The sequence below is a fragment of the Corvus cornix genome, chromosome 14 (assembly GCF_000738735.6).
Source record: "Corvus cornix cornix isolate S_Up_H32 chromosome 14, ASM73873v5, whole genome shotgun sequence".
NCBI classification, from domain to species: Eukaryota; Metazoa; Chordata; class Aves; order Passeriformes; family Corvidae; genus Corvus; species Corvus cornix.
In genome coordinates, this window is record NC_046344.1 from 999559 (window position 1) to 1143737 (window position 144179).

General features: G+C 44.0%; 3 protein-coding genes and 1 long non-coding RNA gene across 6 annotated transcripts; all 4 read right to left on the reverse strand.

Annotated features, from left to right (window-relative positions):
• Positions 1-37357: 37357 nt before the first annotated feature.
• RPS15A (ribosomal protein S15a) lies at positions 37358-41712 on the reverse strand. Its single transcript, XM_039560420.1, has 5 exons — positions 41642-41712; positions 40427-40564; positions 40193-40272; positions 38671-38756; positions 37358-37493 (listed from the first exon to the last, which is right to left on the reverse strand). Exons 2-5 carry the CDS (start codon positions 40557-40559, stop codon positions 37400-37402), a joined length of 393 nt encoding a protein of 130 aa, XP_039416354.1. The 5' UTR covers positions 40560-40564; positions 41642-41712; the 3' UTR covers positions 37358-37399.
• Positions 41713-42253: 541 nt separating this feature from the next.
• Positions 42254-48697, reverse strand: ARL6IP1 (ADP ribosylation factor like GTPase 6 interacting protein 1). 2 transcript variants are annotated; one of them, XM_039560421.1, is made up of 6 exons: positions 48616-48697; positions 46999-47132; positions 45245-45364; positions 44285-44402; positions 43555-43639; positions 42254-43329 (listed from the first exon to the last, which is right to left on the reverse strand). In XM_039560421.1, exons 1-6 carry the CDS (start codon positions 48649-48651, stop codon positions 43211-43213), a joined length of 612 nt encoding a protein of 203 aa, XP_039416355.1. In that variant the 5' UTR covers positions 48652-48697; the 3' UTR covers positions 42254-43210. The 2 variants fall into 2 exon arrangements, with proteins under 2 accessions (XP_039416355.1, XP_039416356.1); XM_039560422.1 differs by lacking the exon at positions 48616-48697 and adding an exon at positions 48200-48226.
• Positions 48698-52566: 3869 nt separating this feature from the next.
• SMG1 (SMG1 nonsense mediated mRNA decay associated PI3K related kinase) lies at positions 52567-113236 on the reverse strand. Of its 2 annotated transcripts, XM_039560004.1 has the most exons (63): positions 112938-113236; positions 104030-104193; positions 100938-101093; positions 98240-98376; positions 95911-95969; positions 94996-95209; positions 94109-94234; positions 93942-94014; positions 93156-93253; positions 91489-91662; positions 90300-90524; positions 90087-90188; positions 89378-89647; positions 88710-88840; positions 87854-88015; positions 87264-87382; positions 86734-86821; positions 86550-86651; positions 85804-85944; positions 85312-85511; positions 84880-85076; positions 84011-84178; positions 83080-83234; positions 81862-82007; positions 81001-81202; positions 79974-80083; positions 79441-79588; positions 78902-79061; positions 78133-78253; positions 77254-77502; positions 76674-76958; positions 75553-75697; positions 75141-75279; positions 74619-74849; positions 74348-74525; positions 73569-73730; positions 73060-73277; positions 72714-72868; positions 71573-71795; positions 70362-70608; positions 69571-69800; positions 68768-69016; positions 68247-68385; positions 68050-68159; positions 67212-67430; positions 66592-66782; positions 65772-65944; positions 65113-65392; positions 64122-64394; positions 63759-63993; positions 63216-63442; positions 61913-62063; positions 61631-61820; positions 60940-61409; positions 59814-59951; positions 58835-58987; positions 58322-58501; positions 57881-58108; positions 57245-57456; positions 56935-57041; positions 56047-56226; positions 55806-55912; positions 52567-55142 (listed from the first exon to the last, which is right to left on the reverse strand). In XM_039560004.1, the coding sequence occupies exons 1-63, from the start codon at positions 113024-113026 to the stop codon at positions 55065-55067; spliced, it is 10989 nt and encodes a 3662-aa protein (XP_039415938.1). In that variant the 5' UTR covers positions 113027-113236; the 3' UTR covers positions 52567-55064. The 2 variants fall into 2 exon arrangements, with proteins under 2 accessions (XP_039415938.1, XP_039415939.1); XM_039560005.1 differs by lacking the exon at positions 104030-104193 and having other exon boundaries at positions 112938-113043.
• Positions 113237-114349: 1113 nt separating this feature from the next.
• LOC120410780 lies at positions 114350-118343 on the reverse strand. The gene is made up of 2 exons (XR_005603102.1): positions 118059-118343; positions 114350-114797 (listed from the first exon to the last, which is right to left on the reverse strand). It is a non-coding gene; the product is annotated as an uncharacterized LOC120410780 (long non-coding RNA).
• Between the last annotated feature and the right edge of the window lie 25836 nt (positions 118344-144179).

Genomic DNA, 144179 nt, shown 5'->3' on the forward strand with positions numbered 1-144179 from the left:
TTATTCACTCTGGGTTTTCTTTTCTGGTTTTATTTTTTTTATAATATGAAAAAAATTTTATTTGGTCATGGTCCTGCTTTTAACAACTAAATCCTTTTTTTCTTGTAACAGCTGCCCTCATCCTTCTGCATACAGCTTTTCCTTCTCTAGCTCCCTGCAGGTTGACCATTTAACCAGCACCAAACATTCCTCTCCAAGAGCCCCTTATCGATCTGTTTCCTACTCTTTAACATATATCCTTTCCCAGTTCCAAAGGCTGCCCCTCCACTCAGGGAAAAAAGCCCCTTAGTACATTTTCTTCTTGGCACCTGATTCTCTCAACAGTCCACAAATGCTACGTGTTTTTAATCAACAAAACAATCATTCATTAGTCCTGTTTACTAACTTGGAGCAAGTACTCCTGTGGCTGTGCAATAGCAGTGCCACAGCCCCTTGCACACGCTGCAGGTGGGAGGAGGTGTATCTACCCTTGGCACGGGATCACACAGCTTGCTTGTGGGTTTGCTCTGCCTGCTCTGTGTGTGCGAGTTATGGGCAGCCATTTCCTTTGAAACACCACTGCAGGCACCAGCAAATCGACAGAAATCTAAATTCTCCCCCCCCCAGAAAAAAATCTATCTTTAAGCACAGGAAGGGTGAAAACTGCAGAGGAATTACTGTATGAGATTCACCAGCCACGTCAAGATTCTGCTGACCAGTCCCAGACCCCTGGGGAAAAGCTGATTATTGACACCCTGTCAGGAGAGCAGGCAGGCTGCCTCTCCATCACACTCTGCTGTCCATGTCTGCACCATGGCTGCCCTGGAAGTGTCCACAAGGAGTAAAAGGTGTGTGAGAACTGCCAAAACAGACAGAGCCTCCAGCTGGCACAGGCCCTGCCACAGGACAGCAGAGAGCTTCAGATCCACCCAGGCCAGGCTGCAGCAGGACACAGGAGCTCACGTTCTCATTCCAAAAAAGCTTCACCTGAGCCACTAATAAAGTTTAAATTACAGCCTGAAGGATGGCATATGAGGTGCCTTCCACCAGCCTTCAGGATGTTTTTCTACTGCAATTACGAGTCCAATCCCCTTTTTATTCTTGCTGTATCTTGGCTGCAGTGGTGCTGCTCCAAAACTTAACCCCACTGTTTCCACTCTGCTTGCTGTCATTCTCTAACTGTTCACATCCTGCTGAGGAGGCCAGAAATCTGCTGCAGCCCTAAAATATACAGGGGGCAGTTTATACCAGAGTAAAATACAAAAAACCCCTTAGGTCCAGCTACAAGCTACAATGGAGGCATCATAATTTTGAGTCAAACTGTTCATGAAATAAATTACCTATTCAATAAATTTAGCCCTTCTTAAGCTCATTAACTGTCCATCCAAAAAAGCATATTAATTTTCACAAGTTTGTTCATTACTCACAGCTGCTTAATACGTCCAAGAACCCCAGACAGATCCCAAGGTGGATATAAAGAGAACCTAAACTGTTGGTGTCTGCTTGCTGCTCTGAGTTTACCTCTGTGTGTCAGTGGCTGTTGGGTGTCAATTCTCCCAGCTGAATTGAACATTCCTGATTAATCCTAAAATAATTTTTGGTTGTTCTTTATACATATTCTGTTTCACCAGACCCACAGAAAGAGTTTGTCTTTTCTTGAAAAATTACCTAAATTAAACTTTGGCCATAGAGGTGTCCATGAACAGTAAAACAGAGAAGGAACAAGCCTCCAGGTGCCTCTGGTGACTATGGGACCAACCTCACTGCCCCTGACTTTCTGGGTAACATGAGGTGCATCCTTTTAGCGTCCTGCTTCAAGGTTAGAAAGTACAAAAGATCTTAACTGTTTCATAAATCAGTTAGGATGGCGAATTGACCCTGTAAAACACTAAGTAAACAGCAGATACAATTCGTGGTGTTGAACATATTAAATCCATAATTCCACCCACCAAGTTTTACTCTGAGCCACCCGTCCATGGAACTGTTTATAGCAAATGTGTCAGCACAAAACCTTTGGACAGTTAGATCCTTTAGAGAAGTTTAAACACCAACGAATCATTTCTGTGAGCTCTCTTTTCATGAAGTTTGGCCTCACCAGCAAATAAGTTACAGCAGAGCTTATACAGATCTATTTTGTCCTCAAGAGAGATAAAAAACTGCTGCATATTCCATTATTTGCACTTTTCCACTCACTTAACATAAAAGTAAGGACATTTTCTACTCAATTCTGCACACTCTGAGTTAAACCAGCAATGGCCAGCTCTGAGCTTTCAGCTCAAAAGACTAAAATCACTGTTTGCCACCCCAGACAGAGTGACAGAAATCTTCAGGGATGCAGTTTGCACTTGCTGGGTTGCCTATCGTGCTGCCTGCTAGTAGAGAACACACCATTCTCACCCAGGTGGGAGTGGTGGCACAGGTGTTGCTGCTGAGTTCAGGTATTGATAGAATATTTTCCCTCCACTGCAAATGAAGCACTGGTACCATGAATACTTGATCAGCCAGGATCAGAATATTGGGAAGAAAATTAAAATCAGCACCACTTAAGAATTTTTCTTGCCTTCAGCTTCCAGGAAATCTGTTCTAACGCGTGGCTGGAGTAAGAGCCCAGCACTTAACACAGCTCCAGTCTAAGATCAAGAAAATTCTAAGACTGAGTCCTGGGTGAGAACTAAGGATTTGCTTTGAATGGTTGAGTTTTTGAGATTTATTACCAGTTATCAACAGGCCATTGGGCTGGTGTGGGCTATGCTGAACACAGGGACGAACAACTTTGTCTTTGCTGTTGGAACAGTCATGGCCAGTCAGACTGGGATTACCTCGAAGCCATCTGCCTCCTGATGGCACTGGTGACATGGAGCTGAACTAACATTTTCAGTTGCCATAATTGTCACACACAGTACCAGTAGCATTTTTTCAGTAACAGCTTGTTTACCAGATGAGCTATTGCACCCATCTACCAGCAGCATTTTAAACTTGTTGTTAGCACTTCTCTTTTTAATGTCGCTTGACTGAATGACCTAAAATATGTTTCGACCACAAAACGTACACACAGATGCATTATTAGAAAAGATTCTAAAGAAATGAGGAAAATGAAATATTGTACTATAAGCCAAAATGCAATTCTTCACAGGCCTTCTTATTAAAATCTGAGAAGCAGCCTTTTTAGTACTATTCCTTCTACTGACACATGGAGAAGTGCCCAGGATAGCACATTAACTCCCAGAGCCATCCACTGGGTTGTTTTTGTGCCAGGAGCAGCACGCCTTCTCCCCCAGCCAAACAATTTACACTGCATTTACTTCTGTGATCTTGTGTGCACTTATAAACACCTGGCCAAGTTTAGCCCTGAAATAAACATGTCATTGCAACTGAAAATCATCAAACCTGCCTGTCCAGAAAAGAATTTGTCCTTTTGTCCTTAAGGATACATTTTGTTAGAAAGCCACGTGCTTTCATGGAGCTGTCTTTGACCCCTTCATGGGGAAAATAGGAAAAAACCACAACTCCTGCTGACCTCTGCATACAGCTGGCCAAAAACCAAGGTGTCTGATAAATCAGTATCTGTTAATGTTGAAACAAACCATGACATCATCTGGATTTTTCTTCCTGAAGAGAAAATAATTTTAACTAAAATAAAATTTTTCTTCTGAATATATTTTTATTTTGTGGAAACAGGAGCACAGAGTCATTTGGGGATTTATTCTGAGGATTTTGCATTTGCACTTTACAGGAAAGTTCTACCAAATGAATTCCCATTACAAAGGCAGCACAAGTGAATAACCAAAAGCCACAAGATACAGTGAGACAGCCCTCACTTAGCTGATCCAATGTAACTTACTATAAAACCCACACACTATCCTGCACAGGTGAAAAAGATCAGTTTAAGTAATGTCAGCTTCACTACAGCTTGCTGACAGCTTGGTTAGCGTGTATGTGTGTTCTGTAGCACAGAAACTCAGACACTGCTGATGTGTCCACACTGTTCATGCACCCCATTAACATGCAATTCAACCATCCAGAATCACTTTTTGAAATGAAGTTTCATTACAAAGATATTTCTATAATAAATAATTGACTCACACAGAACACAAAATATTCCATCCTTTGTGTGCAGACCTAAGGCTGCAGCTGCCTTGATGAACTCCACAGCTGCACTTAAACTGAGTAGAAAAGTTCCCACAGCCAATTAAGACTCATATGCCCACATAAGTAACAAAACATATATCAAGTGAGGCAAGACAGTGCTGAGATTTTACAGGGGCACAGTGGGACACATAAAAGGTTCTCTGCTTTCTCCCAGTCCCTGCTAATGTCTACTTCCACGGTAACTCCTCGCTCTCTTTCAATGTTTTGCAAAATAAATGTGGTGTGAGGAATTTCCAAGATACAAATCACAAGAGGAAGTCTTGGACATGCCATTAAAATACTGTTTGGCCCTGCTGGTTCCTTCCTTTCTGCAGGAGGAAGCATCTCTATCAACGAAAGGCCTTGTTATTGCCAAGGCACCTCACCCAGGAGGTCCTTCCTAGGGTGCTCCTGACACCATGACACGAATGCAACCTGGTGACACCAGCAACGACAGGAATAAGGGATTTACTCATTACCTTTTGGGCTCCAAAACACAGGTCTGGCTGTCAGAAGTATCGCATTAGACAGCTCCCAGCCTTTGCATTCACACGCTCAAAGGACACAAGAAGGCAGAGGGAGGCTTGCAGATGTAACTGGGAAACAAGTCACCAGCATCTCCCAGGCTGGGCAGAGAAGGAAGGGGCCAGCTCATGTAGGATAGGGAAGCCCCTGGAGACAAATCAGCTCCTGTAAAGAGCAGGATGAGGGGCTGAGACATCCTACTCACCTCCAGAAAGGGATCACCTGGGTCTGATTCTGCCCAGCTCTGCAGCTGTTTGCACCAAGGTGGCCCAGTGCCTCGGTGCCAGCAGCATGTCAGACAATTTACCTGCCTATTTCCCCATCTTCTGCTCTTTTCTTTCCCTTTTAAATCATTCTCTCAGCTTTCTGCTGCACCATCCTCACAAACAGCCCTGAGGAAAAGATCTCTTTGCAATGGGATTTTCTGCCCTGACAGCTCACTGTAAAGTTCCTCATCAGCCTGGCTCCATCGTGCCTGTGCCACTTCACATCACAGCTTAAACAAAAGGAATAAATCAAGTAAATGAAAATATGCATCCTGAAGGCCTAATGCAAGCGGTTTCATCCATTTTAAGAGTCACCAGCTGTGATTTACCTTAGAACCTTGCTTCTGCCTTGAGGGTGCCTCTGAAGTACCCTGTGACTAATGCCCCTATTTTTAGTTTTGTAGCAGAAGCCAAGGAGAAATTAAAGAAATAAAATGAAAAAAGTAATGAGAGCTCATTTCAGCTTATAATGGTATTTTCTCAGGTGACTAAACATTCATTTGACTTTTGGTAGTGTTGAATTTGTTCTCCATTAGGGCAAATATGATTTGGAGGCTAGCTTGACCTCTGAGGTGTAGAACTTTCCTTTATCTTTATTGCTGGCTTCAGTTATTTATCAGGTCAGTGTGCGTGCCCATATTCCAGGAAAACTGAGCAAAGAGATGAAATTAGCACTGAGGACAAACAGTCAGAGCAGCTGGCTGTTGACTCAGATGAGCAATTTCTTTCAGACTGTCACTAGCCTCAACACAGGATGAGATGCCTGTCAGAGTCCAGAATCTGTCATCTAAAGATCCATTGCACTGTATGATGGGAATAAGAAAAAGCTTTTTCTTTCTTTTTTTCTTATCTTAAAAAAAGAGTCTAATCTGGAAGAATTTGCAGTAAGTTTTCACATGTATCTGCTCCTTTTTGCATGATCCTGCAGCACACAACTTCCATAGAAGTCTTTAGAAAAATCTAACAAACCCCAGGATACCTATTCTTAGGAACTAAGATTGCTGTGAAAAACACATTTATTAATAAATTTAATGTAGAAGAAACAAATGTTCGTCTTGAAAGGCAAAGTCAGCTCATAGTCTGAAGGTGGACAGCTTATTCTGTCTGTGCATCTTTGAAAGAGAGAAAAAGAGAGACCCGTTTCAGATTCTCTGTGAGAAAATGACAGATTTTTGATTTTGATTCAGATCAAAAGATTTCTTTATCTCCCAGGCAGGTCTGAGGCCACACGTTGGGTATTGGCTGCTTGAAGGTTTAAATGTGCCCCAGCTTTTCTCTCAGCGTTGCTCACATTACCTCTGTCCCAGCCCTGCTGCAGCCTACCAGTAAATCTGAGCCCATCCACAGGGGATGAGAGATTTTGCTAACTAGAGCATTGCTAACTTATTTAGCAAAAAGTCATCCAGGACAAAGACCTTGCTCAAGTCTGTTTTGCTGAGAGTTTGTGTTATGAAGGGAGAGACTTCAGTGGGTTGGAAAGCTGCTAGTAATCCTGCCTCTGTCCCTTGAGAAACACTAAGCCAGATTCAACAGGGCTAAGAAGCTCTGTGATACGAGTAAAAATGGTTTCCAGCTGCAAGGAAAAGAAAAAAAAGAGCACAGCCCAACTCCAGCTCTGTCAGTGGGAAGTGCTCCATTTAGCAAATTCAATTCTTAGAAATGCAAGATGCAAACTATAATGCTCCCTGTTGAACAAACGGCACAACTGGCTACATTTAGCCAGCCTGTATGAAAAGTGACATTTTTCCCAGGAATACCTTTTATAAAACTAAGGATTTTTGGTGGTTATTTTTTCACAGATCACAACAGGAATTTCTGCAATAGTGAAAGGTGCCAAAAGCAGCTGCAGATAGTCAAATCCAATTTATTCCTCAGCATGAGCAGAGTAGCAGCAATGCAAGCCTCCGCAAACATGCCTTGAAAACGTCCTTCAAAGAGCCTTCTCCAGAGGTGACCAGGGAGCTGCAAATCCCAGCTCCACAAACATCTGCCTCTCGCAGGGTTTTGCCCACGAGAGTGTCAGACACAGCCTTTGCAGGGCACAGATGTGCTCGCCAGGGAGCGGGGTGAGGACACAGCAGATTTCACCTAAAGGGAAACAAAGAAAAGGTGTTTTTCACTATCCAAACCTGCATGAGAAGGTCTCGTGCAAGTCAGGCACTGCTGGTGGACCAAGGATCTGAGCTGCCACCTGGGCAGCAGTGTGACAAGTTGTTCCTTGCTCCCTGCCACCCTCACTCACCTCAGGGGGGGAGGAAAAAAGAAGGGGCTTTGAGTGTGAAAGGCAGAAAAACAATCATCTTCATTAATTGAAAATAAACTGTGTAAGGAATGATTTCTGGATAGCTGTGCTTCTCTCAGTACACATTACTTACCTGCTGGCCCTGCTGTGAGGGCTCAGTGCTTCATTCAGATGTAGTGTTTTCCTCAATTTTTTTTGAGAAGATACTTTCCTATCAAACTTCTAACTCCATTCTGCTCCATTCTCTGTGAATCCCAGATCTGGCTTTTGTTCTAGCACCACGAGCGGTAAAGGAAGGATGCCTTTGACACTGTGGGGTGTCCCTGTGCATCAAATATACCCAGCTGTGCTGCTGATTAATAGGTAACACACGGGCTTCTTTAGCAAGGAGCTGCTCACAGGAGCAGAGGTGTTTGGTAATTGATGCTGAAAGGATAAGGGGGATCAACCCTACTGCTGCACCAAGGGCCAACACATGACAGAGCTTTGTTTGAGTTTCCCAATTAGATAGAAGAGAAATTAATTTTCTCAGGAACACTGTCTTTGGGGTGACAGGAATGACCATAGTGGCTGTTTCAGCCTCTTGTCCAATGCAGCACAGCAGTCCACAGAGCAGTAAATGAGAAGCAGAGGCTAAGATACCCTCCTCCAAGGGCAGACTCTAAAAGATCAGGACCACAGCAAATCCTGCAACTGGGATATTCACTTTTTTAATCCCTTTCACAGAACTGAGGATTCCTCCCATCAGGAATTCCTTTCTATGAAAACACTGATTTCTTGTCTTTTAAAAAATATTAGTCTGTGAAGGCAGCTACCCTGCTTTGGGTAGGATTTCAGCTTTTGATAGCTGCTCCTTCCACTTATTTAACAATGTAAATTATAGTCACTGTGCCACGTCTTCATTCCACCAGTCAAAGGATTTTGCCTCCCACAATGAATTAGAAAATGCACATTAGGAAAAAGCTGGCAGACAGATTATTGTGATTATCTTAACAGCAGGTATTTAAAGCTCATTGTCTCTAAAGCTTCTTGCCAATGCCCAGATTCTTTGCCACAGTCGTAAGGTCTGTGCTGCTGGGATGTTGCCTGAGCAGACATCATCTCCACTGGTGATGCTTCTTGTTTGGACTCAGTGAGTGCAGCTCAGCATGGGCTGAGGCAGTGCCACGGTGACATGGGCTGTTCATGGGAAGGAGACGTGACCTGCCATCTGCTCATCCTGTATTTTACAGTCTTTAAGCTGCACTGTAATAATTTCCTGGCTGTCATCCTGGAAGGAGACGCAGGCAGCGTGAGTTCAGTCAGCCAGCAAGGCGGAGGTGAGCAGAGCTTTCAGGCATTAAAGAGGAGAATTATTCAGGCATCAGGTGCTGGAAAGTTTCTTTCATCTTCTACATGGCTAAAATGAGAGGAAAGAAATTATCTCCTGGCCTCCAGATTTCTCCTCAGCGTTTCCTTGCTTTGTACCCTATGAGGTGTTTCTGAAGAAGACACTCAGTGGATAGGGACTGGTCTGGATCCAGCTCGGGAAAAGCACAATGACAGAGTGAAATTACTTGTAAAGGGTTGAAAAAACAACTTCCCACCACTCAAATATCTGGAGCTTTAAAACTGTGAAGTTGTAAAGCATATAACAAAATACAAGGTAGTTAAGGGCCAGCTTTGATCACAGGAATATCATCTTGCACATGAGGTTTTGAATGAGAAAGCTGCACCCCAGGCACAGCTCTGGGGAATGTGTGACCCAGTGGCCTCTTGGGTGCGGGAAGTTGATCAGGACAACGTCTGTGGCTACTGAATACGAGTAGCAGGTCAAAAAGGCAGTGGGAAGGGCAGGACATGAAGGACTAATGAGAAACAAGAGGCAGCCTGTTTGCCTCTACACAAGGCTGCAGTGGATGCAGACAGGAGGAGCCATGTGCTCCCAGCAGTCCTCCAGACAGGGGTTAGCATTCCCCAGGGTGTGGGGAATATGTCTTAAAATAGTGGTCCAAGACTGAAGACAGACCAGATTGTGATTTTTGCCTTTTCTATTATCTTTCCTTATTGAACAGATTAACAGCAACTATGAAAGCTCAAATGCTAAAGGTCAAATTTTTAAAAAGAGGCAAGAATAAAAAATTAGCCAATTTCCAGGGAAACACAGCGTTATTAGGAGTACAGACAAAGCAAGCACTGGAGCAAAGCCTAAGGAAACATAGGATGCTGGCACGAGAGTCAAATCATTTGGGCTTCTTTTAATTTTTTAATTTCCTCTCCTCTCTGTGAAAGCGAACTATCATCCTTAAGGATGAGAAAGTATTTTTGTTTGCTTATCAGAGAACAAAGGCTTCACAAGGCGTTTGTCCAGCAGTGGTTGCACAACTCCCTGCATGGTCCATCAGTTGGTCACACGTGTCTGTCCCTCTTGCACTGGGGTAGCCCAGCACAGCAGTGTGTGTGCAGCTGCCTCTCCAGCAGCAGGGCAGGGCTCAGCCCGCTGCTCCTTGGGGCTGCAGCCCCTCACTCCAGCTCTGTGCTGTGCTTGGAGCAAGCCAGGTTACCACAAAGTCGGGTTTTAAGAGGGAGGAAAGGAAGGTGAGAGCTGTGAGGCTGCTGGTGCGCAGTTATGGATCTGGGATTGGGTCACCCCAGGTGCCATCTCCCACGGCATCCCCCAGCCAAGCAGCCACGGTGGCAAAGGCTGGCGCTTGATTCCCTCCTGCTGAGCGAGACTTTCATTTCAGCCAAATTAAGAGAAACGCAGAGGGAGAGCTCACAGGTTATTGCAGCTGGGATAACTCTTTACCTTTCCTTGCCAGAAATGTCAACACAAACAGGGTGAGCTATGAGCTCAGGGGAGGCGCTGGTATTTGCCAGCTGGCTACATCAAACTTCGTACGAGATGTGATAACAGACATGCCACACTGCCTCCCATCAGCCAGCTTCTGTCAGCCCCATCACAAGTAAAAATTAATGCTGTTTTTAAAAATTTATGTATTTACCTATTTGTTTCTTCCTTTTTGGGAATCTGTCCAAAGAAACTGAGAGCAATTCTGCCTGTTCCCAAGCTCCAGATTAAAAGAGATCAGAAGCACTTAAAAATCCAGTATGAGAGGGATTCAGACACTACAACATAGGAATCACCTGTCTTGTGTCTGATACACATTAAAAAAGTGAGGTGAAGGGGTGGTATCCAGTGAGAGATGCAAGTTAGTCTTTTCTGAAAGATGCAGAAGTGGTTGAGAGAGGGCAGTCTACAGCACAGAAACCAAGGCAGCCCCTTTCTCCAGTCTCCCCAGGACCAACCTTGGCAGACTCAAGGGCATCAGGCCATGCCCTACGGGGGTGTTGCTTTGTTCCATGTCACCATCATCTGAAGTCCTTGTCTGGACAGTCAAGTATGCTCCCATGTTAATGACCAAGTAGTTTGTGATAGAACCTACTGTTGGAAATAATTATTCCATTATTCCTGCATTCATTAATTTAAACACTTTAGCAGTAAAGGAAATTTACAGTGGGATGCAGCATGATACGTTTGTGCTGATATTTACATAACATGCTATGGTGCGTTTTTGTCTACCCAATAAATCACACAAACTGCTGCTGTGTCTCATGTACTCCAATATATTAAATGCAATAGTCTCTTTTATACTCTCCAGCACAGAGGAGGATCTCACACTGGCTATGGAGATTGCTCCTAATGTCATTGAAAGTCAGCAGCCAAAAATCCCCGAAGTACTGAATGTCACTGGCAATATCACAGTACATGGGCAGATGAACATGATGTCAACCTCCATGTCTGCTCCAGAAGCTGGAAGAAAAGCACTGCGTGGAGAACAGAAGCCTGTGCAGGATGGTGACCGTGCAGCAGAGGGATTCCTGGAGCTGCTCCCATGATAACTATTAAACCACAAATCCTCATTTTACAGCAATGCCAGCTAGTTTTCTAGGAATCATCCCCTAGGATAAGAGGCTATCTCATCAGCAGTGCAGAACTGGCTACTCTGTAAAGCCACACTGCAGTTTTGAAGTACTGGGGAGCTGCTGTCACTCAGAACACGCCAGGCTGACACAGAAGAGCCTGGTGCTGCTCTCCACAGCCTCCATGCCGGTCCCCTGCCCCTTGGAAACGCCCCGTGACCTTCGCAGAAATCAGACCTGAAACCTCATCCCTCGCCCCCAGAGCCCAGCGGGCACCCCCGGCGCACGGAGCGAGATTCCCGCGGAGCCGCTGGCTCTGACCCGGGGCCGGCAAAACGCTCCGGGACCGCCCCTCCGCGGGATCCCAAACACGAACCCGCCCCAGCCCGGCCGCCGGCCTCCGGCAGCAGAGATTGAGGGGACAAAAGGTCCGCCTGCCACTTCCAGCAAATCTGGCCGGGAGAGAAGCCGAGCGCAGGCACGGAGCCGCCCCCGGGGCTCGCCCGCCCGCTCGCCCGCAGGTCTGACAGTGCCATCTGCTGTCCCCGCTCGCCCGCCGCCCCGGCAGCCGGGACCATTCCCCGTGCCAGGGCTCCGCAGGGCACACGGCAGACACACAAGCTGCCACGGAGCCAAAGGCAGCTGAGAAGCAGGAAATCTTTTGGGTTTCACTAATTGTTGCTCCTGTTTCGCTCCAGATTTAGCGACCATTACACGGATGCGACACAAATCAGTCAACAAGGATCAGCTCTGGGAACAGGCTGATAGACACGAGTATGTCCCTATGCTTTTGAAAGCCACAATAACATGCAATAGTCTTAGCTTATTTTAATTAACAGAGGCAGAATGAACTAATTGCTGATGCCAGTGCAGCCGTGTGGGAGCTGCACTAATCTAGAAGGACAGCCAACGCTTTGACAGAGTGAACCCTGTGACATATGCTACCGAGCTGGTTTTAATGGGGGCAGAGGTAAGGAGAGCAGAGAGGAGTAAAGCGGCAGCAGTGTGAATGCCAGCACTTCCATCTTCATTAGCGGTGCTCGCTTTTGTGTGCACGGCCCATGTGAGCCAGCGCAGGCAGGCTGCTGCGGGGCCACATGCAACTCTTTGTAAGAAGAAGAGAAGTGCTGTGAAAACAAAATTTAGAGCACAGCAGAGAAAATGGTCCCGCCAGCTTTTATACCAAGTCAGGCAACAAAACCTCCACGGGCAGAAAGAAACACAGTGCAGTAAAGCAAAAAGTGGCGTCTCTTTTTTAACATCCTGTGGTGCTTCCAAATAGCAGCAGTGAAGGAATGCAGATGGAGCTATCTGACAGCTGCCTGCAAGGAGCACGGAGGAGCTGTGGCTGCAGCAGGGACAGAAAGGGCTGCCAGCATCACACCGCTGAGTCCAGCCCTTTTCAGCTGCTGGCACAGTTGGTGACATTTGCTGTTACGCTCCCATCCATTTCTTCAGCTCCTCTAATATTTACTAGCTGGGCAGGCTGGGTGATGACTTGGCATTCGAGTGCTCTGCCACACAACCTCTAGCAGCACTACTAGACACAAGCCATGTGGCCAGTCTGTCCTGGCTTCCTGTCCAGCTCCTCGTCCCGAGGCTGCCTCGTACCCCAGCTCCCAGACACACAGCACTTCCAATTTGCTCTTTTCCCCTCCTCCACCAAAGAACTGTCCATGTTTTTTTTCTTTCCCCTGGTGATATTTGGGAGTTTTAAAGTTATCTGTTGCCAGGGGCTGATCCCGTCCTCCTAAAGTCCCAGGACATGGACCCTCTTCGCAGGCAGCCACCTGCCCTCTGCAAATACCCACCTGAAGGCAGGTTTTAAACCACACACCCCTCTGTTCTTTGGGCTCAGTCCCTCAAGATAACGAAAAATCAGGTCACAGCCCAACATCTCAGTATTAAAGCACAGATTAAAAGCAAGTTTTGAGTCCTGTCTTGTGCTACCTGCAGTTCACACTGGCTGGGAACCTCGGTCCGTATATCAGCCATTCAAGAAACTAAGAAATTATGAATTCCATGTGCACATTGTGAACTGTTTGTTCCGGTCAGACCTGGAATTATTTAGGGAAGAAACTCACAATTTGTTGCAATTAATTTTTTGATAATTTAGCAATCTGCTCACAGGCTATTTTCAGACAGAACAAAGGAGGACTTCCTCCAACAACTTAATTAATTGCAAATTAATTTCTCATGTATAATAGAAGGACTTTCCACTGAGCTGTACCTCCTATGCAAAGGTTTCAGAACACTTTACACACAACAATGCAGCAGCACAACTACACTGTCAGAAAGGAGAAACTTGCACTGTTATAGAAACTGAAAACAATGAACCAAAGCTAGGCACTCAGAAGTAACTGAAATACCCAGGGTAAAGAATGACTGGAAATCATGACTTTCAGATAATGAGAGCTCAAAATATTTGTGGGGAAAAAGTTTCTTGTCTGGGGTGGGGGGAAGAAAAAAAAGACAAAAAAAGACATTTCTCCTTCCCTAGTTAATCCCAAGAAGTCAGGTCAAGATTTCAACATTTTCACAAACAAACAACACCGACAAGCTTGGGGAGTGACATCGACTATCCTGAATGCTCTATTGCAGAATCAAGCAGATTTGCCAAACATATTTTTAAATGAAAACTTTGAATCCTGTTTCTGCAGTTTCAGACAGTCCCCAGCAAAATCCAGTTTGGGAGACTTGCAGAAACCAGTACTTCCCTGTGACCTCCCTGTCTGAAAAACTCTGAGCTCCTACTCTAATTCCAGAGAATCAGAGCATGATCAGAAACCACCCAGCTGATGAAACTGAGCCGGGATGCGTGAGCAAGAGCACGGCCACAGCTCTCTGACATCCCAGGGCAGCTGTGGGGAGCAGCACAGGCGGTGACAGCAGCACAGAGGGCCCTGGAGAGCAGGAGAAGCCCAGCTGCCTTCAGAGAGCAGCCAGCCCAGCCCTCCTGGCCACCACCCTGCAGAAGACACCGAGACACGGTCAGCTTGCAGGTCACCTCCAGCCCCTCCAGCCCAGCTCACCATGGCCAGGACAGCCCTGCACAGGCAGCATCCAGCCCAAAACACTTCAGCCAAGCAATCAACCCCAGGAAAGGCTTGGCTTTTTGCAGCAGTGAGGTTAAACATGAGTAGATGTGTCTGTTGCTCTGGGCTAGCCCGGGCTGACGGCTGTGCTTTCCCGTGATCCACAGAGTGAGGTGCAGGAGTGCAGGTGACAGCAGCTGTCATTTATAGACACCAAAAATAGCCTTTACAACTCCAGCAAAGTCTCACACAAAGAGAGGCCTTAAAAATAGAGCTACAGCTGAATCCCCTTTCCAGGAGAGTCCTGGATGACACAGGTTCAATAACATCTGTTCTCCCTGTTACTGAAAAGGGATTTCTCAGCCACATGCTGAGCACTCTTTCAGTGGTAGTGATGCAAACCTGACTCAATGCATTTTGGTTTCTAGTTTTGAGTTTGGATGTGTCTATTTTGCTTCCTTGGGGAAAGAGGTTTGTTTTCCTCTGTGTCACCGAGGTCTACTCACCTTCTAATGTGAGAATGCCAGTGTGGTGCTGAGCAGCTTTACACGGAGAGGTGACAACAAAACACGCAAGGAACACAGCCAGAGGGGGTTTCACCCCTTTGAAGTAACACTACCAGACAGTTCAACTTCAGTCAGGCAACTGTGAGAAATAAGGCCCAAAATTTGTATCAGTATCCTCTGCTTACACCAACCAAAATTTTTTTTGAGACCTCTAGTGTCAGGCATAAAACAGAGCTTGCATGGTAATGTACTTATCTAAAATGCATCCTTATCTTTAACTTAACTCTCAAAAACGCTCAACTAGAATATCCTGTCAAAGGATCATTATGCTTTTAGCAAAGTTAAAATTTCAGAAGAGGCTGTTCAGTTGTTTTAATCATCTACTCCAGTTCTAAGTTCCTATTGTATAAATAACATGTATTTTAATCGTGTCACATAAATTAACTCCACATACAAAAGTGAAATCAAATACTTCAATTAAGGTTTGTGTAGTAGAAATATCCTCATCTAAATGAGCTCAAAGGAAAGCACTCTCAAGACTTGAAAATCATTTTCTTTCTTTATCTCAGCACAGAAAGAAGATATTTGAGTTGAGGGACGTTGGAAATGTGCTGCTCCAGCAGTTCAGGGTGTCCCCAGTGCTCTGCAGAAGCACTGAGCTCTCTGGCCTCAGTTCCCCTCGGCTCAGCTGCACCCAGACCCCTGCCCCTCTCCTCCTCCTCCTGGGCTGAGGCCAGCCTTCCACCCCTGCTCCTCTCCTCCTCCTCCTCCTGCTCCTGCTCCTGGGCTGAGGCCAGCCTTCCACCCCTACCCATGTCCTGTTGTGCTGCATCAGGCTCTGCCTCCCACCACTGAGCACGCCCAAAGCACTGCAGAAAAACACCTCTGAGAAACACCTTTCCTTTCTTTAATCTCCTTGGCAGGGTCAGGGGTGACCATGGCCCTGCTCACCGAGGTTTGGGCTCTCCCCTGGGACACCCTGCACGTTTCCCCACAGATGCTGCAGCTGCCTTCATTCACACCCAGCTCTTCTCCCTGCCCTGCCACACGTGTCAGAACACATCACCTGCAGAGACCACAAAGGATCTCACTTTTTAATACCACAGTAGTTTAGTCTTTGTGATTAATACCACATAGTTTAGTCTTTGTTCCAGCAAAAATCCCACACCATCTCCAGCCCTGGACTGGAGATATATTGCAGGTCCTTTATCACCATCACCTCAATATTCCCAGCTCAGTGAGAAACCCAGTGTTCTGCCCAAAAGCTAGCACAGGATTTTCTTGGAAGCAAGGCAGAGGTGACATCAGTAGCCCAAAAACTTCCACAGATTTAAGAAAAGCCCCTCAGATTTCAGAACAGTTCTGGCTCTCAAAACAGCTGCCTTAGAAAGGTGATTTTAGTGGCTACTTAAAAGCAGAGCAAACTTCAATTGTCACACAATCAGCACAGCCGATTGAATTAGAGAAGCATATTTATGCACCTAACAAGTTTGAATCTGCAGGAAAACCTGCTGGGAGCAATTTGAAAAGACTAATGAGACTTCTCCCATCACCAGACGGGTATATTCTCCTTTAAAGGTTTATGAGCATGTCATTTAGTTTCACTACAGCTTTTGCAAAATCATTAATGAACTTGTGAAAACAATTAGAGAGATAAAAGGGCAAGAAATGTATGTGTTAGCCTGAAACCTGTGATAATTCAGAGTAGGGGAAGCAGAGGAGAATGCACTGCTTTGAAGGCATCAGACAGAAGATCCTGGTGCTTTATGCCTTTTAAAATTATCATTCCCAGTTTTTCTCCTGATAATCCTTAAGTGGAAAAATATCTTTTTAGAACTTGATCTTGGAGACTCCGTTGCTTATTAAAACAAGAAGGACAGCAGAACAATCTCGTTAGGGTGAACAGAAAGACATGAATGTCAGGCCATATAAAACACACCTCATTAATATCTGCATGAACTGAATGGCAGAGGCATGAATGCTGTATAGACTGCATCTGCCTTTGATCTTTTGAAGCCACCTTTGAATGAGTCCCAACCAACTACAGATTGCAGAAGAAAAGCAAATGCTCAAAGGGAGAAAGGAGCTAGAATCACAGACTCAGTGCCACAGCAGTCTTTTCTTACTCTGGGCATGCATGGATTATTTTGGCAAATAGGCCCACCAAACACTGTGACCAGTGAATACCCTGAGTACTTTCCCTTGCAAAGGCATTTCCTCTCCTGTGCCAGGCTTACAGGAGCAGGAATAGACATGGAGGAAGCCCTGTTCTGCTTTAGGACAGCACATTCTCCCTATGAGCAGCTGCATCCCCACATCCTTTACCATCAGGGATGCCTGTGCAGGTCAGAGCTCTGGGCACCAGAGCGTCAGAGGCTCCCACACCTGCACCAGGGCTGGGGCTGAACAGCCCAAGGTGCTGCCCCAGTGCAGCAGGGACTGAGCTGCAGACAGGTGTCCAACCTCCCTCCAGCTGTCAAGCTGCTTCCCTGCTTCCCCAGGGACTTCCAGCTGCTTGGCAGCCCTCAGCCCATCTCCTGCAGCAGAGACGGGACTTGCTCTGCAGCTCAGTGCCCGTGCTCCGTCTGATAGCATAAACCCCTTCTCTGTCTCCATTACTAAGGAATAACCAATTAATTTTGGAGAGACTGCTCTGGGAACAAAAAAGAAAGTAATGACCAGCTTCCTAAAGTGACAAGCAAGCTATAATTTTTCTCCTCTGTATATAAAGACTGTTGCATTCTCAGCACTGTGCAACTGAGCCTGCACCTCAGCATTCACCATCATTCCTGCCAGTGGCTTCTCTTCTTCACTGTCTCCTCTCAGACATGCAATTGCTAATTCAGAAAATGGAGGCTGCAAGCTTCACTTCTTCCCTCTTCCTTAGAAACACCACAGCTTTGGCCAGCTATATGGCAAAAATGTACCCAAATGTAGGTCCAAAACAACATCAATTCTGGACGATTTACAGGTTAAGTTTGAACATGAACTACAGTAGAAACTTGCTGTCTCTGGAAAAGTCTAAAAACTGAATCCCTTCTCCTCTGCACATTAACGACCTGGAACTGGCAAATGGGATCACAGTAGTCTGTCCCTCACAGCCTCATGGCTTAGGTAATGTCTGAAAAGCATTTGGACCACAGGAAGGGGAGCGTTTCCAGTGCGGTTTCATTTCTTAGGTGACTATGTCACTTGCAGAAATAGAGCTTGGCTGCCTCCCTTATGCCATCATTTATAAGTGGTTTAACCTACGTGCTGGGCTCTCTTTTCCAGTAGCTATGGACAACTCTAGTTTGGGTCCAGAGTCCCAAAGCTCGAGACAAGTACACTGAACTCCTGGCTGAGAGTCGAGACATCCTGGAGCAAAAGAACGATTACAAATGGCTCAGAGTCAACACACAGTGATAGAAGAAAAGTAGGACATTTTACCATCCCCTACACTCATGCAAACTGGACTGCACTAAGCAGGATTGGTCCACAGCCCAGAAAAAGTACTGGAGATCTTGGCAATGACTCCAGTGATTTTAAATCATTTTGGTGTTGAGTGAGAAACCCTAGCTAGAATCTTCAGCCCCTAGGATCCACTTCTAAGATGAGCTGCATTGTATCTTCTGCTGCAACCATCAGCATCCTGCACAGAGCACCCTTGTGCACACCAGCTGACACTGCAGTCCCTGCTGCCGCCCCGTAAATCTGCTCACTCCAGTGCTCGCTCCACTGTATCAGAATCTGGCCCAGCCTCTGTGGCTGGCAGGAAAATTGCATTGGAAGGTTCTCCACACTAGTCATTTCTTCCTTCCTCAACATGCTCCAGTCTTCTAATTGCCTTGTTTGGATTCTCCTCTCATCCCTCAAGTCTTCCTGATGGGAATAAAATACACAGTAGATGACAACTTTCAAGTCATTTTCATGTCACATCTGATAGCTGTGGCAGGAAGGTTATTGATACTGTTATTAATTCTTTCATTTCAATTTCCCCTACACATTTCTGCCCCCAGGAAACCCTCAGTATAAAATTATTTCCTGAACTGTTTCCAGCCTGTTCCTGATGCTGCTCTCAGAACGATCTGAAGTCAGATAATACAGCTGTCATTTCTCAAGGCTCCACTGGATGCTTTGATAAAACCCAAATCGTGGTTTTGTTGGTGCCAGACTTTACAAGCCTATTAAGCTGTCTCTGCCAAGTGATGGTTTTCCCTTTACAAGTTCTGGGCTGACACAGGGTTTCCATGCTCTCCTCAACATTTAACATCCCATTTCCGCCCAATCATCTGCCCTTTTTTTAAATTATTTTTTTTAAAACTGACTGCCATTATAGCAGCAGACTCAAATGAGAAAATCAGTATAGCCACGAGGAGCAACCCCTTTATTTGTCCTCAAGCAGGGTGTCAAGGACAAATATTTGCATTTAAACAGGAAAAGATAAGCTATGTAAAAAAAAGATACCCTGCCTCTTGGTTTGGATTTCTGTACCTTTTTTTTCTGCCAAAAGATCTCACATTCCCTCCTATATCTCACAAGGCCCTCCTAAATCTGAGAAATTAGAAGCTATGCATATGGCCTAGAACAGTGCTGAAATCCCAGCAGCTTTGGTGAGACTCAGGCACTGCAGAGATGTAGAACAGGTGGGAAGAACAAGACCTACATTTCGTTCCAGCTCTGTTTGATTACTTCAGACATTTACTATTCTGATCTGCAAACTGGGTCTTGCAAGAGGTACCCAGCCCTCTCCAGTCCCCCTAGATCTTGTGGATTACACTGCACAGGGGGCAGATACATAAATTTAACCTTTACTTAAAATCAATTCCTGGCCGTGCTACCCACCTGCTGAGCGTTTTCAAGAGGCTCACCAATTCTTGCTGTAAGTTGCCAAATAAAAGAGAGTTCATAGCAAAGGAAAATTATTCATCAAAACCAGAGGTGGCTCCCCTGGACCATAGCACAGCCTGCCCACAGCAGATGTTTGCTTTGAACCACATTCTGTAGCTCTTTTCTGCCTACAAAACCTCATACACCCGAAACAAACCATCCCAGCAGTGCCCCCATGCCTCCGTGGTGGGTATCAGACACAGCTCCCCCTCCACAACCCCATCCCCACCTTTCCCTCGACAGGCAGCAAAACCCCAGCCAAAGGGGAGAGAGCAGCTCCTGTTTCCCCACTTTGCTGAAACCTTGAAGACATTTTCTAGCTGAAGTTTTCTAACGTTGACAAACACCAGCTAAGTTGCAAAGCAAATTGCTGTGAAATGGAGGCCATAGGGAGAACCTCCCCATTTCCATGAGCGCCAGGAGCACACAGACAACAGACCTGGTAGAAAACAGCAATCTGGCAGGCTGTGCCAACACCCACAAAGACCCACAAAACCCCAGCTCCCAACCAGACCTGCTTGTGCTGTCTGCAGGGGTGAGAACAGGTGTCGATGGATTACCTCTGCAGAATACGATGCAAGGCTGTAGATTTGGGATCCAAAAAGACAATGTTTTGTTTAAAAGACAGAAAACAAGGATTCAGACACAAAAGTAATGGTCTCTGCAATGCTGCTGCCATTCTTGCATGACTGAAGAGCCAGGCAGCATGAAAGACACCTTAACTTTGTACATAGACCTAAATACTGGGAACTGTGTCCAGGACAAAGAGTCAGCTTTCAGAGAGTAGGAAAGACATGGAAATGAGTTTAAATGAGATCTGAAAGGAAACCAGGACCTGGAGAACAATTCCTGCAGAGACAGACATAAGGAATTTAATGTGTCTGAATAAAACAAAGGCACAGCTCAACTGATACTCACCAGCACTTGCACAGGGAAGAGCCAAGAGTCAGCCTCAGCAAATAGGGCCTGATGGGCAGAAACTGAAGTCAAAGAAATCCATTTTTGAAATAAAAGCTTGTTTCCCAGCACTGAGAGTAATTAAACCATAGCTTCCCTGGGGAAGTGGCAGACTGGGAGGTGTATCCCTGCTGGGTGATAAACTTTGGTCTGCTTCCCCTATCCCTGCACATCCTGGCATGCCAAACAGACACATTGGAGTGGTCCCATGCCATATGGCCTGACTCAGGGCTGAGAGCCTTTGGCTTACATGTGTCCTGCTGTGAAACAACAGTCTCAAGCCAAGGAGCACCTTCCCTAGCTGGGGCTTGGCTCTCACTCCCCTGGCAGAGCCAGTGGGAACCTGGGGCCCTCCAGGCTCAGAGCTCCTGGGCTTTTATACTCAGAGACAGATGCTGTTTGATTTTTCTAGAACCATGGAATATGGTGAATAAAAAGGTACATTCAAGCACTAATGAGTGAAGCACATGACAGACTGCAGGTCCCTCCAGCCATGCCACCACTTTCTCCTTTCCTTAGGACTTTCTCTCTTGGTAGGTGCACTCTCTGGAAATGGCTGTGGTCCCAGAGATGCTGGGCTTTGCTGTCTTTCCTCATAAAAGAGTCATCTCCCAGAGGCCATATTCCAGCCAAAAGCCCTCCAACATGACAGCCCACCACAGAGAGGTGATGTTCCCTGCCAGCAGCACACAGCCTGTGAGCAGAGCACACCTGCAAGTCTGCCCCAGCTCTGCAGTCAAAGCAACAGCCTGGTACTCTGCACTGACACGAGGGGAGGACAGACAGATACAACCATCTGTGCCATCTGTTGCTAGACCACTTAGATCATCCCCAAAATGTGCACTGTGCCCACATCAGCTGTGCCCTGGAACCAGCTCATTTCCTGAACCCTGTGGCAGTGTCTGTCACTGGGACTGTGCTTCCCAAGTGGGCTGCTGGGGCACCCGAGCAGAGGTTTGTACTCCAAATAGCAAGACCATAGTTGCCTACAATGCAAGGGTCAGGCAACACAGTTCACTTCAAATTCTTCCTATTTAAGCTTCCTAGACACCTGGAAGAGCCAGCAAAAAAGGGAGACAATATTGCTTGTTCAATTGTCTTTCTATTCATTACACATGCTCACAACCAAGAGACTGGTAAGCAACTGAGCCACGCTTACACTTGCTCCTAAATCACTTCCCAGTAACAAATTTAAGGAGGCAAGACCATCAAGTTAAGAGGCAGTAATTTTCCAGCATGAAGAGATTGGGTCATATCTGCCTATTCTGCTTTAGGTCTCCAGTACAAGAGTGAGCTGTTTCTTTTTATGCATTGCAGGCGTCTTTCAAGCGTCCTGTAAGTTGTTTTCTAATGAGCTGGAACATCTTGCTTGATGACATCTCTGTTCAAATTGTTATTTTCCTCCAGCTGGGTCAGGGCTTTCTGACTCTGACACAATGAGAAAAGCACACAGACTTTCCATGATTTATATATTGCAAAGGCTCCAGTGTCCACGCCGGCAGATGCAGCGCTCCGGCATCCACCCTCCTTCCAACCAGTTGCTTCCCCTTCCTACCCAGCTCTGACCACAAGGGGACATTCCCCCTTCTCCCCTCAACTTCAGGAGAGCAGAACCAGTCACGGTGACATGATGACACGTGTCATTTTCCTGTCTGGCCCCAAGACAACGTGACGGAAGCAGCCCATGTCTTGCACCGAGGGGCAGCGACACGTGCACCAGGTACCCTGCACAAATGTGCCTCTGACGGGCAGCCACCAGCGTGTGACACGGCCAGGGCTGCTGCCAGGTGAGCTCACCTGTCACAACTCACAGGTCCTCACCCAGCACTTGGCCAGTTTGCAGTTGTTTGCTTTTCCAGTGTCTCTTGCTTGACAACAAACCTGCCCATGCTGCAGCGTTTCACAAATAGCCACGCAGGGCTTTCACCTTCCAAGGAAATTCTCAGTGAGGCCACTGTTTCCACTCCGTTACTCTTCCTCCACTGACACCAGGTGTCCACCCTCCCCAGCAGGCACAGAGCAGCAGATGTGTGGCAGACCACATTGCACAATTTGTTAGATCAAGGTTAGAAAAAACAATAATAAGCCTGTCTGTCACGGATAAACAGACTGGTTTAATTATGGGTATGCTCTGACAGGAAGAATTTGGCATTCAAGCCTTTCATGGAGCTCTCCCAAAAATAGATGAGGACCCCAAGAACATCAACAAACATATCCTCACATCACCCCTGCTGGGTGAAGCAAAATCCTTTTTACAGAGAGAACCTGAAATAAGGCGCTTGCCTACAGAAATCCACAGCACACAGAATCTACCAGCCCCTATGGTGTCACAGTAACAGAGTCCCTTGTTGGAAAGTGAGGCCTCCCATCACAGGTAGACAGCTCATTTAACTGCATGTGCAACCTTCTACCTAAAATGTCACAGTGCTTTATTAAGCTTTGTGCTGTTGTGCTTGATTTATCAGCAGAGAAACAGAGCAGGGGTGATTCCTGCCTTCTTTCCATGCTCCTGGCCTGCCTTCAGATTATTCAGTAACTTGACTGCAGAATGCAAAAGCCATTCTGTCTTTCCCAGCCATTCTCCTTAGGGGGACTGGTTCTTGTTTTACCCTGGTTACCCCAAAGGCAGCAAAAAATATCAACTGCATGGTAAAAACATCTCTGTCTGTCAGGCTGCACCAAGGGAGGTTTAGGTTGGACATCAGGAAAAATCTCTTCACTGAGAGGTTTGTCAAGCGTTGGAACAGGATGCCCACGAGAATGGTGGAGTCACCATCCCTGGAGTTGTGTAAAAGATGTGCAGGAGATATGGTTTAGTGTGGACTTGGCAGTCCTGGGTTAATGGCTGGACTCAATTATCTTAAAGATTCTTTCCAACCTAAATGATTCTATTATTCTGAAAGTCTGTCCCAGCAAACTGCAGGAAAACTTCTCTGCCCCTTCAGACACAGAGACCTGTCAGAGGGCAGTGGAGCCACCATCACCCAAGTGATTTAGCTTTTATTTGCATTGCAATTCCCACTGGCCATCCCAGGCAGCCCAGGCACAGGAGAGCAAAATGTCAGCCAGAAATAGAATATCTTGGAAAAAGGAGAGCAGCACCATTACATTAAACACCCGAGGTAATCCTGCAGGGAACGTGCAGCCCGAAGAGGAGCGAGCCCTCCAGGGGCAGCAAGGCTCTGAGGGGTGCACACAGTAGGGCAATGCACAGGTCATAAACAATTTGGTCTTCTCTCAACCTGACTTTATTGAGGTGCTCAAAAAACACGGGAATGGAGAAACAGGGATTTGGGTCTACTTGAAAGTCAAAGGACAAATACAAGGTACAGCAGTGCTTCAGCTGGTGTTTAGGGGCTGGATTGTGCTCCCACCCTTAAATCAGAGAGAAAGAGCTCAACAAATGCACTGCCTGGACATCCTGCTTCTGGCCAGACATTGTTTGGTGGCCACTGCCACCTCGTGGCACTGTCACCTGCATAGGGGCCCAGAGACCCAGTGAGGACCCTTCACCCCGGCACTCAGCCATGAAAACACAAAACAAAGGAGCTCTCTGGAATGCACAGTGGTGTAGAAGCAGGAGGAGACCAGACTGTGTAGTTTTCGCCAGCTGGAACACTCTTGCAAAACATCCTCTGCCTAATTCCAGGCCAGTTTGTTCAGCCCAGGACTTCGATACCTGCCCCTGTCAAGACATTTTTGCCAGTACAACAGAGCAAAGCAGGTTCTGTTCATTCAAAGCACACTCGTAACTAAGATTTTTTTACATGTGGCACAGTTGCCCTTTTAAAAGGGGAAATCTAACATTCACAAGAAGAATAAGGCCTGGAGAGATGTGAAGTTTTCAGTCCTGATGCATGGCTGAGACAAAGCAACACCTGTACCCACCAGAGAATTTGTTCGGGGTGTACTGGGCAGTATCTGGGCAGTATCTCCTGCAGATAAGGTGTTGTTGGCACTATCCCAGCTGTCCCTGCTATCTCAGAAGCTGTTCCAACAAGATTGCAATTCGTTAGTACTACTCATTAACAGATCAAACAGTAAAGCCTGGTCTTAATGATTCAGATGCTCCAGGGTCAATCTGCATCCAGGCCCTGCTGAAGGCTGACGTTCAAGATCTCCAGACTGTTGTTGTGCCCTGGTGAATCAGGGTGTGTATCACCATACCAGGACACTACTGTGACACTACATTACCTTCCGTGAGGCAAGCCCTGGTTCCTCCTGCAGACTGGCCCACTCATCTCTCCTCGAGGCAGTACAACCTCCTGAATGCTGACAGTGACCTACCACCACTGGTGAGGGTTCCAGGGCCACCTGATCAACAACCACTGTCACAATGTGAACTTCTCCTGAGGACTGCCTTTAATGGCAGGTCTTAAATCTCAAGTGTAGCATCGTTTGTACTTGCCTTTTTTTTTTTTTTTTCTTTAAGGTCTCTCTACCCTTAAGCAGAGTGAAGCTTCAATCAGTGCACGCAATCCAGCTACAGATGAAAATATAAGAAATGTCGTTTGAAAGCCAGATTCCTTCTTCTACGGGAAAGGGAACAGCTGGGATTACATTTTCAACTATCCTGAGCTTCCTTTTGCCATTACAGGAGGATCACTCAACACATATTTGGTAGGAGCTGATGTAGAGCACTGTTTCCATGGTCTACACACAGTCCTTTGGGCCAGAGCCACCACGGGTTAATCCAGGCAGAACAACAGCAGAAAACATTTCCTCTGGGGGCAAATAAAACCTTTTCCAATCTTTCCCTCCGCAACTCAATAACAGCAAAGCTTTTGTAAGAATGTGGGTGAAACATGCAAGTTATATCCTTGAAGACGTCACACCCACTTTCAGATGTCCAGCAGATGACAGCCTGGCCATGTCCTATTTTTCCCTGCCAGGTTATGTGGGAGAGCACACACAGAGAGCAGGCACTCCTGTAATTATAACTTTCATCTGCCTTACCCCAGCTCCTGGGAAATGTAAGCAGAAACCCTCGCTCTCACTGCTGTGTGACCCCTGCCTACTGTCTCCAGTGATATTTGCTGCTGTGGTCTCCCTCCCACTGTAGGCTGTCTCCCAAAGTCTTTTCATTTTGGAAGGTGTCAAGTAAATGGAAACACTGACAGGTGGAGTAATTTAAGCATCTGGAACCCAAACTACCATTAAAACGCTGGCACACACGGGAACACATACTAATATCCTAAGGAACGATAGCCAATCTGAAAAACAATAGGCAATTTTCCTCTGTCTCCTGCTCTTTTTATGGCTCATACTACCTGTCAGAAGGAGCTATTAAAGTGCCCATACTGCAGCATGGCAGAGAGGAGGGGGAAACCCAAAATATGGTACAAAATATTCTCCCTCAAATTCTGCCCATCAAAGGGAATTTAATCTCCAGCTGTCTAACATTTAAGAAATATCAAGTAAAATGGTGAGAATAGACTGCAAAATGCTGGGTTTTGCCATTATGCTCACTACTGAGGGAAACATTTTTGATGGGGTGACCTTTGCATCGAGCTGTGTTCATACTGAAATGCATTCTGCAGACCATGGAAAAGGCTGCTCCTTTTGACAGCTGAACTCAATACATAAGAACTATTTAAGAGAAGCTGCTTTACAAACAGTGGGTGGCAGATGACAATTAGGTTTTTTCTTCTGTTATGGTACTGGGGGGGTATGGGAAATCATCGCCATTAGTCACAGTGTGCTTGATACAACAACAAAGAAGGACCAGGCTCTCTCTGTGTCCTTTCCCATGTTTTACTTCCCCTGTGTATCTGCACACATCGCCTTTACTCCTCTGTACATGCACACACACGCTCATTCTTCAGTCTGTTCCCAATTTTATCTCCCTTTGCTTTAATTCAACCCTAAATATGTTAAATATTTAAACATGCTAAACGCAAATCTGGGAAGCTTCCTGAGCTGTTGGAGGCATTTTGAGTTGGTCCTTGAAGATCAGGATAAAAAGTTGAATCCAAGCAAGACAGGGATTAAAAGAGGAGGAGGGGAAGAAGAGCAGTGCTGGGAAGAGAGGGGACACGGCAGAGATCCTGTGGCAGCTCTCAGTTACACGGACAGCAGGAGCTGGCACAGCAGCAATGTGGAGCTGGGACACTGGCGAGGCAGCAGCTCCAGCTGGGCAGGGCCAGGGGGTCCTGCCTGCAGCCCCTCAAAGCTCGAGTGGGCCAGCAGCTGTGCTGGGCCACCAGCCCATTCCCGTCAGCAGCCATGGGGTCCTCCAGACACGCCTGGCCCATCTGAGCCCACAGGCTGGACACGGCACCAGGAGAGGTGGACAGGGCAAAGATCCCTAAATCCCTGGGAGAGGGGCCCAGCGTCCCCCCAGCCATGGGCAGAGGTGGCCCAGGAGGGAGCAGCAAACCCACGGAAAGGCCTGGTTCTGGAAGCATCACCTCCCTCTGTGGAGAGCTGCCCCCAGCTCACGGCTCTCCTCTGCCCCACCAGCCCAGCCTGGAAGCACCAGCAAAGCCCAGCTGGGTCTTCCCATCACCTCCCCTTCATTCCCAATGACCCCACCAGCAAGGACCCTGCTCTGAGCTGCAGTCCTCACCAGGAAAAGCTGTGGCACTCCCTCGTTGTGTTCCCTGTTGGTACCAGCACACAGGGACCTGACTGCGCACTGCCCTGGGTTTGAGGACACTTCTCAAGCACCAGACCACATCCTGGGCTCAGCATGCAGCACCTTTTCACAAAGAAAAGGACTAATTTCACCAGACTATCTGCAGTAAAGTGACTTTTTTCCTCAGCTTGGCAGACACCACATCAGACTGATGGGGCAGAGGCCACGAGGGCTGCAGACCCGTGTTCAGCATGGGCCCGAGGGTGCCATGGGAGACACAGACAAGGACATTTATTGAGCACATTCCCATCAGGCGAGAGAGTAAACAGAAGGGCCAGCAAAACTAATAAAAAAATCCTATCAAGAAGTTATTTGGCCATAAATGAACATCAGGGTGGCAGCATCAGATATGATGGTTCTCAAATACTTTCCTTTCCCCTGAAGGTCAGGCAGCCCTTTAATAAAATTTGAGAATCACAGCTGTAAAGTCTATTCCTGCCTCTGTTCTTTGCCTGCAGAGAGAATATATATGCATGAGTCTGTATTTCAGATAGCTGGGGCTAAGGATAACTCAAAAGATCTTCAAAAAAGGATAAAAACATCCTTTGTCATACAGCAGCTCCCAAACCCTGATTTTGGTTGAAAATAGGCACAGTCACATGAAAAGCTACACAGAGCATACAAAAGGCAACAAACAAAAGTATGTGAATTCAGGACACGGCTGAATCATTTTAATATCAGCTGAAGCTTTGAAAATGTGATTAGCATATAGTTAGGAGACACTTCTCCTTTGCATCTAAAAATACCATGCCAGCTCTGGAAGAGAGCAGCCACCAGCAGAGCAGGAGTTGCATAAGCCTCCCTCAGCCATTGTCTACAGGGAGCAAAAGGGCCCCAGGTGCTTCCCTGGCGTTGTGGAAACAGCAGCTAGTTAATTTAGCAGTTTGATTTTTATGGCACTTAGCATAACAAACACATCAAGGTCAGCCTGAAATAGTCAAAACGCATCCATATTCACACCACACACCGACATCCTTTGATAAAAGGATGAGCATCTCCCATAGCACTTAAAAAGAGATACCTATTTTTAAATGAAGTAGGGAACAGCACGGGGAGCCCCGTTTCGTGGCTCTGATTTGCACCAGTCCATGCTCCCACACAGCAGGGACAAGAACGGCGCCCATGGGCTGCTCATGAACGGTGCCAGCAGAACCCTTCCCTGCCACGGTCCGAGCCGGGGATGGGACGGGCTGGCACAGCCCTGGGACGCGGGCAGACAGGCCGGGGAAGGCCGGCTCAGCAAAGGGCAGCAGCCGGGCACAGCTTCTCGAGTTCAATCGGCTGTGCTGGTTGTGGGACAGTTGAAGTTTGCTCTGCTTTTAAGTACCCACTAAAATCACCTTTCTAAGACAGCTGTTTTGAGAGCCAGAACTGTTCTGAAATCAGAGGGGCTTTTCTTAAATCTGTGGGAGCCAGGAGCAGCCCTCGTCCTTCAGACCGTAAGTTGCTTTATCCTTCAGGCTGGGTGCTAAAGGCAAGGAGATGAACGTCTCCTAGACTGCAAGGGAAAGCTGAAATCCCGATCTTTCTCCAGCCTGGGCAAGGGCCCCTCGCTTTCCCCGTGCCCTCCCCAGCTGAGCCCTGGCTCGGGCCCAGCTCAGCCGGCTCCCCACAGCCCCGTGCTCCCCACATCATCCCGGCTGCTGTTCTGGGCAGGCGGCTGTTTTTACTTAAGGCAATTCTGTGCTTTTCATTGTGTTTTTAATTTTCATTTCACCGAGATTCACTCCCACGACTGTGTTTTCTGGCTTCTTCCAGTTTGTGCCCTTTATTTTTACTGCTGGAGTCAGAGATGATTATCTCCAAGAAAGAGATTTCAGCTGCGTTATATTGATGGTAAGTGCTGTTTTTCCTGCTCTGTCTGATTTTCCATGCAAGATGCTTTTTGTGTAGCTTTAACTGTTGCAAATTGTTTGCCACGTCTCTGAGTTTCCCTTTCCCTGCTGTGGGAAGTGCCAGCACTGCTGCAAGGAGGGGACTGCAGCCCCTGGCAGGCCAAAGGAGCCATCGCTCAGCCCTGGGCAGGACCACAGGAACCCCACAAGGACAAGCTGCCCTGGAGCACCGCCTCCCCAGTGCCTTTGAGCACCTCTGTTTGTGTGCCCCAGGCAGGAGGGACATTCCAGGGCACAGCTCCTGGCAGACAGCAGGGAATGGCAGGATGCCAGCGGGCTCCAGTGCTGGTGAACAAGCTGTGGCACCTCCATCCATGACAGCACATTCTCCAGCAGGAAATGGAGATCCTCCACCCCGCTGGAAAATTGCCCAGGCAGCAGGGAAGCAATGCTGAAGCCCAGGACTAAAGACACTGATGCCACCCAAAGTCAGTATGAGCTGGACCTGGCCAAGCCTATCCTTCTGGAGCATCATTTTCTCCAGGAGGTTTATGAAGGTGCCACATGAATCTCCAACTCTGACTAAGCACCTTCCTCCTCCTGTCAGGCAGAGATGCCCTCCCCACCTCTCCAGCAGCGCTCTGTGTTAGCCTTGCCCACGCTTCCTTCCCAGCACCGCAGCTGTGTGTTCGTGCTTCCACCAGTCCTCAGCTGCTTCCTCAGCCACCTCTCACCGGCCCACAGCAGCCCCACTGCTCCAACACCCGTCACACAGAGCCTGGCAGTGCCACAAGCTCCCTCACCTCTCTCACTGTGCTGGCACCCAGAGCTGGGAGAGCAGACAGCCCTGCAAGAGAGGGCACAAGCAGGGAAGCAGAGTCCCCACACTGCCACACGTCACCAGCAGCCACAAAGGATCCAGCAAGGTCCCTCCACTGCTCAGGCTGCCCATGCTCTGCAGGGGACACTTGTCTGGCTGCAGCCATCCAGTGCTGTACCCTCAGCATCAGAGTGTTTGCCTCGCTGCCAGCTTGTCTCAGCTTAACTCCCTGCTCATCTCTCAGCTCTGCAGCACCTCCCAGCACACCAAAAGCCAGCAGGACTGTGCCCATACAGACCCTCACAACAGCCCACAGGCCTGGAAATAATCTATGTCAGGGCAATGCAACAGAGCAAGCACTACTGAAAGTTGCTGCTGCCTCAGCATTTTTATTTTCAATCAGAGCAGCATTTTTTTATTTTTTGTAATAGTTTTTCCCCCTTTGGCATTTTTGTTAAAAGACCAATAGGAAAAATAATCCTCAACAGTCCCAGAGCAGAAGTTACAAGCAGCCTGATACCTGGTAATGAGATATTTCAAGCTCTGGTCTGGCACTTTTATGGTATTTCTGAACCAAGCACTCAATCAAGTGGACTTAGAACAGAAAGTTTGTTACTCCCAGGTTTTTCATCTTACATTTCAGCAAAGGAAGAATACAGTACAACAAGGCAGGCAAATACCTCGCAAGTAAATACTTTTACCACAGTATAATTATTCCCCTCAACAAAGAGGCTTGTGAGATGACTCCTGAGACAGCACTCAGCATCCACAGCCTACCTGAGAACCCCTTGGCTTCTCATCTGAAATGCCTCATGACTTTTCTTAAGGAAAGAAGGCTCTGACAGCCCCTTTGTCTGTCCCTGTTGTCTTCCCTTCCCCAAGCAGCTGTGCAATCCACCAGACACCTTCACTCAAAGTTTAAGCAGGACAGTAGAGGTCCAAGATTGTCCATGTCCACACATTCCTACATTAAAATGTATGCAGAAGAGACGAGAAACTGCTGTTTCAAAGCAACAACTCAGAGATGACGCCCACTGTACCACTCAAGTGCCAGGAGATTTGCCTGGAAGCTCTTGCAAGGGGATCCTTCTCCCTGTGCTGGTTGGCAGTGTCTGCCCAACACAGACCCTCAGAAAAGCTTTCCCTCCCTCCCTGCTCCAGGATCTTGGGGAGGAAATGGCAACAGGAGTGTGTGATGCCCTCACTGAACTGGTCAATGCTTCTACAATTACTGCAGGCCCTCTCTCCCTGAGGAGTCCCAAACCCCACGGCAGGAGAAGGGGCAGGGCTGCCAGCCCCTGGCACCTGGAACCACAGAAGAGCAGGACAAGGCTGAGATGAGCAGGGTGCCATGAGCAGAAGGGAAGGTAACCTGCACATTCCAGCAGCCAGCCTTATCCCCACCCGGCTCCTCAGGAGGTAATAAAGCTTTCACCCAGTCACCTTCACATCTGGGACTGAATTCCTGTGAGATAATCAGAATGTTTCCACTCCCCTCTCACTCCAGCCGCAGCTCCAGTTAAGGCTGCGGGCTGCGGTCACCCTGCCAGGAGTCCCAGGGAGGCTGGCAAGGGGTGTTCTGCCCTTGTAGGAGCTCTGCCAGCCCCAAAAGCGGAGCAGAGCCACTGCGGGCAGGCAGCTGAGACGGGGGAAGAGCCAGGCGGCCGCTCGGGCTGCTCTCGTTGGCGTCCCTTTGACACGAGGGAGACACAAGGGCTGTGCTCGCCCAAAGCCACTCGCTCACTGCCCAGCGCTGACCGCGCCCAGGCACCGGCGCTACTGCAGAGCCGTCTGCACTCTGCCCACAACGAGCCATTGTTATTTTTACGCACGCACACACAGACACAAGCAAAGAACCCTTCTCGTTTCAAGCTGTGCTATTATGCTAAGTACAGAGAAATAAATATGCCACACTGTAGCTAATAAGTGTCATTCACATCAGTATTTATTCCAAACATGTTTCCCCCATCACGTCTGTTCTGCCTGGAACTGCTCATCACTAAAGAGGAGACCTTTATTTCTAGTGATTTAAGCAGACAGGAGAGAGTTAGCAATTAAAGCACACTTTTGTACAGTTTAATTCTTTTTATTTCAGCTATCAGGGAGCGTTATGCGCTATCCCTGTATCTATTTCTGGAGCCACCACCTACCAGCACTGGGTTAGTAATTCAGCAATTTGCAAGATTTGTCCTCTGGCCTGGGCACAGGAACAAGGCTGACTCCTGACGTGCAGTGGACTTGTGGCTCCCTGCCCACGTCCCACTCCACAGAACAGGGTCTCTTGCAGGAAAATGGACTCAGAATCATTTTCGTTCAAGCTCAGATCCATCCCTGCGCTCCAGCACTTCACTCTCACCCAGTGCCTGCGTTGGGTGGTGGCTGCAGGTGGCTGCAGTGCCAGGAGCTGCCCCAGCACTCCCACAGCCACAGCGGGAGCTGCCGGCAGCCCGGCGCAGATCCAGGCACCTCCGGCTGCTCCCTTCAGGGATTATTTCTCTGCTCACCAAAGGCTGGCAAGGACTGGATGTCATTCAAGAAAAGTATTTCAGAGCTAAAAATAGTCTCCTGATTTTTGCTTCCCTCCCAGAGCAAACACCTGCCTGGCAGATGAATTCAGTGGCCCTACGACACACATCTCATCTTCCACCTGATGTAACACACTCTGCACAAGGCTTCACATAAAACCCCAGCTCCTGCTACCTGGGCTGGACTAGAATGTTGAACTGAAAATAGAACCAAGACAGAGATGCACCACCAGTCATGGAAAACAAGACTTTGGCTTCTGCCCAAGAGGGACAGATCCGTGAGCCCATCCCGAACAGAACAAACAGGGGTCCCAGCACGAACACAGCCAGGTGTGCAGCCAGCTCTGACACCCACAGCCTGCCCCAGTGAGGCAAAAATAGTTTCAAACTTGAGGAGTGCAGATGCTGAATGGAGGGGCTAATGTTGCTGCCCTAAGGAATGAATCCCAAGGACTGAAGGAGGGCCAGCGCTAATTACCAGCCCACACAGACATGTGGATTACGTGTCGAGGATCCTGTTATGCAAGAATACAGCTGGGCATGTTACTGCAAGTGAGGAGACAAGCATCCATGTGAATTGCAGAGGTGTAGGGAGAAATGGAAAAAATAACCTTTGATTTCTCCCTTTTTTTTTCATCCTCATGGTTAAAGGCCCAATTTGTAAAGATACTAAAAACCTAAATTTGTCATTGACGCTCCTGGACTTTGCTTTTTAAAATGGGACAGAACAGTGGACTGAACACCAACTGGGCTCCATCCATGGAGCTAATGAGAGTGGGAAAGTGCCCAGAGGTGGGCTTCAGCAGCAGCTTTTAACTTCACCCATCAGCTACTTTTCCCCTACTCCCCGACATAATTCTTGCCTCTTCCTGCTTACAGCCTCGTCCAGATGAAAGCACAGATAACTTGCATCACTGGAAGACAACAAGAATGGTTGTGCCACATTTCTTCCCCACAAATAAAGGGGCCAATCCCACTCTAATCTAGCTGGAGAGGTGAAGATGGAGGAGTGTTGCACATAGACATTTCTATGCAAGATCACGTACCAAGTATTTCGGTACTTTTGCCTTTTTCATATTTTCTTATATTAAGGCAAGAGAGACATCTAGAGGACGGGCAGGGGACTGCAAGCTCCTAGAAAAAGAGTTTTCTGCAGAATGTGTAGTGTGAGTGAGAACAGAGTGAGAACAATAAATCAAGTGAATTAAATACAAAAAAACCAACTCCTAGTCATAAATTATAAAGGGCCAAGAGGGACTAGCAATGGATAATAGAGTAACAGCAATGCTCTCCATTTCCATGGCCCTCACACAGCACTACCCCCAAACTGTGGAAAAAGCACCTCCTAGGCAGTCTGAAAGTTTGGGGGGGGGGTCACATACCCTGCCAGAGCACTTTGTCCAAAAGCAGACAATGCCACACAAATGCACACACAATGATTAAGTGCAGCACCAGCAGATAAAACCCTCAATAAAATGTAACTAAACTAGACCAGGAACTTGAATCCTGCCCCAGCACAAACGTACCAACAGCATCACTGTTCCCAGCTCCATCACATGGCTGATGAGATGGGCTGTCCTGAGGATCAGGAAAATTACAGCCCATTACTGCATTAACACAAGAGCAGCACCTGAGCAGAGAAAACATCAGAGGCATGAGCAAGAATGGAGGGCACCAGCCTCTGAAACCCCATGACTCCACTAGAATAGTTCTCCAGACTAAACTGTGGTTGAATCCATCCAGATATTTACTGAGAGATGGATATTTACATTAATTGGCAGTGAGACATAGCCTTGTCTTGAACCTAAATTAGCTAAATAACATTAGACAAAAGGATGAGGAGGAAAAGGTGCATTTCCAGCAAAGCCACTGTCACACCCCAGGCTTCTTAGCCTGCTGCAGTATTTCGAAGATCCACACTTATTCTCACCTCCCGTATTACCTTAAACCAGGCTCCAAACGTCAAAGACAGAAAAAGCCCTCATTGCGGAGCAGGGCACAGGAGCCAGGATATCGCTCCGCTCACACCGGTTCCCCGCAGTCTCCAGCGATTGCCGGTCGGATGCTGCCCTCTGTTGCCACCTTCTCCTGCTCCAGCAAGCAGGAGTTTCCCCGGATTCGCGGCACGCAGTTGGTTCGAGGATCCTTCATCCTCTTCCTAAGCCGTGGCAGCAGGAGCAGCGGCACCGCGAAATGCTGATCTGAGCGCACAGGTGAGATCGGGCTGTACCTCGCAAGGGCGTCACCAACCCTCTCCCAACTACTTCCAATTAGCTCATTTTCACAACTAAATTAAGTTCGGAGCCCATTCTAGCGCCTAGGGTTGGACTGCTACTGCTGACCCCTGCCCGTGACCAGCTGAGCCGTAGGGAGGGGCTGCGGGCAGCGCAGCTCCAGCACGGGCTCCCCATGAGCGGCTGCCCCACGGCGCCAGGCACGGAGCGAGGGGGTCCGGAGGGCTGTAAAGGACACGGAGGTGACACCATCGCTTCCAGTCCGGTGTTGGACCACAAGGGACCCAGGACAGCACCAGGGGCAAAGCCAGGGGCTTCCTCAGGGGTCACACACCCTGCCATTCTCCCCACATGAAGGTCAGCTGCCTCTGTCCCGCAGGGGACTCCTCCACCACGGATGTTCCCTCTGCCCCACAGGTACCAAACCCCTTCTGTGAACTAACACTTGACCCTTATCACCTGTTGTAATCTACGCTGCACTTTCAGCTTTGTGCCATTTTCCCTCTCACCTCCTATCAATCCTTTGCTTACCCAAAATGCTTTTACCTACAAACTGCTTGCCCAAGGCATATACCTGCCCTCAGCCCACTAAAAATCACTGAGGTTAAAAAAAATACCACTTTCAGGTTTTAAACTTGTCTGAGTCAGAACTCCTGCAAACCCATTTAAAGCTGTCGTGGTGCAGGGCACGTCATCATCTCTCCTGTCAGCTCCCAAGCCCCCCTTCCAAAGTTCTTGGCTCTCAACCAGCAGCTGAGGAGTAAAGCTCTCACCAGCGAGGTGCAAGCTCAGAGATGATCTCGTGAACTCAAATCAGTCCCATCAGCTTCCACATGTGGTAAGCCTGGGTGCAGTTACATTTGTAGATATACTGTGGAAAAGGTGCTTCTGCTGATGCTTCCTTTCCAAGTCGCTCTTGTTACATCAGAGCTCTAATTTCCATTTAATAATTCTATAAAAGTTGCTGGGCTGGCTTGTGAAATAATTCACAGCTGATTTCTAACTGATCTGTCAACTGAGAACATCAAAATTGTTACCTCAGGAGTCTCTGTAAAGGACACACACAGCTAAGCTGGGTCAGAAAAATTACCATGCATGTCCTGTGTAAAACTGAGTTGAAACACAACTGCCAAACTCGCAGGAAACTTGCCATTGTAAATTAACCTAAAGGAAGCCTTAAAAGTGTCACTGACCTTCTTCCATTAGGTGTAAGAAACGTGTCTATTGTAGACTTGATAAAATCAAGACTTTATAAAAAAAGAATAGTGCAATCTTGATACTATCTATGGGGTTACTCTGAGCAAGAAGTACAAAACCTCAGGTGTCAGGTGGTACTGCAGAATATGCATTAAGGATAGGAAAAACCCCACCTGACATTAAATAGCTTGATTTGGCAACAAAATAGGGGTTAAAACAGCCCCTTGACTTTGTAACTACTCTAATTCAGGGTACACGATCTTCAGCTAAGCAGATTTGTTTCCAGCCGCACTGAGCAGTGGTGTGAATGTTTTGATGCTGTCTCCCATCCACACACACTTTGTGACCTTAACCATCCCAGCTGTGACAGAGCACGTAAACCAGCTTTAGACTGTCCCCCTGCTCCTCTCAGCCAGGCTCAAGCCAGGACGCTGGTGCCAGCACATTTCCTGCCAGCACTTTCAGAGCTCTGCTGGCCCTCCACCGCATCAGGTGACACTGCACTGTCTGTCCAGTGCAAAGCCGTTTGCTCACCAGCATCACCTTCTCCTTTTCTCCCTAAGGAATAACAGACTGAACCGAGAGAGGTTACAGAGCTCACAGCTGGTGCCTCAGGAGTCACTTCCATGCCAAGGCTCTGGGAAAAGGTTTGTGATAAAGTATCACCTTCAAGGCACTTCCAGCTCAAGCAACTGTACACAGTGGGCATGGGGATGCATCACCGAGAAGGAAAGCTTGGTTTCCAACTGTTGTATCAGAACCACAAATTCACCAGCTGGTTTAGAGTGTCGAAACAGGCTTGCTACATTTCCGTAGGCTCCTTCCGGATAGGACTCCAAAGAGTGAAGTAAGGCAGGGCATCTCCAGCTGCTCCTGGAGGACAGTGCAATCAGCAATCCCTGATCCTCTACCAACTCACACTGGACTGCTCCAGGTAGTGCCTTGAAATACATTCGATTTCTCTGCATCAAGTACACTGTGCTGTCATGTCCCTGAAGCAAACACCAGCTCATTCAATACTAAATACTCCCTATCTGTAGGTTCTGACCACCTCACATCCTCACTCTAAAAACAAAACCCCAAACAGTTGTTTCTTTGTGCCAACATACAAAACAGCTATATGGCAACTACTCTACCCAAAATTCTGGTGCTTCAAAACACTTTCGAAGTAGAAATTTGAAGGAAAAAAATTACTCACCTCCCAACCTCAGTTACTCCTTACACTGTATGATGTGGAACAAGTTCATGATCTGAAATCAAACTTCAACCATCTTAATTATTCCAGAATCCCACATCCCACAACTTTTTTAACCATAAACAGGAAATACCTTCTGGCAAGGCATCTTCTGTTATTGAGCTAAAAGGTGAAACTCCAGAATCACACACATATAACTGTGGAGACACATGTGCAGAACACCTGCGAGGTGACCCCATGCAGGACAGCTGGGATTAGCATTAGTTTAGCATTAGAGCTCCCCTGCTGAGGCTCTCTTGTACAGTGACCCCAAACTGCCACTCCAGGGGTAACTATCAGAAGTACCTCGTATCATTAACAGAAACAGAACTGTGACCAGGGATGGTGTGGAACCCAAACATCATCTGAAGAGAAGCTGGAACTTGAGCACTGTTGAAGAGCTGTTACAAGCACTATCACAGGCAGTGCTCGAAGTCATTAAAACACCGACTGGAAACACCAGAGTCCATTTGAACAATTTATTAGTATCCTCTTTTTTTACAAGTTTTAGAAAAAGAATCCCAGGATTTTGCCTCCTGTGTGTTTTCGTCTCGCCTCCTCATGGTCCATGATGCCAGCTGAGGTTGTCAGTACAATGTACCTGCCAAGAGAGAGCAAATGTTCAGTTCATCTCTGTTCCAGGCCAGCGCAGAGCTGACAGCACCAACTTCATCTGTGTTACAACAGCAAGGCCTGTTCCTGTAAGAACGGGCCCAAGGCAGTGAGATTGGATTATCAACAGTGCAAAAGCAGCTCCTCTCACGAGCACAGCTCTGCAGCACACACAGAGCAGCGACAGCCTTCTGCTCTCCAACTATTTGCCTCTTTCCTCGCATATTCCTGCTGGGCAGTCCCTGTCCAGCTGCTGCAGCAGCAGGAACTCTAAGGTTTCTACACCAAGTCCACTTCTATGCTCCACAGATGCTGCTCCCCAGTGCAGGCAGAGGTGCCACGGTGGCAGACAGCTCCTCAGTGCTGAACACTGCCTGGTGCAGGGGAGGAGCTGCATGGGCAGCAGCTGCCACTGCTAATGCCAACATCTGCATTACCAACACACCCCACCCACACAGCTTCATGTCTGAGAACCTCCTGTCCCACCACTCTATAAATACTCTAAAACTCCTTCTGACAACACACAGAGTAGCTACACAGGGACAGCTGAAGCAGGAGTTACTGCTGGAGCTTTAAGAACAGAAACAGCACAGAACTGTTAATCCTTCCTTTGATGGGACAGACTGGCTGAGGCTCTGGAGACTCTTCTAGCTCTGCCATCCTGCTGCACTGGGATTTACTGCGCTTGATTCCATACACTTTGTCAGGATACACTGCATAATAGTAAGATTTCCTGTGTTGGGGAGGTTTGTTCAACAAGGCTCCAAGTCCCTCATCACTTCACATCTGATTAATCTGCACACAATCATGACATTTGAATTCAAGTTGTACAGTCTGCTTCCACTGACTGGGTAACTTACATAACTCCTCCTCCATTTAAAAATGGCCATTTATAAAACCAAAACAAGTGTGAGAAAAGTCCAATTTTCCATTAAACTGTGAAATGGTAAAACAAGGATTTTACCAAAGCCAAGCAGAAACAGACCTTGCTTAGCAGTGCCCCTTTAAAACTGGTTAAAAGGGACATTATATGGAGGATGGAATTTTAAGACTGGAATTTAACTCCAGGCTGATCAGAGGAAAGGTGCAAGGTGAGTCTAACTCAGGCAGTCTATGAGTGTAACATTTTTACACACAACACACACTCGACCCTTTCCCATACTCACCCAAACTGACGGGAAGGCAGCAGGTTGTTCTGCCACTTTTCCAAATCCTTCAGCTGCACATCAAATCTGGGACTGATTACACCACACTGTAAAAGAGGATTCCATTACAAACTGAACAACTTTATGGAGTTGCACATTTGTGATCCCAGCTCCCTGCCTGAAGGACTTTACCAATGCTGTTACACACTCTCTGCACTCCCACCCGGGGCCCCCACCCCAAGCAGCTCCTCACCCGTTACTTCCTCAGCCTCGCCCCCTCCTCCTCACCTCAACAGCCTTAAGCTGCTGCTGAAGCTACACCACCCAAGTAATGCCCACACCTGGGGAAGCACAAAAGCATGCTGTAACATCAGCAGAATTCCTGGGATTGCTCAGGGATATTCCACCTCTAACCATCATACATAGTTAGAAAACAAAAAACCATGTGGATTTTAACCAGGAAGAAATTAACATGCACAGAAGTTATTGGGATTTTCAAGGTAATTAGTTACTGACTGAGACCACCACCTCATTACCTCACTGGCTCCAATTATCCTAACAACTATCCAACACCAAACCAGCAGCACACCTTCCTGCACTATGCACACTTTTGTGAACTAAACAACTGTTCCCTTATTGCAATGACTGAGAGAAACATTATACCCAGCTGCAGCCTGGAAGATCCATTGCAAAATCATCCTGAAAGAGTTCAAGGAACACTACCCTCAAATCTGACCTGCATTACTCTTATTACAGACACATAACACTGTAATTGCTACAGGAATTTGGGAGTGTCAGGATTATCTGCCTTATACACTCACACAATTTTCAGATGCAATTATTTATTCATCATGGAGACAGCCCCCTATATATTCTGACCAAGTAATTTTTTTATTTCTTTACTGAAGAGCCAACTCTCACTTGAAGAGCTTAACTGTGAACAATGATGCACAGCAAGCCACTACAGAACTACAAAGCTCAGTAGTTTGAGACATAAACATTTAAAAACTTCCAAAACACACATGAAATGCCTCATATGCCCCAGGAACTTAACAAGCACCATTAATGTAACATTCAACTTTCCCTCACTGCAAGCAAAGCCCACCTGGCAGCAGGAGAAAGGTTTGTCTTCTCCACATCTGCAGGTATCAAACATCAACTGGAAACCAACTCAGCTCCTATCTCTTAAGACAAGTCTTCCAGATAGCTTAAACATCAAAGAAACTGAGAAAGCACTAGGTAGCCAGAAAGCCTTTGAAGAGAGAGAAACACACAGCACTTGCAAGCAGACTTCCCTGAAAGCGTCTTACATATTCAGAGTTTAAAAGAAATGTAATTAGTGACCCAGATCGTTATGAAACTAGACAAATTAACCAGCCTTTTAACTGACAACATTCATGCTACTCTTATTGACACAGATTCAACAAATACCGCCTTCTTCACAAGCAGTTCTTTCAGAAATGGGGCAGACAAACATAGAATAAAAAACAGTTCTCCTTTAAACACCTCCTTAGAGAACTGAATTCAGGAAGACAAATCCTACCTTGTTGAGTCTGCCTGTGAGGTTGACAACAATCTTCCCAGCTCTGTGATCATCAATTATCTCGAATTCACCGATGTAACCTGCACGAGACCAGCACACAGAGAAACAGCTAACACTTAGCTACAATAACACAACTAATTAACTGTGTTGCACCAAACTCCTTCAAACCCCTCGATTTACTTCTTTTACCACAGCAGCACCCCCGGCCACGGGGGGAGCACGGCCAGGACTTACCGTGCTTCATCATCACGGTCAGGAAGCGGACGATCACTTTGGAGCACGGCCGGATGAGCACCTGGCGTTTCCCACGTTTCTCTGCATTGTTGATGCTTTTGAGAGCATCGGCCAGAACGTTCATCCGCACCATGGTGCCTGCAGGAAGGGCAGCAGTGAGCGCGCCGGCTCTTCGGCACGCAAATACTGAGCAGAGCTTCTCTTAACGCTAATTTTAGATCTAAAAGATCCAAGGCTGACAGAAAGTTGCATTAAACCTTAAAAAGCACTCCCAAGCTAAGTAAGTGAGCCAAGTCACACGCTCAGCTGTGATCAAGCATCACCACTACCACAACACGTCAGGAAATCTGACACAGTTAAAACTTTGCTTTATCAAAGCACACACACAATTTCAAAACCACCGTCCAGACACCATGTCAGCAGCGTGACACCTCTCCAGGTAAATCAGCTTGGCCTTATAACCCAACTAAAACACAACTCCATACTATCAACCCTGTGCAATAACTAGATCCTATGTGATATTAAATCAACAGATGCTGCTCGGCTCACTGATCTGCAAAAAACCTGCAGGATGCACAAACACAGCACTTCGGAAAGGAAACCCGGCAGCAGCTCTCACACGCTCGCGAAAGGAGCCTCGGAGCACCCCGGCACTGCCGCCGCTCTCTGACACAGCCCGGGCGCTGCCAGAACCGTCCACAAAGGTGTCCGTGCCCCGGTCACTGAGGCAGGTCCTGCAGCCCACGCGGACTTTCACCACTGCGATACCACCCCCCGCGGGCCAATTCCCGCCCCGGGCAAAGCCGCCAGCGCCCCGCGCCGGGGCCGCCCCTCTCCGGGCCCTGACCGCGCCCGCTGCCCGCGCTCCGCCACCTCCTCCGCGGCCCCGCCGCACGATCCGCACGCCCTACAGTCGCCAAGCTCGGCGGTTCCCCCGCGCCCTGCTCAGCTCAGCTGCCCAGAGCTCCGGGCCGGGCCCGGCCGCCGCCCCGGCTTCCCGCCGCGCATCGCGGGGCCACGGGCGGGAGGTGCCGCCCCCCACCCCGCATTCCGGGGGCTCCGGACGGCGCCACGGCCGGTGCCGGCGGCTCAAACCGGGCCAGGCGGGTGGGGCGGTGCCCGCTGCCCCCGGCGGCGCGGGCGGGACGGGCGCGGCGGGCGGATGGCGCCGGGACGGGGCGGATGCGGCGCGGCCGCGGCCCCAGCGCCACTCACCGAGAGCGCGATGGCGGAAAAGGAAGAGCCCGGGCCGCGCGGGGTGATGGGAGGGCCAGCGGCCGGCGAGAGGTATCGCGAGACTTCGCGGCTCAAGCCTGGCTCTCCCCATTGGCCGAAGCCGCGCGCCGCACTTCCGGAGCGACAGCGCCTCCCGGTTTCCATAGGAACGGGGACGCTCCGCGCGGGCGGGTATGGCGGCACGCGAGGGACAAAAAGCGGCACCGGGCCGGGCGCGGAGCTGCGGCGAGCAAAGGCCGGCTGACGGACGGGCTGTGTCCGGCCCCAGAGCCAGCCCCAGGGCGGAACAGGCCAGTGTGCGGCACCCAACCCTGTGTCCGTGTGTAATACAGCTCCAGGGCTGTGTCCGGCCCCAGAGCCAGCCCCAGGGCGGAACAGGCCGGTGTGCGGCACCTAACCCTGTGTCCGTGTGTAATACAGCTCCGGGACACCGAGCCCTGTCACGGCTTGCTTCACACATCCAGGATCTCTCCCACCTCCCGGCAGTGCCAGCTCAGCTCAGCACCTCCCCAACCCTTCCCAGATCTCCTTCTTGACTGAAAAATGCATTGATGCCTTTTTCTGTACATTCACAAAGAGCAAGGCTTCAAGTAGTTTCTCTTTAGTCTGTATTTACCTATTCAACAGTTACAATGGACACTGAAGAGAGTTCACTTTAAAACAGTAATCTTTTAAAACATTAACACAGGTTTTAGCTTTTTAAAGAAAAAAAGTTCAGTTTTAAAAAAGGAGGGAGAGGTCATAGAAAAGCACAAACAATTCAGGCTTATTTACAGAGTCAAACTCAGCATATTCAGAGTGATTTTGTATACAGGCAGACAAACATTCATAAAACCAGATGTGCTACAGGGCTCCACGACAACAGCAGTTCCCAGAACAATCAGCTGTTAAGGTTACACACACCTCCACTCATTTTCTACAGTCTCAGTGCAATGAGTTTACACTACAGCTAAATAACTGAACTACAAATTTATATATTCTGGACCCCTACTCAACACATTCTCAGGTACATGCAGCCAACAGAAGCAAACAGATTCAGTGAGACAATGGAACCACTTCTGCCCCCATTTTGGATGTGGACCCTCAGCTATGGCCATTCTCACTCAGCTAATTGTCCTCCTGCCACCAGGATCAGTAGTAACAAGCCTCCAAAAAGCATCAACCTTCAGAAATGCCTTTCACACTTGCTGCAGCCGCCATCAGTGATCAGCAAAACTAACAGTAACAGAAATACCATCAGGCATTACAGCTCTGCTGTTGGGATAGTTATGCACAGGGTCTCTCAGTTTGATGAGACACTGAACAAGCTCCATACACCAAAGGAGAGGATCTTTCAGACAGGACCAGCTCCAGGCTGCAGAACCCTACTCAGCACAGCAAGAGACAAACCCACAGCAGTTGCTGGAGTGACTTTTTCACTTCATCAGGGAGCCAATTAAAAAAAAAAAAAGTCAGTGAGCAATACAACTTCTATTGTCTTAATTATACATTAATTCTCAACACTGTTCCCAAGAAAACCTTTTACTAGAGTGAACAGCAGTTAAGTCTTCATTCATTCTTCTTTTCCTTGTGCTTGAGAAGTTTGTTGATCTCCCTTTTCGCCATTCCAATGTACTTTGTGATGATCCCATGTTGGTTTAGTCCAGGAAACAGCAACAAGAAACTCACTAGAGAGGAGAAAGAAAAAAAAGAATTAATACTCCATTAACAAGCTTCTATCACTCCGCAGTTCTTTGCTTCTCTTAAAACCCATCAACTGCTTGAAAAGAGAAAAACATAACCCTGCAACAAAAACACCCCACCACACTTAATCAGAAATGGCTGCTACCAGTCTCAATCCATTTCAGGCAGCTAACAAAAAAGTTCCTTGTTTTTTGCATGCTCACACTTACCAATAAGATAGGTCAGAAAGAGATTGTGAACTTGCTGTCCAATCCAGGCAACCACAGCAAGAGTGAAGAGCATGGTCATGAAGTACTAAAAAGTGAAAAGGGAAGAGTTACCACAAACTCGTTGGGGATTCTCCCTTCCCTTCAGTATTTGGCACTACTTCAACATTTAAAACTAACTCGAAGCTTTCTGGCTCTTCTACACCTGATACCTATGCACACGTGTGTTAAAATTGAGATTACAGGATTACCTGTAGCTGTACATTCTCACTTATTTTCAGACCATCAGCTGGACAGGGTGCTCATTCTTTTTTGCCCAGATGTCCCTTAGTGCCAGACCGTGCCATCCCCACACACTGCACCCAAAGCTGGCTTGGGGACAGTGGCTCAGTAGCTCATGTACCAGCTGACACACTACTAGAGATACACTGCTTTGGACAGTTTATGCACACTGGAAACAGCCTGTTTCCAAAAATTTACCTATCCAGAGAAATTCAGTGTTCCTTTATCTTATTACCACGGGTATGCTCCTAAACTGCACAGGACTGCAAGTTTTTAAGTCTTGTACCTTGCCACTCCAGGTCTGAATAAACGTGTGACCAGTACCAAGTCACAGCCAGAACTGCCAGGTCTTGGTTTGGAACACCAGTTCATTCAGTGCTAAAACACTTCAGACAAAGCTAAATCAAACAAAATCTTAAGACAAAAGAGATTAATTCCTAGAACTCAATACCATTTTAGGCTTTTCTTCCTTCAGAGTGAAGAGACGCTTCCACCAGCCAACAATCCGGCGACGAGATTTCACCAGGTTGCTGCAGATCTCATGAAACCTTTGCTGCTGTTCCGTGGTCCTTTTATCAGAGGGAGGGAAAAAATACAGAAATAAGAATTCAAGGTTTAATTTAAAATCTTAAAAAATCTCTCATGGCTTTTTTCTAGCAGTAAAAATGTATCCAGTGCTTATCCTGGCATTTGCTTTGCTTGGTTTGATACCTCCAATTGAACACTGCAAGGGAAGTGCCCAGGTAATCTTCCTGTATGCTGACTCCATTAAACTGCCTCCCAAAGAGCAACCACATTCAAACCAAAGACTACTGATCTTAATCTGATACCAGGGTGATACACACAAGTAATCATATCTACATAAGAACATTTGTCCACTAGTCATCTTAAAAATTCACCTTTAACTCAAAATTTAATTCAAATTAGGTTCTTCTTCAAGTTACTGCTCTTATACAATCCTTGCCCTTTTTCAGACCTGTTTTAATCACAATCACATTCATACTCTTCGCATTATTCTCTCCCTTCATCACATTTATTGCTGCCTCTTTCCAAACATACAATCAATATTCTACATAATTTTACTTCCTAGTATCTATTATCCATTAATTACTAAAATCTAGTTTAGCAGAACTAACTAGCATGCTTAATGGAGAGTACAGGATGTGCCTACTTCTTCAAAAAATCTTACTTTTCCAGAAGAAAAGGAACACTAAAGGTATATTGTAGCATCTTCCAGAAAAAGAATGAAGAACACCTTGCCACTGTCCTCACTTCCTGTATTAAAGAGATTGCTGATTTCCCACTACAGTAACTCTACAAAGTAACCATCTGATATCTGCAAATCAGATATCTATTTTGATAAAGATCATATTTACACTCAAGAAACTGTTTTAATTGAAGCTTTCCTCACCACTTATTAGAGCCAAAGATTCGAGGAGCAAGAGCAGGAACCAGGTAATCAGCCAGACAGAGGAACATAACGAAACAGGAGACGCCTGAGAGAACTGATGGGTCCAAATAGTAGATCATCCTGCAGAAAGAAGAGGAATTATTTCTGAATGCTCAAACCACTAAACACTAGACATGCTTGGTCACTTCTTCAGTCTGGCTCAGAACTTCCAATAGTAGACCTACTCTCTTGCCTAACATCGCACAAAATTACAAAAAATATATTTTTCTCTTAATATACCAGATAAGAATATGCTACAAGCAAATCAGGTACAAAGTTCAGTAGAAGTAAAAATTCATCGTTATTATTCTGTCAGAAATTGGCACACAGTGAACTTAACACTGATTGAGGGATGAGGATGAGTGAGGGAACACATGAAATAACCAGGCAGAGTAAAAGCTCTAATTTTGTTGTTCAAGTCACGGAACTCAGATCCACTAGAGGCTGTCATTTGCTCTGTCTCTCCTGGGAGAGCCAGCCAAACCTGTTCTGGACAAGAGGCCTTCAATCTCCACTTAGGACAGTGCTGCATTTTCCATATTCAGTTTGCCATCACTCAAACACAGGACAACTGGGTAAGAACCAGCTTGTCTCCTAAGAGTCTGATAACACCCAGCTGGGCCCTCTGCTACTCAACTGTACTTCACAGAACTTCCTGAACACTGAAACAGTAAAAGCAAAGAAAGGACCCAGTCCACAGCAGGGCCAGGTGTTCTGTACATCTGCACAGTGCTACTGTGCTGGATGTTTGAGGTCATTCTGATGAATTCAGAACCTGAAGTAGTTCTGCATTTTCACAAAGTATTATTCAGCACAAAATCTTTCCTGCTATAATCACAGAATTTACAACAGAATACCCTCAACTTCACACAATTACTTATTTTAAAAGTTACCTTTCAGTGTCATTTGACCTCCATTCTCATCACTTCCCCTGAAGACCATAACATTTATATTAGCCAAAAGACCAATCATCCCTGCCTCACCAGGTTCAACATTTATTTTTGTAACTCTTCTACTTACTGCAGGAACAGATACAACTGCAAAACTGCAGAGCTGGCATGAACTGCTGTCTGTGCAAGGCAGGTCAGGTCATCTTGACTACCATGTTACATAAAGGCACGTCCACGTGCCTCCAGCACCTCCAATCAGACAGACAACATCCTCTCACCCTGCTGACTGGAAGTTACCCGCAGTCTTCCTTTGTCCCCTTCCTCAAAAGACATAATAGAGAATGTAAAAAAACCTGGGTTGTGCAAAAAACCATGAACCTATCCTAAACACCACAGCAACGATGCAGAATAGGGTGTTTCGCCCTATGGAAACAGGCTTTCCATAATGATACTGCCACTGGTGTGGAGGGGGAAAACCAAGGGAGATCATGAGACCTGACTAAGAAGCAGGGTACAAAGAATGAGGGCAGAACATGAATGCACCACGGAAGAACATTCAGCTGAGCACAGTAAAAATCCCAGCAACTACTGCTGGCATACAGCTTTTGCAGAAAGCACTCTGAGCAGGATGTGACTCGTGTTACTTCCTGTTTTCAATACTTCTGTTTTCAATTTCCAACAAAGTTCACATGCTTTAAGAAACAGAACCTGGAGTAAAAGCCTTTCTATGAGACTTCTCTAGATATCCTACTGACTTTCTTAATAGGTTTGGTACCAGCCACGAAGATGCAATGATGTTCCAGGCTCCCTTCAGAAGGTACTTACAGGAAAGAGAAGGAAACAACACTCATCAGTGCCAGAGGAAACCAGGCTCGCTCCCAGCGAAGAACTTTATCGGTCATCAAGATCACTTCTCCCCATCCTTGCAACTGCTCTTCCAAGCTTGCAGTTTCACCAGCCTACACAAAGAGAGAAGAAAACTCCTTTACCAACCAGAGTATCAAATTAATTCACACTGAAGTTGCTAAAAAAAACCCAGTGCAATAATTAAAGATCTCAGTCACCAACCTGAGTAATTAAATTAGTAATAATATTGTGAGTTTTGTACTAAGTTGTGACATTGTAGCAGTGATACTTTAAAACAGTCAAGATCCTAGCAGCATGTATAGGCCAAACAACACCTCCTCCCAGATTGTTTTCCAACACCACCTCCCAAGGTGTTTTCCCCAATCTCCCATTGACCGTACCCCATCCCCCCATATTAGTAGCAAGTTAGGTTCTAAAGCCTAGCTAAAGCCTCTCAAGTTTTCAGTGTCAACACCTGGAAAACTGTAACATGAGAACTATTTTAAAATAAATGTATTTTCCAAGACAACTCTACCACAGTAAACTGAAGCTTTCTAGCTGCTGTCCAATGCCAATTTCTTATTATGAGGAAGATGGATAAAGACTCAGAATCCACAGTAAAGTTACCCAACTGATCACATTTGGCCTGCAAAGCAAGTTTTCCCACAAGCTGCCCAAGACAGCCTTTAAATTCCACTTGCTAGGTGATTCCTACATTCCTCCCTACACTCTCCTGTAAGGAGGCCCCACCTGTGCTGCCATCAGCTTGTTAAGCAGTTCACCTGAGGTGTTCCACATTTAACGGAGCTTAACAGTCTCCCCCCGCAGTGGGATATGGCATCTCAGAGATTACAAAACTCAGGTAACCGTGAACAGAACCGACTGCTGCCCAAGCAGTAAGAAGTGAAAAGTCATGAAGACACGCATGTCTTGAAGACACGTTTCACTCTCAGCTATGTGCTACACTTAATTACAATTAGAACTCCGACACCACCACAATAACAAGGACAATACCGTTCCGTGGACTTTCCGCGAACTCTGGAGCTTCGCTCCAAGCTCTCAGCTCCCGGGGCTGCTCCCCGAGCTCAGCCTGGGTGTGCAGCACCGCAGCGCTCAACCAGCCTCTGCCCCTACACAAGCTTTTAAAGCGATTTTCCCATTTCCCACAGCAGCCGCTTACCAGTTCAGGCATAACTATATATATATCTCCTTGTGTTTAGTTAACGATTCAAGCCTACTTTGGCACATTTAGTTAAGCTGATCACCCAGAGCCTGCCGCTGTCCCGTATCGCTGCGGCTTCACACACAGACACAGACTGACACAGACAGACAGACAGACGCATTCGGGGTAACGCCAAGCGCTCCTGGGGGCTCCGGCCCGCGAGCAGCAGCGCAGCCGCCGACCCCGCGCCCCGGGCCCGCAGCGGCCGCCCCGCGCGCGGCCCCGCCGAGCCCACAGCGAGCCCCGCGGGAGCCAAACCGCGTCACACAGCGCGGGGCCGAGGCGGCCCTCGCCAGCCACCGCTGCGGGCACGGCGGGGCACGCCCAGCTCCCCCGGCAGGCCCGAGCGACCGCCAGCCCCCGCCCGCCCTCACCAGCTGGTAGGCGCTGTTGTTATCCCCCTCCGCCATCTTCCGCCGCTCCCGCACCGCCGCCCGCCGGCCACGGCCCTCCCACGCCGCGCCGCGCCGCCTCCTTTTATAGCCTCCGCGGGCCGCCCGGGCACTGTGATTGGCCAGCCCCGGCGCCGCGCCGGCCGCCGGTTGGCTGCTGCTGTTCGAACGGCGCGCGGCGTGCGCGCGCCCCCTGGCGCGCCGCAGTGCGGCTGAGACGGGCCCGCGCCGTGAGGGGGGGGCGGCTCCCGGCACCGGGGCACGGAGGGCGGCCTGGCCAGAACGTCACACCGTGAGCTGGGTTGGAAAAGATCTCCGAGTCCAGCCTGCGACCGAACAGCGCTTTGTCAACTGCGCCATGGCACTGAGGGACACACGTCGAATCTTTCCTTAAAACACCTCCAGGGACGGTGACTGTACCACCCCCCTGGGCCGCCCGTTCCAATGTCTAATCACTCTTTCTCTGCAGAAATTCTTCCTAATGTCCAACCTAAACCTCCCCTGGTGCAGTGTGAGGCTATGTCCCCTTGTCCTGTCACTCGTTTCCTGGGAGCAGAGCCCGACCCGCACCCGGCTCCGGCCTCCTGTCGCTGCTGGGGTCCCCCCGAGCTCCCTCTCCTCCCGACAAAGCCCCGGTCCCGCAGCTGCTGCTCCCCACACCGGGCTCCGGCCCTGCCCAGCTCCCCTGCCCTGCCCAGCTCCCCTGCCCTGCCCTGCACTTGCTCCAGCCCCTCAGTGTCCGTTCGGAATGAGGGGCCCGGAGCTGGACACAACACCCGAGGTGTGGCCTCGTCAGGGCCCAGCACAGGGCAAATTCTGTCGCTAACATCAAAGCCCAGCAACGTGTTTTATTTCCTTCAGAACTTGTGGCAGCATGGGAATAAACACAGGTGAAAGGCACTGGGATATAAATATTGTTTCTGACTCAGCTTTCTAACTGCTTTAGGCACGTGTGCTAATGAGCTTAATCACTGTGCCCAGGATGCAACACAAGGCTATAAATGAGAGCAAAGAAAACATCTCGGGCACCAAAACTGCTCTGGCACCAGCTTGATGGAGACAAAAAAAGAGAGAAGTACTGAGAAGGACACTGTAAAAGCAAACATATGTCCGTCCTGGTTTTGTCTTTCACAGGGTGCTTCTCACTACTCTAGAATGTATGTAAAGAACAGATTCTATACTGAGTAACTTTCAAATTCATCCACATGCTGGTAAAAGCTAACAGTATTTTCGGGTAATATTTTGTGGAGTTCACTCTCAATATCTGTAATTTTACCACAGCAAAGCTCACACAAAAGGTGATTTCATAAGGAAGTGATGGCAGCAGTAATTTTAATTAGTCTTTTAAGAGTATGCAGCCATACAGAAGCATGACCTCATAGCAACCTTCCAGTGTCTGAAGGGGACCTACAAGGAGAGGGACTGTAGTGACAGGACAAGGAGTAATGGGTACAAACTGAAAGAGGAGAAATTTGGGATAATATTAGGAGGAAATTCTTTACCGAGGGTGGGGAGAACAGGTTTGCCCAGGGAGGTTTAACCCTGGGAAATGTCCCTGCCCTTAGCAGGAGGGTTGGGACTAGATGGTGTTTAAGGTCCATTCCAACCCCTCGGCATTCTGTGATCCTATGATGCATTACAGTGCCTGGGGATATTTACAGTGCCCTGCAGCAGCACTGCTCTATCTGATACCATCAGCCAGCTCCTGGTTTCATCCATTTATATGATTCTCACCACAAAAACCCCAAGCACTTACCAATGGAAAAAAGTATCTCCAGCCTGTCCCATTCACCATCCTCCAGCCGGTTTTTCAAACACTAGCTCCCAAATCAGGCACCCTTGCAGCTTTTCTCCCGCAGAGGTGCCTTTCCCTCCTGTTAGGTGCTGCTCCATAACTCAGAGGGGCAGAGGGACAGGTGAGCACTGCTGGGTGCCCTCAAACCCAGCAATGCCAGAGGGACCATTGCACTGCGGAGCACAGGACGCCCACTCCTCCCTCGCTGAGCAGCCAGGCCCTGTGAGGCACCACAAAAAATTAAAAACTCTGTGCCTACATGTACGTGTCTTTAGAAATCCCACTGTTAAAATCTCAGCCCTGCTGTAGGAGGCAGAGGATGAGCAGCAGCTCAGGCCCCCTCCTGTGCCTCACCTGCACCCAACTGCTTTGCTTGCCTCAGTGCATGGCACAGACCATGCTGCAATGGCATCGATTCTACCTGCACCAAGATTCTCTCTTAGCAGATACACAGAAAATTAGATGCCCAAGCTGGCTTCAAAGCACTTTTAAAAGGGGCAATGTAATTGCTCTATGCACTTAGAACAGACACACAAAGTCTACATATCGAGCCTCCACCCTTTCAGCATACCTAACACACATTTGTTATGCTATTAATAAAAAATTAGCCTGATGAATGGCAGAATTGCTCTAATCAGCTATGCATTTATGTACACAGCAGTAGTTGTAGATAATATCTGTAATTTCAATGAAATTCTTTCGCTAAAATATTAACAGTATACTCATAACTTTTCCACTAAAGGAAAAAATGCATTTTATAATTTGGGGCCATGTTAACAAACACACAGATGGCAGGTGTCATCTCAAACTTTTTTCCCAGTCAAATTCTTTAATGCATAAACTTAAAAGAAAAAAAAAGGCCTTTGAAGTACTTGAGTGTACTAAACCAGAATAGCTAATGTACCAGGCACAGAACATACTGATGAGTAATTGAAATAAATTAACCTTAAAGACTACAGCACTTAGAAAAACAGAGCTTTAACTTCTCCAACTCTCTCTGCTCTTTCTGAAGGAATATGTTTATATGGTGTTTCTCCTACAGATACCCCAAAGCCGTTAACAGGGAAATTACCATTTGATCAGTTTACCAGAGAGTAGACAGCACTGACTGTCACCAATGCTTTTATAGAGACTGCACTCATCTTTTCTCAGAAAACTAGTTCCTTCTCTCTGATTTATGCCCAATTTATAAAGGGGACTTGAGTCTTTTACAGGCACTTGAAAAATTAGACAAATCATTACTATTTAAACAGGCTAATCCTTGAGGGCAAAACTAATTGTTGCAAAGCAAAACCAGACCATGAAGTCCCTACAAAGTACAAAACTAATTTCTGTTAACTTTATAGATCTGCTACATTTTCAATCTGTTGTATTGACAGTACCATTATCCTACCAAAATAATCTAGGACACCACTAATGACTCCAGTTTAGCACATCCCAGCAACCCATTTGGCAGAGCCATGTTCACATCCTGCCTTTACACAAGGGGAGAAGGCAGAGAGGCAAACTAGAAGCTCCATTTTCAAAGGGTCAAGAGCATCTCAACCACGAGGCTACAGAATTGTGAGGGGGTAACAAAACTGCTGAACATATGCAAATTCGGCTCTGAAAAACTACTTGGTTAACATTTACTGCAGGTAAGCAGCCAACAAAAAGTTGCCGCAGTTGAAGTGTTTGAACGCTGTAGCTTCAGCTGGTTTGTATGTATTTAGAGAGGTGACTCTAGACTTGCATTATTTGAGGTGTGCCTCACTGCAGAAAAAAATAAACACCAGTTTTACTGAAAATAAAGGAAATACCCTTATGTCTTTGTAAGAAACATCTTTTAAGAGAATGTAACTAATGCAGTCTTATTTAGTATGCAGGGTGTGTACGCAGAATCTGAGTTTCAGGTTTCACCAAGACTGTACCAACCTCCCATGCTGTCACCATTTCCAAGAAAAATGTGTCAGCACACAAGTCGACAGTGAGAGTCCCACTAACTGCTGCACATCTGAGCTGTCTCCTCTGCATTAGCTGTGCAAATTGAAGTCTCTAATTTGGGGTTTGGTTTGTATTTGTTTGTATCAGGCACTTTACTCTTCCCTGTAATATTCACAACCACACAGTTTTGCGTGCAAGGAAATTAAAAATACATATTCATTTTTATTTTTCAAAACTTTATTAAATTACGCAGTAAGAACCCATCTCCACACAAGTGTTTCATTTCTGGATGGCAGAGGTATAATACATGAGCCACAGGTGAGTGCATTACCCCTCCCTTCCCCCCAGCTTCCAAGAAACAAAACAGCAGGTACAACACACTCCTGTCACTACACTTCTCCAACAGATTGTTCATAAGGTTATTTTAACTGGAGAAAAATGAAAAGGACCAACAGTGTCAAGTGTCTTGTTCTGCATATGAATGTTCTTCACTGCAACATTCCAACAGCTCTTCCTGCGCCGCGCGTGGCAGAGGGCCAGAAGCAGGGGCAGCGGAATGCGTTTGCACGGGTACTGTTAGATGCAAAGCCTGTGACTTCCCTAGAGGTAATCAGGCAATCAGAGTGCAAGGAAGGCCATATGACTGTTGAAAACTCTTACACTTCAAAGTGCATGTCCACAAAAAATTGGCAACAGAGGAGAAAGTGAATTCTAAGACCTACTGCGGAGGCAGAGCAGTCAGCATAGTGCAAATACTGAAAGGAACAGAAGTTTGCCTGGCATTATCCAAAAACCACCAGCCAAGCTTCCTACTCAGATGAACTGCTGCAAACCCTTTCAATTAAATTAATTTTATGCCAGTAGTGGGCTTGGTTCCAATCTTTTAATACTTGGATTTTGACAGAAAAAAATGCTGTATTGAAAGTGTGGTTTTACTCTGAAAAGTGACTAAAATGGCATTAAGGATCTTCCCACATTTTTCAGCAACTGTGCATAATGAATTCACCAAGTTTACAAAAGAGAAAGTTTTTATACAGAGCTGCACAAATTCATCTGGGTTCAGACCGCCGGGGTGCATTTCTGCTTCAGCTATCAGCACCTTTACAACTCTGCAGCTGTAACTGAATTCTGTGGGGTTTATTTGCTCTGAGAAAAGAAGTTGCCTTTTCCTAAAGGTGTCCCACTTAAAAAATGAAGCAAGAAGTCTTTTAGACAACCAGCAGACAAGCAGGACCTTGATCTAAGTAAGATGATGCCATTTTTAGAGAGACTTTTCTGACCATAATCACACTTTGAGAACTGATTAAAAAAAACCTTGGAAGATTCCCTATGGATGCATTACTGAACAACCATCTATAGAAGAAATATGGCAAAGGAAAACTACTTTGCAGAAATCTTTACAGATCGAGTTGAACAAAAATTTGAGAGTCCTTCATTTCTTGGATTATATGTATACCCCTGTGAAGTGAAGCACTAGAATTTACAAGTGTGAACTAAAAGGATTAGGAAAATGAAGTAAAAAGCATATCACTCTACCTCCACCAGAACATCACTTTATTGTTTATCTGTCATCAACAATGTAAAACTCTACTAGATACTCTATCCTGGTTTTTAAAAAGGTAAAGATTACATTGGATTAGCTACGTCGTACGAAAGAAACTACAGCAATCACAGTAGAATGAGATTGGAGGGACAATTTGAATTACAAAAAAGTGTACACTGCAAGCAGAGGGAAGTGCACATTAAATCAAATGCCTGTAGGAATCATTACTTTTAAATGCACAGTGACAATTTTGAGAAACTGTACATAATAGAATCACAAAAATGACTTTAAAATAACCAAAATTACATTTTGCATTTGACCATCCAACTCATAAGTTATCATTGATGTTCTATATTTTCAGTGTTTTTGGAAAAATTGTTTACCAAACAGAATTTAAGTCGTTAATTTGACTAAACTGTGAAGCAGAAGGATTGAAATAAAAAGTATATTGGAAGTACACCTAACCTACAAGAATAAGCCAAGAGGGGTGTATGCAAGGAGAGGCTGGGAGGGAGGAGTGAAAGGAAAGAGGAAAGGGAGAAGAGAACAAAGGCTTTTTCTTCTATCTCAGAAGTTCTTCCAATGCAGCATGTATCTGATGTACAGCTCTTTGCTTTCAGTCCATTTCTGAAGTTTACATTTTGTAGCCTTTTCCCGTACTAACTGGTCAACTCAACCAGCACTGCTGCCACGTAACAAGAGGAACAAGAATCTGAATGCATCAAATCTGCCCTTGCTGTGATTTCTTCATGGCCCCATTTTTCTGTTTTTCTTTGAACAGGGTTCGGTGTTTCCTGAATTGTTCACAGGGTCAGGTGGAATTGAGTTCCAAATCACTCTGCGGTTTGTAGCATCCTGATTTCTTTCTGCAGCTGACCCCCAGACACGTTTGCAGTTCTTCCGCAGCAGAAAGACAAACCGTGTTGCTCAAGCGGTGAGCGTTCACCCTTGACCGTGGGGGTTGCAGACCATTGTGTTTAGCTTATCCCTGAGTGCAGCTATCATCCTGCAGGATTCACTTCCCAGTGCACCGAGATTTCCTAGGTTTCCTCAGATTAAGCCCCAGTATGCATCACCACCGACTGTGGTGCGGCTACGGATGCCTGAGGCCGAGTTGATTCTGGTGGATGTCTGACCTCGCTGAACCAGACTGATCTGCTGTCTCCCTACTCATACCCAGGCAGTCCAACCTTCATACAGCTGAGCCAAGTTATCTAGATTAGTTGCTTCCTTAATCACAAAGTCAACCTATTAAAAAGGTCAAACAAGGAATTAAAAATAAGCTAGAATTTTAAAAGTGTTTTAAGTGATCTTAGAATTTACTGTTGAATGTCACCTGCAAATATTTCACTGAAAAAATCTAAGATAACTGTAGACATAACTTTGTGCAGTCCACACAAGAAACAGGAAGCTGTACTGCAAAAAAAAAAATCACACATCATCTCATTCACAGCCCCTATCTTGAAAGCAGCCACAACATTCTCAAATAGATGGGGACGAGTGTGTCCCCTGACTCTGTTGCCCAGAGACAGGAGTGGTTGTGTTATGTTAGTGAACACAGGCAAGTTCTGGCCCTTGGGCAGCTGTACAGATCCCGTGTTCTCCCTGGCTATCAGCAGCTGTGGAACAAATGTTAGCTTACTGACAGACAAAAGGCAGTTTTATCTAATTCGTGGTTTTACATAAACCTCCCATGTGAAAAACAAAAGATTATGCTAGCAAAAAATAAGAAAAGAATGCAGCAATACAAGGCAGCCGCAACCCTGATTTGCACTGGAATAGCTCACGCCTCCAAAGGAACCCCCATTCACAACAGGGTTTCAGTCCTGAAGGCCCACTTCAGCATACACACCTGCTAATTACCATGTATTCAATGCAAGGACCAGTACTGGCACTTTACTTTGAACTCACCTGTTCAGCCACAGACATTCTCCTGTTGGGATCCACATCTCGGCCCTCTAACTTGGCTTTGACCCGCTTCCACACGCTAACTGCGTAGGAATTCCTCTCCTGCACGGCTACAGGTACAAAATGAAGTTAATTCAACTTGACATTCCCACACAGAAACCCACTGAGGTATTTTTTTTGGGCTGTTGTTTTTTTCTAGTTGTTTTTTTTTTTTTTTTTTTTTTTTTTTAAGGTTTGTATTTACCTTTTCCTGTTTTAGGGTCCCTGGCTGTCTTTTTGGGACTACAAGCAACACTTTTGCCAGTTCCTGGGACTGTGTTTGGAGGAGTATCTGCTGATGTTGCAAGATTTTTCTGAATTAGCTTTCTTGCATTCTGTGACATCACCTCTGGCTGAGTTTTCTGCCCTGTATTGCTACGCACAGCTGTAAAGAAAGTTTAAAAGTGCTTAAAGTCTCCAAAATAATAGCATATTATAGAGGCAAGAAAAAGCACAATTAAATGCATATCAAATAGACCTATCAGTTTTTCAGAACAAATGCATTTTAAATTCTGCACCGATTTTCCATCTATTTTCTAATTTCTTTCACTTCGTAAACAAGAAGTGTTATTCCACCGCTAAGAATTTATTTATATTAAGCAAATTTTTATTGCCTCTCAACCTCTATCATTCATAGGACAGTTATGAAAGGCAATTCTTGTTCTTGCTAGAAATTATAAACCTGCACCCTAGTCCAAATATTGACAGCAGAGTAATCCTTTAAATGGAAAGGATTTCTCCTGAGAAATGTTATTCATGCTTTTAAAGTAATGAAAACTTTGCAGACATGAATGCTTTTGTAGGGTTTCCAGATTAATTCCTAAGTCACCATAAATTTTAATACTAATTTCAACAGAAATCACAGTTCAGTCGATACATGTGACAATGCTTTCTGTGTATTTTGGGTGTTGTGGGGTGAACACAGGCCTCAAAGGCTATGCTCAAGCAGTCATTGTATGATGAATTACTTGAATTTTATAGGCTTTTATAATCTTACAGAAATTGTCTGCATTTCAAAATTCATTAAGAGCTATGGTCCCCTCTCCAACATAATTTCCTGGTGGTTTCATGTTTGTACTTTTGCAAGTATTACCTGCAGCAAAGGTTGGCTGATATGTAGCAGCTGAAGTTGGGCTGGAGCATTCATTTGCTGTATCCGTGACTAAGGGTGATGCAAACCCCACCAGATTATTGTAGACACTGGGAAACATAATGGAGTTGATAAATATTCATACAACTACGTGACTTACTGAAAACTCAAAAATTAAATTAATTCAAATTTTGCAAAGATATTTCTGAGTTCTAAGACAATCATCAAGTATGTGCCCCGTGATGTGTTCCTGCTACATGAAAGGAGTTATGCAAAATGCCTTTTCTCACCTGAGACGAGGTAACTTTCTTACCTTTGGCTCTGTGTTTTTAGTTCTTTCAAGGTGGGAGTTATTTCCTGCAGCATTTCAACATGTTCCTGACTGCGGACTTGACCCATAACCTGAACTAATGTAAACAGAACTGTCTGAATATTATCTTGCCACGATTTATATTCGCCCAGGAACTGCCTAACACTATTGTCATAGGGAACATCTTCACCATCTGCCAAAGCCGCTTCTTCATCCTGTAACCAAGATGGGCAAAAAGGTCAACTGCTATATTTTGGCTAAGAGAATAAAGTTGAGCATTTCTGAGCCCTTTCAGCCCCTCAGTTTCTCATTTGAATTTTCAGAAGTTACATATCAAGAAAATAAATTTTAAAATGATAAATTTTTTTACCGATTAAGAACCTAGAGGACTTATAAACACAGTGTTTATAATAAACTGTCAAGAGAGATAAAAAGTTCAGTTCAACCAAAGCCTGCTAAGACTAATGCTAGAAAGCTCTATGAATTCCTAAACATGAACGTTATGCCTTGAACTCCATACGCATAAGCACATTTTACTGTTTCTAGATACTTTACAAAGCACAAAGCTACAACTGTTATTTTTCTTTAACTGTATTAACATGGGCTTGAAGAATAAATTTAAGGATGTTTCAGGAGTACCTTTGCCATAGCTTTCAGTAGATGTTTGACATCTCCAAGTTGTCTGTTATGACCCGTGAGCACAGTTTTAATACTATCCACCAGATTCTGAATTGTTTCACAAACTGTTTCTATTTGCTGTTCTCTTTCTGTTTGTACTGTTCTCTGTGTAGATATCTCCTGGGTCAACTGCTTGTGAGCTGAGTGAAGCCATTCAGAGCTGCCAATAGGATGTTCAAGACCAGTGCCCTAAAAATAACAGAAACATTTATCTGTACCCTGAGATAAAATTCACTTCCTGTATAGACAGCACTGCCAAGTGCTTAGCAGCTGACAGCATAAACTCTGTAGCCACACTCCATCTGAAGGTGTACATAACACTAACTGGGAATGGAAGACAGAACTGAGAACTCCCTGCAGCGATTCTGAACCGTTTCGTGTTCTGCTGTGCCCTTTGCTTACCACTCTCTGCAGCAGGCGAAGCTCCAGGTCAGACACGGAGCTGTTGAACTGGGATGCAAAGGAGCACATTTGTTGGCAGCGTTTGAGGAGTTCAAACAATGCAGCATCAAGATTTAAGGCTTCTGCTGTTCTTGTACGTAAGCTTTCAAAATGAATGATATTACTGCAAAGGAAAGTGACCTGAAAAATCAAAGCAAGAGTGAGAAAAATTATTCCATTTCAACTGTCTATTAGACAAACAGCATTTATTTTCATGTCCTTTGAAGTGAGAATTTTAAACACACAGCTACTGCTCAGTTACAGGAGCAGTATCATCCCAGGGTCATCCAACCCTGCAGCAATTCTCACAAAGATTATTCCTATTGCTTTCCAGTGGGATTCCCAGAAGTGTTTGGTTATCTGTATTTGCTCTGTAGATGCAGAGCAGAAAAATATCTTCTACATAAACCTTGAGCAGGAAATGAAGAGTGAACACACTTATGGAGTCAAGAGTACTGTACTTATCTGCAGTACCTGACTTGCTCTTTGACTTTCTTTCAGTACAAGGTTTCTTCTTTCAGCTATAGTGGCATCAAAATCTTGCAAGACTGGGGCCAGTGCAGGATTAGCACCTCCTGCCCATTTTAAACGCTGCTCAATACTTGCTTCAAGTGCTGCTAGTTTCTCCTGCATTGGGGAAGAAAAAAACCCATACAGATAATTCATACTGCTATACACCATTCTAAGCCTGACTTTAAATAAATTATGCACATGTAACACACGCAGACACATTCTTACACCCATATATGTAAAATACAGTGGTACTCATGATTGGCAAAGGTTAGTTTATGCTGTTTAGAAGTTTATTTCCAGTACACATCACAACTGGATTTGATTGTTATAGAAAGTCTACCTGCCTAAATTTTAACTCACCAAAAAAAAGCAAAAGTAATCAGATTTCTAGACTAAGAATTATATAACATCATAGGAGTCCTCCACTGTTTCGCAAATAATTCAAGAAATTATTACAGACAGTACCTTCACAACTAAAAAAGGGAATTAAAATTCAGGAAGCTAAGCAGTATTTAATAAACAATTAAACATTCCATATTACTGGCACCAAAGAAATCTAAAATAACACACAGAATACTTCATTTGCCCAGACCTACAAAGGAAACTTCTGACATTTAGCAGCAAAAGCAATAGTAAGGATGATCTAAGGCAGACAAACTTAAAGGACCATTACCAGACTTCAGAAAGAAAGGTACTTTCACAGATTTGTATTTTTCTTCGAAGAGATTTACTGCTGTTCCAAAGAGAACATTTTGCATGAGACAGCAAAATCCATCAACCTAACAGCATCCATCAGACAGACTGAAAGAGATCAATGACAACACCTCCACATTTGTGTACAACAGCAAGCCAGGCAACAGAATGTGAAGGTGGTGGATGATTCTGCAGTTTGTGTCAGTTCAGCATGCTGTTCCCCAAACAACCCTCCCCAAAACCATACCTGGACCGTTGCAATGGAAGCTTCAATCTGACTGAGCGTGTGAAGTTTCTTTTTCATGCTGGCTAAAATTGCAGACCGAGGTGGAGGAGTGACAGAAATAGCCTGGGGGCGACTGATGAGGAGATCTTCATGCTGCCACTTTAAGAAAGCAACAGCAACACTCGATTATCAATATTGCTCAGCACAAAATACTTTGCATCACAAGCAGCAATTGCAGTGCTCTGGTACACTTTGTAAGGGCTGCATGTCAGACAACACCAGCACAGCTCAAAGTTCTACATCATTCGAGAGCATTACATGATACAAGCAGGTGCAAACTGTGTTTTGCTAGCTTGGATGTTTATACCATTAATCAGTCCATTAATTTACTAGAAGTGATTTACACACTTTTTTTGGTCTAAAGGAAAAGCCATCAATATTCAGAAACAATTCACTTGTGATGCATTAAAACCAAGACAATTTTGCTTACCAGTCTATGAAATGGTTCATTAACAGACATGGAGAAAGCCTTGTCCCTAAACCTACAAATCACTATAAAATGAAGATCACTGGTAGCACAACACAATGGATACCAGTGTAAAAGGTACGCAATGGCATTTATCTAAAGTCTCAGAAGAGCATTTTTCAGGACTGCTACTGCTACTCTTTGTATTTTTTAATGAAGCAAAGAGTGGAGCAAGGAGACCATTAATGCACTAGAACTTTGAAGAGAAGATACAGATTCAGCAACTCATAACCCTCTGTTCTAAGCCATCTCCTCCCTTGAAGTCATAATCTGTTTGAAAAAAATGGGGAGAATGGGACAGCATTGCTGGTAAGAGTCAGTGAACAAACTATTTTCCAAAAAATGACTTAACTGCTATTGAAAAAAATGACGTGTACTGATTCAAAAGAATTTATAAGTTGCCAAATTTGCTTCTTGTAAAGCAGCCAGTCTTAAAAAAAAGCTAGCAGTAACACTGTTTGCTTATATATTTACAGCACAATAAAAACCAAAATACTTCATCAAGTCCATTAAAATACCTCAGAATTTATTCAACAAAATACCGTGTTTGTTGTGCTCAGACACTGTAACTCACGCTCACTTGCCCCATGTGGGAATGGCCAGCCTGTGCCAGGCTCTCACCTGGAACATGGCAATGTGCAGCTGCACTCTCTGCAGGCTGGTCTTGCACGAGGAAATGCTGGTTTCCAGCCGCCGCACCAGGTCGTGCTTCTTCCAGGCGGTGTCGTAGGAGCTGGCCAGGACTGTGGCCCTGTTCATCACCAGCTGCGAGAACTTGCCGATCTGGATATTGTGCTCCACAGCTTTCTTGCACAGGTCATCCACAGAAACTTTGCTTTCTGCTCCAAAGTCTTTAGCCTCTACCTGAGCAATGATATCGACACCCAGGGCGCTGATGAAACTGCACAAGGTCAGTCCCAAAGCTTGATTTGGAAGGCCAATTAAAAGCTGCCTCACAAAGTCTGCTGTAAAAGCCTTAATTGGCTTGGCCATTTGATCTTCACTAAAACAAGAGTTCCTGTAAAGGGCTTTCACATTGACAATTTGAACAGGTCCATTTACTGCATTCTGGTCTTCAAGTGAACTGATTCCTTTTAAAGTGAAAGATAATATTTTTGTTATAAACAAAGCATTTGATGCATCCAAAAAAATAATATCTGACTTACAGAGTGAAAGCACAGGAATTCATTTTTAATTTCTGCTTCTTTACCATATATCAAGGGTAAGTTACAACAAAAGTGACCGTTTCACATTCTTCTGATTGGAATGGGAAGTGGATAAAGGCATACTGAATATTTGATAACTTTTTTACCTGACAGTGTTTTAGAAAAGGTACCACAGAGCCTGAAAAATTCTTTAATTGTTTGCAGTCTCTTCAGAAAGAAAATTTCCTCCAGAACTTGCCGATTATTGTCATCATCAAAGAAGTTAACTTGGGTGCTGCGGGCTTCCCTAATTATGTCAATCTTACGCCAAGCAAGAGGTATCTCCATCTTGTTTAGCTGAGCAATGTAAAGGAAATTAATTAGTTTGGTTTTTTTAAAAGTTTCCTAATTCTGACTCAAACAGCACTCCAAAAAGAACAAATCCATACCTTTTCAATCAATAAACCAAATGCAGTTTCCACTTGAGCAAACATTCCGTCAAAAGCTACCAAAAGCATCTGACCAGCTGACATTTTGGGAGTTTCATCAACTGAACCATTTCTTGGCTGAATCAGTTCACCATACTGAGCATGAAGTACTCTTAAAAGGAAAAGAAGAAATAAAATTACATGGTTTTGTTTAGTCCACAATAAATAGAATTTTCTTAAGCTGACTGATCCCACAGATAGAACAGATTGGAATTAAGTTGCATCTGGACAAGGCTTTTCCCACCCTCTTTGCCCCGTTTTCACATGAGTCCCAATGCTGGTCTTACAACAGTGAAGGATATCAAATACAACAGGACTGTACTACATGACCAGCTACAAAGCTAACTTAAAATACAGGTAGAAGACAAAGACTGTACTTTCTATGAGCATGATAAAGTTATGAATAGTTAGTGATGTAAATATCAACTTTCATCCTTGAAAAGCAAGCACTGGTTTTATAACATGCACATTTACAAATGACAGGAGCATGAGTGAAAAGGTGGAGGATGAGGTCTTAAGAGCTGGTTGCTCCTGAAGGGTGGTTTTATCCCCTCCTTCCCATATGTGACTTTTGACCTTCAACTAACCAGCCGAGCAGGCTTGCCAATGGGCAAACCAGGAGGAAAACTAAACTAAGAGAAAAAAAGTAAATTGTTTTCAACAGGTACAGCAGCCTTCCCTGTACCACTCATTTAGCCACCACAACTGGCCCAAGGGAAACGTCACCGGAAGATTTTGAATTGGCTTAATTGTGTACCAAGCACTTACCCAGAAAGATAGTCCCACACTACAAGATGCACAAGTCTGTCTGTTTGGTTAGGGTTTTGTTTCATTTTGGTTTTTTAATCAAGTCACTGACTCATTAAGCAAAAGCTGCTCATTAAACCTCCTGATGAAGAGTGCCATGGTTACAAGCTCTCCCTTTCACAGGTTCCTCCCACAAACTAATGAACTAGTTCCTATTTTTGGCATCCTTTAACTTCAAATATAAAATCACAACTGCATATTTTGGAAAAAGTTGACTACCAAAAGTCAGCTTTAGGCAGATGTAAGTTGCCACAGCTCCATATTTCTGTGTATGCATGTGGATAAACACACAAACACGCAGACAGGAAAAAAGTGTACACTTTAGACCCTGCACTCTGCTTAAGGGTATTCTTGGGCAAGAAAAGCCTATATATCAAACAAAAAATAATTTTAGACAAACTAATGTTCTTCAGTCTTCACTCTCTCACACCTGAACTGAAAAAAATAGGTGATTTACCTTGCAACATCAATGTAATGAGTATGTGTCTCCTCCTCTATACCCATAGCAGCATTTCGTAAGTAGGCTTGGAGAGATTCAACCAACGTTTGCAAAGGCACTCCATCAGTTGTTTGCTCTATAAGATTATCCAATTCATGGAGCATACTCTCTAAAGTATACTCTCCTTTCATTAAGCACCTAAGTGCTTCAGGGAAAATGATCTGTCGGAAGTTTGAGTTCAATTCCTGTTGGGAAGTAAGCATGAAAAAGTAAGAAATTTCTCCCTCTCAAAAAGTATCACATGCAACATCTTTTGTCATTTTAGTACTACACCACCATGCAGCACACATTATCTAAAATATAACATCGTGGTGGTCAGTCAAGAGTCCAAAGTCTACTCTTTAATTAACTTTGAAGAAATCAGCAGTCAAGGAGCAAGACTTACGAAAAAATCTCAGCAGCATCATAAACAAACATTTAGCCTGTTAAGGAAGAATCTATTAAGAATGACTTAGCTGAAGCCTTGATGGATGGGGGCAAAAAGTAACATAGAAGAATCACCTGAAGTGAGATATATACTCCATTGGCTAAGTGGACAGCTTCTGATGCTTCCATGGGGTTTGGAATATCTAAGTCCTGGGGTACAAGATGACACTGCTTCAGCAGCTGCACAAGGCACGTGACATTCCCACTCATGCTGCAAAGCTCCTCCAGGAACCAGGCTCCATCTCTGGAAGTCAAATCAACCAGCTGCTCTCCAGCACTCGACGCTGCGCCTTCCATCATCAGGTTTCGCCTAGATGAATTGAGACACTTAGACAACACGCCTGCTGTTGCACTCTTGACACAATTCCCTCACTTGACTATTCCTGTGATGTGGTCTCCAGCAGGAGCTCAGGTGGAACCTCCCAGGAGGGAACTCACCTCGTCAGCGCGCACAGAGCGGAGATGATGACGCTGGCCAAGCTCAGCGAGCCCTCCTCGCCGTTCTCGTGCAGGAATACTTTGATGCAGCGCTCGATCTCCTTGAGCTGCTCCTCGCACACAGGCACAGTGACTGCCTCCTGCTTCAGCCGCTCCACCTGCCTGATCAGCCTGCTGTTGATGTCGGCTGCATAGCGCTGCAGGGTCATTTCCGTGGCCGTTATGAACTGACACATGCTCGGAGGCGGCTGAGGAGCGTACTGCATTTCATACCTGGAAAGAAAAAGTACACTGACTAAATTTTCCCTTCTCAGGTGGTAAAAGATTGCATTCTGCTCTGTAGGTAGGAAAAATACCAGTGTTTGAGCCATTCCTGTATCACCTAATTCTTACAAACAAGCAGTTGATGACTACCCTAAAGTTGCTTTTATAAAGTCCTGGAATGCACCGTATTTCACACCTATTTGCAAGGACTTTGACAGTTGTCCTTGAGGCAAAGAATGAATACAAGACAAAAAGGAAGGAAACAGGTTTCAGAGTAAATGTTTGAATACAATGTAGATCACCTTAAATATAATCTAAGACAAGCCATAATAATGCTGAAACAGCCTGACTTTAGAAGAAAAAAAGAATCAGAAACCGCTTGAAAATCTAGATTAAAAAATAAAATCTTTCCTTAATTGATTTTTCAATACTAGAAGTTTCTAAAACCTGAAATATCATTACCCTGAAGTCACAAACAGGAATTCTTCATTTGTTCATTTCAGGGCAGTGTTACTTGATTTTCATGTTGAAGTACACAGATTAAACTCTGGAACAGTATTCTTAAAGGAGTTTCTTATATTTACTCCAAATTTACAGAATTACAACTTAATCTTGGTTTGCTTTATAATTTGGTAAGTCCTTGCAAAAGTATGTATTTTAATGATAAAATCAGGGTAGTAGCTCGAAAATTACATTCTTTGAACAATTCGTTATTCTGTCAACTTACTTCCTAAAGACATCCTGACAACGCTCTATTGTCATGTTACAAATGAGTTCTTCCATCCAGGTTTTCCACTGCTCTATTCGGTGCTTCTGAAACACAGCTTTTGGATACTGCAGAGCTACTGTTGCATAGTTGTGCAATTGTTCCAGGCAGCCACGTAACACGGATCTTCTCTGCTGCAGAAGAGCACCAACTTCTCCTTCCAGTTGTTCACACTGACTGATTAGATGGGCCTGGCCCGCATTTTGCAGAAATGCTGTTGCTGGGACATAACTTGGAGGACCTTTCAAGAAAGAAGGTTAAAAATAAAGACATCTCTGAAGCAGACACATTTTATATCATACAAAGACTGAGCATTAACACCTTTTCAAAAATATTCTTTTACTTGTGGTAAAGGAAGCATAGAGAATTCATACTGAGAATTTTGAGAGCAAGGTAAGAGAATGTCATGCCCAGATAGGATAAGACAGACAAGTTCCTTCAGACAGCTTGGCACTGAAACCTTCAAATGCTCTAAATCACCCTTCAAAGAAGCCCCTTTCTTTTAATTTATTACATACAGATCAGAAACTTAAATTAGAGGATACTCATAATGCCTCCTGATATTAAACTCAAGTTATTTTCAAACCATTAAAACCACCCCCAGAAATACTATTTTGTACCTAGGTCCATTTGTGTGCTAATTTCTTGGAGCAGACTTGCAAGTTGCGTTGCCTCTAAATTACTGAAGGCAGTTTGGTAATGTGTTATCCACTGCTCAAACTCATTCAGCTTCACCTGGATGGCTTCCTGGACAGCTCTTTGTTGAGACTGCAACTGTGTGTGCTCAGAATACCTGAATTATTGAAGCCACAGAATCAAGTAAGTACTACAAGAAAAGAAATACTTAATACTATAGACTTAATATATTAATACTTCATACTATAGACTGCAGAACCATACTGAACAATACAACTGTGTTAGCCAGGAAATGAACATGTTCTCACCAATTACACAAAATTAACAATGTTGCATTATTAATTAATTCTGTTTTCCTACAATACAATTAATGCCTGTGCATATTCAAGCAATTCTGAAATACTTGATCAATTTCATATAACCTTCAAAAATGACTTGAAGAATTAGAAACTGAGATGAAAAGATCTTTGTGCTATTTATCAATAGTTCCCTTATGTGGGTTATTACGATGGGACACCACATTCAGAACATTCCCTCTCTTGCCTTGAGGGTCAAGTGTGGAACTGGGACTAGCACAGGTTATATTGATGGAGTATGAGATGCAGGACATAAATAGAATCATTCAGTAGGAAAAGGTTTTAGTAGTTCTTCTGTACAAGGAATGACCTGCTTACTGCAAGAATAGCTTCTACCCAGCTATTCACTCATATACAGATTTCTAACATTTATCCCATAAGTACATTACTAAAACACCATCTGTATTCTACTGTGGGACTCCTGACAGAATTCCTGGCTCCTCTGTACCTGTGCTGAAGCGTGTGGGAGGGATGATCCACTCCTTCTGCACCTTCCAGAAATTCTATCTCTTCCAGTAGTTTTCCTTGCAACTTTTCTACATCTGTTAACTGCTCCTGCAGGTTCAGATACTCCTCCAAACTACTGTCCAGTTTTGGCAGCACAGCAAGCATTTCATCTCTGTTCTTAAACCAGTTAACCTGCAATCAAGACACAGATGTTAATGAACTGGACTTAATTCAAATTGGTAATACAAAGTAACATATGGCAGAACTTAACCCTTCTACAATGCCATTCATCTAGCACTGCTTCCAGTGCTACAAGTGCCAAATTTTAATGTTCTTTATTTAGACTGCTCTCTAAACATCTATTTTTGTTCTCCTAGCCCAAATTCAAGCAAGGCACTAAAACATGTTTTAGAATTAAGCATGCAGAAACTGGAAACAAAATACTTGCAAGTTCAATATAAACACTTCCCTTCATACAAACTCAATTTATCACAATAGAATTCGTGAACTATTGCTAATATAATGACCGTATCTTCCCCCATCCCCAAAATGCAAATAAATGAAATGAAAGCACAGAGGCTACTTTGGTTAAAAAAATGAAAATTACTGTAGTAAACTCACCTTTATCTCAGCCACCCTCGAGGAAAAGAGACTCCGTGTAATATCCCTTTCCATTTCCCTTTTGCTCTGTTTGTTTTCAGCCTGCTGGCCACCACCACCATAGACAGCTCCAGCAAATCCTGCCTCGCCTCCAGCTGTCCAGTCCACCAGTGGATCATAAACAAAGGCTTCCAGCAGGGTAAGCAAAGTCTCTCTCCCACGCCGCATAATGTGAAGGACCTGCATCGTATTTTAAACAGACTCATTCTGATTCTGCATTATCCTTGTAGAATAGTGGGAACTTAGATGCAAAATACTGTACTTGAGTAGGTACAGAAATCCATGCTGTGTCCCTAACCACTACAGAGACAGGAAGAACACCACAGTGGGTACAAATGTAGCTAAGCCTGTAGGAACATCACAAAGTCAAGACTGCATTCTAGCCTTCCACATAAACTCTATGCATGAGTCACACACACTTGAGGAGGAAAAATCTCCCTTCTTCAGAGCATTTTTCTTTTTAAAGACATATCTGTTGTGTTTATACAGGATGATAAAGGAAGAGGGCAAGCAAAACGTCAGGAAAAAAAAAAAATCAGGAAAAACATAACATTTTAATCTAGAACTGAAAGTCCCCCTTCCATCCTAAATTTTAGTTGTAACACTACTTGCACGTGCATTTATCAGACAACCTCAGGTTTCTTGAACACATACCATAGAATATAGCTAAAGTAAGTCCAATTAAAATCACAGCAGAAAGGTGACAGCTCTATAAACCAGCAGCAGAATGTAGAACAGAAAAGTTCTAAGACAGTATTTGGCCAGTGAAACCCCTCAGTTTTCACATCTCCTACCATACCTGTTCACAAGAGAGCCTGAACACTCCTTCCACTCCTGTCACTCCCAGCGCTGTTTCGATGTTGTGCGTCATCCGGAACGGAACCTTCTCTGGGACCCTGAGGCTCTTTCCTTTAAGATAAAAAATTAAGTTGTTTCTTTTAATTACCAATTAAGGAAACCTTTTATTTGAATAACATAGAGCATTTTTTAAATTACCTTTTTCAAAGCAAACATTATAATCTATGTGGACAACTTCTCCTGTAGTCATATCTATAAGAACATTATCCAGATGTCTGTCTCCAAGACCAATGATGTAGCCAACCATGGACATAACTGCAGTGGATCTTGCATACGACTTAAAAGAGAGTTTCAGGAAAAAATTATTTGTGGGAATCCTCTGCCAACACATTGGACTGACTACCATCTTAAAACATTATTTTAAGTGTAAGTGTAAAACAAATCAAGCCCAACTTATTCCAAGCAGTTTTCTATTTGTTGTTCGATGGCATCTTACAAGAGTTCTCATTTTTCAGGCTGATAATTCTAGTATAATAATGTAGACTTATCTGGTCTATACCCATGTTTTAATTCCAGATGGCACAACTGCCAACATTTCATCAAACTCACAGCAGCACTAGCTCTCCAAACTCACAAGTATCACACCTCAGGCATTTGTTGCCCCTCATCCCATTAAAACCACAGCCTCTAATATGTAAAATACAGTTGTTACAACTCACCTGTGTAACTCTCCACCACTCATCTGGTGTGGTACAGGATGACCAGAGCTCCTTAGCGAGGAGATTCGGGGGAGTTGCTTCCATCAGTTCTTCCAGAACAGCCCTCATGACATTCAAGGGCCAGTCACGACGTGACACGTCAAGACTAAGCCCGACTGCCTTTAAAGCAGGTCCAATTTTACTGTAGTAAAGTTCACTGGGTCTAGGAACTATTCCAGGATTCTGAGGGGTCTGGTAAGAGTCCTGAGCCTAGAAGAGATAAAAATGTTAGCGTGGATGTATTACCACAGAAACATATTCCATATTCAGTGTTGGTGAGAAAAAAATATGAAATCAACGCCTCCACTGAGCATGACTTCTACAGCTCAGAGAATGCTTCAAAATTCAGTAGTTAAGGTCTAAATAAACTGAAAACACATTGTTTTGGCCTAATTTTACTCTCAAAGTAGATCTCAAATATAACTGCAAAAACTGTATTTAGAATGAAATGAGAACGAGTAAACAAGATATGGAACTAAAATAATTTCAACCAAGGTTGATTCTATTGTAAAAAGCAGTTCTCTTCAATTATCATGCCAGAACAGCATTTTTGTGTTACATACTGTAATTATATATAAATAACAAATATACAATTTTACTGACTTCTGGTGAAGTCCCGAGACACATGAAAACACAGAACCTTCCTGCATTACTATGAACAAAACACAATCCTCGTAAGACTACGTGACTTAGAATTACAAAGCAAATCAAAGTAAGTATTTCTGTTGTGACTTGCTGTGCTTAGCCCAGAACAGAGCCGGTACCTTTTGTGCCTGTAAGGCAGCTTCCCGCTGCTGCCAGCGCTTGTAAAGCCCAAACAAAGGCGTGGCTCCATCCACCCACTGGATGAGGCCTGACCTCGTTCCCAGCGGCGTCACTGAGTAGTGCCTGGCGTGGAACCGCGGCGTCTCTTGCCGGTTAATCGTAGCAAACATGGTGTTCACAATGGACAAGAACTGCATGATTCTTTCATCCAGATGCAAGTCCTCCAAACCTGCGGTAAATTTGTTTAAAATTTAGCTTCTAGATGAAAAAAAATTCTCTTAAAGCCCAAAATTCGGCATTTTTTAAAACCTACTACATTTCAGACTATGAATATCTTTATAATATGTAGATTAAGGATGAGCTGTTCAGCCTAAACCAAAGTGTTGACATGGCCTTTACCTACCAGTTTATGCCAGCTTGCTGTGTGAGCAGTACACAGAATAGTTTCTTTCCCTTTCAGGGAAAGCAAGAAGTCTCTAAAATTCTCTTTTAGGGGCTACCTTAAGCTTCCAGAAAATTGCATCCAACTAATCTTATCAATATGCAAGCAGAGCATTGCTTCTGATGAAAGCCTTGCAAAGAAGGGATTTGACTTACACTTTCACAAGGCAAAATTCCTGAAAAATGTATGGTGAAGTGGGAGGTAGGGAAGAGAGCAAATGCTTCAAACTCCTCTCTCTCATCATTCACACAAGTAAAACTAAAGTTGCACTGTGCAATCTTCCTAGCTTTAATACACTAATTTTTAACGAGAGACAGTACCTGGTATGAGAAAAACGCAGTTACTTACCTTTGAACAGGTAGGGATAGTTCTTCCCATCTGAACCCAGGAAAAGCAGCTTTTTAGGTTTGGTTTTGGTGGGCAGGATGGTGATGGTGCTGCCCACACTGTGGATGGTGACTGTGTCCCTGGTGGACACCTCTCCAGGAAGTGCAATTTCAGTGTTCATCATGGCAGCCAACCAAGGACTGATTTCTTCAAGGCGTAAGATGTAACTGGCCCGTTTCTGTGCTCTTTGCTGCAAACTTAGCATTACCTGTGCCAAAGAGATTTTTTCTTTTAGGCTGACGCTCACCTTAACAGTTAGCATTAAGAAACAAAAACACCATCAAGCTGGACTTAATGGTGGTCATTTTCCAGGAAACAAAGATTTTTCCTAAACTCCCTCTCACCCTCGCCATGCTGCTAATCCAGATACAGTTTAGGATGAAGATTACAAAAACTAAACAACATCCTTTATGCAGCAAATATACCCTGTGCACTGATAAGCACCAAAGTCACAACAAATCATGCTCCTCAAGAGGTTTGCTCCTGTATTTATGAATATTTGAGCTGTGGTTAAAGGCAGCAGCATTCAGCAACCTCCTGTTTATGTATCTGAACACTTGTTTGTTCTGCAAAGCAGAAGAGGAAGTACAAGAAAAAAAGGTCTATTTGCATGTAAAGCCTTGGTTCTGTCTAGCGAGACTTTTAAAAACACCAGGGTGGCTCTGGATAGTCGAGTGAGTGTTTTGTTTCTCTACAGACTCACAAAAAACTAAGAGAAGATGACATAATTGACAAAATACCCCTGGGAAGGGTTGATCATCTGAAGGTTGCTGCACAGGCCAAGGACTATGCTTAGATAAACAGAGAATCGTCTTGTTAAAATTTAAATCCACTGAACTCAAGAGTTTCAGAAAGACAGTATTTGAAAGAAACAAAGCCCTCTGCTCCCAAAGCTGACAGCATCCCAGACAGCAGAAGATGCAAGATTTGAAAAACCTAAAATAATTTTGAAGGATAGAAATGCAATAACAGGCAATCAATAAGACTGGCTAGAGGCAAAAATTACAGTGCTTTAGTGCCCAGGGTGCCTGTGCTGACTGCTGAGCAGACAAAGTTTCAGGCTGCAATTTTGATACGGCAAGAGAACAGCAAGAAAAGGAGAGGGTCAAGTACATGGTGCAGCAAGAACAGCCAGTGTCTCTACATTGTACTCCTCATCTTGCATGTAATACCTCTTTAAATGGGAGCCAGCTGCTTCCAGGTTTAGCAGGATTCAAAGGATTCTTAAGTTTCTCTAGTGCATTTTCAATTGCATCTCCATAGTTATCCTGAAACCATTTCTCATGAGGAGTTTCTGCAGGAGCTGCAGTGATGCTCCTCACATGTTCCAAAGCAAACACAATGGGCTTCATCAGAGCTGTGTGCTTTTCACGCATGATTGCTATTTTCTCCTCTCTGTTACAAAAAACACACAAGTTCCTCTTAATGCCATAAAACCAAGTTCTCATAATCAGAGCATTAAACAACAAATGAGACATTGAAGAACTCACAAAAATTATTACTTCTCTAAAATAAGGTCTTAAGTAATGATCATATTAAAATGAAGAGTATTTCGTTCCACATTGAATACATGCTCCTCCGAACCATACTTTTTGTAAAAAAAAAAAACACATTTGAAATGCATTGCTCACCACCAGAAACCCTGATTAGAAGCTCTGAGAAGAAATTACTTCAAGCAACTCATTTCCTTTAATTAAGAACCTTTTTACTACTACTTCTTGAGGATGCACCACACTATAAAGAAGGGGGAGAGAGATTCAGATCATTCTGTTCTCCCATTCCATGTCAGCCCTGACTACAGAATACAAGAGACATTCTTAAGTTTAGCCAGGTGCCCAGTGAATGGATCTGCTCTTCCACTATTCCATTCACAGGAGAACCCAGGTGAGGGAAAAAAAGACAGACTTGATCAACACTGAAAACTAAAAGCAGACAAAGACATTCTGTTTGCTCCAAATACCTGCATTTACAGTTATCTTTAAATAGATTACACCCTTCAACATGCTTATACTCATTTCATCTGACTTGGAATCAAGAACTACAGGATTTCATCATCCACAACTTAATACACATTGGGTTCTAACACGTTATTACTAAAGAAATCACAACATGGACTCACAGGTAGACTGTCTCTCTCATCTGACTGCAGTACTACACGTAAAATGTTCCTGAAATAAGGCCCCAGGCTTAAAAAGCAGCAGCTGGGACAGTCTGAATTCAGGAGCAACAGCACCGTTGATCCGTTTGACTGCGTGCTTCCCCAGGAACAAACATTTTTTAATAATACAAGTGACCATCGTAACAAAGACATACTTCCGTAAAGTGTTGTTGTTTTGGACCCTCTTGACCTCATCTTCCAGTTGTTGAATCCGTCTGAGGACGTACATGTGCTGCTGCAGTAAAACTCCCAACCAAAGCTCATCCCAGAGAACTGTAACTCTGCGCAGCTCAGCCACGAGCATCTGAACCTGTGTAAAGTAAGATGCACTTCTTTTACAGGAACTAGTATTCAGACTTATTTTTGCAGATGAACAGGTTGAAAACAGATGACAGCCTAACAGCAAGGACACACCAAACTTTCAGTAGGCCAACACCCAAGATAGACAAATTACATATTTGTAGTTCAAGTACCCAAGTCCCACACATTTGGATTATTTACCTGCAATACCATTGTTGGATTTGCAGCAGAGAGCTTCTCCACAATTTTGCTGTAGCAGTCTTGCATCATTGCTTGATCTTCATTTAATCCAGCTTTAGTATCATCTTTACTACTTTCCTGGGAAGCTGGGGTGCTCCCTCCATCACATTCACCACCCAACAGTTCTTCTCCTTGAATATTACCTAGCAAAGTAGGGATGGCAGAAGGCAGCTTGTTTCCTAAATTAAAAACAGATGATAAAATAGTAGCTATAGGAAGATGTGTCACTTCATGGTTTACTTAGAATGAGGTCCCCATTAAGTACTAGTGAAATATACAAAAAATATGCAAAATTGCAAAGTCTGGTAAATCAGATTAAGGGTATCAGTGAGGTGCCATAATAAAAATATTCTAAGACACAAAGTATCAGAGTTACTGAGAAAACAAAAAAACACCTCAGTGTCATTCTATCCAGTATATAACAATATATTAGCTTAAGTTTATTTGAACACTTTTTCTTTTCTCCGCACCTGAGGTCTGGGACTCACTGCTAAGTGAAATGGTTCCCACTATTGCAGGATAGAGGATGAGATGAGGAGAATCCTGAGCAACCCGACACAGTAAGTTGCAGATGCTCTGACGAACGTACACTTCTGGGTGATTGAGGCGGGAGAAAAGCTGGGGTATGATACCTGCACAAAGAGGAAAAGGAAATGTGCTGATTCACTTCATTCCACTTCAAATGAGGTAGAATTTTATATTTAAAAGCATGGCTTTTTGTGCATAGGGAGAACATAAACCAAAGAAGTACAAATTTACTATTTACAAAAAAGTCCAAAAGAAAGTGCGATTTTACAATAGTTGGCCTCCTCTTCTTTCCCTCCCACACTAACTCCATAACTTTGAGGGAAAGTCCCTGAACAACCAGAACCTGCAGGGTAGTGACTAACAAGTACTTCTGAAACTTGTGGCTTTAGTTACACATCTTTCTCAACTATAGCTAGAAAAAACCCTCCCTGTTTGTTTTTTAAAGTGGTCATACGGTGCAATACTTCATAAACCACATCTCCTTTCTCCCTCCCATGTCTTCAAGTGGGGGAAGGAGGGGATCAAAATCTGTGCTACTTATCTACCTCACAATCAGAGTGTATGGCAGACTTTAACATTTTCAATGACATCATTTAGTAAAAGACAGAGTCTCGTTCCACCACGATTAAACAGAAATTTTATCAAAGTGCAATTAACAGCTTTCTGCATTTAGAGAAAATGCCTCAAAATCAATTTTAACAACTAGATAACATGTATTTACCTCTCCAAGGAGCAGTAGGTGTAGTTTCTAGCCCATGCTCTAGATACTGTCTAAGTTCTCCAGCGTGTTTCACAAGCAATCGTAACAGTCTCAGGGTTGCCATCACAATTACATCATCAGTGCTTTGCTCAGAGGTGTTTCTTAAGTGCAGTCTGGGATCTTCTTCATCAAGTGGAACCTTGAAACCAAGAAATACTCCCCTAAGTATACAGTTCATATAATCATTTAGAAAAGTTTGTTGAATGGTTTCCACATCAACATGAACACTAACCTGACCAGCATTGAGTTTGAGGAAAGTGAAGTATGCACTGCAGGACAGTTTATAGAGACTGAAGATTCTGTCTACAACTTTCCTCCAGACTTTAATTAATCCTTCTGTTGCATTTTCATCAAGATCTGAAAGCCAGGGACAACTTGTTAATAACTGGCGCCATATCACATCCACCATATCATCTTCTTCATTGTCCTCATTTTCAGTGATTTGTAGAGTTATATCTTCATCCTAAATGCAAATAAAGGGAAAGCAGATTTGATTAAGTCCTCCAACAATTTCTATAAGCAATCTTAGTTCCTAAGTCAGTTTTTGTCTAGCAACTCATGCAACTGCATTACTTCATCACATTACCATAGTTCACCCAACAGGTGTGTGACCCCTTGGGTAAAAGATGGTTTCTTGTACTGTTTGAATTTAACTTTAAGACACTTGCAAGAGTTAACATGAATTGCAAGAAGAGGAAAATAAGCTTCATGCTGAAGCTCAACACTTTTTTTAAGCGAGCAAATCTACACTTACTTGAATCCCAGCTGGCCGACACACTGCCTGCCCAAGAATCCCATAGATTTTCTCTTTATCCTCCTCTGCAATGTTGTCTGGAAGCAAGCTCTGAACCTCAGATTTCTCCCGGGGAAGCAGCCGAACACCTTCTCCCTGACTGTAACATTTAAGGAATTATTGATCCCCATTACATGAGTATTTGTAGAGCTACTGAAAGTCTATATATTAAACTTTCTGAAGGAAGAAATCATCTTTATCTCAGAATTAAACTAGCTTTGTTTTACAGAGGGCAAGTAATCAAGAGAATATTCATTTCTCTGCTCACATGCAACTTCAGACTACAAACAACAGTAATCATAAGTACATAGCTAAGGTTTATCTTAAGAAAACCAACTGTGCTGTATAAATTCAAGCACCAAGCTGAATTTACCTGGCATTATCAACTACTTTGCGGCCCCATCTATAAGCCCAGCTAGCCAGGGCTGCCCAAGACTTGGCTACTTCAGGTGCCTGTACTGAAGACAAGTGATACAGCTGGCCCAAGATGAAGTCTGGTTCTCCAACTCCAATGTTTACTGGGATGGGAGAAATAGAGTAACACGTGTTACAACATAAAACCACTTCTGACTTCTTAACACAGAAAATAATACCAAAAATAACAGGTATTCAGTATTTTTTTAGTAAAATTAGTACCCAACAGTGCAAAATTTTCCAAAATGCCATTATTTTTGAGTTCTGACACTGCTTCAAAATAAAGCCCAGTTTCCATTTGCCAACAACCACTGCTGATACTCTAGAATTCTTTCCTCTTTCACAGAAACGTGGAACTGAGGCAAGGAATTCATGATCTCCAAAGGAGCTCAATGCTCCAGAGAGCAGACTTCTATGAAGTACCCAGGGCACTGTGGTTGTGTTTATTTGTGCATGTATTTCTTTTCTTTGCCATCAAGTCAGAAAGCACCTACTGTTCAACATTCACCAACAGCTCTAAAATAATTCTGACTCTGCATGAGAGGAACTAAGTTATTTATGAAATCCATGTTTAAAGGCAGAATTTATCTTAACATTTAAAGAAAAGTCTGCGGGAAATTAGGACTGAACACATTCTGCAGCACCAACAGAAGTGTTCAGATTAAGTATAGTTTAAAGAAAAAACCTAAAGTACTTTTCACGCTTATGGGGACCTTAGTAACACAAATCCTGTCCATGCTTAAACCTGAAAGATCCAATTCAAACTTCACCAAACACACAAGCTGAAAGCAAACACACAGAACAATAGCTGATATCCTCAATACAAAATAAACACATCCCAGTTTCATCAGGCCACCATTACTTGAACAAGAAAAATGTGACAGAAACATGAAATATTACTAAGGTATTTGGGTTTTTTAACTGTGTATAGTTACCCATTGTACAAAATACCCTTGACACATGTATTAGGAAAACAAATATATGAGTGATGGAGCATTTAGTCTTTATCAGTATAGCTGGTGTTATCCCTCAGTGTAATTATCAGCAGCTAATTTTAAGAAAGAATGAGAACAAATCTACCTGTGGATTCACTTTCAATCCTAGGGTATTCATCTTCTAGTGTGTTAACAGCTGGCAGATCAATCAAATTATATATGTTTTTAGACAAGGTAGACAGACCAGTGTGATTCTGCTGCTGTCGAGCTCTGTATACTTGTTTCAACTGTCCTGAGATCTCTTTCCATTCTGCTTGAATCCATTTAGCCAGTGTGAGAATAGATTTAGCAACTGCATATTCGGCTTTGGCAGACTTGCAGAAAGATATGGCACAAGAACTCAGCATTTCCATGGCATGTGTTGACTGACCTGCACATCATGAAAAACAGATCTTCAGTACACTGTTAACATTATTTAAAAACAATTCTGAAATTCAGCACACTCAGATACAGTTTGTAGCAATATATTTTTACACAGAAAATTCTCTTTTGAAGTTAAAAAGGACAAGCATGAAAAAACTTGTGAAAACACTTTCAGACAGACAACAGCTAATGGGATGAAATCAGTTCCTAATGATACTGCCCTGTTGTGACTTCTCCAAGGTGAGGGGAATTAGCCTGGTTATGAGGAAAAAAAGCTCAAGACACTACAACATAACACCCACCTGCTGTGTATAACAACTTGGTTTTCTCAATATCCAGTTCAGGACCCCATTTTTCATCTATCTGACCTGGTGCAGACAATTTTTTAAAGTGCTGGACTAAGTCCTGTGCAGTGGTGGTTTTCCCCAGCTGAACTTCACTGCACTGGGCGAGCAGTCGTGTAGCCAGGGCGATGTTTCCTCGCTTCCGTGCAAACTTAGCTGCTGTTAAGCCCAGTTCCATAAGATGGCTTTTAATTGGGACTGTTGGTTCTAAGGAAGGGAGCAAGACATTATAAACAAAAGTATTAAACCATTATCTGACACACACAGAATTTCTGCCCAATGTATTCTGCACCAGTAAAAAGTTGTTCAGAAATTTAGATTACTTCATTTCTGTCTGGAATATTTATATACCCCATCTCAAACAAAAATTATATCCATAGATTATCTGCTGGGCAAAAGATTTTTTGCACTATACCATTCCTCTTAGCTAATAAACCTACTTGTCCCCCGACAGAACTTTTTTGTCCCATTACTTCTTACCATCCTGCACATTTAAATGGCTTTCATGACTGTTTTTGAAGACCCATTATTCATAATGTTGAAGCGTTCGAAAGTGAAAGCAGTTAAATATGAAGTGATGAGCAAGTAAGGGGTTATTAGGAGAGGAGTATACAACTGTTAAACACTTCAGAATGTTGTTTTTCTTTTTGACACTGTCTACATCACAGCAGTAACCAAGACAATGAGTAGTAAAGCAAGACACCTGAAGGAAAAAACTTGGCTTTTAAAAAGTACTCCATCTAAAAAATAGAAAAAGACAACTGCTGCTTTCAGCAGAAGACTGAAGTTCAAATTCTGTATTTGCTTTTCGTAACACCATAATGAGAGCTTACACACCTTTAAGCTTTTCCATCAGCTGATTCTGGTACACCGTGTACCTCAGTGCATGCATCCATGGCCTTACATCGTGCTGCTTGCATGACCTCAAAGCTTCATTGAAGAGAGGTACAAGACAGTCCTGGAAGAGGCACAGAAGTTGCAGAGTTGTCATGAGAGACAACTTTACTACAATGCATTTTCATTAATTAAAACCAAAGACCATTTTAGAGCAAACATTCTTATTTGTATTAGTAGCCACACTGTATCATTAACTAAGAGAAATACATTTTATGCTTGATTTTGAGACGATAACACTAAGAATTGCTCAGAATCAAGCAGAATTGTTTTCTGAACAATGTGACTAGAAATTAGATCTAGAACATTCCTGTTCTAGTGGTTGAAGTTGACATTTGGTTTTTAATTGCTGAAGTGATTTTTTAATTAGAATATTTTTAAGTTGCCTGGAAAGTAAATTGCATGCGTTGTAGGAATAAGTGTTACAACGTATTCAGAGAAGAATTACCAACACTCTAAAAGGCAACTACCAATAACACTTCAAAAATATCGCAAGTGTAATTGAAAGAGATGCTTTATAACTACAGAAAGAGTCCAACTGAGATGTAAACTTGTAACAACTTGGGTCAAGGCACATTAGAAAACTAAATGAGGTATTTTCACAGTATGATTAAGAATCAAAACAATTAATGTATGTTTAATATTCAATATTCCATGACATGACATGGAAAAAGACATTATCCCAATTTAGGTTTTAAACACACAGAATTACCTCTGATGTGAGCCTGTTGCACACAGTGTTTTCCAGAGCAGAAGAACAATACAACTGCAGAGTGCTCAACACTGGTAAAGACTGAGACACGGTGAGCGTGGACAGTCGCAAAGGCCCAATAGCGATGCGGGATGTCTGCTTTAAGTACTTAATAAGACTTCTGAAATAAAAGGATCAGGACAGTAATTTTTCTTAGCTAGACTTTAAGAGTAAATAGTCATATCAAAGTTACCGAAGAAAAACCAAATTCAGTATCTTGAAAAAGACGAGAAGGTGTTGCAACATCATACAAGTTACATTACAGTACTTTATTATTGAACTGACACGCAGAAGTACTTTATCCACTCATGTACTTTATAAACTATATAAACTCCACGTTAAACATCATCTCATTTTTCTTGAGTAAGCTTATTATAACTCACAACAGCTAGAACTGGCAGCAATCTACCGTGGATGCTGAAGCTTTACACAGTTATGTTTAACAAACTAGAAGAGGTTTTCACAGTGTATTCATTAATTCATAGCACATTTCAACTTACTCAGATATTGACTGCCACTTTTGCTCCTGTTCTATGTGGTTTACAGCTGTTGCCAGACATACTGAACTTCTCAAAAGCTGTACTTCAACTGCTTTTTGAAGTTCTCTTGGATCAGGACTTAGCATATTAGGAAGGAGCTTCTTCATGTCTACGTGGAGATTAAACAATTGAAATCAACTAGAACTGCCAAATTTTATCAAGTTTCACCATCTGAGAATTCATTTTTGACAGTAAGAAAGTTTGGAAAAAAACCCTTTTAAAAAAACATGCATTATATTTATGTATGTATTCATATCAGAAATTCATCACAGATTATTTATAAACAGTTACATTAACTCCAGAAAACACACTTGCATCAACATTTAGGATGACCACTGCCAATCATTTTGAAGCTTGATTCATAAAGTTTATGGTCAGTCCACTGAACACAGCAAACTGCATTCAGAAGTTTCAGTCTGTCATTTATAGAGACAGATACATGAAGAAATATTTACTTTTGCATCTGAAGTAAATGTTAATTTATGCATTTATACCTATTTTTTCTTTGGATCCCCCTGCAAGCAGGTTGATATTTTCTCCTGGTAATAATTCTAGTTGTTCAGTGCACTCAGTAAGTTGTCCAGACTCAAAGCTGCTCAAAGATCTGCAATTCAACATTTACAGTTTTATTTTCACATTTCTTACTTCACTCCAGTTGCTAAGTATATTATACAGCAAAAAGAAAAGACTCAAGAGTAACTCCAAGTGAGCACTTATGATAAATTCTAAGCAGAAATCTCCATTATACGTACAACAATAGAAGGCACTAGTTCTGCACCAAATGAAAGAATCCAGCATCAGAGTGAAAGAAAAGCCCCTTTCTCTGACAGAAACAGTCACCTTCTCAGACCTGCAAGATTTTACTCCACTGCTACCTTCTGTGCTTTTATTTTCAAATCAAGACATTTCAGCCAAAAGGATTTTACTATGTTTACTACAATCATGCAGGAATGGAAAGCAATCAGGTTGTCAAACAAAGGATCCTTAAACTTTGAAGAGCTTTCAATGTCACAAGTATATTTTCATGAACCAGAAAAATATCAAAGGTCAGGAAATAAATGCACAAGCTACAATTCTAAATTCCTTTCTAAAAAGAAATAAAAATAAAAAATTAAGCAGCCAAGACCACTTCTTTCCTATACTTTTTACATTAAATTAATAAAATAAGATATGTTTAAGACCTGTACCACTGAAATACATTTTATTTAAGTTGTGCAAAAGGATGTATCTTCTGCTGAGTGCAGCAGAATAAATTTGGGATCTTTTTTCTTCAATGAAAGATTTTTTTCTTGAATACTAAGCAGCCTCAAGGTACAGCAGCTATTTAGAAGGATGTTGCCTCTTCACTCATCTCTAAGTGTCATGGCCAAGTTTTCACCCTCCCAAGAACACACCTTTCTTCTTTGCATGCCTCTATTTAGAAACCAACACCCAATTTTTAAAATCCCTTAGAACTTTAATACTTCAGTTGCAAAATAATGAACTCTAAGGTGCTGTTGAATAAATTAATTATACCCTTACTTTATGTAGTTAAAATCTGCTTTTAGGTTGATTGAGGTATTACTATTGCTTTTTTTCAGTTCATGGACCATGTTTTGCCACTCCTGAACAGCAGACCAGTCCGCGATGGAAATGTAACATTCACATGCCTTGTTACCCAGGTAGTTTATCACTTCAGGAGAAGAGTCACTTGGCTTAGTCAGAACAGTTTTTCTAGTTTCTCCTGTGAAATGAAAAAAAAATTATATAAACACACAAATATATATATTAAAAGGCAAGTTCTATTACTCAAACATTACTTCTATGTCTTTTGCAAGGAAAACTCTTAAATTTTAAAAAAATCCAAGAGTTACACAACTTTTACAGTATTCTTCCACTGACACACTTTCTACGGGAAAAAAGAACCTTTTCAAAAGAGGTTTTGAAAAAATTTGGTTCATATCTGTAAAGTAGCATCAAAACAGAAAAACAGAACAACTAAATTAGGAACAAAGAAGGTTCATTTTCAAAGATGAAACAGAATACTGCAACCAAGTCTTAGTAGTTAAAAACCTCTGAGTAACTAGTGCACTTACGATACAATTATGTCACAAACACGAAGGTTTACGTTATGATGATCTAAAATAAACTAAATTACTAAGTTACAGAATATTTTACCTATTACCTTTAGTTTCATTCAGCTAGACCTCAGTACTGCAAACCCTCCTATCTACACGTAATATTGGTTTCAAGAGCACTAAGTGGTTCAGTTTAACAGCAGACAGAAACAGGTTTCCAGATTTCAGAGTTAGCCATTACCATGTGTGCATCATTCAATGTTCTCATTTTATGCACACACATTTACAAGATTGTATTTCTCTTAAAAAGAAAACAAACACTGACCATTCAAGGAATGCTTTGGGCTGGCATTATTCACACTGCTTGAATTGGCCAACTTCAGAACAGTCTTGTCAAAGCCTGTTATACAGCAATCCACTCCAGTCATGGAGCAGAGGTGCTCCTGGTATTCCGCAGTCGCTTTTTCAAACCTAAAACAGTTTCATATTCCAGTCAGAGTCTTAAAGAACCAGGCTGGGGTTTTTGTAAATAGACTAGATTCTGAGCATTATTTTACCCCCATACTCAAAAAGCTCATATCACCTTCAGCAAAAGAAAGGGGTTAAGACAGGATACGAGTTTACTGGCTGAATTTCCAGGTTATAGCATAGGATAAAAGCTTGTCCATACAAGTCTTAATGTCAACTTCAAATCAAGTAGAGACACAAGGAAATAAATGAGTTTTATATTTGACTGTCACAACTTTAACCTGAATGAGTAGAGCTGAATAGTGATTAAATATATATCATTGATTAGAGAATTGCAGAACTCCATCTAGGGCAATAATTCACACCTGAACCTTGACATTGCTGAGAAACTTCTCACCTACTACAAAACTGCATGTGATTTTAAGGAACTTTACAAAAATGAGAAAAAGACAGTTATAAATTTAAAACATCTTTTTTGTTTGTTTGGGGATTTTCACATGGAAGGTAATTAATGAAAGGTGCCCTTCTTCATTCCATACAGAAGAAAGGATGCATTCCTTTAAGGAGACCACGCAGTCAAGGCACACCCCATCTGTAATGATGACCCACTTATTTGTATCTGCATCCAAAGATTCTACTGCAATAGACAGAGAAGCCACTTTTTCAAATGTGAACGAAAACTGCAAAGCATATTCCTCTCTTGGCAAACTGAGTCAGGTAATCAGACCACACAGTGATCACAAACTTCACCAGAAAATATTTAAATTAGCAACATTTTGCAATGGAAAATTAAATACAATACAAAAACCCAACATTACTGTGTAGGATAAACTAACAAAAGCAATTTAAGAACACAATTTATATTCAAATCCTGGTAGTTTAATTAAAACTAACAGTTAAAACACCTGAAAGTGCTGGATACATCAGGTATCTCTGAAAAGATACACGGACTATAATTGACACAGAAATTACATCAGCAGCCTTGACTTGTGCCACAATTTGAAAGACTCAGAATTTTCCACAGAAAGAAAAAATGTCCCAAGTTTGTAGCATCCAATAATTCACAAAAACTCACCGCCCTTCTGCTTGCTGAGCTACGGAATTGATCCAGGAGAGAGACTTCCCAACCACAGCAGAAGACCAGACAGCAATACCCTGAATAGCTTCAGGACAGTGAAGCTCACATAATGCTTCTACCAGCATCATAATTGTCACTTCCAATTCATTTCCCTAAATGCAAACCAAAAGTGTTATTTAACAAAACTCATCTATTGCAGGAGCCACACATCTGTGGGTAAATACTCAGAAATGGTGCAGCAGTATTTCATTATATGCATCCACAAGTGCTCCTCACATCCATCCACTGCACTGCTTTTGGCAAAGCAGAGGAGCCAAGGGAAGAGTATGTGCTGTGAATCCACAGCCTGAACATCAATGGTTAGCAATCACTTTGTGGCGGTTTATACCTACATGGGCATTCATTAAAGAGCATGAAGCAACAAATATCTATCAAACCTCCTTTGGCAAAACATTTAAGCAAATCAAGTTTGTACTGAAGAAATATTCATCCTTTTCTAGAAGGCTTTAACTACTTTATCCACCCATCCCACGCCCGTATTTATCTGCTAGTTAGAGGAAGGATACCCCCATGACACAACCCTGCTTCTCCTCATACCCACAGGTAAGCAAAGACATCACACTGCCACAAGCTTGGGATGGCCTCATACTAATGCAACACCAGTTTCACAAGGTTTCCACTAAATCAGAAACTGCTCAATTGAAACTGTGAATGAACTATAGCACTCATTCCTGTGTAGTATTTGACCACACATCTACAGTGCATCCTACAACCACAACAAAATCATACAAATTAAAAATGTGGCTTTAAATAACTCATTCTTTTACAACCAGTTGGTTTAATAACTACTGATTGTCTTAGCTTAGTTATTCTAGAATATCATGGTAAATATTTTTGCAATAGTCTACAGAGTTTGAAAAGAGAGTACCTGAGAGATGCTGTTATTAGTTTTCATTTCTGTGAGCAAATCAAATCCATGTCTGACTGTCACAGCAGGCTGGCCAGCCAGCAACCCAACCCTCATGATGGAAAGTCTAATCCGTGTCAGCCAATCCTGGCATGTCTGACGATTGGTGTAAAAGAACGTCCTGATAACCTTCAGGGACAGAAAAGAAATTTCATGACAACATTCTTCTGTACAAACCAAAATAGTTAACTGACTGATACTTATATCAAAGGCAGGAAGGTTTCTTTTCTCCAATTTTCAACTGAGAGATGAAGAAACAGATAAAATTCTGCATCTTTAATTTTATTCATGTAAATGGTCTGAAATCACACAAAGCATGCAACTGGCCAGGTACACTGGCAAGCAAGAAATCTTAATAGGAACTATCTATAAATTATATACCAGTGTCACATTAAAGTCTGATAATTATACAGCTTATTTCAAGAGCAAAGAATGTTTTGCACTTGGAACTACACAAAAGGGTATGTTGCTTATAAATAATTACTACATTCCTCAAAAAGCAATTTAAACCCTCAAATAACTATGTTACTTTTTAACAGGATTGCTGACAATCTACAAATAAGTGACTGCTACAAATCAGAGATACTACAGGCTTGCTGGGTTTGTACCAGTATACAAGCTGGTACTCCAGAAACAAAGCCTGGTTTAACATGTTCTGTAGGAACACACAATGTTCTTAGGAATAAGCCAAAGTCCAAGTTTTTTAAGAGTCTCAAACTTAGTTCGAGAAGTTTTTCTGAAACTCCGTGGCTAAGAACTGCACAACCCTGAAAACACTGTTCATTCAACAGACTGCTCCAAGCAACATCAGCACTGTAAGGCAGACAAACCTTGGGTGGAGAGGTAAGGGCATTGGCACATCCTTCATATGCATTGTACATCAGTTTTTCCAAGTTCTCCAAATACTGCAGAAGGAGAACAAGCCTAAGCTGGTTGCTACTGTGTCCTTCATCGTTGTCTGCAGTAGTCCACTGGCTAACATCTTGATCAGGGTTTAACGTGTGCGCTGCAAGGCTCCTGATAATACCTACACATTTTACCAAAACACAGGGGAAAAAAGTTACCAGATGGTATTGTACTGAAATGGGTTGAGGGATAGCAATGCTATCTCTCAAAATCTACCACAAGCTAACAGTAATTATATTTAGAATTTATAAGCACTGAAAAATAAAGCCATAGTGCTCCTTGCCTTGGCCATGAAGACCTTGGCTTCACAACCTTACCAAAAAATCTCATAAAATAAAGTGTATTTTTTACTTTACCTTCAATTGTTTGAAATGTATCTTGGGCTCTCCCCAGAGGAGTTCGTAGCTTTGAGAGAACAGTGAACTGAGCTGCTTCCCAGACAGCCCATTGCCACAGGACAGCATCAGTCTTCAACAGGTTCCGAGGGATGGTTGGCTGATCTCTCTTATCTAGTCTCTGACAGCTATAGAATAACCTTTCTAACCAATTATCCTTCCTGCAAGAAAACATCAGCGCATTAACACAAGTTTATACTGTACACACTTCACCTTCTGATTGCTCACAAACAAATCTCTCAAAAAATTAATTTCCAAGCAGCAATGTGTACAGGAAAATATGCCAAAAGGTATGTCTTTAAGACATTTATAAATATTTAAAATACACAAAATATTTAAAATAAAGCAATGTAGTTTGTAATGATAATAAGATATTTTAAACTAAATGTAACTCAGACTTGTTTACTAGACAGTCAAACTTTCACAGATTTCAGTTCTACAAGAAGTTCTTACCCAGTTCGGTGGAGATTCCCATACAAAATAAAACTAATGACATCAGAGAAATCCTGTGGGTGGAATGTATTACTTGGAGCTTTGCTCATGTGACTTCTTATAGCCAAAGAAATTTCCTGTATTTCAGTGTGGGTACGGTTACTGCAGGAAGAAGCGGAGAGGGAAAACAACCCATGCTACAATGTACTTAAATAAATCAAAAAAAGTTGTGTAAGAGAGTTACACACACACACACTATATATGTGTGTGTATATATATATATATATATCTATATATATATATCTAGTGACTAAAACTAAATATACACTTTGGTATTAATACCAAGTGCTTTCAGAATTCAGGTCTTCAAGACAAATTATAGGACATAATATTGCTCAAGTTGTAGCACATGATATTACTGAAGCTCTGGATAACATGGACCTTCACAGGTATTCAGTATTTGCTTCAAGAAGTCATGCATAGCTTATCAAATTTGTTAATTACTTTGTGTTCTACATACTGTTCTTAGACCTGTGAAAGCACAAGAGAGATAACAAGACACTTAGAATCACAGAAGCACCAGGGCTGGATGAGACCTTTAAGATCATCAAGCCCAACCATCAACCCAGAACTACCACCGTAAGCTCACGCTTTTTGATTTTGAACTAAGACAGTATGATGACTTTCCAATGGCATTACTTTTCAGGTTAAGTGTCACTGAAGAAACTGAAGCATTATTTACACTGAAGTTGATCTGAGTGACTCACCTCAACACAACATCTAAAGGAATTGACTTCAGAAGTTTTCCAAAAGCTTGTCTCACACGAGCACCACTATGGACTAGTTGAACACGACACACATCAACACACCTGCAACACCAAAAAGGAAGGAGGTGTTACCATCTCCATTATCAGCAAAATTCAAATAACACACACAACTCTGTTCAAGTACCTTTGTAAAAGGTCATCTGGAAGGGAGGAAGACAGGGCATGGAGGCTACTACATGCTTGAAGACAAATGTTCACATCTTCCAGAAGTGCTGAATTAAGGTGTTGAAAGGAGAAAAAAAAAGTTATTCTTGCTGGAATTGGGTAACTTCTGCACTACTCTGCATTTGTCCCCATATTATTTACAGGTTTTGAAATTGAAACATCACATCACATCATGGAACTGTCCAGTGGTTTTCATAAAGTAATGATTTATGACTGGGACATTGATCTACCAAAAATGTCAGTGATGTGTCAAATCTCTTAAGACTGCATTTTATTTTAAGAAAATTAATTGTTTAAGTAAGAGGCAGGGATCCACTTCAAAAAAAAAAAAAAACATAAAAAGAGCATAAGTTCTTGCACAATACAACCTTGAAACATCCTTAAAGTAAATGCAACAAGTACAGTTGCTACTACCAGTGGGACAAGGCCATTTATGTATTTAATTTTGAAATGTAAAAGACATTTAAGCAAAAATATGCAATATCTTACTGTTTGCTAAAAGTCCTTTGCAAAACTTATGAAAAGATGGGAGAGAAAATAATGGTGCATATGTTTCCGACTTCTTCATCAGAAGAGCCACTTCCAGAGCCCACGTTGTAAGCAGTTTCCTTCAAAAACCAAGAGTTAGTCACCCTCCACAGTTACAGAAAGGTACTTTCTAATAGACCTTAGCCTACTTCACGTTGCACATCAGTATTATACCACAGCTCATACTTTTTAAACAAGGTATTTCTTAACTTTAAAAACCCCAGCTTTCACAGCATTTTGGTAATACAGGATGGCAACTATTGCAAAAGGGTACTTTCAGTGAGCAAACCCTTTCTTTCAGTAAAGTCTGATAGCTCTGCTATTGCTGGATAGATCTTAGGATGGTTTAAACTTTTCTAGTTTTCATGTATAAAAATGAGCTGCTACTTTTTTTCCACAATTTCATTAATAATGTTTAAAAAAACCCCAAATATTTGACTGGTTAAATTTACCCCAGGTTTCACATATTCAAATTACCCCGGCTTCTGAATTAATGTATTCTACTGAACAAAAAAAAAAAAAATCCCAATTTCTAAGAAAATTTTCCTTACCTGGTATCTTGAGTAAGGTTATCCTTCTTAAGCAGTAGCCCCAAAAGGTTCAGTATGATTGAGAAATGTTTTTTTGTTGCTGTGGTTACAGTACTTATAACTGCTCCATCAAATAGAGAGGGAGAGGAAGAACTGAGGCTACTGGATATGAAATGGTCATGCCTGAAAAGGCAAGGAAAAACAAACTGTAAAACCACCCTAAGATTAGGGATACTCCCCTACAGCTCACATGAGGAGAGAAAACAACAGCAATCAGCAGCGAAAGTTAAACGAACACATACACACACAAACCACACCATGTCGAAATCCAAGTATTTTGATCCCTAGCCTAAAAGAACAAAGCTACAATCTGCCATCAGTCCATGCAGGCCAGGAACCTGTTCTCAGCTGTGTCTGGTATCCAATGCTTAGTGAGAAATCACCACAACTAAGAGTGGAAAGAGTAACAGTTAAACTGGTATATTCCCTTACTTTGACAACAGTTTCTATTAATAAGGTCTGAAATGCATTTACATCTGTTGTTTACATCTCATTACCTCTCCTAGATCTCTCAGTAAGCAAAATAGTAAATAATCTTTCCTCATTTACTTTCAATGGAGTTCTCCCTCAGTTATCTCTATTCAAACACAGGATTTCTAACCTGCCTTTGAATAAAAGGCCAACTTAAGCCAGGATATGCTTTCCTGGCTGAGATACAGCTTCCCTGTAATTAACGAAAGTAAAAAGTGATCAGGGAAGTTTGGGCAAAAGCTTGATTGTATCAACCTATTTTAATTCATCCCTCCAACAATATATTCTACTCAGATCAGTCCATCCTAGTGCTCTTAAAATACTGGTGAATTATTAAACCTCATACCTGGAGCAGTGTGAGTACAATGTATAGAGCACTGCGTACTGGACAGCAGGAAAGTGAACTGCTATGTCACCATGAACAATCATCAGGTTTTTACTCAGCAGTGCAAACACAGTCGGTGAAAGGGCCCACATCTATAAAACAATTGCAACACAAGCACAGAAACATAAAAAGGAGGATCTACTTTTAACTGTAATTGTCATACCATTAACTAATCTCTTTTGCTTTTTCCGCACAGGAGATAATTTAACTCTATTATTTTCTTCGCTATTTTTTAGAAGTCTGTTAAAAGCAGTTCATGTTTTTATATAGAAAGATCTGGAAAGTGTTCTCATATGGCAAATAAACCACCAAAGGATACACTACAGCTTTCACCTGTCTTGATTTTCAAAAGCAATTACTATGATGATCTTAGCATTAAACCATTAATAACCCTGCTGAGATGTTCTTCCCTAGAAACTGCTTTTCATTCTGCACCAAATAGAGATACAATCCACCCATTGTTTCCCCTAAGTTTTAATACTGGAAGTTTTTCTAAAACTTAGGAAGTTTGGAGACAAATATGATCATTTTAGTCTTACATATGTGCCCTACTGGTGTAATACATTAATTTTAATAATAAAGTATGTGTTACACTTATTGAAGGAACTGTCTGTAGAGTTTTTACTCACCCCAATTAATGAGTTTTTCGCATTTCCAATAGTACTTAGAGCACTGAGGTCAAATATAACAACAAACTTGGCATTATCCACGTTGGATATAAGCTTCTTGAAAGAGTCATGCTGGATTTCAGAACAGGCCTCAGGAAGATGTAAACTATGGAGAAGACTATTTAAAGCACAGGTCATTTCTCCTAGAATCAACCTGTAAGCAGTCTCCAGAACAGGAATGTTCTTCAGGCTCAATACAGCTTGGTATACAGCAAGGGCTGCTGCAACAACCTTGAGAGCATAATTACAGCAATAATTGATTAGAACAAATCATAAAATATACTAATCAGCAACAAAGAATTTAAAATTACTCTTCTTTAATCTATGAATAACTCAGTCTGATACACATACCTATCTTCAGTTTTCTGTACCTCTTACTTAGAGAATCTACTAATTATTTTATTTTCTAGATCATCCACCTAACACACTGAGTATCAGAGCCAGATGAAATAAGGACTTCTCTACGTGGAATGATGGCAAACTTACCAATTTCTTATCAAATCTAAATACTAAAATAAAGAAGTAGGTATATCTGCCTTTTCAGAAGTTTCAGATATTCAGTTAGACTAAAAAAAACATATTTAAGATGAGCTAAGTTTTACAGCTTAATCTATTCTATGAAGTGCATGAAGGCTGTTGGAATACACCTGTAGCAGTTACTTACTCTTACCTCTTTCTCCTTATGATAACGAAGAACAAGTAGTTTAGACTCTGGTATAAATAATTTCTCTACAAATGATGATGGTAGTTTTGTATTTATTTGTTCAACAATCTGGGGATAAAAACCAAAATAAGTATCTTTACCTGAACTTTTACTAATTCTTAAAGACTAATCAAAATACTGTTTTTCTAGTCCCCCACAATAATAAAGACATGTACAAACCAGTGTCAACAGATTGAGGACCGAAATGACATAGTCAGTGCCACAAGTCTGACAATTTTCCATTTGATCTAATCCATAGGTGATGACCATGTCGCAGTGTATGGTCATACTGGGATCCAGGCTGCCAAGTAAAACCCCAACACACTCATTGGCAGCTGTAAGCACAGCTTCAGAAAAGAACACTTGGTTTGCTGCAGTCACACATCTCATTACTCTGTACAGAACCTGCAAAATTAAAACCACAACTGAGTTAAACTCCATTAAGAAGAGATGCTATTTAATTGTATTCACATCCATTTGATATCCTGTCCCATCACCCACTGCAGCTCGATCAATTCTATTCTGAATAATCCTGGCATTACATTTCAGAAGTGTAAGAAAAAACAAAAAAACGAACTTTCAACTGCTTGGCTTCCAGTACAGGTCGAGACCTACAAAACCTAAGTTCATTGCTCACAATTTCTGTTCAGTTCCAACTAATGTCAACAGAACTCCCCTTGCAAAACACAGACTAGTTTTCTTCAGCTTTCCTCACAAGAATCCTCCACAGATTAAGGCAGAAGTTACATAATTGTCTTGTCTTCAACTGGGAAATCCACACACTTACTTATCCAAGAAGTTGTGTCCCTCACAAAATTCTGCAATGACATCAATTCCAGTTGTGCAGGTCATCCAGCAACCACAAGACTTTGACTGTAGATATTTTTATCTTATATCCTCACCGGGTACAGAACTATAGCAGCTACTTAGCATATCATATAGTATTTATTCTGAGTTTACACCATCCTACAGAGCTAGGGAAATTTGCTAAGATTTAATAGATACAATTTCAACAGGAATAAAAATCATCCCATTTAATAAAACCAAACTCCTAACTAGAATTCAGGTTTCTATAGCAGCATAGTTATCTGAATAAACAGTAACATGGTTTCAAAGATAACAAGCAAACTTAGCCACATTAACTTAAAATGCCTAAAAAAGTTCGTTTCTGATAAAATTCCCAAGTGCCACTATCACAATCTATACTTTAATAAAATTATTGTAGCACATTTCTTGAAAAAAAATAGATTTAATCAAAGCTGAGAATACACATATTCATGTCACATTCATAAAACCTAAATAAACTCAGTGAATGGCATTGCTGTGTGGTGATAAATCAGGTGAGCAACAGAGAAAATTGAGTTCTTACATCAGTTACATAAGCTTCTGTAATTGGTGGTCCTCTGATGGGGCTGAAGCGCTCCCCAATGCTCCTCACCACAGTACTGAACACCCGAAGAAGTGCAGCCAGTTTAGGCAGCGACACCGAGGGAGGAGGAATATCCTCATCTACAGATTCCCCAGAAGCCACATGGCTGAGGTCCTGCAGCACACGAGGTTAATGTATCAGCACACATCATTAACTTACACAAGGGTAAAACATCAAAATATGGGACTGAAAATACTTCATCTCTTTTCCAGACATGAAACTGTACAATCCAATTACAGACATTTACCCAGTACCTCAACTACACACACACACACCAAGGTGGGATCCAGGCACACAGTGACAACGAGAAGTCACAGAGTAGCAGTGAGTTTAGCCACCGAAACAACGTACTCAGACTATATCTTGTAAATTAAACCAGAGGCTTATGAAGCTCCTGGCCTCTGGAACATGACCATCTGTATTGTTGCACTGTTACAACGGTTGTCCGCACACTTCTACCACTCTTCCAAAAAATTCCCATTCCCGAACTGGAGTTGAGATGTTTGACTGGCCACTCCCACCACTCGTGCAAACTGTGTTGATCTGGAGACAGAGTTTACTAACAGAGTGCTCCATGCCAGCTGGCACCAGTGCCTGGGAACATTCCCAGAAGTGCTGATCTCATTAGTTTAGCTGTAGCCTTGGTCTAGCCCACTGTGAGATAAGAAACACTGACTGGAAAGCACCTCCTCCATGTTAGCACACGTTATCTTAAAACTCTTCTGTGACTAAGAATACACACATTGACCAGAGCAGCAGCCAACCTGATAAGCAGTGATTGACTGCACTGTGAATCCTAAAGCTGCCCCAGCAGAAGCTCTGGTGTACGGAGAAGGACACTGACCAAATTATTGATTCCGCTTTGAGTGACACAAATTATGCTCCAAGTGCAATTTTACCTACAGGACATGCACATTAACATACACAACATAGTATAATCTCCCTATAAGTATGTATTCATATGAGCACATAGACCTTAAAAGACAGCACTCCCTCCCCATCCCAAAGCTCTTCCTTTAATGAGAGCACCAGACAAGCTCTATGCCCTGTTAATTAAAACAAAGGTTATAAAGTCAAAATGAGGTATGTTAAATGAATATAATCTAGTTTTCCATCAGATCCTGCTGCATTATCTCCTGCACAATATAATCTGCTGCTTTATTTTAAAAAAGACAGATTTATCATTAGTCTTGTGAAGCATTAGGATTTCCTCTCTACCCCCAACAGTTACTAGTTCTGAAACACCCTGAGGCTGAACAATTAAAGAAAACACCAAGGAAAGACCATGAATTGTCTTCACATCAGCTCTTTAAAAATGAAGGCATTCATTCCTGTTTGGTCAATTGTTTATAATTTTATTACAACATGATATTCTCCATCAATAACAGCTGAAGGCCTGGTTGTGATACTAATTAAATAGTTCGTATTTGTGCAGTTGGTCATTATACATGACTGAAGTATACTCCATAATTTGGTCCTCGTTTCCCCAGGAAAGCCATATAATTTTATTTTCTACAAATGTAATACAGCCATAAAAATAACAGCTGTAGATTTATTAAGAAAACCATAACACTTAACTCTGGTATACACCATAAAGTCTTGTTTACCTCAGCATAAGCTTCCATATCTTCCAAAAACTGACCCAAGAGCGTGGTAGAAAAAGTAAGATCAGCCACCCAAAAGGGCTCCAAGCTCTGCAGCCATCCTGTATAAAAATACCAAGCCAATTAATACAGGGTAACATAAAAATCATTAAATTTTAGTTGCATATTGCTGAGGGAAAAGTTGCTGAGCTAAGAGGAGGTCATCCACATGGAAATACTAACACTAGATGTTTTTAAAATAAATATAAATTGTAACTCCCTCTTCTGTCCTTCTGCAAAAATCCTTTTAAGGTTCAGTTCTGCCCCTCAGCAGCTAAACACTAATGATAGAATCTAGGACTATGACACAAGAAACATAATAGACTTGCTGTGAATAACTCCCAAGGAAACTGATAAAGCTATAGGAAAAACTTTCCCCGTTTTTTAAATGCCAGTACAGTATCTTTACCACAAAGATTTTCTTAAAGTACTCAGGAAAAAATGTATCCTTTCACAGAGGATATACTAAGACCTATAAATTTATTTAAGTGTTATAAAATTGCACAGAACAACTGGTGCTTAAATGTACCCTGAATAAAGCATCCCATTTTCCCAGAATTAGCACAAAATGGCAAACGCAAATTTACTAAAAAGTTAGCAACAAAGTCTCTTGCTACGTAGCCAGAAACTCAATTTGGTTTTATGTCAACTTCCGCATCAGTGGAACCAAACTTGAGTAAGTAAACCCACAACATCTGCAAGCCAGAGCAGACTCTGAGACTCTCCATGAGCTCCTCTGGCCAAACTTACCAGAGACCTGTTGCGTCAAAGAAGGTTTCTGAGTGTGATCTATGTGCCACCCAACCAGTATGTCCACTGTGTCCTGGAAAGCAAATGTGAAAACAGAGTAATTACCCAATTTGCTGCACCAACACTTCTACTCAAGAAAGAAAACACAGAGGACAAAGAAAGCTTACCCTAAAATTGGTGCTGAAAATGTGTGGGTAGCATCGAGACACCAGAAGGATGCACTTGACACACTTGCACAGTAACTCTGGGGTATCAACATTTTCTAGGATGGACTGCAGGCTGGTCATTACAAGCTGAAAAGTAAAGCAAAGCCACCAGACATTTCTCTTCATTAAACATGTGAGAGGACACATCGTAACAAACTAGTTTGATTCAAACAACAAAACTCTACTCTTCCTTCAGGAACAAAATGTAAAAAGCATCATGTATACTGTACAAAAAGAATCACTTCAAGGGGGCGTTTGCTTGAAACATGGCAGAGCCAGGGAACACTCTTCTTTAGTTCTTTAGCCACAGAACAACTGTTGTTTTAAGTCCTATTTCTCCTGCTGAAGCTTTCTGGCTCTGTAAAGTAACTATTAAATTGGAGCACAGACCTGGCATAGCTGTTCTACACCCAAAATAAGAGACCCTAGAACTTGAACAAGGGGACCACATCTTGTCTGCACACATCCTACTCCCTTCTCAGATCTATCCACAATTCATGTTAAGAGACTGTAAATAGGAGGCAGCACAAAACAACAAAAAGGTTGGGTTTTGTGTACCATTCCACTTCAGTTCTCTTTTTGGTCTCAACAAGATTCTTCTTGGATCTGCCATAAATACTAGAAAGTTGCATCAAAATATGTATTAGCCTCCAAAGACTTGTCATTCTTTTCTAGTGTAACCACAATCAAAGAACCTCATTCAGTCAGAAAGTCATAATCCAGTTGTAATGGTATTTACTTATTATGTCAATATAGCATCACTTTTTTGATCATTCCATTTTAAAAAGTTCATTCAAGCATTGCACTGAGAAAATCATTAATAATCCTGTTTTAACTTGTAGTCTTACCTGCATTAAAGATGAAAATGCTTTCTTTTCTCCTACAGTCTCCAGTGCTTTGTAGGTTGCACACAAATAAAGAAGTTTAACTTCATCTTTTGTGGATGAACTGAATTTGCTAAAAATCCATTTAAAGATCTTCTCAGCCTCGTAGCTCAGAGAAGCACAAAGAAGGCCAAGACAGCAAGCTCCTTCCTGTCTCAATTCTTGAAGCAATTTGCTACTGCAATTTTCGGAGAGAAAAAAAACCAACTTGGTATCTCAAGCCATGACAGCAGAACAGAAGCATGAACAAAATACTGCATTTTCTAAAGCAAAAGAAAATATATGCAGAAATGAAGCTGCTTCTCTCCTACTTAATGGCAGCAGTGGCGAAGCTAAAATAAAGTTCTAAGAAGTATTATTTCTATGGAGTAAGTCAGCTTGAATAAAAGTACGGAACAAACGCGCTGCTCTACTTGCAACACCCTATCCAATAGGAATGGTTCTTAATATGCAGCTGACTCTGGGTAATAACACTGACTTAAGCACCTAAAAGCCCAGATAAACCTGAGCATCCTCTACATACACTCCTAATTGGATGTAAATGAATCAGCATGTAAAAAACCTTCATTTCGGAAGCTACACCACCACAGCAGCGCACAGCTACACCAGCTGACTGAATGCACCAGAGACAGACTCCACACCACCTACATCAAAGCCACACTGGTGCCTTCACATTCTCTCCAAGGGAACTGTACTCTGGACAGTCCAACAGTATTGTTGATATGCCTAAAAATCTTTATTCTCCCCTAATTTCATTCTGTTCCTGAAATGGGACACCCATGCAAAATTAGTAAATTAACTTCTTTCAACCTTTCCCCCCTCTGTTTCAAACCTAATGCTGTCACTATTTTTCCCCTTTACAGCATTCTTCCCACTTACCTTTCATTGAGTACATCATGAATGGCAGTCAGGATATTATCCAGTTGTTTAACTAGTACCTGTAATATATGATACATAAAAGGCAAAAGCATAATAATTGCCCAGTACTGTTACCACAATAGGTCCTGTTTACACCCACAATAAATACAACACTGCCAGTTCCCCTTGCCAAGAGAATGTCATTATGCTTTCCATGGCCACTGAAGACTAGCATGAACTATATTAAGCAATACTGCAATATTATCCTAGATGTTATATTTGATATTTATTTACAGTTTATTTATATTTTATTTATTTACAGCCACGAAAATACTGGCAGCCTGCTATCAAGGTCTGTTCTAAGTTTAGCTCTTGCTGATAACATTACATCACGATGGAAGACTCATCATACAGCTCACGAGTAGCATCTACTGAAGGCCAAATCTTAATACTAAAAAATTAATTGTATCACCAGAAAATTTAACGGAACACATAATCTGAAGAATTAAAGCTTCTACCTAGGCAAGCCTGCATTTCTCAGTGAATTGGAACACAATTTTGGGAATGAAGCATTACTGATGAAGCAGTGCTTCTCAGTAAACATAACCAGAAAGACCTGTTTTCCTAATATGCACCAACCCCCACCACATTAGTGAGTTGTCTGAAAAATCATACATTAGCTGCAACTGTATAATACATTAACAGGAAGTTTTCTTGGCAAGTTAATAAAAAGGTTTGTTCTCTTTTCTTCAGAAAGACATTCATCTTTACAGTGGATGATACTCGGTTTTTGTTGTAAGTTTTGAGCAATGTGATGCTTTTGAGGGTGAGGGGACAGAGATCCACAGGCTTGACCCCTCAGAACTCATAAGGGCATTTTAAAAATGTGTCTGGTATCGGTGAAAGAGGCTAAAAAGGAAAAGGCATCTATATATTTCAGAAGCTAAAGCAGGACACCACTAGATGACAAATGACTACTGACTTCTACTACTTTACTTTGAACTCGTATTTCAACCCTGAAGATGAAAAGAACTCAGTTAAACTACACTTAGTAGTGTCACCAACTGCAGGAACTACTGCTAGGTTAAACACTGTCCACTATAAAGTTTTGGCCTTGGTATCACTTGACATCTGATCTTATTCTCATTAGTGAGCTCAGAGAAGCTTAACCAAAAGTTTCTCAGTGACAGACTTAATATTCTGACCACTAACAAAGCTTGTCACCACTGAGTCAGACATTAGAATGGAAATTTCAGTATGTTCTGAGATGCCAATAAACTTAAATAAAATGCAGTTACAAAATAAAATTTAAAAATGGGGAAAACCTCATGGAGAATAATGGAAGTAACTGAAAAAAATAACCACAGCATAACTGTGGGAAGCATTTACTTCCTAAACCCTCATAGTAAGAGGAGGAAAGCTGAAGAATTAAGTAGGCTTCCACAGGGGCTGCTTACACCTGGGTGCACAGACTGGAATACCCCCCATATTCAAGTCTCATGTCCTTTGCAAAAGAGCACAATTATCCCTGGTTAATTAAAATACAATGAGAAAATGGACCAATTTCTTATAAATAAGGACTGACACCGATTCCAAAGCTAAAGTATCAGAGCACTGCTTGCAAATGAGTAGCAGGATATTAAACCATCACTTCCTGCTTTTTAGTACTTGGAGAACTCTTAAGCTCTCCAAAACAGTGGGGCAGATGTGTCAGAGAAAATGCTCTACAATATTTTATTTCAAAATATGTAATATTAAAAACGTATACCCACAGTGGGATACTTCCCATCCCCAAATCGTTAAAAAACACTTGAGGACATTAGAGACTTCAACAAATCATCAAAAATCCTAAAGATGTCATGAAAACAAAGTCTTACTTAGTTCCCTTCCCATGAAAGGAAATCCACATACAGAGATGTTTAGTTAGAAAGCTGAGTAGCTCTAAGGTGAGCTGTTCACAAGACTAAATACCTGCATATTTTTAATTTAAAATACAGAAACAGTTCCTGAACAAGGCAACTCCACTTTACTTCCTTTTCCCTCTGCTTCCTTGCTGAGGGATCCAAAGGCTATTCCTAAGACCAGTCAAAGAAAGCCACACACATGCCATGTTAATTCCTACAGTTCAGGGATTCAGTAGCTTGGTCTAAGGCAATACACCATAATAAAATATTTCCTGAAGTACAGAAACAAGACAGACAACCCAGGAATACACTCTCCTTTCTTGTGGAATGAAATTCCTCGAACACAAGATAATCCTTGCAGACATATCCCAACACTCAGATTTGAAAAAGACAGTTTTATAAAACAAGAAATACCCCAATGCTATGGAAAAGAAAGAATTACTGACCAGTTTGTTTTCTGGTTGTTGAATGAATTCTTTCAGTTGCTTTACAGTAGCCAGTCTTCGGTCTCTGTCGTCTTCCCGAGTAATCCTCCGAAGAAGATTTGACAGTCGAGACTCGTCAGAATAAGACAACGGTCGCTCTGAAAAATGTAATTATTTTTTTCCTACAGCACTGATCAACAGTACCTGTATTGTCCAATATGTGTACGTGTGAAATCAATAAGTCATAATAGTAACTTGAGAAAAAAAAAAAAAGATAAATCCCGATTGGTTTTAAACTTTCATTAAAAGAAAGTTATATGCAAAAATCTAATTTAGCTACCAAAATATTTCATTTCTTCCCATGGACAGCCCAGTTCCTGTGTAGAACTCATTCAGAACTAAGCAGAACTGTTCTACCTCTACACAAAACCCTGGACTTAGTTCTCTTCCACATAAACGGAACTAAAAAAAAAGGGTGTGAGGTAAGGTTAAATCAGACTTCCGATTGAATAAACAAAAATAATTCAACAAATAATATTTCAAGAAAACCTTGTGGAAAAAACAAGCTGCTTCCTGAAGCAAAGAGCCAGATTTAAGTTCAAGCAACTACAAAGAAACAAGATTTTCTCTCTGATAGGTAGTAGGGCTGTGCTTTGAAAAGGAAAGTAGATCTGCTCTTCCTTTATTGAGGAACATAAGCCCCCAGCGTGAAGATGGACTTGGCTGTTCACTTAAGCAGACCATAATGGGGGAGAATCAACATCTTCCTAAGAAAACACCTCATTAAACTTGGCCAACAGCACTCGGTACCAGAGAAGGTCACAATGCAGTTTACCTGATTTAGGGACCAGTTACCTATTCATTCATACAAATAATTAATTTCCCTCATTTCGAAAAAGGAAACAAAATTTCTTTCAATAAATTTAACATTAGATGCTTCATGGTGGTTCAAATTAGAGGATTCATGGAACATGATGAGGTTTTCTTAGTCAACATGACTTTAATGAGAAAATCCAAGACAGCTACAGACAGCTTTTTGCTCTGCTCAACATCAGTCATCTGATGTGACTAAAGCAGCTTTGTCTTTATTCAGTTAATAGCTAATCTGCACTGGCATTACTCCCCAAGAGTGTCAGCTAATTGTCAAGTCACAATCACAACCTTAAAAAAAAAAAAACAGAACCAAAAAACACTAACCAAGAACACGACTGAAGCTACACTAACCAAAGCACTAGTTAACAAATATCTGTGACATCCACTTTGTGAAAATTCAGCAAGGTCTCAGCCACGTGCTAACGCACTCACAGAAGACAATCTTTGAAATTGTTTAATGAATATACTAACAAACAAAATCAAAGAATTTAAAACCAAAATCTTGTTGCAACACAATCCCACTGTATTTTAAAGAAGATATGAAAAACCAAAATGACTTGCTGAAACCTACAACAATCAAAGACAGCCAAGTTCAAAAGGAGAAACCCTTGAAATCTGGTATCTCAAGGAGAGAGAACATACAAGTCATAGGCAGTAACTTCAGTCATCCAAAATTATATACCCCAACCTTTTAAGGATTAAAGAGATGCTCACATACCCAGGAGAACAGTCTGAATTTACTGTCATTTAGTACTGGCAGAAAGTTTTTTTTATTTAAAGAGTTTTCTATTTCCTCTACACAGACATAAAAAGACACTAAAAGGACTACATAGTTTTTATATCAAGACACCAGAATGGGGTTATAAAGTCTGTGTTTAATCCATTCCTAAAACCACATTTTCAAAACAGTCATGTCACCACTTACACCTCAATTCTTCCACCTGCAAAGCACACTGAACACTCTCAAGTCTCCTTTGAAATATTAATCCTTGAGAAGAAACATCATGTCCTCATGTTTATAATGTGCCTGCCATAAAGCAGGCAGTTTTTACCAGTGGCTCAACTACTACTTATCCTAAGTGATGCAGTAAGTGACAGTGCTTAGTCATGAAGTTTCTATTTTCATTCAAAAATGCTTGGAATTACTCTTTTTTGTTTTTTTTAAACTATGACTCAAACCTGAACTAGTGGGAAGAGTGAAGCCTTCTTCCTCAAAAACACAAGTCCAGCATTCCTGCACCCTCTTGAAATTCCAAATTTGTTCTTGCTTCATCTCCCAAGACCTCGCCCAAATTCTTAGGATGCTTCCAGTTCCTCCCTGGCCTCTATCTCTCAGCTGAGCAAGAGGGAGCACGAGTAGTGGCAGGCTCAGGAGGACAGCAGTGGCTGAGTAATCAGCTGGCAGGATGTGACACTGCCTGACCTGCAGCCCAGGGAGAACAGGTAACGGCTGAGCTGCTCTTCCCACACTGGGGCTCGTTAATGAACAACTTTTTACTCAGGCATCAATTTGCAACAAATCTAAAGCAAATTCTCCTTCTTAGAGATGTCTTTGTCGAATCTGGCTAACCTAAGTAAGGGTTCAAAATCCATTTAAAGGAAATTGAAAAGACTGACAGCCTAAGCCAGATAGATAGTTGAGAGATCTGCCAAACTATGGAGGAAGCCTCAACACAAGGAACAGTAAAATAAGGTGACAGTTTCCATCAACACCGTCTAATCACATATCACAGAAAATAAAATCCATATAGATTGCCTAATCATAGTGAACTTCTTTTCATATTCTGAACACAAGAAAGGTTGCCAAAAGAGATACCCGCTTCCTGAAAATCAGCAGTGTCCTTACCCTGTGATTTCCTCATGTCTTTTGTGGCTAAAGCACGATTCCCATGCGGAACACTGGTAAAATCAGGATTGGTCACATTGTTAACTCTCAGCTCTTGCCCCAACGACTTCCGACCATAAGTATTTTCCCCAGATCCTCCATTGACACTGTAGCCACCTGTGGACAAACCAACGTGACATTAAAACAGGCTCTCAGACCATACATTTAGCAGGGTGGTGAGCTGTGAGTTATTCAATTCATATGCAAATTAGCAGCCCTATACTCTACCAGCTCCTTTAGCTTCCTGTTTCACTTCCACATGCAGCAATGTTTTGTTATACCCTGTAAGTTTCCAGGTCACAGATTTAGAATTTCATCCATCTTACTTTTGGAGGACATGAAGAAAACACTACTGCCATGAAGTTTAATGTCAATTTTGTTGCATTTAATGTTTTCTTATTATTACTTTGACATGAAAGGCTTTGCAAAATACAAGGTCAAACTGCTAGTACACATGGCTAGATACATTCACTTACTTGCTCCTTTATGCACATGAAATCTCCATTCTGTTTTTGCTATAAATCCACCACAGACTGAGTAAAATGGCAAAAAAGAAAAAGGGAAAATTTTTGAAAAAATAAATATGTTATGCACAGATTGAACAGCCCTCCCTAAATATACAAAGGTCAATATTTCCACGCACTAATACTGGTATCATCCTTAATTAAACTCAATCCTACATTCTTCCACTTGAGATACATCTTTGGTAACAATATAAAATGAAAATAAAACCATCATTTTGAGTAATTAAATTGATCTTCCCCCTAGATGCACAAGAACAAGCATACTCAAATTCTGAGACTAGAAATTTTTCCAGTCTGACACACCACTTTGAGAGGCAGGTTGTTCCCCTCAATACTGTAGAGAAGTGAAACTGTCTCCTGAGCCTGCCCAATACTTCACTCAATGTATTAGAGCTCACTTCCAAGGCAGATTTCTGAAGTGCCTTCCCTAACCAAGACAGGGAAGAATCAACTAATAAAATTAAACCCAGAACAACAAAAAATATGCAAGATTTCTTGCAGAAAAGATACTTCCACAAGTCCACCTGCTGCAATGTATAACAAAGTCCGGGGAAAAGGAGAGGTGGCTCCCCATAAGAGGCTGCCTACTGAGACTAAAGGATTGATAAAAAATTAAGTTCAAACCTTGAGGTGAACCTGGACCTTAGTAGATGTGAAGAATGCTTCTTTAAGGTGAAACTTTTGATCAAAAGCAGATGTGAACTACTGGTATACATCTGTGCATTTCTGTACAGATGGGGCTACCCCACCATTGCAGAAAACTCTGTGCAAAGTCTCACTTGTAATTAGTTAACAACAATTACAGTAAATATAGTTTGTGCCCATTTAGATTTACAACATTATTTTTTACAGCTCAGTTTTTAAACAAACTAGCAGGCATGCCACCTTGACATTACTTTGTCAGAACAAACCAACATTATCCTATAAAGGAAGCAACTTCTAATAGCAATTAGTGCATTTGAGCCTGAACATAAGAGTCACATCCTTGGAGGTTTTCAAACCTGAAAAACTTCCAGAAATTATCAATTTGGAAGTAATTTTTATTATCAGCACCAGAAACTGGGGGGAGGTGAGTAGGGGGTATATGGGAGCCAGGACAGAAAACCTCAAATGAAAATTCCCTGCTGGCAGACTCCAACAGATGAATTGAAAAATCTTAGTAAACAAAGAAACTATTCTGCATCCATAAGCTTACAAATTTCTCCAGTAATAAAAATGAACTAGAGATACCTGGAACTTGGTTTTATAGTCAGAATATACTAATCACCTCTTTTCAAGTCACACCTGAACAAAGTAGCACAAAGTGCTGAGCTAGCAGAGACATGCCCTGCAAGATACACTACTGGAGGGAAAGCCAGGTACATTTTTCTTCTCAAATGGAAGCAACTTCACAAACTACCTTTCTGAATTTGTCCAAAACTTACTATTTCACTAGGCTGCCAGTATATTAAATACTAGCATGCTTCAAGTTTTAAGAACAACCTACTATACAGTACACATTCCATGCTGGCATACAAATACACTCAACTTCCTAAGCAGTTTCTCTACTGAAGTTAAACAAATTTTAAGGTTCTCAGACTATGCAGATAAACATGCTTCATGCTTCTGCCACCTACTAACACTACCTTCTACTTATAAAAAAATTAATTTGCACGCAGCTGTAACTTCCCCCAAGATACAGCAATTATTTACAGTCACTTACAGGGCAGAGAAGTAGGGGGGAGTTCAAATACTTTTTAGGTTCCTGAACAAAAACTCCCACACTACTATTTCTGTGTGATTTTTTTTTTGAGTCTGGCCTGCCTGAAGATTTACAGAGTCTAAAAAGTGACTCTGCAAGTAAGAAATCCTTGTATTTGACATCTGTATTTGGCAATTAAAGAAAGAAAGAAGTCAGAATATAGATTTGTCATAAATACAAAAAAGACATGATTCTGAATGTTTAGCTGTTTTCTAGAGATAGTATTTCCATCCTAAAAATTAAAAAAAACCAAAACCAGTAAAAATGTATGAAACACACATCACATGATTTATATGAAGTAAGACTGAGGTACATGAAAGTAGAAACTGCCATTAATGATAAAAATATGGATCTGATTACTAAACAAAGATTCCAGTTTGGTGCAGTAAAGCTACAATAGGCAATAGATCAGCATAGTAGCCTGTTTCATCCAATACCAGAAGTACTGGAGACTATTCTGGAAGAAACTGCAGCCTGAAGACCAGACACATCCAGAATGTTGTTCTTCAGAAAAGCGTGCTTAATTCTGTTAACCCATCAAGTCTTCTCTTGCATTCTTCTCCCAATGCAACTGCATATTTTTCTCAGTATTCACATCAACCACAACATTTCTCTGCGCCCTGACAAATCTCCCAAAACAGTGATGCTGTGGCAATGAGACAGTTCTCTGCCTTGTTTTGGGGGAAAGAAGAGAAAAACCAAAACAAAAATTTCTCCACCATTTGCAGTTTACTGCCTTTCCCTCAATGTCCCCTCACAATTCATACATGAAACAGCAATCTGTGTACCTTTTTCTTCATTCTGTATGTCAGTGTGGACTCTGATATCATCGTGTCTTTGCCGAGACACCACAGCTGAATTTGAGGGTTGTAATCCATAGGAGGCAGAACTGCCCCGATCTCTGGATGAAGAGTATTTTAAATTGTCCTGGTCAGCTGATGCACTGTCAGTTCTACAAAGAGAAAAATATTTTTTTTTATGTAGGGGTATAACAGGAGTGGGATTCACATTCATTTATAAATACAACATATTTAAATGACAATCCCAAATGTATTTCCCTGTGTCAAAAAAGTTGTATGTCTAATCTGCTGCTTAAAAAGTGACCTTAAATTCACACTGGGATGGGAACTGACTAATTACCAGAGCAACATGCAAAGGAAACGCATTCTAATGTGCCAGCGCCTTTTCTTAGGATGCTCTCAAGCCTCTTTTCAGTTGGATGTCTATACCAGGAAAAAATTACTTCCCAGGGTAACAAATAAAATATAACTAGGTCTAGGTATGCACCACACTGTATGATACAGTGCCTGCCATTTGTGAAAGTCATCACTAATCCACATTTACATAATATGCCACGGGTCTTACTGAGCAACATAAACCCTCTTCTTAGATGGAAGCATGTAACTGATCATCAGCACAAAAATCACATATTATGTTTTTACAAAATAAAAACTGCAAAGCAAGGAAACAGGTTTGACCATGAAAAAACTGAAGGTAAATTAAGAGCTGTGATCCTTTAGAATAAATGTCTGCATATAAAACACAAGTTTAAAAAAAAAAACCTGCATTAGGTTTAAACCACTCTCATATCAGAAAACTGATATAGCCCAGAATAAAATCTTAAGGAAAAAGATTAGAAGTATGAAACCAGCTCTTCTCCCTGGACATACTAAGTGGTACAATTTTTTAAAACACAGGACTTCAGAATGTAAACTCAACCAATCACTTTAAATGCATTCTTACAAGCAATGATGGGGGGTTGATATTAAAACAAAGCAATACCCAAATATCCAAAAATATCCAAAGGGAGAATCAGCAGAATTTTGCTCAAGTGTATTTGGAATTAGACTATTCACATTATTTACAGCAAGCTTTCCCTGAGCAAACTCTAAAGATCAACTATTTTTACTTAAAGCTTTGGGTAGCTCATTTGATTCTTTAACAAAAAAGCAGGACAGATCATTCCTATAAATTAACTACAATTTGTGTAAGGATAAACACCACATGTTCTTGAGAAAAAGTCTTTCATTCTTCCTTTTCAAGAGAACACTGCGATTAGAAATGGTAGACAAATTCAGGGAAAAGAGAGTCAGATACATCTCAAGGCCAAAAGGGAAAAACACAGGTAAACTTTTTGATAAGCAGTTGTTACTTAAGCAGTTCTAAAGGCTTGCTACTGTCCAACACAGCTTGGCCTCAGTACAACTGGAAGAGGAATACCATGAGCACTGATACTTGCACAACCAACTGGAATTAAAAGACACGCATTTTGTTCTCCTGAGAATGTTAAAAGACATTATATTATCAATTTGGAACAAGAAGAAAATTGTACTTTTGCCCTGTTCTCACAGTGCAAGTTGATACCAGATTTGCTTGGCAGGTATTATTCCCTTTTGCACTGTAAGCAAGTTCAATTTTAGACATACACAGTAAGACACTTTTCCTCATTCAGTACTCACTGTGCCACCACATCTACTGCTTTGTTGGGCACTTGCTTGGACTATTTATAAAATAGGCTATGCTAGTCTAGAGGCAAAGCCTTAGTAAAAGTCTTTATTAATGACAGTTAACTAGGATTGTAAAAGTCTTTGTACAATTGGGCCATCATCATTCACCTAAGCTATGCTGAACAAGAAGTTCTGCACTGTATCTTCACACAGTATGAAATTTAAATGTGCCCAAACCATGTGCAAATTTCCAGACAGATACAGAGACCCCAGATCTTCTCTCTGCCCTAAAACCTCCCAGTTCACTTTGAGCAGTTACTTTAGCCTTTCAATGAAACAGGCTGACAAATTTTCAGTTGGTAAATTTAAGTACTGATGGCTTCTTACGTTTACCTTCCCAAAGGGCATTGCTTTTTTTACAGCAATGCACTGTAAACTGAATCATTTCCAATTGTCAACCATTAAGGCTGAAATTCCTACGTCTGAAGAAAAGCTGATTAAATGTAAAATTTTTAACACTGCTCTGCACATCCCAATCAACTGAAGGGCTACACTTTATCACCAAATAAAAGGTGAGTCCAATTTTAGTAAAAAATACGTAATTGTTCTCCTGTATATCAATTTAGGAGACAATGATGTCCACTGAAAACATTGTTCCCGCTACAATAAACGTGTAGCTTAGATAGGATAGAAACTCCTGGCTATCTTTATGAGGCAGAGAAAAAAAACATCCCAGAAAGATGCTGATATTCTGTGACCCAACTGACTGCTATGATCCTTATTGCTTGGAAAGAGCATTTCAAACGGGAAGGAGCTTGCAAGGAGATTCACAGCAGAGGAAGAGCCCAGGACCTGATGGACCTGTGCATTTCCAGCTGCCCAGTGACACACAGCACTTCTCAGGTGAGAAGGGAACTCCAGAGCTGTACTGTAGGCTCCTGCAACACAGCTCTGGGAACTTGTGGCATGGGCTCCTCAAGCTCCTCCTGGGGCTGTGACCCCAGTACCTGTCACCTGCCCCTGTGCTCCCTGACCCAGGAACCCAGACACCAGGGTGACACAGGGCACTGCTGTGCACACTGCATGCACAGGCAGAGACACTGAATTTCCAAATCCATTTCTGAAAGATACCATTTTTCATGTCGGGAATGTGGTTATGATTTTGAAAGACAGCCCCTCAGGTCTCAAAGGCAGGCACTCCGTGTTCAGATACTTGCCAAAGTAGTTACTCTTCCCACCTCACTCCAGCCATTCCACCAGGCAATGGGCAGAACAGTACTGCTGGCTACCTCAGCTCACGCCTGCATTTCAGGAGGGCACTGTTCCTGCTCACATATGGGTATTTCCACTTAAATTGCACTGCACCAAGCAGATGCAAATTACACAACAGACCTCAGCATTATCCTATGTAACAACAAATCTAAGTTACATACACTGACATTGCCACAGACCTAACAAACATCATATATTAATAGAGTCTCAGTGTACACTGTTAGCAACAGATAAGCAAAAATAAAAATACAAATGTTATATTAAACAAAGTTGAAATGGAAAATCGCAAGGATGAACATGACTGCGATTACCTTATACTGTAGCTTCCAAAGCTTATCTGGCACTTCATGAGAGACTATACTGTTTTACTTCCACCTGAAAAGTTCACTGATGGAGACTAAGCAAAGTACTTTAAGAGCTCACGTGAGTGTTTTCATCTGTGTCTGGTTCTGGTGGAAGATCACCCATCACCACCAGCTGGCTGCAGACACTATTTTAGCAGTATCATTTAAACAGAAGAGACTCCATTCAGTTTTCTGCAGGGTGATTTTAAACCTGCCTTTGTCCATCAGAAAAAGAAAATAGTTCACCCACCTAAATAAGCAGAAATGGCCACTAGTGTGCCCTCCCTCTGCAAAAAGGCTGCTTATTTTTTTTCCATTGGCACAGAAAAGGAAACTTAAGACTTCTCAAAAATAAGTCTATTATCTCGTTCCATCAAAAGTAGCAGTATGATTTGACTTGCCAATTTGTCTCACTGAAGAGAGCATGGCTGAGAGCAACTAGTTTAAAAAAGAAAATCTTTACCAAGGAAAAAAAGGAAAACAGATCAATCAAAAATATATTGTTCCTACAGTTATACGGAAACCTTAAGAATTTTTATCCAAGAAACTTGCTACAATCTGGTATACACTGTTATGTGTAGCTTTTTCAGAACAACCCTGACGTATGGACATTATTTGGAGACAAAAATGACTTAATTGTTCTATTTGGTTTTATTTCCAAGTAGGGGACCTACGTGAAAGATTTAGTCTGAGACAACTCTACTGTGTGAACTCTATTATTGTTCAAGTCAGTTGATTTTACTTGCTTATTTGCTCTATTTGACAAGTTTATTTGCTGTAATGCAGATAAATTCTTCATTACTTAAATTCTTTATCAGTAAAATATTTAAAACTTAGAAGAGTCACTGTATCCACTCAACAGCTTCCCACCAAGTTTCTGACTGCTCTGCCACTGGCATGCAGAGCCTCCTTTCGCCATGGACTTTTCATCCCTTTGGTCCACCCTGCCAAGCCAGAGCCTGGCTGAGCCCACCCCAAAGCCTACTTCTGCTTCTACTCCTGTGTTGAGAGAATACAACTGGCCATATTTTCTACTCATGAAATAACTAATTAACCATTTTCCTACTGCAATTCTGCAATTTCCACTGCTGGACATCAACCTGCCATCACAGTCGCATTTCAAATCACCTCTTGATTCTGCATCACTCCCTTCTTAGACAGTAGCTCACCAACTTCATTCTGTTACACAATGGGCATCAGAAGGGAATGTCAGGGAAAGGTACCACATACACACATCCTCTTCCTTTTCCATAGGTATATTCCAGTAGACATTTTGGGGTACAGGATATTATGCTAGTTAAATCCTTGGTCTGATTTAGTATGGCTGTTCTTGCATGGAAAACTATCTGCACTCCAAGTTTCTTCTTCCCACTGACACACTTTCATCTTCTTTCATCTTTCTCACATCTCATTCTCCTGTCTTCACATTAAAAACAAAGGTTTTTACATTACAAATTTCAGCTCCTCCATTTTACCAAAAACCAGAAAACCTCTTTGATCTCACACCTTCCCAACTGTATCAGCATATTTAACACAGATGTGAAAGGAATTATGGCTGCAAGTCCAGAACTGAACCCATTCCTGTTCAGCATCCCCCACACGCTGAATCTCCATTGAATCTCTTCTCAAGGTTTCCATTGATGTTTTCACAATGGCACCTCACAACTGATCCTGCATCTCATTCTTTAAGCTGCCTTCAACATCACTACTTTTCTCTCTCCCTCCCTATCTCAGTCTTTGCTCTCTCCTCTCTCTCAACTACCCCTGAAGAGACAGTCTTACCCCCTTTCATCCTACATGACTCTACACCCATTCTTAGATAATCACAGCAACATCCTCAAACACCTGTGTTCCCAACTTTCTGATCCCTCACCTGTGCAAACTAAGGTTTCAGCCTATTTCTAACAAACGTTTTACAGGTACCTTGTTGTACATGCAAGCACAGAAGAAACAGAGTCTCTGGCTCAACTTTCCTCCTACACAGCACCCACTACTATCACCTGTTTGTCACTCACTGCGTGGACCCAGAATTATGATCAGACAATTTCCACAGTGAGTGCTTGCTTTTTGTAAAAGACATGCCTCTGCCCTTCACAGCCACATGAAAACACTGTTCTGAACAGCACTTTCCTGGGCCATTTGGTCTATGGGTTTCTTTTCTCCCTGCCAATATCTCCGAACCTGTCTGTAATTAAAGACAGGGTACTTGTCCTCGGTTACAAACTTCCAGCCAGGATGTTCTCCTGCTTAGGCCGCAAGCTACCTGGAAGGAGACCATATTTTACTGTCTTTTCTCATCAAGTCTAGACCCAGAAGGACCAGGGAGTAACTTGGTTTGGCAAGCACCATGCTAACAGAAATTAGGAACTCGTAACACTGATTTACATTGTAGAAGCACACACACCATTTTCATGATTTCAGTTCTAAAACCTAATAGGACACTTCTGGAAATTTGCTCAGATGTGAAAGATCTTGTTTTACACTTTTTCACATCCTCCCCTGCTAACCTACATTTACGATAGGAGAGACAGAGAGGTCCTGTTAATTAAAATCTTATCTTCCTTTTCACGCTTTCACCTAAGAATGTCATGGTGCACCCTGCACTTGCTAACCTGCTACCCTGCACTCACACTCCTGCATTTCCTCCCAAAGGGCAGTACTGCTTGTCTCAGTACACAATTAGCCCTTAGGACTCTAACAAATTAACTCTGCTCACACACAAGGCCTGCACACTGAAATGATTTTATTTTTTGCCCCAAAAGCTGTAACAGGGAAAATGCAGTGAGATCTGTTAAACAACAAGAAAAGAAAAGAAAGAAGCAAGTGTCTAGACAGATGCAAAGGTTAGGAGGGGGAACAAGATCTTATCAAGCCTTCTCAAAAAACCCTTCGCTGTTCTCTGTCACACACATCCAACATCTATCTACAAAGTTTTTGTGTTGCTATTGAGTCTGGTACACAGCAGAGCACAAACTAATACGCCCCTATATATCAGGACAACTTCTTCCTCTGTAACACACAGACAGCTCTATCTGTACATACATTGTTGGAAAACCAGTCCACGTGCACCTGATGTATGACTGCATTCACACACACAAAAAATTTCTAATTTCAATTAAAAACTACTTTTCCCTAAAAAAAACAATCTGTGCTCCAACTTTCAGTTTCACACTGTTTTTACAACAGGCCCCAATGCTGATTAGCATTACTAAAAACTGAGAGGAATCTGGACCTACTAATGCAAATGAATCTAGTCATTTTTACACACACAAAAATGTGCGTTTAAAAACACAATCCATCTGATGATACACCCATGTATGAGCAGTTCCTTTTTTTGCCTTTAGGAACTTGAAACAACTACAATTACTACAGCTTTCACTACTTTGGTCACGTCCTTCACCTCTTCCACGCCCTGCAAGACAGCATTTACCAGCAACATCACCTGAAGTAAACGAAACAAACAGTCAGCAGAAAAGGGAAGGAAAGAATATGTGGGTATGTTTGTGTTGTGGGGTTTGTCCAAGATCATATTTCAAATTATGAAAGAAACACAGACTGTCAGTTTTACATAACAGATCTTTCAACCATGCATGTGAATCACTTTTAAAAATTAGTTAACACCAAATCAACGAAGACTGATTTAATCTCTGCACTGTCCTTAAATTTGTTGTGTAGACTCAGGTTTCGCATCACCAGTCTTTTTGAGATGTAAAAAATTGAGTATTGCACATAGATGAAAATGTGCTATGTTTGGGACTGTGTGAACACTTCTGATTCCTGGTATCCCCCCCCCCCCCCCATCATTAAAAAAAGTAGTATTTAAAGGAAAGGATAAAGTTAAATTCTGAAAAGTGACAGAATAGGTGTAGAGGTCCTGGCTCTCTTTTAGCAGAAGCTCTTGATCACACAGTGTGATGGAAACAGAACAAGTCCCTGTGCATGCTGAGGCTCCGTTAGGCTGCCACACTTTCTCTGATGCTCTCAGAGCTTTGGTTCTGCTGGGGCTTTATGGATAATTATTTTAGCAGCCCAGATTACAGCAGCTGCACTTGAGAGCTAAGGAGGCACCAGACTACAGCACAGGGAACACATGTGGAGGTAACTTCTTAAACCAGCCTCATCACCAGGGAAAGCATTTCTGCAGCTACACTCTTACTGTCACCCCTAACACTACAGAGACTATTGCAGGCAATACTACATGGGATAAAATCAGCTTCCTAACCCTCATAAGATATATTTATACTGTACAGAACTCAGGAGAAATTCATATATCCAACCAGAATGCATTTATAGAAATCATTCACTGCAAAGACAAATCCAATTTCTTCCAGGTGAAAAGATCAAGAGTTGGGGCCCAGAATTACAGACTGCAGCCCAAAAATCTGAAGCAAAGTAGTCAGTAAGGAGTAAGAGACCAGTCTTCTTAATGCTCTCCCGAAGAAATCTAGATGCTCTAAGAAAATGTCACCAATGAAGTTCATAAGCTCTTGAGGAAAAGATAGTAAATTGACCAAGTATTTCAACTGCAGAAGAAATTAGAATTTAAATAACCATGCCCCACACACCATTAAGAATTGAACAGCCTCTAGCACTGGCCCTAGAGGCTGTGTTGCTAGCTGTTCAAGCAAAAGGAAAACTTCTTTCACAGTAAATGCTGAACAGACATTTGTGTTTCTTAGGGTCTACCTTCACATCCACCCAATTTTTCTAGTCCAAACTGCATGAGACTAGAACCATCATCTGTCACATGCCACTCTGTTCTCTACTGGAAACTCTGTAAGTAGAATCCCATGTTGTGTTAAACTTTCAAAAACACTTAAAAAAACCCTCAAATCCACATGTTTAAAAAATATAAGAAACACCAAATTTACTCAGTATTTCTACATTACAATTTTGACTCTTAAAACAGCAAGGCTGAGCAGTAGAGCAAATACATTGGCACGACATACATTAGAAATAATTAAGCCCTGAAATACACTCTATATCTAACTAAAGAAGCAAACAGGCTTTGAATTTTACTTAAAAGTGCCAGGTGTAAACACACCTAAAGCCTTACAACACATTTTAAGTAGGCTGGGGCGAGAGTTTATACAGATCAACTATTCTCCCCAGATTAAAAAAACAAAACAAAATAAACCCACGTAGTACGTTGCCAACCCTCAAAAAAAAAGTAGTCAAAAGACTACGAGTACTCCTGCAGCCTCAGTGCTTTCCTGGCTGCGTTCCAGCCCAAAAACAGGCTGAAAATACGGGACCCGAGCCCACCCCCGCTCCCCCGCCACCGCAGCCCCCGGCCCACCCCACGGCCGCCAGGGAGGGACGCGCTGCCCGCAGCCACACACCGGCCACCGGCCGCACACGCTACAGGCCACGGAGCGGGGGCTCCGGGGGAGGACGGCGCGCTCCCACCCCGCCGAGCGCTGGCAGACCCGTCCCCGTCCCGCCTCCCGCCGCCGGCAGCCGCGGCCCCGTCCCGCCGCTGGGCCCGCCCGCCCTCCCGCGCTAGGCCCGGCCGCCAGGAAGTGGCTCCGCCGCCGCCCCGCTCCCCCAGGCCCGGCGGTGGGGCCCGGCCGAGCCGCCCAGCCCCGCTCTCGCAGCCCCGACCCCGCGCCCCCGGCCCCAGCCCTGCCCACCTGGGTTGCCAGTCATTCCAGCCCCGCGGGTGGTAGTGCTGCCTGCTGCCGGTGCCGCTCAGCCGAGACCCCGGGGCTCTGCGGCTCATTACCTTGCCCGAGACGGCATGGCCGGCCGGGCAGCGGCGCGGGACAGGGCGGAGGAGCGGCGGAGGAGCAGGAGGACGCGGGGGAAGAGGCGCGGGCGGCGGCTCCTCACTCGCGCTCCGCAGGCGGTGCTGCTGTCTCACAGCGCAGGGAGGGGACGCGGCCGCCGCGGCTGCTCCGGCTGCTGCCCGGGCGCGCAGCACGCCGGGATGGCGGACATGAGCCGCCCGCCCCTCCGCGGGGCACGCCGGGAGGGCGGGCACGGGGCGCGGGGGCGGCAGCTCCGCCCTCGGGGCCGCCGGACGGGATCCCGGCCCGGGGGTCCCCGGTGCTCTGCTCCCGCGCCTGCCCCGGGAGCGGGTGGCTGGCGGCGGCACTGCCCTGGGCGGTGAGAGGGGGTTTCAGGCCCTGCGGTGCGTCGGTGACAGCCTCTCAGCTGCGAGGGAGGGCAGCCGGGGCATCCCAACGCCACCAGCGTGAAGGGATCACGGAATCACTGAGGTTGGAAAAGACCTCTGAGATCATCGAGTCCAACCTCTGTCCGAACATCACCACGTCAACTGTACCATGGCACCGAGTGCCACGTCCAGTCTGTCCTTAAACATCTCCGGGGACGGTGACTCCACCGCGTCCCTGAGCTGCCCATTTCAATGCCTAATCCTTCCTGTGAACGTCTTCCTAACACCCAACCTAAACATTCCCTGGGCAGAGCTTAAGACTCTGTCGTCCCATCCTGAGGATAAGGGTGTCGCGGGCCCCGAGGGCACCCTGAGGAGCCCCGGCGTGCCCGGGACGTGGCGGGAGGCGGCGGCTCCCAGTCCCCAGCGGTGAGGGGAGCAGAGGATCCCAGACCCCGCGGCCTGAGGGGAGCCTGAGGCCCTTGAGCCCCGCGAGGAGCCGGGGCTGACAGGACCTGAGCGGGGCTGGAGGGGGGAGCTCTGCCCTGCTGCCAGGTCCCTCTGCACGGGTCTGTGCTGCCCCACGCCTCGCTGGAGCTTGCAGGGAGCTGTGTCCCTCCGAATGGATCAGACCCCATCCCCACGCTTCTCCCCACTAGGACACGTCGCCCGTGTATGAGCGACGGGGGGTCTGATGTTCAGCAGCCATCAGCAGAAAGCGGACCAGGCTCACATTAAGCACTAACTGAACCCCTAAGGCTTCTCTGTCTTCCTCACAGGAAGCTTCTAAAACGCATTTCAAAAACAAAATAGTGTCTTTCTACGCCTGGATACGTTTCCATGTAAAGCTGTCTCTGCAGCTGCTGGAAGGGCATTTGGTGCCCAGTGTGGGTAAAGCCTGGCTGTTACCAGGAAGGCAGACAAATCTGAGAGAAAAAAAGTCTCCTCCATTTGGTAGATATTCTAAGGACATTTCCCCAAAACAGGTGTGTACACTGTCTCTGGCATATTTTTGTTTCTCCTGCAAGACCTCAAAACTTACATTATCTGATTTGATAAGTCCAATTCCTGACAGCAGAATATTCCTTAGTTATGAAAAACCGTAACACTTTGGTCAGATATTCAGCAAAGAGAAGTGAGGAGGTCAAAATCTTTTTTTAACTGCGATGTGCGACTCTTGAGACCACTGCAAGACCTGAGGAGTCTTCTGAAATTCTCCTGTGCCTATTTCCATATTAGAAATCCTCCTAATATGCCACGGTTCTGTTGGAGACTTCACTCAGACAGATGGCATACTGCCGCCTCCCTTGGACTCCGCTGGGCAGCCCTCATCCTGCTGATACAGTCCTATTGGCTTGCAGTCAGTAAGCAATGCCTGCAAGACATGGAGATTTTAAAATCAATTTCAGGACAAAAAGAAAAGAAAAAAGTATATCACAAGGCTTCATCACAATAAAATGCCACTTTCATGGAATGACCCCGTGCCCATCAGTCTTGAGTTTCAACTGACGTACATTTGTGTATCTTAAGTGAATTAGTTTTGCAAAACCAATCAATTCCATGAGCCATGACAGATTTTTTTTTTCCATCCTTTATAATTGAGATGGACATCCAGAATTATACAATATGCCACAAAATTATTTTCTGTAAGTATAGCAACAATACCTGCTGCGAATTTGCTGACCCTTCCCAATTAAGCCAAGCAGATCCTGTGCCCCAGTGGTGGGGCAGATGCAGCAGGTGATTCTCTTTGTTTCATTACTGAGTAGCATGCCAGTGGTAACAGCATGAATCACTCCAAGCACAAGGCAATAGTAGCAATGTATTTTCAACTACACTTCAGATTAATTTAGCAAGGGGAGGCAAGAAAGCAACCTGGATACTATGACCAACAGCTGCCTGCATACACCAAGAGTTTAAGAACCACTGATTCAGTGGAGTAAATTTTGTATCAGAAATCCTGTATTCTAGTGGTGAATTTGCTGCAGTCTGTGTGGTCTACTGCAGATCCCTCTTCAGAGTGCAGTTGTCTCCATTTGTAAAGTGGATCAGTGATGCTCAGCTTTCTAAACTGTTGTTGTGCACAGCCTTAAAACTGTAAAATCTTATATAGCTGCCAAAATAAAAGATATTCTAGATTTGTTTCTACAAGGATGATTACATTGTGAAATTTGAATGGTATTACAGATATGAGTTAAAGCTCATCAAGATTTGTGAGATAGAGTATTAATTATTCCTATAGCATTTTCTCAGTAGCAGATTTCAATCAGCCAAAGATGGATAAGGCTATTCAGATATCACACTAGCCATTAAGAAGCCCAGGGAAGCTGAGGCCAGGATTTTCAAAACTGCCTTCTAAATTTCAGTCCTCAAGTTTGGAACTTGGGTACTGGGTAGCCAGCACAGACATCAGTTGGAGCTGTACATTCTTAAGTCTTGCTAAAAAATAAAGCGTTTAAATCTGGACCCTCTCAAAATAGAAATACATGTACTTAAAAGATCTGCCTTAAATTTCAGAAAGAGTCAATGACACTTGTGGAGATACGTGCCCTGTCTCACTCCTGGGTGTATGCTCAGTCCACTCCATCAAACTTCCCACATCCGTCCTAACACACAACTCCGGAGTGACAGACACTATGAACCATACTTTTCCTGCTTTGTAATTCATGCTAATGATTTCTCAATTTAATATATCAAAGAAAGCTGCATTAATCTGAATGTTATTTTTAGTGGAATGGAGTGCAGATTGTATATATTTAATGTGCTGAAATAGGGTGGTAAGCACCATATTGCGTCTTTTACCCCTCGCTAATTTATTTCCTTACTAAGCAGTATGTCTGGGGAAACCAGCATGTGCTGAGGACTGCAAGTCACTCCTGGCCCTTGGCTCCCTCTGATCCATAACAAAGCTACAGATTGAGAGAAAAACAATCACCAACCATGAGAGGGAAAGAGATGCTATTTCCTCTTGTGGAAATAGGACAGAAGCCAAGGAGCAAAACATTATTTAACTAGAGCAGAGAAGTACCAGTCACCAAGATCCTGTAGTCTATTTCAGATGAATGCCTCTTAAAAATCATAAAGGATTCTTAGAAGAGTTACTCCTTGTACCTGCCAATTCTACTGTTTTGATGGCAGAATCCAGTTTCTATCAATAACCAACCAAATTTTCAGTCGAATGGCCCCAGAGACTAATTTCTGGGCATAGCAGCCTCAAAGCACATGTGACGTGTGGCCCATCTGTGCGGGCGTTGGGAGCGCGGGGTGTCCGGAACACGCTGTACTGGCGGGGCAGGCACAGCCGCCGGTGCGCAGGAGATCCCCGGGACTCCCACCGTGCTCTTCATCAAAAACGTGGGCAGCTACAAGGACCTGGGGAGGCCAGACTGCCCAGCAGTCTATCCTACTGCACCGTACCTGTCCATCATCTCTCTGATACTGTCTATCAAATGCTGCAGCCCCTGTTGATGCCTACCTTGTCTCATCCCAAACTGGAATTTTTCCTTATCCTATGAGGAGTATTAATACAGAAATCCAACGTACAAATAATCCTAATAACTGCATATTGAATCATTAGTTCACCACCAGTTTTGTGTTGAAAATGATTTTAGCGTAAAAAGGTTTTGGAATTCCAATTTGAATGTTACCAGAAATCATCTTTTACCTTCTTTTCTTTGCATAAAAGACTAAGGAAAACATTATTTATTTTTTCTGGGTATTTATATAGCCACTTTGAATTTAAGTGGGATAGCACATGCCACCATCTGCTCCATTTCCTCAAGGTCTTTTAGAGGATATCTTTTCCTGAACAGTATTCCTCTACAACAGTGCAACAAATAAAAGACATTAAATTTCTTAGAACTTGCATCTTTGCTCTCCTGAATTTCCTTATGACTATTACATCTTTTCAGGCATTTTACATCTCCTAGGTAAGTAGCATTATGTACAGTATTTGAGTAAATATCTGAGTTCCTGTCACAGACATCATCCTGTCATAGATTTATTGCATCGTGGGCTACATTAGTCCTTGTTTGTGTGTACAAGCTGTTTCTTCACATTCTGTTTATTAACAGTATGTTTTTCTGTTTATTAAGAGCATGCTTCCTTAAATGTCCTAGACATCATTTACATATTACCAGCAACAGTCATACATAACGTACAAACCAAGCACTTCCATTTAAGTGACAGGTTTCTAAACAAGTAGTTGTTGCAGTAACTTCGACCTGACAAATACATAACCCAAACCAAAGTTTCAGGCCTTTAAATATTTTGGCCCTGAAAGTCCAAGGCAAAATAGTAGGAGAGTATTTTTTTTTTTTTTTTGTCAATACAAGCAGTCATATTATATCTGTTCAATTTCAGCCAAGGTAAAAATGGTGAGATAGCCCAAAGCAGTAGTTTCCACACTGGTTTCAGGAGAGTGGGAACTGCAGCAATCCTTTTCTGAGTCTTGGAATCCACACAGAACTCCTTAGAGGAAAGTCATAGTCTGCCTGCAGTGTGTTACATAGTTAAATTGACAGCATGGTAACAACTCAGTTACAAAAAATCGTCTCCAAAAGTCAAACTTCATGGAACAGCTGAATGTCTGATGTGTAGACAGCGCTGGCTGAGAATCAAGTGTGCTTTTACTCACGCTGACTGAAAGGTGCTCCATGAGCAGCAGCTCCCTCTCCTCTGCCCAGTGAGACAGTGCCGTGCCCCACGTCCTGCCCGAGATGTTCTGTCACCTGCAAGCCGGGCAGCGTGGCTGCACATCAGTTCATGTTGCTGCAAGAGCTGGCTGTTCAGGCAGCTGTGAGGAGATTTGTGCTGCTTGCATTATTCCCGAGAGCCTGGGCAGAAGCCTGAGAAGCACTGCATCCTGCAAGAGGGAAAAGCTGAATCGGGACTCAGGAGCAATTGCACATTATGAAATGCTGCACAGAGCTGGAGCAGAGCTGGCGTGCGCTGTACTGCACTGCAGAGAAAGGCAGAGTTGCAGCAAGAAGCAGTTATCTCTCACCGTGGATGCCGACAGTACAAGACTATTATACTCTGAAGCCCTTTTAAAAAATTAATGATGTATTTGATGCTTCATCTTTCTGGTGAATCTGAGAATTTCCACCTGTTAAAATAACTGCTCTCACACATAAATTTTCATGCTCTGCAGACCCAAGTTTATGTCATGTTTGATGAAAGGGTAATTTGAAAGAGGCTTCCAGGAAAGTATCAAGCCTTTAAGGCATAATAAGCCCAGGGAAATTTGTTTGAATGGTGTAATGAATCCAACGTGTTAATTTAGCTCAGTTTGGTGCTTATGCTGATAGTGGAGTGCTATGAAAATGAAAAGAAAAATTGGTCTAAGAGGTACGGTACAAATACAAGTGAAACATACAGTAAACTCCCCCAAGGTATTTATCCTTTAATCTTCTCTAATTTTAATTGCTTTTTCTAGGCTTATTTTCCTACCTGTTTTTTAATGTGTTCCAGATCTCAACATTACCAAGTCCTTATCTCTCCATCTTTCCTTGAAGCCTCTGGAAAAGACTTTGATGAGATCAGTAGAGATGTCATTTGAGTCATACTTCGTGAGATAGCTCAATAACCACCCTTTATGAGAAAAAACATAGTATCAGAGCACGAAAGAGAGGAGCCATGAGTCCAGAAAGAATGATTTAAGCAGCAGGTCCATATCTCTGAGAGTTTAGTGCTCTGCCCCAGACAGTGTTCCATGGGACTAATATTAAGTGTGATGTACAACCAGATTATCTGTCGGTTCTGCACACATTTCTCAAGTGCCACTCAGGTTTTCTCACAGCCCTTCTGAAGGTCATTTTTGTGGAAACTCACAAGTTGGGGTGTCCAACCACAAAGCTGGCAATGGGACCAAAAGTAATTCCTAGAGGACTCATGACTCATCTGCTGACCAAGGGACCATGTCATCTCTGCTTTCATAAGAGACCAGCTAAAAACACAAAATCTTTCACATCTCTGGATGTTCGTGTGATAATGTGCTAACAGGAGGGGAAAACACTCATCAGCAGAAAATAAATCGAGTTGAATAGACTTGTGGCATGTGGATAAAGCTGGAGTAAACACAGGGAGAAACAGCAGTTTCTCTGGTTCTTCTGCAACCAGGGCGCTGCAGAGGATGGGCATCCCTGTGACAGCGGTCACTGGCACTATCTAGAGCAAACCCAGGAGGCTTCAAAGTCTCCACAGGGGGGATCGAGGCCCCAGGCACTACTTGGTTGAAATCTCACCTGCATAGTTGTTATTGCATGTTTTTTTTGTGAGAAAGGCCGTGTCCATGTCTGAATAATGACACAATTCAGTCTGAATCAAAGGGGGATAGATTGCCTTTTACTGCCAGATACATTGAGTGCAAGGACTCAGTATTCATTTGAGCCTATGAAAAGCTTGGTGTGGGAGATCTGTCTAGCATCATGTAAAAGAGAATCTGATTTCCCAAATAACACACATGCATTGTAACCACCAAATCATCTTCCCGTAGTGCCCTGTATAAAGCACTACAATTTACAGCTTCTCTAACGACAGCCTTACAAACCACAGCTTCCTTCAAAAGCAGCTTTGAGTCATCTCCAGGCCAGGGTGAAAAAATAGCATATGGCTTTGTGTATGAAGAGCCCACATTACTCCCAGTCAACCTCATTTCTGACTTTTTCTCCAATCTTCAAGTTTTGCTTCTTTCAGCCCTCATAAAGTTCTCTTAATTCAATTTTTGCATGTTTACAGAGAAAACTCCAAAGCTTTACTGAGAAATAAACAAAAGAAAGACAGCAGATCTCATCAAGCCCTATTGACATGTTCTTTCAATTTTTTGTCATACTCCATAGTCCCCTGTACTTGTGATTTCTCACACAAAAACATGTTATTGTATAAACTGCTGTATATCTTAAAGCTTTCTAGGCAGAAATTACATTTTTCCTTATGTTTGGAATAGTCAGACCTTGATCAGGTTGGCATCCTGAAGCATAACATAGCATAATGTTGTCTAATAATTCTGCTATAGAAGAGAGCTTCATCATCTGAAGCACAATCAGGCTTTAAACAGAGCACATCTCTCTCCTTCTCTTTCTCATTGTTTTCCTAGACCACATTTATGCTACACTTTTTCCCAGTTCCCTGTAGCACCACCGCCCTCCTTACCCACAGCTTGTGCAGCCAGCGCACACAGAGCATTACAGCCTTGTTAACAAACATGATCAGCCTTTCCTTCAGCTAGAAATGTTACATAAACTTGCTGTTTTCTTTCACATAAGTTCCTTTAAATTCTTATTTGAGATATTAATTAGGTTGTTTTCAACATATGGTTTGCAATTATTTGGTTCTTTCAGTTCCTTGAACTTACTGTTCTGCAGTCTTAGAGATATGGCGATCATTCAGAATGAATAAAATTAACCTTGCAATAATCACTAATGCACAAAGATAGTGCTTCATCATGGTGCTTTTTCTTGTTATTTCTGTTCACTGAATATAAAAACAGTCGATGTTTTGTTCTCTCAGCTCATTCATTCAGATGTTTTTGTAAAACACTGACACTAGAAGCTGCCCTGCATTTATTCCATGTCTGATGTGCCATTAGTTAAACACCTACTCTCCAGATAAATGGAATTTAGCTCCAAGCATGCAGACCCAGTCCACCAACCCCTTAATGACATGTTCGCAAAATCCATAAATCCTGGCCGTAAGCTTGCACCAACACACAGCTGAAGAACAAGCCAACCTTTAAACACCCAGAAGAAAACCCATGATGGGACAAAAAAGTGACTCTGAGAAATGTAGCCACATGAACCAGAGCTGCACATGGAACTGTTTGGGCATAGCTACCCCTATGGAATGCAATCCCATGTGTGGTGTGTACATACATGCATTTCTATGGATACTACCTGGATCAACATAATCAACTTCCTTCAAATCTGGGATCCAAGTTGAAAACAAAAGTCTGAGTGAAATGTATCCTATACCTTTTGAACTTCACAAGATTAAAAATGGCACTGGAGCAAATTCCAAAGCAGCCCATCACTGCTGAGACACTGAAATGAACTGCTCAGGGTAGATTTCTAATGCCTTTCCCTCCTCTTTCCCTTCTCCGCTGCCTGTGAGTGTGTTGGCTGCGGCGTGCTGGCTCCGTAATGCAGAGGGGGATTTCGGGCTGCACATCCTACACCAGCCCAGCTCTGGGCTGTGCTGAGCCAGCCACAGTGCAGCACATGGAAACAGCCCAATACATGTCAGGGAGATGCACATCAGCACTTGAAAGCAATTTCACGTGCAGCCAATTGATTTTATAAATCAGTGAATAGAGAGTGATTTGCATAAGTAACAGGGTATGTGTGAATCTTTTGGGTTTCCCAAACCCTACTTCATTAGAAATCACGTGCCTTAGTAAAATACGTAAATTCGTACATTTTTGTAAAATGACTGAATTGATTAATTACTTCATTTTATTTATATATTTATATTCTATTAGCTGGGTTCACCTGTTCCTAGTACCTGTTGAATATTTATGGCTCTGTGTAGCACTAACAGGGAGATTTGGAGAGTGTCTGGCTACTTACAGATTTCTGGGTACAGATGGACTCTGCCTTACACAGGGAAGGTAACAGAGTCACTGTCACCGTCTCAGAGCCCTGCTGTGGCCTTCTGCCCCAGTAACCAAATGACAGTACATGTGCTCCTGAGGTACTGCAGGGCATAGGCTGACTTATTAATGCAAACTGGAATTGAGGATTATGCTAATATGTCAGATTGTGCACCGGAGTGGGGAAACGGGGCAGGGAGCTGGGAACTGCAGCCTCAGCTGCCATCTCAGCATGACCCACAGAGCTATAATTCCCACCTTGAACATGGGACTTGATTATTTTATAGGCTGCCCTATTTATTTTTGCCTGCTTACTTGCATGTAGTTTAGAAAGGGTCTTCCCATGGTATTAAGCCCCTGTTGGACCATTTTGCAAGGATTCTTCTCCCTTGTGTCTCAGAAGGAAGATGCCCTGGTGTGCTCAAACCCACTGCTGCAGGCCCTTCAGCCCAGCAGTGCCTGCTTTCCTGTGCAGCAGCTGTTGTAAATCCCAAGAGATAACTGCTCTTATGTCTTGGTTTTCTCAGTAAAGCCTGCACTTCTGTGCTGGCCAAAGTGGTTTGAGTGCACACACCTGGGTTCCTCCAGGCTGCTGCTGCCACTTCTACTGCTGGGCTGCTGCTGTCTCCAGTGCAGCTTCCCCACAGCTCTCTGGGAGCCAGAGTGCCACGGCTTCACTGACACAAACTCGGGTGCTGCCCTGGGGGGTGCAGCCCATCTGCAGCTTCAGGAGGCTGACAGCCCTTGCAGCTGATGAAACCAAGCTGCGGATCCTCCCTGTCACTGCTTCCCTGCACCCTGCTAGCCCTGCTGCACTGTTCCCTCTCTCCTGCCCTGCAACAGAGGCCAGCAGAGTGGTTCTGTTTCCCTCTCCTATGCACAACTGGAGTTAGGCATTTTTTTCTTGGTTCCACCTGGGTTAAGAACTCAGCAGAATGCCAGCTGAAGACCCGGAGAATAAGAGAGGTTTGGACGTGGAGAGCCACGTCAAGTAGCCAGGGCATGTACTTGGCTACCACCCACACACAATGCTTGTCTCAGCTGCCAAACCATCCCCATTGGAGACACCTTTGTGTAGCCCTGCCCTTAGAGCCATGCTGAGTCAGCTCATGAGGGCTCAGCACAGACAGTCCCTGGCATTCCCAGGCTGGACTTGAAGGTGGGACGCCAAAAATTAAACAGCACTCCTTGTTCTGAGGAGTGAGTTATGAAATACATATTCCTCGTGGGGCACTGGGAGTTGCTAAATGAGTTTGTGATAGTCTCCATAGCAATGGAAAAGCATACTAAGAGGAGAAACCACAGAGAAGATGTGTGCCAGAGATATGTCTCCTTGACAACAACCCAGGCATGGGACTGAGAGCTGCCTGGAGGAGCTAAAGCTGGATCCTCATGTCCTTCTCTCTGAAGTGACTCGGGACATCAGAAGGGGCTGCTCTTAATAAAAGCAACAAGCACCAAGACAAGAAAAAATTAAACCACTAACACTGATTTACGTGAGTTAGAAATATATGTCTGGGTGTATCAGTTCCTTTACCTGCCTATATGAATCACGTATGAATTTTATATATTCATATGCTGTGAAGTCAGGTATTCAAAAATTATCTGTCTTACTCTAGGCCATGCAGCTGTCTCCAGTCCTCCTGTCTCTTTGCCTTTCAGGATATTCTTTAATAACTTGATCAAGGAGATTTTTCTTATAGAACCCATGCCTTGCTCAGCACAGTGGGCAGATGATGCTCACTGAATTGTTGAGTCAATATTTTGTCTTTTCCTTGTTCTTCAATAGCTTGCCTCAGGCCTTCTTTATTTCATGCAGTGCAACATACTCACAAAGACAGAATAAATTCTCTCATGACGATTTCTGCAGCAGTTATTATAGCAACAAAATTAAATGCTACCAAACTGGAAAAATGCTAAAAATACCAGCAAAAAAACCCCAAATCAAAAAAACTGCAACTAAAAAGGCCAAAAACCAGGAGACAGCAAGCCAAAACTTCTCCAGCTGTGCCGCTCACCAGCAGTCATCAAATCCAGCTGTTACTTTTGCTCTCATGTCTCTTTCTCTTTGCCCAGATTTTATGTTACTCCAGCCTGGGACTACTGGAAGATTCCCCTCACATCTTGCTGAGTGCTCAGCCCCTTCAGGGCTGAGAGCCTGAGATAGCTGTGTGCTCTGTAGAGGAACTACAGTACTTGGAGGCATCTAAAAAAATATTCTTACCAAGTAATACCCAAACAAGCAGGTCATCATTCAGTTTAGTGCCAGCTTCTCCCAGTGAACTTTGGCACTCATAACAGATACTGCTGCACAGACTTGGGACTGTAATTTTAAAAGAAAGTGTAGGGCCCTGTTTTCTTTTTCAGTCAGGTGCTGAATATTAAGCAAAGTCCATACCATGGTTTATTGACTCAGTGCTGAAGGTAAAGCATGGTATTTTCAGGCATAGGATTGCAATGCAGGAAGTTCTGTCACTTTAAATTAAATTAAAATCATAGCTGAGTTGGTAGAAGTATTATTGAAATGAAATCCTATTGTTTTCCTCATCTTGCTTATAATTAAATGAAGTAATTGCTCTTTGATTGTTTAGGTGATTTAAAATTAATTCCATTGTTATCCTACTGCATTTATTAGCTGATGGTTGCAAATCTCCCAGGACCGTAGAATAGCTCTGGCCGTGTTCCTCCTCCCTCCCTCCTTGCTGACTCTTCCCTGCCTTGGAGTTTGCAATATTCCCTGGAAACCAGGAAAAGCCTGTGAATTCTCCTGCAGCAATGTCAGCACAGAGGCCTTCACAGTTTGCTGTCAGCAGTCAGCTTAAAAAAAAGTAAAGAAAGAAAAAGAAGGAAAAGGGAAACTACAGTCAGTTCCTGGGGTTCGGCAGGCTCTAGTCCTGAAGTGACAGGTTCTCCAGACAGGAGGCTTGCTGAGGAGCCCTCCCTTCCTTTGGGTCAGCTGCCTCTCAATCCTGGCAGGTCCTTCTGGACCACAGTTTGCCCTTGTGAGAGGGAAAGGGCCACCAAGGCACAAGGATGAATTTGCTGAGAGCTGGGCTCATCCTACACATGTAATTGCTGGGACAGAATGAAGTACGGCCACGTTGACTTTGGGCTCACCCAGCACATTCTCTGCTAGCAGCCAGTGTTATTACTCCCCGTGATCTTTCTGAACATATTTTTTGTTTTCTGCACAAAACAGTGGGGTTTTATTGTACTTAGCCCAAAGCTGCACACACTGCCCCTGCTCCCTGAGGAAGTTTTTCTTCCAGAGACCATGATGTCATCAGTGACTTGGACCTGGCTACTCTGGACACTGTGTGCAGACACTTGAGTGCCAAGTGAAAAAGAACAATGGCAAAATATCTTCAAGGCTGCCCACAAGACAGACCATGGTGCGAGGTGTCTGCCTGGGAAGCCAAATAAATCCACAGTGCCTGCCTGAGGAGGGCTCAGAGCACATTCAGTGTGAGAGCACAGCCCGCACACGGGTCAGGCCAAGAAAAGACAACACATCAGAAAAACAAGGGAGATTTCCTTAATGCCTTTTATCCATGTGGGCAATGCTGACAGTCTTCAGAAGTCCAGGCATAGATCTTGCTCACATTGTGTGAGTAATACCACAGAGATATTCCACTTGTGTCTTGCAGCAAGAAATGACTCTGTGTCTGCTTTGGTGCAGCCTTGCAGCTCACTGTCCTGGGGTATCTTTTGCTGTTGCTGCAACACAGCCAGTTCTGGAGCAGGGAATAACAGCCCGAAATACAGCTCAGCAATTCCCCAAGGCAAACACACGGAGTGTACCTCTACCATCCTCAGGCCCCTTAGAGGTCAAATATTCTCCTTTAAGTTAGGGGATTCCTTGCATAAAGGGAAAAATGGCCCAGCCTGACACAGGGGCAGGGGCTCTATATCTCAATTGGCTTCAGCTGAGCTACAGGTAAGCAGGGCAAGAGGGTGTACATCAAGAACACTAATGTGAAACTGCCTTTTCTCCTGCCTTTGCTTCTCAGAGCTTTTTTTTATCTTTAATGGAAACAGATCTGAAAGAGGAGCCCTAAACATATCAACAACAAACTCAGCATATAAGAAACCGTTCATGAATATCCAGCTTTGTACGGGATCTATATTCGTTCTGTACCAGATGTGGCAAGAGTAACAGTAGCATTAAGTGCTATTCAGGGTATTATTAAACTATCAAACAAGAGCGGAAATTGGAATACAATTGCTATTGTAGGCCACAGACAGATCTCAGCCATGTGTGGAAAGATTTTCACTTACAATTAAGGACTGTGGTAAGAGAGAGAGAGAACAAAGCTTTTCACTTAGCAGGGTGAAGGAATTGCACAGGATTTTTGGTCAAAGGAGGGCTCTCCCCTGTAGGGCCCTGTAACAAGGAGTTTGCCCCCATACCTCTAACATAAGTACCTTGCTCTTCTCTAGGACATCTCCACCAATTCCTGCAGTATATGGCAGGTTTATTTTTCACTCTAAACTGAAACAAAAACATAGTGCTGCAAGAAAACAGCAACAACACTGTGCTCGAGCTCTACAATACAGTCTGGGCTGCATTTGTTTGAAACAGCAGTTGGACCCAAATTTTGCAAATTGTTTAGGTCTTTATAAAATGCCGAGCTGTAAGCTTTGTGGCAGATATCTCTTGTCCAAAATGTATCCAAAACTGTCGAGTGTGAGGATGCTCCCTGTCACAGAGAGAGCACAAACTTGAATGGTTTCTGGTGAGACATTGAGAAATGTGAAATTAAAAACTGAGCTGGAAAGCAAATGAGCAGAAGTGAAGCAATACATTGCCTGTCACATATAGAAGTGATTTTCAAAGTGATGACAGGTGAAGATAAAAAATATACATGTTTTTTACCGATGCAGTCAGAGTCCCCACCTGACACAAATCCATTGCAGCAGTAGAATGACCCAGGGCTGAAGCAGGGACTGAGGGGTTCAGGTGATGACTTTTGACAGATGAGAATTTCCCCTTCTCCCCCAGGAAGACCAGAGCAGCAGCAAGCACACCCTGAGGACTGCTCTGCATGCTGGAGGCTCTCAGCACTGGCCAGCCTGGGCACCCCACTGCTATTGAACTACATTGATTCAGCCTCCCTGCAATGCATTTGTCACCTCCTACCCAATTCTAACTCTAACTGTGGGACGTGTCCTCCCAGCTCACAACCCACACTGGAGACTCAGGATTGATACAGGTGGATACTGATCAACAACTCTGCTGCTTCTGCTGAGGATGGGCTTGCTGGGCAGAACTCTGGTTGTGCTGAGAAAATTCAGGGTGAATTGAGCAGGAAGAGATGTAATGAACATGTTTAGGAAAGATTGAAAGAAAATGGCTGTGCTATTTTTTTATCTCTCTTCTAGAAACCTTCCCTGACTCACTATGTTTGTGTGCATTTAAAAGCCATGTCCTCTATTTTCATCACCTAAAACACCACCTCAGTACCTGCTGTGGGGTTCCAGGGATGAGCTTCTGAGAGCTCCCTGTGATGGGAGGAGCATCAGACACTAAGATATTGTCAGAGCTCACCTGAGTGCCTTCCTTTGGGCAGGCTGCAAAATCACATCCCCTTACAGAACTGTTTTTGTAAAGCACAATACCAGCTTTACCACCTCCTTTTAACTTAGACCTTTTCCACACTGTGGTTTTGTTCATCTCCCCTTCTTTCGCCTCACACCTCTCCTTTTCTTCTCTCACCCAGATATTGTACCCTGGCTTTGTTCCCGGGTGCGGTCCATGACCCTGCAGGTCACACACATCAGGCAAATGCATTCCTACAAACAACTCCAGCCACTGAAAGACACAAACTTTCCCAGCAGCCTGGGAGAGCTTGCCACGGGCCAGCAGGATCAGCTGCTGGTTGCCACCCACAGATACTATTACAGACCAAGATGGTGAGCTCCAACCTGGATTTAGGTTTCTTTAGATGTCAGGAAGTCCAGATGAGGCTGTCAGGCCCCTCCCACCATGTGGAGCAGATCCCAGAACCTCTCTGGGTGTTGGGATCCCCCGGGTCCCCCTCCTGGCTACAGCTTCTGCAGGAGCCAGTGTGAAGGGGCTCCCTCCTGCCATGCCTGTGCAATTTTTACTGTCAGCAGCAGATGGCCAAATATTACCACACATACATAACATTTACATCCAAAAGGGCACATAATTGGGTAGAAATCGCCTTTCCTTGCCAGCATTTATTTATAAAATGGCATATGTACACTTGGCATTTACCTTTCTATATGCAACATTACTAAATGTGTGACAAATGGTGACACTCGTTTCCTTTCCCACTCCTGACATGCTTGCCAAAGTAAAGAGCCTTAAGCAAACAAGTAATAGGATAAAGCCGTGTCCTAAATAATGTAAACCTTATTTCAAATTGCTTTTACAATATAGGAGAAGCCCCCAAGGCCTGGACCCAGCTGCAGCAAAGCCCAGGTCAGCAGCAGCTGGCGGCAGCTGGCAGAGCGAGAGGCATCTGGAATTTGAAAGTCTTTCGTTAAACACATCAAAAGGCCCAGCAAGGGTTGGGTTGGAAATGTGCAGGTTCACGGTTTGAGCAGTATTGAAGGAGAGCACACAAAGCTGTTCTCTCACTGTCTCACAAGGGTGGAGGGAGGGCTTCACCTGCACGATTTAGCACTGCACAATCCATGACTGAAAAGAATGGAATCGGGCACAAGTGCTAATGTGACAAACAGGAGAAAAAAGGCAAGGAATTACCTTTCCAGCATCACCTCGGGGCATGCCTGTGCAGACAGTCGGGTGCATGCTGGGTTGATTCAGCCAGGACACGTGCCAGACACTGAAAACAAGGCTGGAATTGCCGAGGATTGGGGGCACAGACATCACAGCACTGCATTCTCCATCATCTTTTGGGGACCATGGCAGAAACATGGACCTGCATTCCGCTGCTTTGGACAGGACTCTCCAGTCATTGGTGCTGCTGTCTGCCACATCATCTTTCCCAGGGCTGTTTGGGAAAACAGCTCAGCAACTGGCTCCACGTCCTTTACTGTACATCAGGTAAAGAGGACAAAGTGAGAGGGGAAAGCTCCATCACTTGAGCATGCTTTAAGGGAATGGTTTTCCTGAAATGCTGAGCTTCCAGTAGCTCAGAAATTGCCATTTAATCTTAAAGTGATTAAAGATTACTCCAGGGTGCCAACCATAACCAAACCAAAACACCTCTGTGTACTACTTGTGTAGCACTGGATTTTACTTTTCCTCAGACTGTTTGAGCTCTGTGCTAGCTTGCCAGCAAGCTGGGTAGTAGCACGAGGTACTGGAAAGGTCCTTGGTGTCACCATCAACTGCAGGAAATGCATGACTGCCCCATTCTCACACTCTACTTAATTTTTGGCTGGCATTTACCAGTTATAGTGGCAGCCTATAACTCTGACTTACAGACAGAATGTAGGATGGCTTTCTAAAAATGCATCATCTGAGACTAAGCTGGCAAATAAGGCTGAATTGTATTTGATTTCTGCCTTTTATGCTGAATCAATAAGACTACAGGTATGCACAAGGGCTTTCATGCTGGATGATAGTGCTCACACCTCTTATCCCTACCCACAGCCTAGGAGGGGTGTGAAGATGCTCCGTGTGGGATCCTGGGTGTAAAACACAGCAGCATAACCTACTCCAGACTAAATAGGGTGTGATATTCAGCGATCATTTCAGCAGCTATTCAGTGATATTTAGCAGAAATCCAGCCTCTGGTTTGGATGCTGCTGGACTCCTCCTGGCAGCTTCCAGCACACAGCAGAAAGCCTCTCCTGCCATCAGTGTTCCAGCCCTGGTGCCTGACAGAGACCTTCTGTCTCCCAAGCAGCATCCTCCTGAAATAGCATCTGTCCTTGCAATAGCCCATCCCTCCCTGATAAGCAGGCAGTGGGTTATCAAGGGCCTTCTAGACCTCCCTCAGCTGCCCAGATCAGTTTCCCAGTCCAACAGCCCTCCCTGCACACCCTTGCTGCCTTGCTCTTCCCAGCACCTCCCTTGCCTGTGCCCAAAGCCCTGTGGCTCTGCATCACCACTCTCCAGCTTGGACACGCTCCCACACATGTGGTCACACCTGATGAGGGGATGCAAGGGCAGGAACAGGAGCTGCAGCGTGTCCCGGAGGGTCTTGGGCAGGCAGAAATAGGATGTGCCCCAAAATAGACAGACAGCCTCAGCCTAATTTTTCAGGTTTATCAGATTGTGGGACATGCTTACAACTGTGCATCAGCTTGGGCTCCTGCCGTCTTGGAAACCAGTTCCTAAAAGCCCTGTGTATTGTATTTGTACCTGCAGTAACTCGTTTCAGGATTTTCTTGCTTTAAAAGGAGCTTGTCAGGGCATGGAGACTTAAAAGAAATCTTTCTTCAGCTTAATGTATTTACAGACTTATCTGTAGCTCAGCAATCTGATTTAATCAACTTGAGCAGATACAGTTTAAGTAACAGAGTTTTGAATTAGAGAAAATAACTCCTTTTGTCTTCCGAGAGCCCTAATTCTAACTGAGGGTATCACTGACTTTACAACAAACACAATTCCCCTCTCCGACACCAGCTATCCTGGTAGGCAGCTTTAGACACATGCAACTCTACATTATGTCAGAGAAAACAGATCATCTGAAAGTAAAATGGTTCGCCAAAGAGTAAACAAAGCATCCTGCCAAGGTTTAGTGCCAAGGTTTAGTGCCAAGGTTTAGTGCACCGCGTTCCCTTGGCTGCGGGTTGGGCACTTCCACAGGGGCGCGTTCTGAGCCCAAGCCCCTTTTGCGATGCCTGTGCCCACACAGAGCAAACCCAGAGGGAAGGGTCTGCTTGCCGGGGGCTGAGTGCAGGACGGGGGATGCAATGCCCCCGGGCATTGGTCACTGCTGCACGCAGGGCCATCGGGCAGAGCCCCCGCCCCGCACGCCCGGGAGCTGCGGGCTCGCAGCTGGGAGGAGCCCGCAAGGAAATCTCCGCACGCGTGCGATCACCGCGCCCGTGCCCATCCCCGGCACGCCAGCGCGGCGGCTGCCAGGCAACAGAACCGGCCCGGAGGAACTCTGGAGATAATGCTAAAAATAGTCCCCAGCAGGCGAGACAGCCGAGCAGCCGTGGCCGGTGACGTCGAGTTCCTCGCTGCTGCCCTCTGCCACTGCCCACAAACGCCTCTGGTGGCCAAGGGCTCCTCCGGGCGTCCCCAGAGAGCGGCACCGGGGCACGGACCAGCGCTGCCGGCGGTCCCTGGCACACGGCTGCCCTGCGCCCAGCCCGGGCCCGGAGCCCGGCTCTTCCCGGCCCACGCTGGATCCGTGACTAACGGAGGAAGGGATGGAAAGAAGCCCCTGGGCGAATCTAGTGTTAAAAGGAGCAATTTGATTAAACTGACAAAATCACGCACACCATTGGAAATGACAAATGACATCTACAAACACAGTACAAACGCGAGGCAGAGCAGACACCTCCCTCTGTCTCTTCAGTCTGTTGTTCCCAGCAGCTGAAATCACTTTTGTACCTCATCTGTACCAAACCCAGTTTGCCTCCCTCCTCATGCAGGGATGGCAGAGAACACAAACTGAAACACAGGACCATATAAAAACCAAAACAGTGTCCACATACTTTATGCAGCAGTGTTTGAAGTTCTAGGTCTGGAAGAAGGAGAAATGGCAGGAAGGAGCCCTGTGTTTTATCGCTTTGGCCCCAGCACATTGCCCCCATCTCAAGGGGAGCGGCTTCTCTCCACCAGCTCAGTCCTGCCCAAATTGGGCCACTACACCTTTTTTGGAGAGGCACTGTGCAAAACCACTCCAGTGAACTGATCCAGTGCAAGAATCATCCCACTTTGTCCACCTTTCCTCTCTTTTGGCAGCAAGGTATTTCTTGGGCACACCCTTCCTCCATGACTGCAGCCCCTCTCCAGCTCTCTTAACCGTATCAGGGAAATTATCAGGGTGAAAAAGAACCCCCCAGCTCCATTTCCTGGGTATTTTGGCCCAGGTCTGCTCACTCAGAGCGCTATGCTGGGCACCCTGGCTTCCAGCAGGGCTGAAGTGGGATGGAGGGAGTGTTCTCCTGTCAAGAGCTGTGGGCAGGAAGGGTAGGTTAGTCACAGGCATTGAGCAACAGCCTCTTTCACCTCCTTGCAACACCAGCTGCAGGAACAGGAAAGTCCAGGCAGGTGCTACCCCACATTTAAGGATTACTTTGTATAATGCATCCAAGAGATGTGTTTAACTCCTTGAAATACCACTTTCTTTTAAAGCAGTGGCCCAAGATCCTGGGGAAGTTATATCCAAAGCTGCTTGAATACAAAACCAGCAGCAAGAGCCCCCTGCTTCAAACCAGCAAAGGAGCACACCAGCAATAAGCAGGGCCTGGTGACACCCACACAGGGATGCCCCTGGGAACTGGGACATGCTTAAATCAGTGCTCCTGGTAACCCAGGCATGTACCTTTACCACACATTCTCCTGCCTCATGTCTTTTTCTAAAAGAGCAGCACAAAGCCCTAGGCACCAGCCTCGCAAAGCGATCCCACATCGCTTCCCTCAGAGGCACCTTCTCCTTCTTCTCCCCTTGAGTTGCTGTTAATGACCCCAGGGTGCAGCTCTCATGGCAGGTGATTTCACCTGCAGCCAGTACACATGACGTGGATCAGCTCCTTTGGTCACCCAAAAGAAGCCCCAGGAGAAGGGAGCAAGGTCTGACGAGCAGCAGGTGGCTCCCAGCTGGCACTGACCTGTTTGCTCTTTCCAGGACCTTCCTCCCTGTGCACAAAAACACACTCAAATGGAGAAAGAGCAGAGCTAGAAACCAAATTCTGATGTTCATTGCAGAGAAAATGGCCTCTCTGCAGCTGGCCATAAATTTCCCAGTGAGTGTAAGGGGGACGTGGGTGCACATGTCTTCCAAATGCCAATGTCATTTTCAGTGGGAGTAAAACCCAACTGATCTTTAACATGCAGCACTTAATTTCAACGCCTTTTGTGCATCAACACTACTAGTGAAACAAACACCAGATTTTACAAAAATGAGTATGTGTCAACATATTGGTGACTCACACACACCCAGTTGCAGACTCTGAATTATCCAGAAGCTTTCTGCTTCAGCACTTTTTGTCCAGTAATGATAGAAATATCCCAGCTGGAAATCCTGGTGCATCCCAGGTCTTTCTTGTTGCTGCCCTGAAGCTGAAGTTTCAGCATGTTTGGGAAGAGATTTCCAAGTGGGAAATACCATACGTGTCAGCCACACATATGCAGAACTGGAAACCTCAAGGCAGCAGCTGCCACTAACCCTTTCTACAAACCTGACTGGAGAGGGTTCAGCCAAAATAGGAGCTCTGCAAACATTTTTCAGCAGGCTCATTGTGCCCCTTCCTGAGCCATCCCTGCCACTCAAACACACTGAGCCCTTCCTGGGAAAGTGGACCTGCCTGGACCCTCAGATGCCCAGCCTGGGGTTGCAGACTGCCACAGCTCCAAATATATTTGCTGCTGCTCTTTACAGCTTACTTTGAATGAATCACCACAAAAAAGCTGAGGGTTTGGTACCTCACAGCTGTGAAGCATAAAGAAAGACCTGTAGAGATACCTTGCACCATAAATGTATTTGTCTGTGCTGGTCTATATCTAGGTGATAAATGCAGACACTTGAGCAAGCTTCTTAATCTTTGAAAAGCAAACCAAAGCCAATAATCCTTTCTAGTTTTATTATACCATTCATCCAATTTCTTTTGCTCTGCTTCCAAAAGCATTGGTGGCAGATGGGCAGCCTACAACTTCCAGCCTGGTTGGGTTTGCTGGTGGGGTTCATTGCCAGGTGAAGGCACTGGAACTGCTGAGAAATTATCCCCACTGTGCTGGCCTCAGACTTCACCAGGTCTGCAAGCCTTCTTCCTCAAGGCCAACTGCTGACAAAATCTCGTATCAAACCAGAAAATCCAGACTGACCTTTAACTTAATGTATATAAATCTCAAAGGCAGGTACCAAGAGGATGGTGCCAAATTCTTCAGTGGTGCCCGGCGACAGGACGAGGAGCAGTGGCCATAAACTACAACACAAGAAGTTTCACCTCAACATGAAGAAGAGCTGCTTTACACTAAGGATGGCAGAGCACCAGAACAGGCTGCCCAGGGAGGTTGTGGAGTCTCCCTCTATGGAGGCATCCAAAACCCATCTGGGTGCATTCCTATGTGACCTGCTCCAGGTGACCCTGCCTTGACAGAGGGATTAGACTGGGTGATCTCCAGAGGTCCTTTCCAACCCTAACTATTCTGTGATTCTACTAGATACAGCTCTACAAGCCACCCCTCATCTCCTGGGAAGTCTTCTTGCTGAGCTCTGGTGATTCTCACAAGTCCCAGGCATCCACCCCAGCCTACAGCCACCCACAACTCTCTGAGGACCCAAACCCAGCCGACAAAGAAGACCTACCACCATCACAACCCCACAGTGAGGCGGGAGGATGCTACAGAATCAAGAGCCTGTTGCTCTGCTTCATTTTCCCTCTGGGCTCCACCATGAAGCCTCTTCAATAATGGCTTTATGGCTCCATCAATCTTATTTAAACTTCAGTACAAATAAATTGCAGCACATTCAGAGTCCCATCACAGCGCTCTGACTCACCCAGTCCCAGCAGACATCGTATATTAAATTAGTTTTGGAATATATTCAAAAGCAGTCGTTTCAGCTTCTTCAGCCGAGACCTCCCCACGTTGTATGTTAGGGGAAAGCAGAGCAGGATGTCCCTTTGGGCCAGGTTATGGGTTTGACATGGCACTGAACTCCTCCCCTTGTTCCCAGCCTGGCTGCAGCAAGGGGTTCCTGCTGCAGTCCTGCCTGGGGCAGTTTCCACCGTGGGTCCCTGTGGGTTGCAGGGACACAGCCTGTCTCACCGTGCCCCACAGCACGTGGAGGAGCCTCTGCTGTGCTGCCCGGAGCACCTCCTCCTCGTCCTCCTCCTTCTTCATGGGGAGGACTCTTCACACTCTTCCCTTGCTCCAGCATGAAGTCCCTCCCACAGGAGAGAGTTACCGTGAACTTCTTCAGTGTGAATCCTTCCCATGGCTGCAGTTCTCCAGGAACTGCTACAGCGTGAGTCCCCCACGGGGTGCAGCCCTTCAGGACCTGCCTGCTCCTGTGTGCGTTCCTGCAAGGTCACAAGTCCTGCCAATAACCCTGCTCCAGCCTGGGCTCCTGTCTCCACAGGTCCTGCCAGGGCTTCCCATGGGGTCACAGCCTCCTTTGGGCATCCCGCTGCCAGACCTAAAGAGACACACTGGGAGCTGTGGTCTTAATCTATCACAGTTTCCCCTTCAGAAAACCAAAGATGTATTATTAAATGAATTCAATATTATCCAAAACATGTGGTCCTCTATGACTGAAAGCAGTTAAAGACTGAATTCCTTTCTAAAGGGCCCCATTCTTGAGATGTAATTCAGGGGCTTGTTGGATGCAAAAAACAACAAAAACCCACCAAAAAACCACCACAACTACAACAACCAAAAACCAAACCAAAATAAAAAAAAACCAAAACAAACAAAAAAACCCAAACAAACAAAAAACCCCAAACATCCCCCCCCCCCAAAAAAAAACCCAAACCACAAAAAACCCAACCAACCAACTAAAAAACCCCAACCCCTGATGTTTTCTCCGCCTTTGCTTTCCTGCAGCAGCAAGAGGCAAGGCTGCATGCAGTGTCACCCCAGGGACTTGGGGGTGGTTGTGTCCCTGTGTCCCACAGAGCTGGGGACATCCATGACCTGCAACCTGGGCAGCATCACAACAGCACATGGAGATGCTGAAGTGCCAAATATGCTTCCAGGTAGCAAAAAAAAAAAAAAAAGAAAGCGTGCTTAAACTGAGTTACTTTTTCACTCACTGGCTGGCAAGATAATGATCTGACACAGCTAATTAGCAAATTCCTGAGGCTGTTGTACCCCTCAGACCAGAAGCATACCAAACTCCTTGTTAATTCTGCTTAGTTTCCTCTGCCTCCTCTTATTGCCTTATCAATCTTATACCCTTATCTCCTTTGAGAAACGAACGGGAAACACCTTCCTGTTTAACTGCCTGTGCTCTGGAGTGGTTTCCGATCAGTGGACATCAGCATCAGCTTTAGATATGATGATTTAGATCCAATTAATCTAATCTGCCTGCTGGCTGATTGATACCTGTGAGGTTGCTGCTCAAGGGAGAATGCCTCCGGAGAGTGGTCAGTCAGGCTGATGTGTGATGGCAACGATTATGCAGGCTCACGCTTTCCCCACCCCGAAGCTCTGTGTGTAGGAGCAGCCCAGGCTGGGCAGAAGCAGCTGCTTTCAGCTTTACTCCTTTCACTTCAACCGCATTTCCATTCCAAAGGAAGAGGCAGAGGATCTGTGGTGGCAAGGACTTCCAAGGCAAAAGGACATCTCTAGTGCCCTTGAAAAGCCACTGAAATATTTCCCTCCGTAGCAAACTGAACTCAGCCTTCCCAGGTCCTGCCAGCACATCTCATCATTTTCTGGTTTTGCTGGTGTTATGGGTCATTCCTGTACCTGCAGGTATGGGTCAGCTCCAGCCATGGACTGACCTTTGCCTAAGCTGTGCTGATCAAGCCTGGAAAATGACAAGTACTGAGGCTTTTCTGCTTCCTTTCTAAATCACATCAGGCTGCTCAGCAAAAGCTGCTCTGTGGTGTCTACATGCTGCAGCTTTCCTGGATAAATCCAGGTATTCCCCAGTCACTGGCCGTGTGTGTGTTCAGGCATGGAAGAGAGAGCCTGTACAGTGCCTGCAGCCCTGGCACTGCCCCAGGATGCCCACTCTGCCCTGCCAAGCACTGTGCTGGTCCTCCCACCGGGAGGTTTTGGGGTGGGCAGTGGTGGTACCTCCTACCTGCAGGGCCATGGTGAGCCCTGGGCACTCATCATGGAGTCATAGAAGAATTTAGGTTGGAAAAGACCTTTAAGACTATTTAATCCATCTGTTAGCCCAGCACTGCCAAGTCCACCACTGAACCCTGTCCCTAAGTGCCACATCTACGTGTCTTTACAATATCTCCATGGATGGGGACTCCACCTTCAGATGAGGAAGGGGCATGACCCCACTGACCCTGACCAGCTCTGTGCCAGTGGGTGCATGCAGGGTGTTCCAGTCATGGGTCTGGAGACATGCCAGGAGGTATCTTGAGCTCATATGGGCCTGGACACCACAGACTCCCCTTTCTCCACCCGATGTCCTGGTCTCTGTGGGACAGGCACTCAGCTGCACGGGCCAAAAGGGTGCTGGCACAGCTCAGCTGGGCCTGACCCTGCTCCCCTTGCATCCTCACTGGGCTGGGGTGGGGAGGTGGAACGCTGGCTCTGCATCCACAGGGATGCTCTGGCAGCGCTGTGGTGGCACTCAGAGTGCAGGTGGTGTGGGGCAGGCTCAAACCAGACTTTTGTTTTGCTTCCTCTCGAAGGAAGGGCTCTCTATCACCATCACAACAGTTCCACAACACTCAGGCCCTCAGGGGCTGCCGCCGGGATCGGCCAGGCAGGAGCACCGGGCCACCCGTCCCACGGCTCCTCTTCCACAGCGTCCCTCAGACGGGCTCTGCCCGATCTCGCAGTCTCCCATCCCAGCACAGGAGCAGGCCACTGCTTCTTTGGCATTGAGAATAAAACGTAGGGTGTCTGGCTTCTGAAACCGTGTTTCCATGGAGTGATCATTGTTTTGGTGCTGAGGATGGCTGGGATCAGTCCCGCTCCTGTCAGCAGCAGAGGAAAGCAGCAGGTTTGGGCAGCCTGCGCTCTGAAGCGCTGCGAGCACCGTGGCAGCTGATGCCGTCTGCCGTGATGAGTCACTGCTGTTGATTTGGGCAGAGGCAAGAAAAACAGCCTGAAATGCACCGATTTAACACTCTCATTCTCAGCGATGGGCTATTGGCTCAGAGCAGGTCCCCATCCCATGCATCCCCCATCTCCTTTCAGTGCGGCATCACTGAAATTAATTTTTCAATATTGGAAAAGTGATTTATTGAGAGCCTTATATTTGGGAAAGCAGCTCACATCACTGCCAGAGACGTCACTTACAAATGGATCACATCTGCATCAACAAAATACCCGGTCCCCTTTGCCTTGCTAATCTCCCCAGGCAACTCTTTTTTTTTCATGGCTGCTCAAACATTGGCTTTATCGCCATGGGAAGGACAGGAGCAACCTGCAGAGCACGTGTTCGTGATAGCTGCTCAGGATAGCTGTCCCTGGGCTGTTCTCCCAAAAGCATTCATCCCAAAAGAGAGCTTAACTCAGCGTGAGCCCCCGGGAGCTGTTTCAGCCCTGCTGCAGCTGCAGCCAAACCACTGGAGGAGCAGAACCAAGTGCCAGTGGTGGGTGCATCCCGACTGGAGAAGGGATCACACAGCACAAACCAGCCCCGGGGGGCTCAGAACATGCCACTGCAGTGTGGGTGGCAGCTCGGCTCCAGCCTGGTGTGGGAAGTGAGCTGTCAGGTTGTATTTCCTACATCCCGCCTCAGCAGCCACGAGTATTCCCTTATACTTTTCCAGTAATTTCCGTTTTCTCTTTTCCTTTTCAAAGAACCACAGATGAGCTATATGGTCTCACACAAATGAAAAAGAAGGGCTGTCATTCCAACAAATTACAGCTGCTGGTACCCTGGAGCTGTCAGAGCATAATCTGTTTTGAAAGAAATCACACTGGTAGATTTTGTGGGGATGGATGGATGGATGGATTGAGTCATGCTTAGCTCTGGATGGGGCTCACCAGAGAGGGATCAGATATTCTATTTTCTGAAGCTCATTTCTGAAACCTGTTGTGCCTTGGGATAGCAGTTACCATTCAATCCTGGGCCACACACACAAACACTATATAAAATAGAATCTCGCTTGTTTGCTGCTTTTAAGTTCCGTTTTTAAGCCCAGGAAAGGGCACATTACATGGCTCCAGATACTGCAGTGTGCCCCCGAAGCAAACAGGTGGGCCTGAGACTTTCCATTACTTTCAGTAAACAATTTTCAAACTTAAGAAAATCTTTATCTGTGCTGGGTTGAAACACTAAAAACAGCCCCTTGAGCGCGGTGTTTGGAAGAAAGGGCTGCCAGTGTCCCCCTGCACGGCGTGGTCCCTTGGATGCTCAGCTCGGGCTGCCAGCTGCCGCCACGGTGACACCTCAGGCGGTGCTGAGGGCTCTCCCCTCGCACCCAGGGGAAGGGAACAGCGGTGAAAGCACAGAACAGAAGAGCAGTGCCTGAGGGGCACTTCGCCCGGCCTGCCCCGGGAGCCGCTGTGAGATGCAGCCGGGAGATGGCAGCAGGCTCCCAGGGATGCGCGGCTGCGGGCGCTGCGCTCCCGGCGCCGGGACACGCGGAGCCGCCGGAGCGGCGCTCGGGGGACGCCGCTGTGCCCTGCACACGCCCGGCCCGGCTGTCGCGGGGCCGCAGCTTCGCGCAGCCCCCGGGGCAGCCTCCGGTCCCCGCCGAGCGGCGGCACCCGCGGGGGACGCGGCGGGAATGGTTCGAGCACACCTGGTCATCCCCTCCGGCCTGAGCGGGTGATGGGCTGGCCATCCAGGCGTTTGCCGGGTGTCAGTGACCCGTTCTTCATCTTCTGAGTGTTGTTTGGGGGAGGGAAAAAAAAGCTTAACAGCATCCCTTGTCAAATTGTGCATCTGGAATGACTCCTCCTTCCCCTGTCCCCCGCACGGTGCAGCTGCCAGTGCCCCCAGTGCACACCAACTCCTTGCTGGAGTGCACCATCAGAGCTCGAGCAGAGAAACTCAGAGGAAAACCTCAGTCTTAGTGTTTGCCTTTCCCAAGAGAATAAATCCACCTCATGATTGCTGCCACTTTCTTTTTTTCCCCTACTCTGTCCCTATTTCTTGCCTGGCTTTGCTCTTTGGGGTGCATCCCCAGGAGCCTGCTGTGCACCAACGTGGCTCACTCCCCATGGGATCCCACCACTGCCTGAGATCGTGGCCTTCAACCCCAGCATTTTGTAAACAGAAGAACCTGAGGTTTGCTTCCAAATGCAAGGCTGTGCTTTATAATCCCTGTGAAAACAGAAGGAACTAAGCGGGGTGAAGAGCTGCAGGTAAATTCAGATGGCAGAGCAGCTCGCAGGAGGAAAGGCTCAGGGTGGCAGTGGTGCCCTGCCATGGGTGAGGTGGGTGCCTGCACCCAGAGGAAGCCACTCGTACAGAGAAGCCCATCAGGGACAGGGCACAGCAGCTCACCAGGAGCTGCCCTGCCCTAGGATAATCTCACCTGCGGTGCATTAAGGTCCAAGCCAGGGCTGAACATTTCCAGCAGCCCAGGGCCCCATCTGGCAGGTCTGGAAAGCCCCCAGTGGGGGAGGTACCCTGGCTCTGCAATCTTTTTGTGCCAGATGTTCTGAGCCCAAGCCAGCTCTTCGGGGTTACCTTCCCAGCCTGGTCACAGCCCCATGGCACCGGCCCACCCACCCCAAGCTCACCCTAAATAGCTGTGCATCATCAATAACAACAAGATCCCGGCAGGGGAGGCTTTCGGCGGTGGGAGCCGTGACTCATCCCCTAGGGCCTGTAGCTCACACAGCATATGGCAATGCATTTTCAGAAACTCGGCGTGCACAGAGGGAGACACAGCGTGTGCCAAACCAGGGAGCGTGGCAAGAGGCTCTCCTGGTAACAAAGGTGCCACAGATTGGCTCCTGCATTCCCCTGTGCCTGCAGGAGACACGTGAAGCCCAGGAAAGCGACCGTGGCTGTCCTACATCCCAGCATCTTCCCTCCCACTGCCTCACCTGTGAGAGCTGCTCTCCTCACACCCCGTCTGCTTGACTTTCTAACGGGGAATGCAAGCCAGAGGATACCCACAGCAAACCATGCATCCTTTGGTAAATTAAGAGAGATCAGATTCCACCTTGCCAAAAGTATTTGTGTGGCTCCTTCTCTTGTCCTGGATGCTCTCACTTCTCCTGAAACACCAAAGGCGATTTAGCCCAAACTACAGACTGTACTTTCAACCACTAGGACATAAATCTAGAAGCAATTCCACTGCCATTAATGGTGGTGTTCTGGGTTCATTCCAGCACACTAGAAATGAGAGCCTGCCGCAGGTCACAGGCAGGGATAGATGGATTATCAATATATCATTGTGTCTGCCTTCTCCTCCTCCTTTTTTTTTTTTCTTTTCCTTTTTTTAAGCAATTCTGGAATGATTTACCATTGCTACACATCTTAGTAACTTCTTTTGGGGCTGCATTTGCAACACTATGGGCTCCAGCTCAGCACTGCCACTGTGAGATTTACTGCAGCATCAACACAAGCTGGGGCAAACCCTGTTTAAATGGAACCACTCTGGATTCAGGACTAAATCATTTAAAGAAAATCACAGTAACTGTCCAGGAGCACAGGCATTCAGTAAGCCCTTGGTGATAGCTGAAACTAATTTAACCCTGTGGTTGTGCCATGTAATTAGCATTCCTACTGCTGAATCACACACTGATTGTTCAAAATCGTATTCCAAAAGAGGGCAGAGGAAATCACACTGATGCCAGAGATTGCCAGGGATGCAGTGGAGATGTGCTGCAGTGTCTGCATGATGATAGCTTGTGATAGAACCTGGAGCAGCCACAGCCTTTCCGAGAGTGAGGCTCAGGGCTGTGCAGCTGAGCCCCAGAGCCCTGACCCACACAGCTCCCCAGGGCCTGCGGAAGCTGCCGGAGCAGAGAGCAGCTGGATGGGACTCCTGCTTGAGCCATCCCTGAAACCTGCAGTGTGAAACTGCTGTCCAGCTCTGCTGGGCACTCCAGGAGGCACCAGAGATGCAAACTGCCAGCGCTGCCTTTCCCAGGGTGATGAATGCCAGAGAGGCTGATTTATTTCTCCCTCTCTATCCTACCTCTCAATCAAACCTGACATAATTTTCTCTTTGATGAAACTGCACGTTGGATTGCCTCTGCCTCACTTCCTAGGATAGCCAAGCTCTAGGCAGACCTTCAGCATGCTGGAGGGGGCAGAAGAGACCAGTGGCCAGCATGAGCTGCCCTCAGAAAGCTGGGGCTTGAGCTCCCCGAGCGATGAAGGGCTGAGCTGGGACATGGCCAGGATGGATCCTCAGCAGACTCCAGCATGCTCCCAAGCAGGTGCCACCTGCCCCACTCCTCAGAGCTCTGTGCCTGCTTCCCTTCCCACCTACTTCTTTAAAACCTCTTGCACATCTCAGTGTGCACATGCAGTGCCATCCCACAGCTCCCCCCAAATCAGAAAATGGTCTGTCTCCAAAATACACTTCATTTTGGGGAGCCCAAGGAAGCACCATCACTAAATCCACTAAATCAGCATTGGTCCACTAAATTAGGGGCGCTCTTGAGAAGACTTGGAGAGCCTCGGGGCAGACAGGCACACTCATACCACCTCCATTTACAATTTTAAGAAGTGAGTGGCTCAGGTACAGGTTGAAATAATTTGAGTGGCCCCAGCTCTCATGTAAAACCCCCATACATCAAACCTCTGCACACCCAAATGCTCCCCTTGGAAGACAGGGAGGACTGAAACATGGCCAGGCTCTCCCCACTGCACAAGCCCAGCTCCAAAATCGACAAAGATCTGTTATTTTCAGCAGATCCACAACAAGCAACAGACTGGGGGGAAAAAAAGGCAAAGCTCAGTGTGCAAAACTAATGGAACAGGAGGATGCCTCAGTCTCCCAGCAGAGCTGAGCTGCACAAACAGCCACTGATCCACAGGGCCCTTTCCCAGCACCTGGCTAGCCCCAAAATCTCCAGCTGCCAAAAGCCTTAGTGACTACTGGGCTCTGTTTCTGTCAGCTCTTCTCAGCAGAGCGCGACGCACTCGTCCTTCAGCTCAGCCAGCTAATCAGGCTAACAGGGCAATATGCACCACATCTTCCTGTGGTACACAATCAGCCTGAAATTAGGTTCTAGTGTAAATCTTACCAGATATGTCTGTAGAACTTCAAAATCACGTAATTGGACTCAACTGCAGAAGAAACGTCCATGGGAGACCTCGATGCTGCTTAATCTGCGCAGGGTGGGAGAAAGAGAGAACAAGGTGGGGCTGGATGGGGCTCAGAGCAACCTGCTCTGGTGGAAGGTGTCCCTGCCCACGGCAGGGGGGTTGGAATGAGGTGATACTTAAGGTCCCTTCCAGCCCAAGTGTTTTCACTAGGCTTGCTGGAGACTAAGTGTTGGCAAGATGCTCCAGAGAGGTCAAGTTTTGAAAGTGCAGTTCAGGGAAAAACCAACAAACTGAAAATGTGAGGAATGTTATCCTCTGTCAACCTGCATTTGGTACCCTTGAGTTATCATACTACCTGCTAAACTAGGAAGGGGGTGTTTAAAGTCACACTTTGGGTGGTGTTTTGGAGGCAGGAGCTCCACAAGTATTAGGGAAAATATATCTCAGCTCAGAAATAAAGATACCATTTTTAAAAGCGTATTGCCTCCATCTGAGGTGGGGTTCAGACAGCCCAAATGGTTCATTTGGCCTCTTCCTAAAATACACTTGACTCTGTTCTCTGCCTGTTGGACTCTGCATTTCCCCTTATGGGGAAATCTGTCACAAGGGTTCATTTTGCCCACAGTTTAATGAGGTCTGTGCAAAAGGCAAAGAGCAGAGCTTTGGGATACAGCCCAGATGCAGCTGGGATGCTTGTTCTCCTGAGCTGCAACCCCCCTGTGTGACCATTCTGCATATCTAAAAATGCCTCCCTTCTCCTGTTCTGCTTCTCTTTTGTGAGCAGCACCATCTGGGCAGGGATCCCCTTCTCCTGCTTATGAGAAGACCTTCAACACATTTCTAATAGGGAAAAAGTGTTAAGCATGGAAGCAATATCCTTTAAAAGACACTAAATCTGTTGCATGAAGCCATTTGGCATATGCCATTCATTGTGAGGGTTCCTTGGTGAGCACAGACAAGGCTGCTGCCACTGCTGGAAAATTCAGACATATCCCCCAAATGGCATATTAATAATGAGACCTTTCAAAGGAAGATCTGTGACTCATCCAAGAAGAAAAATGGGTCATTCACTGCACTGAACTCTCCAAACAAAACAGCAGCTTTTTTTGGGCTTGCCCAGTTTAAACCAGAAAAATAGAGAAAGCAACGGGAGAGAAAAGATGGTGGCTGCAGCTGGCAGACAACATGAGCAGTGAGAGCCTGCACTGGCATTTTGGGGTTAAAAATCCCA

Coding starts and splice junctions, on each gene's coding strand:
- ARL6IP1 (XM_039560421.1), bottom strand. CDS start 48,651: ATGGCGGAGGGGGATAACAACAGCGCCTACCAGCTG. Junction 47,133..48,615: donor ACAACAGCGCCTACCAGCTG/GTGAGGGCGGGC, acceptor CTCTTTGTGTAG/GCTGGTGAAACTGCAAGCTT. Junction 43,330..43,554: donor CTTTCTGACCTATCTTATTG/GTAAGTGTGAGC, acceptor TCTCCTCTCTAG/TGAGTTTCTTGTTGCTGTTT.
- RPS15A (XM_039560420.1), bottom strand. CDS start 40,559: ATGGTGCGGATGAACGTTCTGGCCGATGCTCTCAAAAGCATCAACAAT. Junction 40,273..40,426: donor GACCGTGATGATGAAGCACG/GTAAGTCCTGGC, acceptor GGTCTCGTGCAG/GTTACATCGGTGAATTCGAG. Junction 38,757..40,192: donor TCACAGGCAGACTCAACAAG/GTAGGATTTGTC, acceptor CCTCTTTTACAG/TGTGGTGTAATCAGTCCCAG.
- SMG1 (XM_039560004.1), bottom strand. CDS start 113,026: ATGAGCCGCAGAGCCCCGGGGTCTCGGCTGAGCGGCACCGGCAGCAGG. Junction 84,179..84,879: donor CCCTTACCTCTCCACCCAAG/GTTTGTCTGCCT, acceptor CTGTCCCTGAAG/GTTATCAGGACGTTCTTTTA. Junction 56,227..56,934: donor TCAGCCAACCTTTGCTGCAG/GTAATACTTGCA, acceptor CTTTCTTTACAG/CTGTGCGTAGCAATACAGGG.